At 38.0% G+C, this 144,179-nt stretch overlaps 3 protein-coding genes, 1 long non-coding RNA gene and 1 pseudogene across 4 annotated transcripts in view; 1 reads left to right on the top strand and 4 right to left on the bottom strand.

Annotated features, from left to right (window-relative positions):
* LOC139942778 (uncharacterized) overlaps positions 1 to 13,773 on the bottom strand; it is a 19,314-nt gene extending 5,541 nt beyond the window's left edge. The window contains exons 1-6 of the mRNA XM_071939564.1: positions 13,680 to 13,773; positions 13,240 to 13,380; positions 12,729 to 12,859; positions 11,994 to 12,255; positions 10,726 to 11,039; positions 10,272 to 10,413 (exon numbers count right to left, since the gene is read on the bottom strand). Coding sequence (XP_071795665.1) covers positions 10,272 to 10,413; positions 10,726 to 11,039; positions 11,994 to 12,255; positions 12,729 to 12,859; positions 13,240 to 13,380; positions 13,680 to 13,773 — 1,084 coding nt within the window. The remainder of the gene's footprint in view (positions 1 to 10,271; positions 10,414 to 10,725; positions 11,040 to 11,993; positions 12,256 to 12,728; positions 12,860 to 13,239; positions 13,381 to 13,679) is intronic.
* Positions 13,774 to 28,413: 14,640 nt separating this feature from the next.
* LOC139942777 (microfibril-associated glycoprotein 4 pseudogene) lies at positions 28,414 to 29,400 on the bottom strand (annotated as a pseudogene).
* A 9,584-nt stretch (positions 29,401 to 38,984) lies between these two features.
* On the top strand, positions 38,985 to 65,342 carry LOC139942986 (uncharacterized). Its single transcript, XR_011786725.1, has 4 exons — positions 38,985 to 39,023; positions 63,220 to 63,403; positions 63,682 to 63,782; positions 65,218 to 65,342. It is a non-coding gene; the product is annotated as an uncharacterized lncRNA (long non-coding RNA).
* LOC139942984 (uncharacterized) lies at positions 46,204 to 110,921 on the bottom strand. The gene is made up of 14 exons (XM_071939799.1): positions 110,785 to 110,921; positions 108,535 to 108,741; positions 60,774 to 60,785; positions 56,373 to 56,503; positions 55,588 to 55,849; positions 54,425 to 54,741; positions 53,956 to 54,094; positions 51,091 to 51,413; positions 50,518 to 50,659; positions 49,663 to 49,997; positions 48,850 to 48,988; positions 47,469 to 47,680; positions 47,080 to 47,215; positions 46,204 to 46,487 (listed from the first exon to the last, which is right to left on the bottom strand). Exons 1-14 carry the CDS (start codon positions 110,834 to 110,836, stop codon positions 46,204 to 46,206), a joined length of 2,691 nt encoding a protein of 896 aa, XP_071795900.1. The 5' UTR covers positions 110,837 to 110,921.
* Positions 110,922 to 124,039: 13,118 nt separating this feature from the next.
* LOC139942568 (uncharacterized) lies at positions 124,040 to 133,454 on the bottom strand. The gene is made up of 4 exons (XM_071939418.1): positions 133,438 to 133,454; positions 127,261 to 127,420; positions 125,540 to 125,746; positions 124,040 to 124,323 (listed from the first exon to the last, which is right to left on the bottom strand). The coding sequence occupies exons 2-4, from the start codon at positions 127,310 to 127,312 to the stop codon at positions 124,040 to 124,042; spliced, it is 543 nt and encodes a 180-aa protein (XP_071795519.1). The 5' UTR covers positions 127,313 to 127,420; positions 133,438 to 133,454.
* Between the last annotated feature and the right edge of the window lie 10,725 nt (positions 133,455 to 144,179).

Below are 144,179 nucleotides of genomic sequence, written 5' to 3'. Positions count from 1 at the left end.
AGTAATGTTGTTTGTGTTCAAGGCTGATGGTCCTGCGGATGCACCGAGTTTGCTACGTCCAGTATTGATATAATGCAAAGCCTGACAATGAATTGTTTATTTGTAACTTTTGAAGTTAGTTTGGTGTGTCTCAAATAAGTGAGACCTTGTACAATAAAATTGAATGCGTATTCTTATTTTTGATGACGAAGCACGAATGTTTAAGTCCAAGTTCGAACGGTCGGGTGCGTGCACGCAGTCGCAGCGAGTACAAACCGGCTTTAAGCATGCAAATAGAAAACGTTGTGAATGATTGAAACGTCTGCATCCAAGAAGTTCATTTTCAACGGGAGTAATTCCGTCTATCATTTCCATCTAGTGTCCACAATGTCCAACTAGAACCAAACACAACCAATTTAGTATTTAATATTTAATATGTGGAGTAACCAAAGATGTTCGAGTATAGACTTTCTCCAACATACTGACACTCAATGCTTGCCTATAAATATTTAGCATCCGTTTCTTGGTATTTTGGGGGTTTCTTACCATGCGTTATTGTCCTTGCTCTTAACCGTACAATAAGGTGCTTCTTTCGGTCTATCTATGGTTGTTTGTCTTGCCAAGTGCTAACCCTTTCTGTACCACCCCCTCACTACCACCTTTAATGCTGATATAGCTGCGCATAAAAGTATTCCTTCAGACAGACAAGCTCATTGCTTTGTCTACGTTGAATCATAATTCACGTCCAGTCAAATCGTGTAGTTCAACTTTAGAAATTGACAAGAGCTTTCTATCATGTGCATGACGATTATTTGTTACAACTTATTCACTAATATTTTACATCAACTTCAAAATTTGCTGAGGCATTAAGCATCAAGCATTGGGCGTAGATCTTAAACGGATGCATGTAATACAGCCATGATGAACCCCCTGCCGAGTATCAAACCAATCTGGAATGCCATTATGTGGTACGTATCACCGTCAAGGACTTACTATATACAATTATTGTTATTTCGCATCTCGTTATCTGCAATAACAACAACAACAACAACAACAACAACAACAACAACAACAACAACAACAACAACAACAACAACAACAACAACAACAACAACAACAACAACAACAACAACAACAACAACAACAACAACAACAACAACAACAACAACAACAACAACAACAACAACAACAACAACAACAACAACAACAACAACAACAACAACAACAACAACAACAACAACAACAACAACAACAACAACAACAACAACAACAACAACAACAACAACAACAACAACAACAACAACAACAACAACAACAACAACAACAACAACAACAACAACAACAACAACAACAACAACAACAACAACAACAACAACAACAACAACAACAACAACAACAACAACAACAACAACAACAACAACAACAACAACAACAACAACAACAACAACAACAACAACAACAACAACAACAACAACAACAACAACAACAACAACAACAACAACAACAACAACAACAACAACAACAACAACAACAACAACAACAACAACAACAACAACAACAACAACAACAACAACAACAACAACAACAACAACAACAACAACAACAACAACAACAACAACAACAACAACAACAACAACAACAACAACAACAACAACAACAACAACAACAACAACAACAACAACAACAACAACAACAACAACAACAACAACAACAACAACAACAACAACAACAACAACAACAACAACAACAACAACAACAACAACAACAACAACAACAACAACAACAACAACAACAACAACAACAACAACAACAACAACAACAACAACAACAACAACAACAACAACAACAACAACAACAACAACAACAACAACAACAACAACAACAACAACAACAACAACAACAACAACAACAACAACAACAACAACAACAACAACAACAACAACAACAACAACAACAACAACAACAACAACAACAACAACAACAACAACAACAACAACAACAACAACAACAACAACAACAACAACAACAACAACAACAACAACAACAACAACAACAACAACAACAACAACAACAACAACAACAACAACAACAACAACAACAACAACAACAACAACAACAACAACAACAACAACAACAACAACAACAACAACAACAACAACAACAACAACAACAACAACAACAACAACAACAACAACAACAACAACAACAACAACAACAACAACAACAACAACAACAACAACAACAACAACAACAACAACAACAACAACAACAACAACAACAACAACAACAACAACAACAACAACAACAACAACAACAACAACAACAACAACAACAACAACAACAACAACAACAACAACAACAACAACAACAACAACAACAACAACAACAACAACAACAACAACAACAACAACAACAACAACAACAACAACAACAACAACAACAACAACAACAACAACAACAACAACAACAACAACAACAACAACAACAACAACAACAACAACAACAACAACAACAACAACAACAACAACAACAACAACAACAACAACAACAACAACAACAACAACAACAACAACAACAACAACAACAACAACAACAACAACAACAACAACAACAACAACAACAACAACAACAACAACAACAACAACAACAACAACAACAACAACAACAACAACAACAACAACAACAACAACAACAACAACAACAACAACAACAACAACAACAACAACAACAACAACAACAACAACAACAACAACAACAACAACAACAACAACAACAACAACAACAACAACAACAACAACAACAACAACAACAACAACAACAACAACAACAACAACAACAACAACAACAACAACAACAACAACAACAACAACAACAACAACAACAACAACAACAACAACAACAACAACAACAACAACAACAACAACAACAACAACAACAACAACAACAACAACAACAACAACAACAACAACAACAACAACAACAACAACAACAACAACAACAACAACAACAACAACAACAACAACAACAACAACAACAACAACAACAACAACAACAACAACAACAACAACAACAACAACAACAACAACAACAACAACAACAACAACAACAACAACAACAACAACAACAACAACAACAACAACAACAACAACAACAACAACAACAACAACAACAACAACAACAACAACAACAACAACAACAACAACAACAACAACAACAACAACAACAACAACAACAACAACAACAACAACAACAACAACAACAACAACAACAACAACAACAACAACAACAACAACAACAACAACAACAACAACAACAACAACAACAACAACAACAACAACAACAACAACAACAACAACAACAACAACAACAACAACAACAACAACAACAACAACAACAACAACAACAACAACAACAACAACAACAACAACAACAACAACAACAACAACAACAACAACAACAACAACAACAACAACAACAACAACAACAACAACAACAACAACAACAACAACAACAACAACAACAACAACAACAACAACAACAACAACAACAACAACAACAACAACAACAACAACAACAACAACAACAACAACAACAACAACAACAACAACAACAACAACAACAACAACAACAACAACAACAACAACAACAACAACAACAACAACAACAACAACAACAACAACAACAACAACAACAACAACAACAACAACAACAACAACAACAACAACAACAACAACAACAACAACAACAACAACAACAACAACAACAACAACAACAACAACAACAACAACAACAACAACAACAACAACAACAACAACAACAACAACAACAACAACAACAACAACAACAACAACAACAACAACAACAACAACAACAACAACAACAACAACAACAACAACAACAACAACAACAACAACAACAACAACAACAACAACAACAACAACAACAACAACAACAACAACAACAACAACAACAACAACAACAACAACAACAACAACAACAACAACAACAACAACAACAACAACAACAACAACAACAACAACAACAACAACAACAACAACAACAACAACAACAACAACAACAACAACAACAACAACAACAACAACAACAACAACAACAACAACAACAACAACAACAACAACAACAACAACAACAACAACAACAACAACAACAACAACAACAACAACAACAACAACAACAACAACAACAACAACAACAACAACAACAACAACAACAACAACAACAACAACAACAACAACAACAACAACAACAACAACAACAACAACAACAACAACAACAACAACAACAACAACAACAACAACAACAACAACAACAACAACAACAACAACAACAACAACAACAACAACAACAACAACAACAACAACAACAACAACAACAACAACAACAACAACAACAACAACAACAACAACAACAACAACAACAACAACAACAACAACAACAACAACAACAACAACAACAACAACAACAACAACAACAACAACAACAACAACAACAACAACAACAACAACAACAACAACAACAACAACAACAACAACAACAACAACAACAACAACAACAACAACAACAACAACAACAACAACAACAACAACAACAACAACAACAACAACAACAACAACAACAACAACAACAACAACAACAACAACAACAACAACAACAACAACAACAACAACAACAACAACAACAACAACAACAACAACAACAACAACAACAACAACAACAACAACAACAACAACAACAACAACAACAACAACAACAACAACAACAACAACAACAACAACAACAACAACAACAACAACAACAACAACAACAACAACAACAACAACAACAACAACAACAACAACAACAACAACAACAACAACAACAACAACAACAACAACAACAACAACAACAACAACAACAACAACAACAACAACAACAACAACAACAACAACAACAACAACAACAACAACAACAACAACAACAACAACAACAACAACAACAACAACAACAACAACAACAACAACAACAACAACAACAACAACAACAACAACAACAACAACAACAACAACAACAACAACAACAACAACAACAACAACAACAACAACAACAACAACAACAACAACAACAACAACAACAACAACAACAACAACAACAACAACAACAACAACAACAACAACAACAACAACAACAACAACAACAACAACAACAACAACAACAACAACAACAACAACAACAACAACAATAATAATAAAAATAATATCGAAGTCTTATCTAGCGCACGTATCTACCAAACAAGGTACTCAAGGCGCAGAGTATATATGTACAAACTCTCAGAAAGACAGGTTATTGCAGTGATGAATTCTAGCACCTTATTAGGGTTTACAAGGTGCTACGGCGCTTACAGCAGCCCCAGCCAGGAACACCGGGGCGAACCCCTTCTCTTTTCGATAAGTGCACTGGGTTCTTTTACATGCGTTACACAACACATAGGACCAACGCCTTTACGTCACATCCGAAGGACGAATGGTTAAGTGTCTTGCTGAAGGACACAGTTTTCGCTACAAACTTTAAATATCATTTTAAAGTTAGGTCGTTACTTGTTCAAAAGTTCATGATTTTTGGGTTAATAGGCCTAATAATAATAATAGTCAACGGTTATTCTAAAGCGCATAATTCAATAAAGTCTCTATGCGCTTGGGTGGGTGAACAGGTGTGTTTTAAGTTGCAACTTAAATTGTTCCAGGGTGGGGCAGTTTTTGATTTGGTGTGGTACATTGTTCCGTAGTTCGGGTGCAGTAAATTGGAAGGCACGTTGAGAATGAGTCTTTAATGAGGCCCCTTCATAATGTATTTGATATGCAGCTTCCGAAACCGAGTGATCTATAATTTTGATTTTGAGAGTTCCATTTCTCTATTTTACTTTACATAAAACAAGATGAGATCTTTAGCAACACTAGTTTAATTCATATAGAGTTGGTAGTGTTTTGGAATATACTCAGGATACTGCTGGACCGTTTTCTTCCTTTTACTCGTCGTGGTTTTGGAGAACCCGGCACATCGAATATTCTGGCCTGCTTGTGATGGCTGAGCATGTACTTCAGCCATTGACTTACATACATGCTAGTAGTGGTTTTTGACTCCAGTGATGAATAGGAACTGCTCCATTATGTTCTATTGAATGCAGCTTAATCCTGGATTCAACAATGGCCTTTAAGTGGGTTGCATCTTTTGTTCTCTTCGCCCTTGTATTGTGTATGGTGGACTGTGAATGGAACCAGTGTCCAGTTTGCAAGTGGAATGTTTCATCATGCAAGTGGACTTTTTCTACACGCAAGTATATGGGGACTCGTATAGGATACTATGACAACTCATCGGCTACTTTTCAACTCTCTCTGGTTTTATGTGGGGACGTAAACCCTAACCCAGGACCTACTCCTCTGGTTGCTGGTGATCATCATCATATATATCATCACACAGACAGTTCTGACTTATGTTACTGTGCTTATAATCAAGTTTTTGGTAGGAACAGAACATACACGTACATGCATGATGGCCTGAGGCTGCATAAAGAAGTTTGGAACAGAATTCATGAATTGGGCATTGCACGTAAAAGGAAAACGCATCGTGGATCTAAGGGTCATGGAAGGCGTAGCTGTTTAGCCTCTAACTCTTCACGAAGGATTGAAGTGAGAATTACTTGTCGTGTATCACCTACAGGTACACGTAAGCAGTTGCCTGTATCTCAAAGGCAGCATCATGTATTGCCCATATCAAGAACAGCATCTTCTCTTCAGAATCAGACAGTGAAGTTTGCTCTCTGGAATGCCCGATCTCTAAAGGCGAGAGGTAAAGTTACTTCCTTATGGGACTTTATTATTTCTGAGAAAGTGGTCATTGTTGCAATCACAGAAACATGGTTAACTAACTCAAGAAAAGATGACCATGCACTTGCCAACATCCGGTCTATCCTTCCTAATTTTGACTTTCACCATGTGCCACGCATCGGAGGAACTGGAGGTGGGTTGGGCTTGCTGCTTCATAAGGGCTTTAGCTTGGCAGCTAACAAGACGTTTTCATTCAATTCCTTTGAGTATATGGATCTTACATTATCTGGAATATCACTTAGTGTGATGCGGGTTATTATTATCTACAGGCCGCCATCAAGCAGAAAGAACAGAACATCGCCAGGAGATTTCATTCAGAACTTTTCTACACTTCTTGAATCTCTCTGTGTATCTCAACAGAAATTACTTATTGCTGGTGATTTTAATCTACATGTGGATGTTCCGGGCAATTGCTATGCTGAATCCTTCATCGAGACACTCCAATGCAATGGCCTTCAGTTTCACCACGTTGGTCCAACACATTCATCAGGTCACACGCTTGATCTAATCATCAGTAGATCTGATACCAGTTTTGTGTCTGATGTGTCTACGCATGATCACCTGCCATCCGATCATTCAGCGGTTGTTTGCAACGTGCTGTTTGAACATCCTAAGAAGATCACAAAGCATGTAATCACAAGAAATATGAAGAAAATCAACATGGACACATTTAGTCATGATATATCGTGTGTATGTTCATCTGTGCTCAAAGATCAGGAAAACGTCGAAAACATGGCTAAGCAGGTGTGTGAGGGCCTCAGAGGAATCTTGGACAACCATGCCCCACTGATTGAAAGAGACGTCATTCTTCGCCCTCAGAGTCCTTGGTACTCAGACTCTCTTCGTGAGGCTAAGCGTGAAAGGAGACGCTGTGAGAGAAAGCTGGGCAAATACAGCCTTCAAGTCTCCAAAGACATTTACCGAGCGCAGTGCCGAAGGTATAATAAGCTCCTGTTGAAGGCTAAGATTGATTTCTACCGCGAAAAATTTATATCCAGTGACCAGCAAAGCCTGTTTAGGCTGGTGAGTAAGCTTTCATCACCAACTGGAGGGTCAGTCCTTCCCAACTTTGAACGTCCGGTACAGCTAGCTAATCGTTTTGCCGAGTTCTTCAAGCAAAAGATTACAAGGTTAGTGGACAAGCTGGAGCTAGCTACCCTTCAGGACCTATCTGTTGACATACATGAACAATGCCAATCAAAGTTTCATGAATTTCGGGAGGTCACCGAGGATGATGTGATGGGTATAGTGAAGTCGTCCTCATCTGCATCGTGTGAGCTTGACTCCATACCAACAGCGCTCACAAAGAGATGTACTGGTGAGCTGCTTCCTCTTCTAACAGCATTGGTCAATGCAAGTCTCATCTCGGGAGTCATGCCTCATGTGTTTAGCCATTGTTACCCCTCTTTTGAAGAAGGTTGGTGCTCCACAGGATGATCTCGCAAATTATCGCCCCATCTCGAACTTGAATTACTTTAGCAAAGTGATTGAGAAAGCTGTAAGTGCTCAAGTGTTGGAGTATCTAACTGAGAAAAATTTGCATACTCCCACGCAGTCGGCGTACAAGAGACACCACAGTGTAGAGACTGCATTATTGCGAGTCCAGAATGACATTCTTGTCTCTCTTGACCAACGGCAGGAAGCTCTCTTGGTATTACTGGACTATAGTGCGGCCTTTGATACCATTGACCATGCCATCTTGCTCATCCGACTCACAAAGCGGTATGGATTTGGAGGCCTGGTTCACAAGTGGTTTTCTTCATATCTCTCGGAGCGTTCTCATGTTGTGAAAATTGGGGACCAACATTCCTATTCTGTCGAAGACAACTGTGGAATTCCGCAAGGCTCTATTATGGGACCTCTCCTCTACACATTGTATACTGCCGCTATATATGATATCATCAAAGCTCATGGACTTCATTCCATGATATATGCAGATGACATTCAGGTGTACTTAACATTCTCACCAGGTGACAGAGAGATTGCCACACGTCGTATAAACAGGTGCATTGACGACATTACTTCTTGGTCGACCAGAAACAAGTTACTTGTCAATGCATCCAAGACTGAAATTGTACATTTTATATCTAAGTTTGCTCCACCTCCTTTGGAGGCTCTTGTTATCACTGTTGATGGAGTTGACATTCCTGCAGTTAGTAAGGCACGCAACTTGGGTGTAATCATGGATAAGCACCTCACAATGTCTGATCACATCACTAAAACCTGTCGGTTGGCATTCATAGCCATTCGGAAAATTGGACAGATCCGGCAATATCTAAATAGTAGATCTATTAATATACTTGTTCATGCTTTGATAATGTCACATGTTGATAATTGTAATTCATTGTTGTATGGCCTTCCGAAAAAGGAATTAAACCGTGTACAGAGAATTCAAAACACAGCAGCAAGGTTAATAGTGGGTGCTCGTTCAAGAGATTCCATCACTCCTCTTCTAAAGAAACTTCATTGGTTGCCCGTAGAAAAACGTGTTGTTTTTAAGATTCTTATGATGTGTTTTAAAGCCCAGAATAATCTTGCTCCATCTTATATGTCAGATCTAATTCATAAGCATAATCCAGTTCGTACACTTCGATCATCGTCACAACACCTCCTTGCAGTACACCCTGTTAATATGCATATCTATGGAGACCGTTCCTTTGTGGCTTCGGCTCCAACTCTGTGGAATTCTCTGCCCTTGAGGATCAGGAAAACATCTTCCCTTGGTGATTTCAAGAGTGCCTTAAAGACGCACCTTTTCTTACAATAGTTTACGTTCTTGTATTGTTGTATCGTTATGCTTGTAGTGGTATTATTTGTTATATATATATATATTTATGTTGTTGTTGATTTATAGTGTACTTCTTTGTAAAGCGCTTAGAGAATTAAGTGTTAATTATTAGGCGCTATATAAATCGAAAGTTATTATTTATTATTATTAGTGCTCTCGCTCAAACCTTTTCGACAGATTTCCCTATTAAATATCAAAACTGTGCGTTTGGTGATTAAATGATTCACATGACTGCTTTGTGGTCAAACGGTTCACAATAACCTTTCGATAAGAAATATACAGCAATCTATTTAGTTTGTCTTGAAGGCGCGAATATAGACATTTATCTTGAATTAAAAGTTTCGTTTTTGCAAATCCAAGTTTATGTAGATGTTACTTGCAAATCTTTATAATCATGATTATCAACAATCCAGATGAACTTATTTATAGAATTGGATATTCATAAATACCCCAGACAGTTTCGTCACTCCTATTGGTGTCCATTTTGATAACATGCACTGGTTGGCAATATTTTGTTTACTTTTAATTTTAAGATTAGAAGAAGAGGCTAGCATATTAATTCAGGTTAAGATTTAGGCAATAAGCTTGACATTTGAAAACGTGGTGATTGACTGAAACAATACCTCTGCATCCAAGGAGTTCAATACGTAGGCGTGATTTGCGCTCAATCAAGCCTGCAGGTCTGATGCGGATGTACCGTGCTTGAATAGGCTGCTGGAATATATTGGTAACTGGGGTGTCCCCATCAGTGGTGCCAATGAAAGTCTGTTAAAAAATTAATACAAACCAGAGGTGGAGACACAAATAAATACAAATGATAATTAATACTTGAGTTATAAATAGTGGCTGTTCTGCATTATTGGAGTGTTTATGTTGTTAATGAATATTGGTAACTTGAGCGTAGTTGTCGGAGTTGCCAGAGAATGTCTGTCAAAGGAATCAGAGGTGGTCAGGATGATAAATATATGAAGTAATAACAATTGATATATAAATCCTGAATAATGGTTGTACTGCTTTATTGAAGTGTGTTTAGGAATACACGTTAGGTTTGAGAGTGTCTTTGCTGAGTACTCTTACCTGTTGAGTAGAGGCCCCATTGACATACAGCCATGCAGTGCCATCAATGCTGTATTGTACCTGGTAATGTGTCACCCAGTAATCACTGTTTTGGTGGCCCTGTGTGATGACGCCCTCAATATGCACAGGATTTGTACCCATATGTACTTGAAGCCATGAACCAACGTATTGTCCATTATCTGGCCTCCAACTACGGTTCAGGTTCAGTCGTGCATTACTCGGCTGATAAGATCGCCGCACACTAGATGCTGTGATCCTATCATCAGGAATACTCCCGTCTTCCATTCCTAGCTTATGCCCACAGTATATGCCAACTGTAACCAAAACACACCGCATTAAGTCTTCAATCATTTGTTTTAAATATACATTTATATTTACTTTTTGATGGGTAGGATTAATATTTGCCTGTTGCGGGTTATTTTGCATTTTTACCGATCTTAACCCATTCTGCATTTTTACTTTTTAGCATCTCTATTGTTGAATGTTTATGATTTGTATTGTAAATAATGATAGATTGTTGATATTTTGGCCAAGGGCATTGGCATTGAAGGCCCTAATTCGGCCTACAGTTTTGTTTTGTAAAGCTTTTTAATTCCTGGCATGTTTCCATGGCTTTTGTTTTGTTATTGTCTGTATTTTGTATGTGTTTTATGCCAAACAAATTATAATAATAATAACAAACTGCTTAAAATATAAAAAAGATAGTAAATTTCATGTCAACTTTTGCCAGGAGTGTAGTTTAAATTTTGTTGAATTTAATGTTAACTGACGATTTTGAAACGTGTCATTTAAACAAACAGATTACCGTAAAAACATCGCCTGTGAGTCACAAATAATTAATATTAAACAATTTGTTCCTGTAAAACATTACTGTATCCTTTAATATAATCTGAATCTTAATATAATCAGGGGAGCCTTGGTAATGGGTAAAACAATGCCATGTATTGAATTATATTGAAAAGAAATTATTTGATTTTCCTAGTTAAGTATAACATAATGTTCGCTCTTCAGCAGGACCTACATCCATTATTAATTAGTGTCCTCGAGTTTTGTTTTTACATCGTTTTTGTATTTTTATTGTAACTAAATCTTGTACATTCCCCCTGTAAACTGTTATGGTTTTCCCATGTTCGGCAATTGGCCGCGATGGATATGTATTTGATAATGATTTGAACAAAACATGCCTCTGAAGAAGGTCCGGTTTGGATAAAAAGCTAAGTCCATCTACCCTACTCAATATATAATATACCAGTGATATGTTAACATACCAGTTGGTTGTACCTCGGAGTGCTCCAGAAACATGGTGTAATCGACAGGTCCGACGTTAAACTGTGTCTTCAGCAAATGACCCGTCACGTTATCTTCATTGGTGAGGTCTAGACGGATGGTCCAGTTCCCTTGAGCATCAGTCAGGTTATGTAGAATCTCATTGCCAAGCCAGAACTCATCATCCATTGACCCAAAGCCTTTCTTGTGTTCTGTCCAATTGCGGTTGAAATTGACTGATCCATTATAGCGCCGCTGGACAACCTAGAAGATAATAATAAGAGTAGCTCGTGTTATTGTGTATTCAAACCGACATTGGACCCTAAGAAAAAAAGTGTTCACATACATTTCAGACTGACCTTCAACATTAACGATTAATACAAAAAAACCTCAGTTTTACACGATCAAATACGTTATTTCGTTGAAGTACTGCTGTGTTTTAGGGATAAATGAAAGCACTGAACTTTCACAACTTGGAAAACGATACAAAATGTATTGCACCCGGTATGTTTTTTAAAGAATGTGTGTAGTCAATAAGTGCAAGTCGATATGCAACGCGAAACATATGTGTCAGTGTTCTAATTTACAAAGACAGAGTTGTTGGCATTATGTTTGTTCGAGGACCATATGTTATTAATTGCTTGTTGTGTAATATATTTGAGATTATATTTGGGAATACATGTTGTCTGCTGAGCAAAATAGGGTTCTAACATTGGATAAACACAAGTTGTACTTACAATCCAGCCGGTATGCTTCGTCATATCACAAAACACTTTAACTCCTTCATCATTCTGGTAGGGATGGATAGTGTAGATACCATCTTCTTTGAACCCAGCATCCAGCAAAGCTTGACAGTCGCTAAATGTATCTGTTAGATTAGACAATAGAAAATGATATTGAAATTGGCGTTTGTTATGAGTTGGAGTAACATGTATGTCGGTAGCCTGTGCTAGAATGATCCGAACTGACTCGTCACTGGAGTAGCTCGGCGGTCTGGTTCTGAAAACAATATTTTATAAAATAGTCAAGGGTCAAGGGTTTGAATCCCACTCATGTTGTTTGCCTCTGGAGTGATTGTTTGTCTTTTTCAGTACACCGTGGACTATACAGATCGCTGAAGCGCATATGATGTGAGGTTGTATCTTACGCTATTACTTGAGACTTATAGAGCCTATTGTACTGTATTTAAATAATAACCCTTTAGAGTTCAATAGTTGAACAATAAAATTAAACAACGTTTTTGCTTACCTTTTTGAGTAGACTGGCATCGATTCCGTTTTGGTACCTGTTTCATGACTTGTGTGACCCAGTGTTGACCAGGAGTATAACCATCAGGAGGTGGTCCAAAATGATGAACTATCATCTTACTCTCACTCAATTCAAGGATTACTAAAGACAAATTAACATTGTATTTTGAATGTATGATTATGTTCTAGTTGAAATTCTTTACATTCACCTAAATGGATGATTGGACTTTCTACACAGTATACGATCACCACTCATCACTCGGGGTTGCCTTTGTCTGTTTATGTTCCCAACATTAAGTATTTAATATTAGGGTTTTCCAGGAACCGTGTTAACTGGTAGACACGACTGTAAGCGGTCATGACATGCTTTAATACGTGACTTACCTCCATTACAAGCCCTTGTTGCTCCTCACAAATAAACCAAATTTAAACGAGACTTACTAGCAACATTTCTGTCAACGTTGGTATGGTCCGCAAGCATATCAATGCACACGTTGCAGAACATTGGCTTGCTTGTGTTTAAGGCGATGGTCATTATCTTGTGTTTACGTGATTTTATGGAGCTACATATTCCAACACGAGAAACCTACACTCCGCAGACAAATTTCTGCATGAAAAAATGTATTTATATGTTCAAAACATGTAATTATATTTTCATGACATGTATTTTTATTTTCAATACACGTAATTATATTTCCATTACATGTATTTATATTTCCAATGCATGTATTTATATTTTCAACACATGTACATGTAGTTGATGCCCCACCGGGTTGGCCGACCGCGCAATATGGCAGAGCCACATGAAAATAAATACATATATAAATGTAAAAACATGTATTGAAAATATAAATACATGTAATGTAAATATGATTACATGTATTGAAAATATAAATACATGTAATGAAAATATAATTAAATGTTTTGAAAATTGAAATACAAGTAATGAAAATAATCATTACATGTATTGAAATTATAACGACAATGTAATCAACATAAATTGTGGCTAGAAATATTGAAACACTCAGACATAGGTTAGTTTTGCAATAAAACTTGATAACTCAGTTGGTAAGACAGTTCGGAGTGCAAATTCAAGTTTTGTAAGTAACCATGTTAACAACAGTCAAAGTGTTTGGTGGTAATTTCTGTGGTACAATTAAAGTTTGTTTGAAACTATTGGATAATTCAAAACTACTTATAAGAAGGCAGGCATGTCTAAATTTTTAAATTGATTTGTCTAGTTTCAGAAAACAGGGCGTCGGAGAGAGCAAACTGACACCAATAACCGTTGCTGACGTGTCATTTAACTTTACTGAAGCGAACTTCAGTAAACAAATCCTTGACGGCTAGGAATATTGATCAAGGGAGAAATACTTTTATCACGAGAAGGTGTGTGAATCAAATTGAACTTTTATTGTGTAGAGAGCAAACAGATACCGTTACTGACGTGTAATTTGAGGCTACTGAAGCACTAGTTCAGAAATCATTGGGGCTAGAAATATTGATAGAAAAGTGAGAGAGTATTCATGCGACGAGTGTGTGCATCAAAGCGATATTAAAAAAAAAAAAAATCAAGAATCTTGAAGAGCGATATTGATCTACCGGTAGCGGTTGATGTATAATTTATTTGATGCAACCCGGGAAACACTTGGTTTAATATGTGACAAGATAACTAGTCTGGAATTTGAACCTGTCACTTATTTGTGGCTGACAAACCGAAAGTCAGTGGTTCAAATCCCGTTCTTAAAACCATGGAAAAGAAAGAGTCAAATACTATGTTTGCAAAAGACTTTACATCAGAGTGGTTGATGTCTATGTTGAAACATGAGAAGCTGTTGGGTAAACCAATCTTCAAACTCCTGTATCGTTTGTTATAATTACGCTGCTGTTATTGCACTGTGTGATTTTTAAAGATATTGGTTCTACAAGGGCATACTAATGGAACACGACTTTCATAACAAAAAGCGATTTCTGAAGTTATGTTATAAACATATAAAACTCTCTAGTACTTCGAGCATCTGATTGGTGGATTAGCGCGTTGTGGAAGATAATTATAAGTTAACACACAAGCGCGAGTGGAATACGGAAGAATATAGCGCTTCTGCGTCCCATATCCAACGAAGCCGAAATACGCACTGTGTAATAAAAACAGAGGAAGTAGGATATAAAACAGAGGCAGTAAATTATGTATTTATCCCCCTAGTAGTTCGGGCATCTGATTGGTGGATCAGCGCGTACTGGAGGATAAAACAAATTAATATGCAAGCAGACTAAAGTTCCTTGGGATTTCTAACTGGAACTAACTGGCTTACATACAGGGCTGGTGTTCTATCAATTGGCCAACTTAGTCATGGGTTGATAATCTCAATAACATGATTTGCAAATAAACTTGTAACAATGACAATTTGAGTGTACCCATGCAGTTAAATCGTTATGGTGTAAATGCTTAAGAACATTAAGTAAAGTGGAGTTTATTCAATCGGGAATACCGACATTGGCAAAGAAGTTGGACTACCAACAGCTGCTTGATAGGCTAAGTTGGTAAGGACCTTCATGTCAATTCCAAAGTCAAAGGTTCAAATCAGGTAACACAATCTGGCAGAGAGTTAGTTGGAAAGTAGTATTTTATTTCTAGACTTGTAATAGTTCAGACTAGAAAGGTAAATTGGGAACCGGTCTGGGTTTATAGCGCTTTCAGTATCTCCGGTACCTGAAGCTATGGCTTCGTATAGGTATTAAGCAATTTTACTATAAAACCCGATGCTGCTTGTCATTAAAAAAAAAACTACTGATGCAACTGTTAAATAATTGTGGCTAGAAATATTGATACACAGAGAGACAAATTAATCAAGCGAGGAGCGGGTGGTGTCAAGTGAACATAACATCTAGAATGGTAAAGAACCTTGACGAGTGGTATTGATCTACAGGTTGTCAGTAGATGTTTATGATGCAACAGGAGTGACTATTGGGCCAACATCCGTACTTACTCCTTGTAAAATATTTTGTACTTTGTTATATTAAACAATAAATTTGTGTTTTTACAGATTTATTTGAAGAGAGAGGTAATACTTTAATGTGCTATTCTTTCTAGTTTAAATTAAAAGCTTTTTTCTTCTTCTTTAAAAACAAGGCCAAACGCAGAAACATACAAAGAGAGTTGTAATATGTTCGTGTATTTATTTTTATTTTTAATAATCGCTCAAGCGTTCGTTTTCAATTGTACTCATTGGTACTTATTGATGTTAGACCTATAGTCTAGACCAGATTTAAGAACAAAAAGGCTCTTGTTAATGGAGTGAGCAGCATTTACCCAATTTTGGGGTGCTGAATCCGAAAATCGGGGATACCAAGCCGAATTTAAGGTGACTTATCGACGAATTCAACAAAACTATTAAAAATATGAAACATGCAAAACATCCATGACGGCTAGGAATATTGATCAAAGGAAAGATACTTTTATCACGAGAAGGTGTGTAAATCAAAGTGAATATTTATTGTGCAGAGAGCAAACAGATACCGTTACTGACGTGTAACTTGAGGCTACTGATGCACTAGTTCAGAAATCATTGGGGCTAGAAATATTGATAGAAAAGTGAGAGAGTTCTCATGCGACGAGTGTGTGCATCAAAGCGATATTAACAAACAGAAAAGTCAAGAATCTTAAAGAGCGATATTGATCTACCGGTAGCGATTGATGTATAATTTATTTGATGCAACCCAAGAAACACTTGGTTAAATATGTGACAAGATAACTAGTTTGGAATTTGAACCTGTCACTTATTTGTGGCTGACAAACCGAAAGTCAGTGGTTCAAATCCCGTTCTTAAAACCAAAGAAAAGGAAGAGTCATAAACTATGTTTGCAAAAGACTTTACTTGTAGTCGTTGATGTCTATGTTGAAACATAAGAAGCTGTTGGGTAAACCAATCTTCAAACTCCTATATCATTTGTTATATTACGCTGCTGTTATTGTACTGTGTGATTTTTACAGATATTGGTTCTACAAGGGCATATTAATGGAACACGACTTTCATAACAAAAATCGACTTCTGAAGTAAAGTTAATACTCTCTAGTAGTTCGAGCATCTGATTGGTGGATTAGCGCGTAGTGGAAGATAATATACAAATATTGACTGCTTCGAGTGCTATGGTTAAAACTATGACTCCCGAGGTGATCCCCGGAGCGTTCTATTTTCCCGAGGCGAAGCCGAGGGAAAATAGAACGCTCCGGGGATCACAGAGGGAGTCATAGTTTTTAACCATTGCACGAGTAAAAGCAGTCAATATTTGTTTTATAACACCCCAAACATTTCTAAATACTGTACTATTATTATTAAGTTACAGACCTGAATGCTACAATCCACGGACGACGCGAATACAGATTGCAAACACTTTTACTTACTGTGTTGCATGTAGTGTCGTGCAATCCGAAATGGTTACAGACTATTAATTTATCATCCTCGTACACGCAACGGACGTCTGGGTACTGCACGCCGTGTGCTAGTCTGTCGGACTAGGGCACGGCGCCGTGTGCTAGTCTTCGGACTAGCGCATGGCAAACCGACGCACTATCACACGGCCGTCGTCTAGCAAAACTAAGACATGTCATGTGACGCGCTCTGAACCAATACGCAGGCAGAATACTTGCAAGGGGTGTTATAATATATGTTATCACACAAGCGCGAGTAGAATACGGAAAAATATAGCGCTTTGCGTCCCATATCCAACGAAGCCGAAATACGCACTGTGTAATAAAAACAGAGGAAGTATGATATAAAACAGAGGCCGTAGATTATGTATTTATCCCCCTAGTAGTTCGAGCATCTGATTGGTGGATCAGCGCGTACTGGAAGATAAAACAAATTAATTTGCAAGCAGACTAAAGTTCATTGGGATTTCTAACTGGAACTTACTGGCTTACATACAGGTGTTCTATCAATTGGGCAACTTTTAAAGAGCGATAATGATCTACCGGTAGCGGTCGATGTATAATTTATATAATGCAACCCAAGAAACACTTGGTTAAATATGTGACACGATAACTAGTTTGAAGTTTGAACCTGTCACTTATTTGTGGCTGACAAACCGAAAGTCAGTGGTTCAAATCCCGTTCTTCAAACCAAAGAAAAGGAAGAGTCATAAACTTTGTTTGCAAAAGACTTTACTTGTAGTCGTTGATGTCTATGTTGAAACATGAGAAGCTGTTGGGTAAACCAATCTTCAAACTCCTGTATCATTTGTTGTATAATTCTTTACGCTGCTGTTATTGTACTGTGTGATTTTTACAGATATTGGTTCTACAAGGGCATATTAATGGAACACGACTTTCATAACAAAAAGCGATTTCTGAAGTAAAGTTATAAACATATAATACTCTCTAGTAGTTCGAGCATCTGATTGGTGGATTAGCGCGTAGTGGAAGATAATTATAAGTTAACACACAAGCGCGATCGAAATACGGAAAGTTATAGCGCTTCTGCTTCCCATATCCAACGAAGCCGAAATACGCACTGTGTTATAAAAACAGAGGAGGTAGGATATAAAACAGAGGTCGTAGATTATGTATTTATCCCCCTAGTAGTTCGAGCATCTGATTGGTGGATCAGCACGTACTGGAAGATAAAACAAATTAATATGCAAGCAGACTAAAGTTCATTGGGATTTCTAACTGGAACTAACTGGCTTACATACATGTGTTCTATCAATTGGGCAACTTAGTCATGGGTTGATAATCTCATTAACGTGGTTTGCAAATAAACTTGTAACAATGACAATTTGAGTGTACCCATGCAGTTATATCGTTATGGTGTAAATGCTTAAGAACATTAAGTAAAGTGGAATTTATTCAATCGGGAATACCGACATTGGCGAAGAAGTTAGACTACCAACAATTGCTTGATTAGCTAAGTTGGTAAGGACCTTCATGTCAATTCCAAAGTCAAAGGTTCAAATCAGGTATCACAATCTGGCAGAGAGTTAGTTGGAAAGTAGTATTTTATTTCTAGACTTGTAATAGTTCAGACTAGAAAGGTAAATTGGGAACCGGTCTGGGTTTATAGTGCTTTCAGTATCTCCGGTACCTGAAGCTATGGCTTCGTATAGGTATTAAGCAGTTTTACTATAAAACCCGATGCTGACGTGTCATTAAAAAAAAAAAAACTACTGATGCAACTGTTAAATAATTGTGGCTAGAAATATTGATACACAGAGAGACAAATTAATCAAGCGAGGAGCGGGTGGTGTCAAGTGAACATAACATCTAGAATGGTGAAGAACCTTGACGAGTGGTATTGATGTACAGGTTGTCAGTAGATGTTTATGATGCAACAGGAGTGACTATTGGGCCAACATCCGTACTTACTCCTTGTAAAATATTTTGTACTTTGTTATATTAAACAATAAATTTGTGTTTTTACAGATTTATTTGAAGAGAGAGGTAATACTTTAATGTGCTATTCTTTCTAGTTTAAATGAAAAGCTTTTTTCTTCTTCTTTAAAAACAAGGCCAAACGCAGAAACATCCAAAAAAAGTTGTAATATGTTCGTGTATTTATTTTTATTTTTAATAATCGCTCAAGCGTTCGTTTTCAATTGTACTCATTGGTACTTATTGATGTTAGACCTATAGTCTAGACCAGATTTAAGAACAAAAAGGCTCTTGTTAATGGAGTGAGCAGCATTTACCCAATTTTGGGGTGCTGAATCCGAAAATCGGGGATACCAAGCCGAATTTAAGGTGACTTATCGACGAATTCAACAAAACTATTAAAAATATGAAACATGCAAAACATCCATGACGGCTAGGAATATTGATCAAAGGAAAGATACTTTTATCACGAGAAGGTGTGTGAAACAAAGTGAAAAGAACATTTATTGTGTAGGGAGCAAAAAGATACCGTTACTGACGTGTAATTTGAGGCTACTGAAGCACTAGTTCATAAATCATTGGGGCTTAACAGAAAAGTCAAGAATCTTGAAAAGCGATATTGATCTGAGAAAATAATGAGTAAAACATAAATGTGCGATAGACTGTACATGTCATGTAGTGGTTGATGTTTATGTTAAAACATTAGAAGCTCTTGTGTGAACCAATCCTCTTACTCTTGTAATTTGTTATATTATCTGTAATTTAGTTATAAGTGTTGTAAGCCCATTCGCTAGCATATTTTATCCCTAGTGTGAGAGTAGCATTAGGTCGTTATGGTGTAAATGCTTATGCTACTCTCACACTAGGGAAAATATGCTAGCTAAAACTTCCCAACATTCGCCGTGTTTCGTAAGCGTTGGTAACAATTTCGGAACGTTCACTGTCATTCTCCACCTCTTTTCGAAGATCACTAAATCAAAATGTGGCGAATATTCTTGCGATTATGAATAAATTCTTGCGAATAAAAACGTTTACATTCACGGTAAATTCGTCAAACAATTGCAACTGGATGGTGAACATTTTAATTTTGGTCACCCTTCGGTCGTCCTTGGCCCTCGACCTCTCCTTAACAATAATGTCGAATAGTAACCAACGCTTGTTAATGCTATAGCCAATGCCTTACAAATAGGCAACGAACGTTGCGCACGTCGCGACTGAGCTTACTAGCAATTTCAAACAAATAAACTGATTGCTAGCGAATGTTTTCGAACGCCGAAATGGCTTACAAACGTTAAAATGCTTTTAGGAATGTTACGAGTGTCTTACCATCGTTGCCAATGTCTTGCCATTTTCTGACTAATTTCCGAACAATGGATTACGCGGCCGCGATTGCTATCAATACCGGGCGAATCTCGCTCTGGCCACCTGTTCGTTTGACAAACAGCAACACCACTTTTGTAAGAAAGGGGACCCGCGAAGATTACAAACGCAATACAGGTGCCTTTACGAACGTTGCCAACGGTTACGCATGCTTTACAAACGTTAACAATGGCTTATCAACGCTAACGAATGTCGAGGCGAATGACCGTCTTCGCAACATTTGCTGAAATTAACAAGCCGGTTTGTTAATTGACCGATCTTCGTAAGGAGATGGGGCGTGACGGGTAACCGTTCCGAATTTGTTACGAACGCTTACGAAGACACGGCGAATGTTGCGAAGTATGAGCGATTGCCAAATATTTTCATTCGTAAGCACATTCACCTAATATTAACGGGCAGGCGGAACCCGTTAGCCAATCCCCTCCAGCTAAGGGTTAAATGGTGACACCGTGGCGGGGCGGTTTTCCGGCAGGCGTGACTTGCGTCTTTAGGGCGGATGAGGCTCTTCTCCACCCCAACGGCTCAGTGGGCCTGGAGGACGGCGACCCCAGGTTACTACAGCATTGAAGGTAACATGATGAATGCACACACGACTGCAAAACCTATACTTCCAGCGGCGGGAGTCCGCAGGAACTTATTAGCAGCTGGCCAAGGTCCTGGCCCTTTTGGGCTCCATGAGGGTGCCAAGGCTACTGCGCACCCTTTGAAGTGCAAGAAGTCGATAATTCTATCAACGTTCAATGCCTTCACAATAAGAGATGAGTCAAGGTCTGAGGAGATGGCAGCATGTAGCGAGAATTGATGTATTGATGTCCATGAAGACATCAGGTATAGCAAGACAGGCGGGATGGACTTAATTACCTCATCTGACCGGAGGAACACCAGAAATGGTAGGGTAAACACTCTGTTAGTCCACGAGTTCTTGTAGCAGAGTTTGATGGCAACCCTGTCACAACAATTATTGTATGCTACTTTCCACACAACTGCAGCAGCGAGACAGATGTCGAGCAATGCTTAAACAATCTCCGAGTTGCTGTTGGGCAGGTGCCAGCGCACAACTTGTTGGCTGTGCTTGGGGATTGGTCAAACCGGAATGGTCAACTTCTATTCAGTTTTCTCCGAGAAAACAGCCTCCTTGCAGCCAACACCTTGTTCCAGAAGCGAAGAGGCAAACTCTGGACTTTTGAAGACAGAGCCACAGAAGACCGTCGCCAACTGGACTTCATCCTTGTTCGACGAAAGTGGCGCAACAGTATTCTTAACGCTGTGGCATACAGCAGCTTCAGGACAGTGGCCTCCGATCACAGGGTTGTGTCGATGCAAGTTAGGCTTAGCCTCAGACAACCCAAGACCACAGCCTTCAAGGAGAAGGTTGTTTGAATTTTCCTCCCGTCCTGATCTACAGGCAAAGTACACAGTGGTAGTGCTTAATCGCTTCCATGTGCTTGGGAGTAAACGAGAAGACGAAGGAGAAGGGGAGGAAGAGAACGAGCGAGGAGAGTTAAGAAGAGAGGAGGATGCAACAACTCTTTACCAGCACTTCATCGTGGCCAACTTAGAGGCAAAGAAGAGCTTGCCTAAGGTGAATCGAGTAAAAAGAAGTCACAATTCTGATCACCCAGAAGTTGTTGCAGCACGAAAGATAGTTGAGGAACAACATGATGCCTAAATCCGGAGCAAGAATATACAGCTATTGGACGTGTATGAAAGGCTGAGCGAGGAAGAGTTTGCATTAAGAATCGAGGGCAAGCAATGAGGCATGGAGAATAGTCAATGGGGTCAGTGGCAGGAGGAGGTCAAAAGCAGGACAAGTCAAGGGAGAAACCGCGTAAAGTCATGGTTCACCCACTTCAGAAATCTGCTGGGAGATCATCCTTCTGTGACTGGTGAGGATTTGGAGATCGCAGACGTACTCACGAACGTTGGCATTGATGATGGCCCCTTCTCTCGATGGAAGAGCTAAGGAAAGTCAAATGCTCCCTCAAGCAGGGGAAAAAGGGCAGACCCAGATGACATTCCCCCGGAAGTGTTGAGAAACTGTGAGCTTGATGTAATAATGCTGTTCTGCAATATGGTCCTGATGGCGAACAACATGCCCACCCAGTGGTCCCTGTCCAACATCATCCCAATCCCTAAACCTGGAAACCTGTCCTCACCAGACAACTACCGTGGAATCAGTCTCACCTACACCATGGCCAAAGTCTATAACCGGTACAATCAAAACGGTTTCAGAGAAAAACGTTCTACTGTCGCACAAATCTTAGCCCTCCGCCGTATTATCGAGGAAGTAAAGAACAACAAACCGCCGGCTGTACAGACTTTTATAGATTTCAAAAAGGCCTACGACTCCATCAATAGAGGCAACATGATCAAAATCTTGAAGGCGTATGCAATCCCACCCCGGCTTCTTCGAGCCATCGAAGCCATGTACACCAATACCACTGCCAAAATCATCACCCCGGACGGAGAAAGCGATGTGTTCGAAATTGTGGCAGGAGTTCTGCAAGGCGACACGCTGGCTCCATTTTTATTCATCATTGTACTTGACTTCGCCCTGAGACAAGCCCTCAAAGAACACGAGGAACTAGGCTTCACCATCACCACAAGAAAGTCTAGAAGAATCGGCCCAATGACCCTCTCCGAACTAGACTTCGCAGATGATATAGACCTACTGTCTGACAACATCATAGAGGCACAAGAGCTACTCAGCAGAGTTGAGTCGGAGTGTGAGAAGGTTGGTCTCCATCTCATTGCCAAGAAGACGGAGTATATGGTTTACAACATAGGTTCATCACTAAAGGAGGTAGACGACTTCAAGTACCTCGGCTCCAGGATGCAGAGTACAGAGAAAGCCCTCCATGACATGAAGAAGATCTGGACATCTCAGCTCCCCAAGGGTTTAAAGATGAGATTCTTTCATGCCGCAATAGAAACCATCCTGCTGTATGGGTGTGAGTCTTGGACTCTCACAAAGGCAATGACCAAATCCATCAATGGTTGCTACACCAGGGCCCAATTTCATAGAGCTGCTTAAGCAAAAAATTTGGCTTAAGCAAAAAATTCATTGCCTAGTAAAATCAGATTACCGGCCAAGACTCCACTCAATTGTAATGCTAAGTAAACAACAGCATAATACTAGTCATAAGCAATGTATATGGCAGGAAACTTTGGCCAGTAACATGTGTAAAATAAGCGAGCTATTTTCGTGCTTAAGCAATTTTTTTGCTTAAGCAGCTCTATGAAATTGGCCCCTGGATGCTACGGATGGCACATAATGTCTCCTGGAGGGATCACAGCACGAACCTGCAGCTCTATGGCAACATCCCCCAACTGAGTGAGAAGATCAAGGAGCGCCGCTTGCGCCTTGCTGGTCACTGTCTACGGCACCCAGAGCTACCAGCCCATAAAGCCATCGTGTGGGAGCCCACTCACGGCAGGCGTTGCCCCGGAAGACCCAACAAGACCATGCTCAAGACCCTGATCGAGGATGCAGGAGTAGGCAAGGAGGAGCTTTTCAGCTGTATGCAGGATAGAGTTGTGTGGCGTGTCAGACATAGAGCCCGACTCAAACATGCGGCAACGCGACAACTTGGGTCGACTGAGTGAGTGAGTGAGTGTCAAATAGATTTACAAAATAACAAGAATAGCAAGCGGGTGTAAGGAGCTGTTATTAAATGTTACGGCTGTAAAATAGCCAATCACTCAGAACTGTTGTCAACGCCCCTACTGCGAGTGATGCACAGCAGTTTGACCTGATTGACAACCCGCAATTTTGTATCAGCATTTTGAATTTTGGTTTATTAAGGTTCGAGAAAATTGTACGCGGCAATTAGAATCAGTGAACTTGTTTGTTATACAGTCACAGCTTCCTACTAATATTAATAAAGATACAAATATGTCAATCACATGTTTTATTTCACCTACAATAACTTTAGGATCGAGCTCCAATCCGAAACATCGCGCACACAACGTTTGAATGGAAACAAACCCTCTTCAGATTTCTAAACGCTTAACATCTGGGAACTATATATATATTTTTTTTACATTTTTGTTGGTCTCATTCAGTTTACTTAACCCAAGAAAAAAAAGTCTCGAGTAAATGCAGTCAAATTACATTCGTTATAATATCGAAGGTATATAGAGTCACAAGGAAAGGTAATACAATTAATATTAGTTTTGTGATAAATTAAACTGAATTCCAGATGAAGGAACATTCCGTCGTGACTTCAGAAGAAACAAATTAAAAAAAATAACAAACAATGGACTCACCACCAAGAACCAGGAATAGAAAGAGACCCATCTTGTCCTCTACACTGACGACAACTCTCTGTTTCACCAGAGACAGTCAGAGTTCCTGAATCCTTTTGAAAAAAAGTAGCAATTTTACCAACAGATGCAGACAGCGAATCTTAAACTGAGGCGAGATTTTGATCTGTGTTGATCAACAGCTTCCTTCCCTGCACTGAGTGATTAAATCTACGCACAGCAGTTAAATACACACTATACACTTTGCGTGTTACATGTTTAGTACACATTTTCGGAAAAAGCAGTGCTTTTTGCACAGACAATAGGCACATGCGCAGAGCACAGCGGCGTGGGTTGCGGGTCCACGTGGGAAGCTTTTGTTTCCTAGATGCTCTGTAGTGCTATGGCACTATTAATTGGCAAACAAGTGATTGTACTTGCCAATATTCCTGCTGCCCCAAAAAAGCGCGGTTAAGCTGCACGTTACGCAGCCAAAAAAGTGAACGTGAACGTCAAAATATTGTTTGTTTCTGGGTGACGTCACCACTTCGGGCGTTGTGCATGCTCATGTATAACGTCTGCGCGCACGTACGTACCTAACGTGAAAAATGGTAACTTCACGTACGCTAAAAACGTGAGACTCCAACGACACAAGATCCTGACGTTCACGTTTACGCGGAAAACATGCAGCTAAAGGCCCTGTCACACCATGGCGTATCGCCTGAACGTATGCCAACGTATGCACAAAATAGTTCGAAAAATATTCAAAGTCCAAGAACGTCCAACTTCCCAACGAGCTGCATCAAAAACATTGACGCGGGCAATTGTGCGTATGTACGCGCGGCCGATCTAGTTTTTTTAATTCGTTATATTATATGGTGTAGAACAAGTTTTGGTTCGCCATGGAGGCGGTCAAGATTTCACGTTCGAAAGGTTACGCGCGAAAATGAACACGGGAGATAGGCCTTTGACGCGCTAAATGTTACGTGCTGACGGCAAAAAGTAACGTTCTGACGGCAACGCACAGAAAATGTACATGGGAGATAGGCTATGGCAGCCCCCATGCCAGAACCCGCGTATGTACGCGCGGCCGATTTAAACGTAGTTGTCCTATTCTATGTTTACAGCATGGCCATGCCCATAGATATAGAAAAGAATAACTAGATCGGCCGCGCATACATACCCGGGTTCTGGCATGGGGCCGCCATTGCCTATCTCCCGTGTACATTTTCTGTGTGTTGCCGTCAGCACGTGATTTTTTGCCGTCAGCACGTGACATTTAGCGCGTCAAAGGCCTATATCCCGTTTTCATTTCCGCGCGTCGCCTTTCGAACGTGAAATTTTTACCGTGTCTCAAAAAAGTTCTATACACTTTTGAAATGGTTGACGAATACAAAGTACATGATTATGGGGTAAAATGTTTAGATGTATGGATAGCTTATGGATTCAACTCCAAATGACACCAAAAAGTCAGAAAATCTAATTTGTATCCTTTACGTAAAAAACAACTGGACAATGCATTGAAATGAACGGGATTCCTGGCTGGTTTGTCCTTAGTCCTTCTTCTATATTTTCCAGGTGAGTGTCTATGTTATAACCAAGTTACTAATAAATTATTTTCGTACCTTTTGTGCTCTAGTTATTTGACAATGACATTAAAAGTTAACACACCAGCGCGAGTGTAATACGGAAAATTGGCACTTCAGCCGCCGATTTCACAAAACTCTTCCTAACTTAAGACTAATAATCTAAGGACTGAGGACGAGTCCCAACCTTGCACTTTAGCATGCAGACTTGAAGATTATTCCTAAATTAGGACAAGTTACTCGTCCTAACTCGAGATAAGACGAGTCCTAACTCTTTGTGAAATCGACGGCAGCGTCTCATATCCAACGAGGTCGTATTTATCTTCAATCAAACTTGGGGCGTGGCATTGGACACACAATGCAGAGGTTGAATTGAATTGAATGGTTTTTTCGTGAAGTATTTAAAAAATACATGAAATTTAAAATCCTATTGTACAGCAACATATAAAATATTAAAATGTAAAATTGCACAAGAATTACCACAATACTACATAAAACAATAACCTTAATGTAAGTAAAAATCATTAAAGTTTATGTAAAAAACAAAAAAAAACAAGCAAAACAAACAAACAAACAAACAAACAAACAAAAAACAAAAAAACAAACAAACAAACAAACAAACAAACAAACAAACAAACAAACAAACAAGCAAGCAAGCAAGCAAGCAAGCAAGCAAGCAAGCAAGCAAGCAAGCAAGTGTTAGTGTTAGTGTTATAGTGTTCAAGAGAACAACGGCTGGAACAGTTGTGTCACATCATGCGACATGCGCGACGCGCACAGCTTTCACTTGACCGAAAAGGTATTTAGGAACGGGAATCAAAGTGTGTTGAATCGGTTTTCAACTATCGATTGAAACCCGCCGAGGCCTAGTTCTTGATAATTAACCTCGTCTCGGTAAAATTATCAAGAACCAGGCCTCGTTGGGTTTAAACCACTAGTTGAACACCTCTTCATCACACAATGATTCCGTTATTTAAACCACCAGGCGCCTTCATAATACACGGCACAATTGTAGCTACTTTAATCATCATTGTCCTGATCTTTTGTTGTGATTGAACGGTCAATTTGTTGTTGAATGATGGTTAAATATACCAATGTGAACGTTCCGTAATATCCCTTCCATCACAAACAAGTAGTTGACAGTTCCTTCGTCAACTACATTTTAGCCTTCATATTTAAAATCTTTTTTTTTAGTTGATCTTTCACAATGATTTTTTTTGGAATTTGTTTTAATTGTAGTCTTTAGCGAGTTTGTTTTCTTCCTTTGTTTGTTTTTTAAGTTGATAATGTTAAACGTGGTTAAAATGGCTTACCATTGTTGTTATCTTAAACTGTGTGTTCATATGGAGAGTCTCGGAGCATTTATTAGTTACAGAAACTAAGAAAATGGCATCTCACAGCGTGTGTTTGTGCGGCCATTTTGTAAGTTGAACAAACAGCATCGCGTGAGCGTTCAATAAAAAAAACTAAAATGTGTATTTCATATTCAACGCGCGTGCAGAATGACGCGCTTGTCATCTTGCAGTCCCGTGGCGTTTGTGCACGAAGCATCACTCGTGCGCCCTCTAGTTCTTATATATAACTCTATGGTCGAGAGTTACAAGACTTGGCGTATTTTCATGTTGCATTTCTTCAGGGAGTACTTAAATCCTTTCCAGTCATACCATTGTATTCCATGTCCATATGACACGTTTCCCTGTCGATAGTATTTACCATTCAGATGAGCCCGAAAGCAGCTTTTAAACCACCAGGCGCCTTCATATTGCTCAGCACAATTGGCATTAGACCTAACATCATTGTCCTGATCCTTTGTTGTGAATGGGTAGCCGTCATGACCTGACTAGGAATCACCTGCTGTACTCTGAGCATCATATAAACCAACCCGGAGAGTGTACTCGTCACCTGTAACAGCAAACTCACCATAAGAAGACCAAGCTGTGTTGGACTCCCAATCTTCAATATCTACTGTGAATCGCCATTCACCCGATCCAGTAAGGTCACGCAGGATATCATTCCCCAACCAGAACTCATTCTCTAGATCACCAAACCCAGATTGGTATTCAGTCCAGTTACGGTAAAAGTCAACAGTGCCATCTTGTCTCCTCTGGAACACGATCCAGCCTCCTCCATCTGTCTTCATATCACAGTAGACATGTAATTCATCAGTCATGCTTGTAGGGTAGATTGTGTATATGCCATTGACACAGTAACCGGCTTGATGCAACTCCATCCAACTGCTATACCTCTTCAGGTCCGGAATACCAAATAAAAGAGTGTCAACCTTTTCATCGTAGTATACACTTCCTTGCGATTCGAAAAAGTCATCAGGGCTGTTTGCTCTGGTGATATTGTTGAATTCACAAACATGGCTACATAGTTGGTAGTTGAACGACACACACTGTGGATCCATAGAGCAGTCTCGCCCACAGATCACAGGAGAAGATACAGTCTTCCACTGAAACACATGATTCTCCAAGGCTCGGTTGGTAGCTTGATACATGGTTGAGATTAATCTCTGTGGATTCTCACTCTGACCATAAAGTACCATGAGTAACAGAGACGAAGCAAAGACAAGAGCTCCCATGATGAACTTGTACGTAGTAAAGGTTTCGGATACCAAACGAAAATAGAGAACTTTGCTAAAGAAGCTGGTAATGTTGTCAGTCACAGTTGCTTATCTTATTAAACACATAAGCTGTCAATATTTAAGTTTTCGTCATTGCAAATCGTCTGCGAAGCAAGATTAAGTTTAAACAGGAGCTCCGTTTCAGTTGATCCACTCTGTGACACTGGCAAAAAGAGAGTGTTTGTTTTTCAGATTGTTTCCAACCACGCAAGTCATTTGGTGTTTTGGATGACAACAAAACGGTAACCATAGAAACGTTAATTAAATTTTAAGTCGTTGCTGGCTGATAATTTTATTATTTTATATGTAAAAGCTACTTTAACATATTAATACAATTTTTTTTCCTCAAAAGATTCAGTGATGCGTGCACGCCATAGAGCACACGATACTTGTTTTTTCATTATAATGGCTTCCTTGGAGCATTTTAAATGGATAGAGCGTCCTATAAATGTACATTATTATTACTATAGTTAATCGTTTTATCACTCAATGATTATTACTGCACTCGTTCAAAAGGGCAATACTTGGTTAAGTTTAGTCAATTAGGCACCGCATCTTGCTACGCTATTTTACTCACGCAACATGTCACAGCAATTATTTCCCAATTACACAGCTACGGAAGCACTGGATATCGCCCTAGAGCACACGTTAATCGTTTCAAGACGGAATGGTTATTACTGCACTCGTTCAAAAGGACAATTAAGTAGTTAAGTTTAGCCAATTATGCACCGCATCCTGCTACGCTTATTTACTCCCGCAACACAACAATTATTTCCCAATTACACAGCTACTGAGTGACTGTTGCAACATAAATAATTACTCCAACTAATAAATTAATAATAATAATAATTTATTTTTAATAGTGCATCTTCCATAAAAAAATATCAAAACGCTGAAACTACGCTAACACGAGGTCAATAGGCGTATTATTTATGGTTAACTACACAGACTATATTCATGGGACAAACAATATCCATGAACACAATTTAACTACTAGTTCCTTTACTTTTGTATATCGCTTGTTTAAATTTCTAGATTACAACATTTGTCAATAAGAATTTATATTGTAGGGTGTTTTTACCACCTGATAAATATACACAGACACAAGGATTTGTTGTTGTAGTGAACTCTGCCAAGAGTTAATTTATTCCGTACTCTGAATTCGGTGGTAAAACGCCCATTCATAATAATATAAGGGATTTCCCTTTATTTAATTCCATCCAGTGATATCCACACTCATAAAGAAGTATACCAGTTCCCATTATAATACACTTTGCGACCAATTCGCAAAGGGTCCCAATCCCTCACTTTGCGAACGGTAAATTTCCAATCCGCAAAGGTTCCCACTTCTCGGCGATTTGCCAAAGAAGGTACCAGACTAATTACAATTATTATAATTATAAATGCACTCATTGACTGGAGAAAACTCCGGGTCAATGAGGTTCCCACTTCCAGCGAGTTGCCAAGAAGGTACCAAATTAATCTACTTCTTTATATACAATCACATCATTTTATTACCACCATATTTATCCATATCAATTCACATAAATGAATTTACCACTTCCTCACAGGCTACAATGCCTATTAGCTTCTTGTTTATAGGAACAACCTAAACTTACCGCTTTAAGTGTAAGTTGTAATATTATCAGTCATATCAATCTGTACCACGTATTTCGTAATACCCTGACCCTTCCATTAACCCCAGGGAGGGAGGGAGGGAATTTTGCGAAACTATACAATCTATCTTAACTCCTCGGTGGCAGAATATTCAATGACGGTTCCCAGAAAGACAAGCACCCTTTCCCCAAATGCATTGCTTTGGTTGGTTGAAAAGAACAATGGAACCACGTCTGAATGCGCCCTGACAATCCCAATCGCTTATAGCCCCGACTGTGCAACCTGACTATAATTATGCATATTTCCTGGTGTTAAATCGGTTTACTGCGTTACGCATTAAACCCTATTACCACCTGATAAATATACACAGACACAAGGATTTGTTGTTGTAGTGAACTCTGCCAAGAGTTAATTTATTCCGTACTCTGAATTCGGTGGTAAAACGCCCATTCATAATAATATAAGGGATTTCCCTTTATTTAATTCCATCCAGTGATATCCACACTCATAAAGAAGTATACCAGTTCCCATTATAATACACTTTGCGACCAATTCGCAAAGGGTCCCAATCCCTCACTTTGCGAACGGTAAATTTCCAATCCGCAAAGGTTCCCACTTCTCGGCGATTTGCCAAAGAAGGTACCAGACTAATTACAATTATTATAATTATAAATGCACTCATTGACTGGAGAAAACTCCGGGTCAATGAGGTTCCCACTTCCAGCGAGTTGCCAAGAAGGTACCAAATTAATCTACTTCTTTATATACAATCACATCATTTTATTACCACCATATTTATCCATATCAATTCACATAAATGAATTTACCACTTCCTCACAGGCTACAATGCCTATTAGCTTCTTGTTTATAGGAACAACCTAAACTTACCGCCAAAGCAAATTTTGATATAAAAATTTGCCCAAACACCCCCCCCCTTTTTTTTTTTTTTTTTTTTTTTTTTTTTTTTTTACAAAACTTTCTCCGAGTGTCAACCCGTCTGATAAATTTTGATGGAACCAAATGAATCATGTCTTGCCAGTACGCACCTTCCGGGAAGGGTTAATGAGATGGGGGTGTTTTATAACAGGTGCGTTTTGCATCTCCCGAAGTATCTTCTTTGCATACATATTTAAATCCCAAGTGCAGCGTTTTTCTGCCCTCCTTTAACTTTACCTTGATACTTCACCCTTAACAAAATGTCTGACCAAATTAACCGTGTGTTGGGTAGGATGTTCCTAATTACCTTTAGGCTCTCTTTACCCTATGTCTACTCTGTCCCGAACTTTCCTTCAAGATATCTTTGGTCCTTAGATATAACACTATTGTCGTCGGGACTTCGCCTTTTGCCAGGTATCTCCTGAGCCTAGTACCAGCCGTCCAGGCGTGCCCCAGACACGTCTTTCCATGTCACTTGTACCACCACTGTGTCGCTGCTGTGGCAAATTATACTGTCCCGGTATCCACGTTCTTGCTTCGGATTGACGAACATCTTTAGGCTCCCTGTTACCCTATGTCTTATCTGTCCCGAATTTTCCTTCACGATATCTTTGGTCCTTATATGTAACACTATTGTCGTCGGGACCTCGCCTTTTGCCAGGAGTCTCCTGAGCCTAGTCCCAGCCGTCGAGGCGTTCCCCAGACACGCCTTTCCATGTCACTGTACCTCCACCGTGCCGCTGCTGTGGCGAATGATACTGTCCCGGTACCAACGTTCTTGCATCGGATTGATGAACATCTTTAGGCTCCTTTTTACCCTATGTGTTATCTGTCCCGAATTTTCCTTCAAGATATCTTTGGTACTTAGATGTAACACTATTGCCGTCGGGACCTCGCTTTTGCCGTATCTCCTGAGCCTAGTCCCAGCCGTCCAGGCGTGCCCCAGACACGCCTTTCCATTTCACTGTACCACCACTGTGCCGCTGCTGTGGCGAATGATACTGTCCCCGATAAACATCTGTATAAAAACAAATTCAAGGAAAAACAGCCTGGGTAATCTGTTCTGACCAATATTTTATCTTGTCAAAGTCTTGTATGTAGTTGAAAATGTTGTACACAATTTGTTAACAACCAACTCAACATTCACCAATCTTGTAAATGATTATTTATCTTAAACGGCAATATGCTAATTAAAGAAGCGGTTGTCTACACTGCTTATTTATGACCTTGCTACAAGCTACCCCCTATTTAGACAATTGAAAACATTAAGTCTGGCCTAACGTAGGATTCAAGTGCTCCAGACTTCCATCTCCCCATACTTTTGATTTGGTCCTCCCGAACCCCAAACATATCCTGCAACTATGAACTGAAAAGGGTGTGGGGTTTACCTGAAGGCCTTAATCCCTACTTTAAGATGTGATTAACATGTCTGGCTGACATAGGGTCCCCCCTCAATGTACAAACGGTGAAGTATTGGCATTCCTGTCAATAGAAATGATTGAACTTTACCCACTTGATCCGTTTTTGAATATCTTAGAACTACTTGCAAATTCCCTTCCTGATTAAAGGAAATATCACCAATACGCAACGCCCGGGAATTTGCCATCGTGAGTTGTAAACTCACTCACCCTCAGAATAACCGAAAAGGGCAACCAAGAATGCTGCTTTTAACAGCAGAGCTTCATAAGCTGATTATACTTTAAACATTAACTATGCTACTTTAATAAAGGTCATATAAGTCAAATATGGTATGTCTGCAAGCTATGCTGCAACCGGATGAAGATGTCTGCAAGCTATGCTGCAACCGGAGCAACTGATTCCTTTTTAATCATTCATCTTCTCTTTTCATCTTCACACTCTTCTACGTTTGCATCGAACATTTTTGTCTTCACTGTAATAATTACACCCTGTAATTGAACCTATTTTTAATCATGCATCTTGTCATTTCATGTGTATGCTCTGTTACATTTTAATCCAACATTATAATGGGTTACTTTTTGTAACCACTTTACGAATTGTTATCTTCACTGCCAATAATTACACCCTGTAACTTGAATAACCGGATCACTCGATCATTTTTAATCATGCGTCTTCTCATCTCATGTACATACTCTGTACGTTTAGTCCCACATTATAATGTTTGTTACTTTTTGTAACGACCGAATTTTCGTCTTCACTGACAATAATTACACCCTGTAACTTGAATAACCGGATCAACTGATAATTTTTAATCATGCGCCTTTGTTGTTCAAATACGTAAGCTTTACGGTTTAGCCTGCCTCCATTGTTCGTTACATTTTGTGCCGACATTTTTACGACACAACGTGTCATTGCCATGGAAAATCAGTGCTGTGTTGACCGCCAGATACGAAAAACCAACCGATATTGGAAACGTACACCTGATCTATGCAAATCAACGCTTTCAGGTTCAAGCTAGTACTGACCTCCCTGCTAAGCTATGGTAGCTGCTACTGTTACCGATGATACTTAAACTATATAACGACTAAAAGAAAAAGACTAAATTAACAAAGCTTTAATGTGTATATTGATAGCATAGCCAGATAAGCCTTACCCTGGGTACCGCACCCAGTCCTATTCAATGTTCCCGCCAAACCATTGAACCGTGTAACTCTTTATACTTAACAAGTATAAAGCAGATTTATTCTAATTCGCCTCAGGACCCAACCGAATAATTCAATATTTTGCAGACTGGCGGTAAAAACTAACCAGACTGCTCAGCACTGGAAATGTAATGGAACATCTTGAATCTTGCCGAGGGTCCAAGCGTCTACAATCCTCTTTCATCTTGGAAACAATGAAACTACCCTTGGGATCCTCCCATTTGTGCAATTTATGAACATATGAAATATGACTGCAAGCATAGAGAATCACACTGGATTCACCAACTCAAGACAGTCAAGTCCTTTGGACTAAACATAAACACTGGTGTTAAATAAATTCCCGTTACCCCCACTTCACTTCTGCTTGAGAACTATAATGTTGTTTATATTCTGTAACTCAAGTATAAATTAATTTTTTTTTTTTTTTAAAGTTGTTCTTATATATTTGTTACTATAACTATCTCATGTAAGTAACCCCCCTTTTTTCCACAGGTCCCTCATACCTATTTTTAATACCATCGTACTTTTGATCTTGCTTTTCTCTATTAATTGACCATTGTTAATTGCATCATGATGCAACTTGTTCTCTAATTCTACCCTTTCATGTTTCCCTGCATTGTTAACGAACGATGCATTTACCACTTTTATGGTCCAGTAATCCATCCTTTCATATGAAACCTCCTTTGTCCTCGCCACTCTACTCGTATTGGTTCATAGCCCCCAATTGTTTCTGAAATAGAAACTTTGATTGGCTGTTATTTTCCCGCTTCTTTCTTCCTTTAATCCATTTCCCCTCTCTTTTTCTATGAATGGATATGTATTTGTTTGTACTTGTTTTATGCCTCTGAACTAGGTCCGGTTTGGATCGAAAGCTAAGGCCATCTATACCACCCTATTCATTAAACATATGAAATACCAGATACGTATGTACAAATGGAAGAAGATGCAAAGGTCTTTAATTTTAATATTATGCAATAGGCTACCCCTTGATTTATGGAAGCTGGCCATTTAGTGCCTAATAATGATCAATCATTCCGAAAGGTCATAATGAAACTTGGTATTGCCCTTCTATTCTTTATGTACCCTTTGTTCTAGAGCTTGATTAACACATGGTGCTGTGACGTGCAATGCCCATAATTCATCGTCAATTATGCCCATGATCTAACTGGTGTTAATTGCTGCCTCATTCTAAAAGTGCGCCATCCCCCCTTATTGGACGAGCTGCTGCTCTCTGTGCGTACGATCTGACACTATTTCAATAATTCTATGTGTTCTATGGAGATGAGCTCGCAAATACACTGCTACATAAGTCAAAAATGCAGAGGTCCATGTAATGTATAGAAGTAATTGGACGCCTGTGTTTATCTTTCCATATTATAAAACCCCCCTCGTTTACAGCCAGCAAGAATTATTGTGTCTTGACCGCTATTTGTACTAAAATAGGGTCACTCTGCTTTAAAAGATCACAGCGAAATCCACAAACTCGCTATGAATAATCTTAAAAATTTTAAGGTTAGCGGTAGGCTATTTGTACTACTATAGGGTCACTCTTCTTTGCAAGATCACAGCAAAATCCACAAACTCGCTATGAATAATCTTAAAAATTTTAAGGTTAGCGGTAGGCCCTCGCCCAATTCGCTACAAACCGATATCAATGGATTAAAGGGAGTTGATGGTTAATTCATATGCTGCATGTTATCCGCCATCGGTATGCTTCAAGAGCCCGCTGTGCAATCAATGGACCCCCACATGCAACTGCTCCCTACTGTACTTATTTTGCACCCTGCATTTGAAAGTTGGGCACCACCCAGTTCTATTGAAGATGATGTCCCTCCTAACCTACTACATGCCCCATCCCTGTTATGTATGGAATACCCTGAATATTGACTAGAGTTTGCCAAGTTGTACACTAAACTACTAGGCTTACTTATTCCTGATTGGCCTGACTGACACAAGCTCTGACTAACTTTCATATTAAACGGCAAGCTGCCAAAAAAAAAAATTATGATTGTCCGCCCTTTCTTGTCCTTGTGTACCTGTACTCATGCTTTGAGAATGTTGGTCCGTTATACCCCGAGTTACGTGTAAAGGCCATGAAATATCCTGACTATTAATCTGTGGGATGTTCGCAATTATTGGCCCTTTATACATACTAGATGTTTGAAACCTTTCCGTATCCACGGTACTCGTGTTACCTACTAGCGTTACTGTTGGGGCTGTACTTGCCCCAGCATTAGGTCTGAAAATGTAGCGACTCACCCGATTTGCCCGGCTAGTAAGCCATCGGCTTCACCACTCTCTGTAGCCGCCCATCTTCGCCCTCCTCATCAGGTATCACTTGGATTTCTTCAATGCGGTTCCCACTTCCAGCGAGTTGCCAAGAAGGTACCGAATTTTGCGAAACTATACAATCTATCTTAACTCCTCGGTGGCAGAATATTCAATGACGGTTCCCAGAAAGACAAGCACCCTTTCCCCAAATGCATTGCTTTGGTTGGTTGAAAAGAACAATGGAACCACGTCTGAATGCGCCCTGACAATCCCAATCGCTTATAGCCCCGACTGTGCAACCTGACTATAATTATGCATATTTCCTGGTGTTAAATCGGTTTACTGCGTTACGCATTAAACCCTATTGGTGGTCAATTGAATTAGAAACAGAAAAGATCCAAAGTCAATTTTTTACAAACAAACATTTTTGTTCTAAATATTTACCAAAGACAAGTATTGAAAGCAGCATAATGTGGGTTTGAATTCATTTGGTAATGAATCTCCCCTGGAAAGTACACAATATACAGCGCTAACACAAATCGGTGTTTGGGTTAAAGATGCTATGTCAGATTTTTGGCCGATTTGATTTAAAATTCAATAGGTATTTTGATGGGGGTCGAGAAAGTTACAAGCTTTCATTTGAGCCATTGCTCGAAAAAGTCCGCCAATTATTAGTAGCAGTGAAATAAAGTGCTCAAAAATTCTCATGTGTTTTATAAGAACCGTTTAAATTGTTGCCATGGTTCTTGACCATTAAAAGTAAAAGTTAAAAACTTGTTATCGTTAAAGCGGCTGATACTCTTTAAAATACCATTCACTCAAACAAATCTATTGTTTAATGTTTGTGGCCAGAAGAAAAAATTAAAGTTACAGATTTACAAATAACTTACAGGGTTTACAGAAGGTAATGGTGAAAGACTCTCTTGAAAAATTATTCCATGAAATGCTTTACTTTTTGAGAAAACATTAAAACAAATATCAATTCTCGACAGCGATAATTACGGATTTATTCTAAACACATGTCATGACACGGCGAAACGTGCGGAAACAAGGGTGGGTTTTCCCGTTATTTTCTCCTGACTCCTATGACCGATTGAGACTAAATTTTCACAGGTTTGTTATCATATAATTAGGTTGTGATACACGAAGTGTGGGCCTTTGGACAATACTGTTTACCGGAAGTGTCAAATGGCTTTAAACTGTTTCTTTCTATACCCAGTACCTGTTACTTTTGTTATGGCATATTTGATGGCCTTTAAGAACATCTGTGGTATTTGGCAACACATGCAAGCCTGTTTCACAATGTGTGTTGTTATGCAACGGTCATAATGTACATTGTATCCTTAATGTGTTAACCCTTCAAACTCAAAATAATCATTAGCATAAAACCCCACTTGGTGACGAGTAATGGAGAGAGGTTGACGGTATAAAACATTGTGAGAAACGGCTCATTATGAAGTGACATAGTTTTCGAGCGAAGTAATTTTCCACGAATTTGATTTATATTTTGAGTCTCGAAATCAACCATCTAAACACACACAACTTCGTGTGACAAGGGTGTTTTTGTCTGTCATTATTATCTTGCAAGTCGATGAGCGATTGAGCTCAATTTTTCACAGGATTGTTACTTTATGCATAATTATGTTGAGATACACCAAGTGAGAAGACTGGTCGTTGACAATTACCAATAGTGTCCAGTGTCTTTAACGGGCATCCTAGCTACGCCACTAAATGAGAGATTTGGCGCTAGGACTGTGGTGACAGTGAGTGGATTAGTTGCTGGTATCTCCCTGAAAACTGCGTCATTCCTACCAAGTTTGTACGCAATCACCTTCATCCTTACCTCGTCAAGTTTGCTCTTTCTGAACAGATGTCTTAGCTACAAAAACCACGACCTTGAGTCCAGGCAGGTCACTAACCCCTGACCCCCACCTCAGTATTCAACTACACAATGAACTTCTTACGGCCAGGCTCTGTTGAAAGTTCAGTCATGACTATTATTGGCATCACATTAATAATAAGTTGTTTAAATTTTTGTTTTAACAGGAGAACGACGAACCATTTTATGAATGTTGGTGACCAATTCACAATGGAGGACTTACAACGCTTTGCTATCAAAGTGTTTATGGATTTATGGTAAGTTTAATATTTTAATATAGTAGAGAAGAGATTCACCTTTCGAACCGTAACATTTAGTTCAATTGTGCTTTGGTCACTAAGTTTTGATTCTGGTCCAGATGAGTCGTCTTCATCAAAATGTTGTCAGAACAAAAATATCATGGCTGAATCAAATGCTGATTGGGCTGTGTGTGTGAATGGAAGTTGTAATTCAAAGGAAACCATTTTGTTTCGAGCCATTCAGCCATGGCAGACAGCTTGATATCAGAAGTATTTAATCCTAAGTATTCAGTGAATACTTTCCTGTTGAAGAATAAGTTTATTCATACGGAATCCAGAAGATGCTTTTGCCGAGTGCTTCTACTCGGAAGTTTATGCTTTTACTTTTTGCTAGCACGTGTTAGTAATTACTCCTTTTTATTCATAGCACCCACTGTTTCAATTAATATTTATCCTCATCAGACGGCCTTCCACTCCATTCAACATTTTTTGTTTAGAGTTTCCGCTTTACGTCACCTCAAATTAAAACGCAGTTCAAAAATAGCAATTGTTTCTGCATTGCGAATAGCACGCCAGATCGCTTTGAAATTAGTTGGGTTACATTTGCGTAGCGCCCTCTGTCGGTTTTACATTTGTATTTGTATTGAGCGGTATACAAGTGGCTAAATGGATTAATTGTAGATGAACCAGTGTTGATTTGGATTGTGGTTTAGTGAGTGACGTCATACAATATCATCGAGCGTGTAACTGGGCCTGTCCAAACTACCTTCAATTTCTTTAATTATTGATGGCGGTATATCTTGTCGTTGCCTTTTATTTTGGTTAATAATATAAATTTTGTAGAATTATTTGTGCAGTTTGAACTCAAGCTTTTAGATACCAACAGTTTGGTCAACAACTGTTGTTTATACAGAGAGGATCATTTATCTTCAATGTAATTTGGTCAATGGTTAATGGTAAATGGTTGTTTAGGTCGAAAGTGCAAGAATACCAATATTAGGTTCCCATAATTATTTCCATTTTCAGCCAAATGTTGTAAATCAAGAACTGTGTAATTAAGTCACTCATCATAGTTTGCAATAAGGGAATTACAGAGTGAATGTTGTTCATTAGTTCGTTGGTAGGATACAGACATTTACTTGTGAGTGTGGTCCTTTTACCAATAAACAGTTTTCAGCAAGAAAGAAGTACTACTTTTAAGACTAGCAGTTGATGTTACATCTTTTATTTATGTCCTCTTTCTACAACAATACATAACAATAGTTCGACATTTTACCAGTGAAGCTAAACGTAATTTATTTAATCCCTCCTTTAAGATAACATGTGAATACATTTTCACTGAAAGTTGCTGGGGTTTAAACGTTGTATTAGTGGACGATTTAACACAATTCTTTTGTTTTACACAACCTGGGACTTTAACTGCAGGTTTATCAATGGTTAGTGCTAAACCAACAAGTTTTAGTATTAGTTGTAGTTATTAGTATAGTCAGTGAAAATTAAGTTTTTCATTTAAACAAAACTTTGAGAACAAAATGACAGCGAAAGCCCCCCAAAAATGTATTTTTTGCCCTCTTAACTGTTGGTATTTTTGTACCGAAGCTAAACAATTGAACGTTATTTTGTAAGATTTCTCTATAGTATAATTCGTGGATTTGCAAACCTCAATAATGGTGAAAGTCTGTTTGACATCAGTTTCTTTTTTAAATTACTCTCCTTAAGTACGATACTTTTTGTTATCTCACATTTTAGACACTTCGTACACCCCCTTGATTTTAACAAAGGCGTAATCTTTATAGATTTTAGTAATGGGTTTGGTTATAATTTTGTTATAATAGTAATATACCTCAGCAATGCACAAGACAGAATATGAATTAAAATTTGAACAAGATACTACATACTTCACGTACAACACCACTAAACATCAACTACATCCATAGAATGTGTAAGTCGACTTTGAGAGAATTTGAAATTTCTGAAACCTCGAAAAGCAGCTACAGCGTGTATTAGGAACTGTTTTTGTAATTGTATAGTGTTGTTATAATAAAAATTCCTCCATTGAATGGGGCCTATCGTAATAAGAAAACATTTATCAACCATTAATTTTAACAATTATTCGTTGTAAGTTTAAAAAAAAAATAATTCCACAAGTTAGTTTTGTGTATTGAACAGTGAAACCAACGTTTCTTTTCAGAATCACCAAAACTCATTAGAAGTTATCATTACATGGTATGGCAACATTGATGTGACCAAAGCATTAAACTTTTACGAACTTGCATTCAGGCGTAATTATCATAGCTTTTGACTCACAGGTACCCGAAAGCTCAATAGTGACCTTTTCATCGTGAGACTTACACAGTCTACACTGTAAAAAAATCACGGGTCAAAAGATACTCGGATTTGGGTTCCAGGGGGCTCGACCCATTTCTAGGTCTGTTTGATCCGGAATCCGTTTAAATGTGACCCGGACTCCGTTTCAATGTGACCCGGAATCCGTGTCATTGTGACCAGAAATTTGGTTAAAGCGGAGATTTTGACTCGGATTCCGGGACTCGTTGACAGGGATTCCGGGTCAAAGTGACCCAGAAATCGGTATGCCCCCCCCCCCCCCGAGACCAAAATCCGGATCAATTCTGACCCGGGAGATTTTAGAGTGTAATAATATTTGTAACTGCCAACAAGTTTACTTTACTCTACAACTCACAATCGAGGCACATAATGTAAGATTTTAAAAGTGGCATTGACAAGTGTTTTTGATATATTTTAACAACGCACCGAAGTAGCAGTTAGACCCTCTTCTTGAATGTTATAGAGTAGTTTTGACCCTTACTTGTTAGTTGTTAAGTGGTACCATTATTCCTAAACCATTTTTATAGGTCAAACTTTACAGCCCCACTCCCCTGGCCATTATGTGTTGGCCTTTTATACTTTTGAGACGACCAGGATTCGAACCCACCACACCACCAACTCTTGCAACTATACTTTGAATCCTGCCAGTGAAAAAAAAAACCTTCAATAATAACTTGCCATTGATTTAAAATCTTACACGTTTTAAATTTAAAAGTTATATTTTTTTTTTTTTTTTTTGAGCTGTACACAGAATTACAGTTAAAAAGGATATTCTAAAAACAGAAATCATTCTTAAAGCTTGAACTCTTGGAACATCATTTTCAGAAAAATGTTGTATGCATTTTGCAAATTGTTTTTCGTTTTGTTTGTTTTTCAAATACATTACTTGTTTACTTATAACATAATCTATTGGAATCCAACTTGTCAATTTTCAAGATCGTTTGCTTGTTCGTGTGTTTTTTTTTCTTTTTCATCTAAACAAAAGAGAATCATAGTATTTAAAAATGATTTCAACTACGACATTATTATCATTAATACATACACCTATAAATAATTGAATAATAACTCAACAAATGTTGAACATGTTTGAAATGCTATTGACTAACTAGCTTAGATAAAGACAAGTTATTGATTCCATATTTTGATTGCGATTTTTTCATAATTCAACACTTGAACAAACCGTATGTGATATTGATAAGACCTGCCGGGTCACCAGATGTAATTGGACTCGCTTGTTTACCATAGCAAACTATAAAACAAGTACAAGTTGAGGCTCGTTAGCTTCATGTGTCTTTACCTTTTACCAGTAGTCGTCTTCACAAATAAATGTCAATTATGATATACGCTTGTTAATATCTTGTTGGTAGTATGTTGTCTTGCTTGTCACCATCTGTTGTTCGATTAAACCAAAAAGGAATTTTTGAATTTTGTTAAAACTGGGCTTTGGAGAATACAATATGACCTCCTTTTTATTCAAAATGAGTTCAGGTTTTTTTTAACAGTGATATAATTTTGATCACCACAAGTTTGCTGTGACCTGTAAGGGACAAGTGCACTTCTCTCGTATTATTACATCAAAGATGGTGGTAAATGACGCGTATTGCAACCCATCTAGAAGAAACAGCAAACAATTTACATAAAATTGTAAATCACACTTAAATATGGAACAACTCTTGAAAGTGGCGATGATACTCTTGTCTGTACTTTTTCTTACATGACACCAATATTGTTGGCTGTTTGACTTTGTTTTGGGTATCAATTTCCATTAGTTTTGTGGCCCATTTTGTTTATTCCCTATAACCCAATTCAGCTCCCCGGGGAGCAAACAGTCCATGTTCTCACTTAAGTCACTATCAAAGTCCAAACAATCACCAGACCTATCTCTCATCTAACCATACAAACCCAACAACCGGGATTTGACCCACACCCCATTGCCCTAGCCACTGAATTTATTAAATAACTAACGACAAGTACCACTTAATTTAAATATATGATTCAGTATAACTTTAGAAGCTTTTTTAGATCAGTTACAATCAAATTACAACACTTTAAATCAGAAACCATTCTTTAAAAATAGCTTGTTACCAACAATGTGGTAAAACTTAAAACGTTTGTCAAGGCTATTTCGTTTTTTGTTTTTTTTCTCTCTTTCTGATTTTTTTTAAAGAGATTCTTTACTAAAAATCTTGAAATTCTAATTATTTTACTGATCAATCGCAGCTTGCATGTTTAAAAATTTGAATAAAATGTGTTAGTTATTTAAAACAAATGGTCTCTCAGATAAATTTGTTTTACCAATAATATATCGATACAATTAACACCAATACAATGAAATCTTACACAACAATTATTAATAGGTGCAGATCTAGCCCTGGCGGCCTTACACTTTCGTGTTGTATATGTGTACAGAGGAAGAATCCAATACAGGGCTAGTGCAGATCTTAATTAAATAAGTTACAATTAAGGCACAAGTGCACATCGCATGTGGCAGAAGTTGATCAATCGAGATCAGCGATTTGAAAGGTTTTTGTGAAAGTATTCCCTCGTATAGCGTTCCCTCGTAGCTTAAAGCTGTTGGAGTTACAATGTGTTTTTTATTTAAAAGGCCAGACACAATCTTTCCCTGACCAGGCTAGCTTGTTTCCAGTGTCCAGACATATAATGTAAAATGTCAGTGTTGGGTTCTAAACCCAAATGACTTGATAACACCTCGGTAACACCTTGTTGTATTTCTTTTGTAACCTATATTAATTAAATTTGTGATCTTGGTGTTCCATGTTTTTATCGTAGGTCTTTTGTGGCACGTGTGCCTTTAACAATTGTCTATATTGTTTAACATAGTTATTGTAATGTTTGTAATTCAAATACAAATCAACGTTTTGCTGTGACTTTTGAAATGTTTTTTTAATAAACCAATAAGCCAATAATAATAATAATGATAAAAACAAACCAAGGTCGACAAGCAGGTAAACTGACCAAGGAACCTGCAGCCGATTTCACGAAACGCTAACATTTATCCTATCTCGAGTTTAGGACGAGTAACCCGTCCTAACTTAGGATGGGTTCAATGCGTTCTAACGTCTCTGGATTCGGAACTTAACTCGTCTCAAGTCCTAAGATTAATCCGAAGGTAGGATGAGTTTGTTGAAATCTACCATCGCGACGGCTGGTAACATTGGCAACTCTTTAGTTTTTGACCACGGTTCCCAACGTTTTAAATTGGAGAAGTTTAAAGGTTTGGAAAACAAGACCAGGTGAAGTTTTTCTTCAACGGGAAAGTGTTTTGTTTACAATTAATTCTAAAGAGCAATGCTTTTTAAATATTACTGATACATTGCAAATGGTGGCATCACAATATTACTTTCTAAAGAACTTTATTAAACATGTAAACGGTTGTTAAGATCAATTTATAAAAGAAACCATTCTTAAAACAGAAGTTATATATTTTTTTCAAATCAAATACAATGTTATTTGCTTTAAGTTGATCCTTAATGATAGATTCAAGTCTAGACAATCCCCCCATGTGTTTCCCTAAACTGTTGAGTAACTTGTTAACCAATTTAGTTTGAGGATTCCCTTCATTACGAAAGTACACTTTTGTTTAGGTTCGATAACTTCTTCTTAATTTTAAAAATGGTTTCAGCAGCTATCTACGAAATACAATGAGGTGCATACCACGGTTACAACAATGCTTAATAGTTAACTGCAAATTTTAATAACTTCAAAATTAAGGCAAGCCTGGTAAATTTTGTAAATTGTATTCATTCCAAAGTCATATATGTTCCTCTGGGAGCTTCATCTCAATCCGCCGTGTATTCCTAACCCCATCTTTGTTTTCATTCAATGTGCATGTCAAATCCATTTAAGGCAGTAGACACTATTGGTAATTACTCAAAATAATTATAAGCATAAAACCTTTCTTGATACGAGTAATGGGGAGATGTGATAGTACAAAACATTGTGAGAAACGGCTCCCTCTGAAGTGAAGTAGGTTACAAGAAATAAAAAGTAATTTTCCCCGAATTTGATTTCGAGACCTCAGACTTAGAATTTGAGGTATCGAAATCCGCCGTATATTCCTAACCCCATCTTTGTTTTCATTCAATGTGCATGTCAAAGTCCATTATTAAGGCTGCGGTTGTTACAATCTACGTTCCTAGTAAAGCTTTACATCCAATTATAAGAAGCACCAAGTCATAGAGCAACTGGTCCGCTCTCATTGGTCTGTGATCTTGCTACTATTTATTAAGTAAAGGCGACTTTGTTCCCTTTAACAAAAGTGCACCCACAACTTGTACTCATTGTTTCTCCTCAAGAAATTAGAAAGGAGATGGATCATTCTGACCCGCTGCTCGTTGCAGCGATGTTGTGTTAGGAATCAAGGCAGCTTAATCAGTAAGCTAGCTTGCTACACGAATGCTTCAATGAGAAACAGTTGCCATTGCGTTTGTACTGACTTATGCAAAATGTATTTTTAAACCTCAAGCCCGATTGAAAACCCAGCAAATTGACCCTACGATACAAGCTCATTCGAAGAGAACTGTGTGAGCTCTAAAAATACAATCCTAAAACAAGTTTTTGAAAAAATTATAAGTATGCCCTTTTACTTTAATTTTAAAACAGTGTAGCATGTGTTTGACACCAGTCTGTTTTGATAATGTTGTTACATCCAACTGAGTCTACATGAATTCATTTTGGTAATATTTGAAGTTTTAACTGGACTGTTGTTTACCTGTTTAAGTCTGAGCTGAATAGATAATAAATTTGACGGATATTTGTACCAATAATACGAGTCTGCGTTGACTTATCATTTGATTGTCAAGGGACATAGCAAATTCCATCCTCAATTGTTTTAACCACGAGGTGGATATTGGCGGCGTATTTTGATTTCAGTCTTTGCAATACGAGAACCATTCCATTCAGTATCTCTAATGACTCGTTTGTATGGACCCTTAGTATCACCAGGTTGGATATATTCAGCATTAAGGTTATTGTCTACACCAGGTATACCAGAGCATCTATTAAACCACCATCCCCCTTCACTATTCAGACCTGGGCAGTTTGTTTCGTTTTGGTTATTATCTGTGTGATGGTGAATGATGTAGGCTTGATTGTTGGTAGTCTCAAGAATATCATCTGGAAAATATAAGAAAGTACAAAATAATCAACATTCATAAATACCTCAGACAGTTTGGCTTTTCCTATTGGCGGAGAACATTTCACGTGGGGTGTTTATAAACAGTTGATAAAAGCACAGCCAGAGCTGTTTGTAACCGATTGTTTTCGGATAGCATTTGTGCGGGTTAACAAATGCTATCCAAAAACTGTCTCAAAGAAATGCACCGCACGGTCATGACCCTACCGGTTTGAAATGGCCGTTTAAGAACTCGTCACCAACCATTTATTCCCCTACTAATATTTGATGTTCTTTTATTTTAATACGTTTAAGTGGCTGGTAAGCTATAGTTTTTTTTTGGGGGGGATAAAATTAAATAACTCCACGCGTGTTCTAGAATCTAAGTAAATTTAAAAGTGTGAATTAGTACGCGTCTTTGGCTCCACCACACATTGTGTCAAACTTGTAAACACTTAAAAGGTTTGTTTTACACAAGATTTTTTGATCGTTTGTTTTTATTTATACATTACGATTAAAGGCGAACTAAATAGTAAAACAAAATCGGCGGTTGGACTTGAAATTCTGTAATGTTACGAAAACCGAGAAACTTACTTCTGCATCCAATGAGTTCAATGCTTACAGCTGGATATCCGACGTCTGTTTGAGTCACACGGATGAAGCGTGCTCGGAATAGCTCATCAAAAGTGTTCTTTACCGGGGCGGTTTGATTCGTGTAACCATGGAATGTCTGTAGCATAGGAGATAGAACATCATGATCAAGGCTAATTTTGGTTTATTGAAACATTTGCCTTGAAAACAATTGGTTCAATATACAAATCATTAAAACATGAAATGTTCATAATGTTGCAATGTTCCTTGTACGTACGAGTTACTGGGATTAACGATTGTCTCTGTTTAAAACAAGTTGAGAAACAAGTCCACCAGAATAAAATAGTAAATTTGAAGTACCATTTTGTTTGTGCAATGACGAAACCATTTACCTGAGGTTCTCCTTCAGGTGCTCCCTTGTGGCTAACATAGACCCAAGTAACGTTGTCGAGGCTGTATTCTACTTGAAATGACGGTTCGTTTTCCCCTTGAGCTTGGACTCCCTCAACTAGAGTTACTAACAGTAGGTCAATTTGAAGAATTGAAGATCCGTCCGGAATAATATGGGCTTCATTAAGAAGGCGTTGTCCACATACCCAGCGTACTGTAAATAAAACATTTGATTTATTGAAAATTGGAATTGAATGCGTTCTGCTCCTGTTCTGTAAAGTGGCAGTAAATTCGGATTTGTTTTATGAGAAGGCTTCTCTATAACACAATTGGCTCAAACTGGACTCTGTTTCGTGAGTTAAATAAACCAATTTGTGTTGTTGATCAATGAAGTTTAGAATTACTTACTTCATTTACAAACAACCTGTGAACATTTTAATTTTAAAGGTCACCTAGCAGCTAGGTCCTAGCTTTTAAGAAATCGCTGATCATCCAGAGCGCTTGAAGCAAAAAAGTTCACCAAACATGAATTTTGCCTGTATTATTTGAGAACAATTTTGATTTTAGAGTTGTGAGTTGCTTAAAAAAGCAAGGAAAAACTCGATCAAATCTGATCACTTTAAAATTGTCAGTTTATACTCTGTCAATTGAATGTACCATTTTGATGTTTAACATTATGTTGTGTTTGATTTGGTTATTTGGTTTTACATAACACCCAAGCAGATCCTTGTCATTTGATTGGAGGATTGTCCGTCACGTGATAGCAAATAAAAGTACCAATGCACGCTGAGTCACTCACCGTGCTTTTTCGTTCCATCTGAAAAGTACTATTGCACGCTGCAGCGTGCAATAGTATTTTTCGGATGGAACGAAAAAGCTGAGTAAAAACATCACTGCGTGCGCGTGTCTTTGGTAACGCAGCAGTGTTACTGCAAGGCATATTAGTAAAATTACTAGCGTTCGGCTTCTGCGTGTCTCAAAATAGCTGTACAGAACGCACATTGCGACTGTTGAATCCAACAGGTCGACCCAAAGAGAAACGGGTGTAATTTCACACGTAAAAATTGTAGGCCTACGCTTTGTTTGTTTTGAAAGTTGTATATTCCAATCAAAATGACAAAGATCTACTTGGATGAAACGAATAATCAATGTTTTTCATTCGTGCAATAGTGCAAATATTTGCATTCGTTGAAAGCTGGAATGTTCTATTCAACTCAGCTCCGCCTCGTTGAATAGAGCATTCCATCTTTCTACTAATTGCACTCATAAACATTCAATATGTGTATAATATGATATTATTTCACGATTAGATCACTGTTCCATTCGGACAAAATATAACTTTGTTTAAGACAATGTGCATAAAAACATCTCGATGGAACCTACCTTTACATCCCAATAGTTCAACACGTATCCATTGAGAGCCATCAGTCTGGTTTAGTATGATGCGGATATAACGAGCAATAATTGGTGGATTGAACATGCTGGTAGATACCGAGTCTGCTGCGGTGTTTCTTCGCATAATCTGTTCAGAAATAATAAAACAATTCATGTAAGTTAAACTTGTAAATTAACTTAGCCACATTAGACTAGTCAACTTTACACCAACTAATATTCGATTGGCCTGTTGCAACAGAATATTTGAATGGGGGACTTTCGGGACGCTTGGTGGCAGCAGACTTACCAGGTAAAATATCATAGACCTTTTCGCAAATTCTGGGGCGCGCGCGTAAAGCTTGGAATTAGGTGCATTGTGGTCTTGCTGGTAGCAAAATTTGATTCATATCTATCCCACAATGCACCTCATTCAACAGTCTGCGCTTGCGCATTGGTATTTGCGATAAGGTCTATTGTTGTCGGTAATGTGCGCACGTTCAGAACTATGTGAGCATTAATACTTCACCTGTTAGTCTGCTGCCACCTAGCGTTTCAAAGTCTCACATTCGAGAACATAAGTCTGATTGAAAAAAAAATCCTTCACGAATTGTTGGCCTGAAATGCAACCATAGAAGCAAGTGACATTGTGGTTTGACAATCAGCAAGTTGAACAAGATCAAGCAGTTTCGTAGTTCTTAGTGTGGGACTAAATTGATTGATAAAATCATTGTTTTATTGATAATCAAACCAGTATTTGAACATACAGTTTTGATTGTAAGACGCAGAAATAACCTTTTCAGAGTTAATATTACAGTTCCTTACCTGTGTTGAATTCTTTGTATGCCACGTGCTCTGGTCATCACTGTACTCTAGCTGGTACTCATAACCTATATCTACACTGGTTCCCTGATCAGATCCCTGCAGCATCATCATTCCCTCCACTATCACTTTAAATCCTAGATCAATCTGTAGCCACGAGTTGATGTCAATAGGATCAGGGCACCAGCCAATGGTATCACTGTTTGCTGATTGAGTGAGTCGTGCATTGCTTGGTTGACAGTTACCATCTTCCCTCTGCTGTGTACTTGATGCTGTGATTCTGAAGTCTGGAATGCTGCCATCTCCCATTCCGAGACGATCCAAACAAAAGAAGCGTTCTATATCAGGCAATAATAAAGTCAATACAATAACATACTAATGGGTGTATTGAAGTTCATTCAGTGCATATTTCGATTTCATAATGGTCACAACCATAACTGGCTTGAAAATGAACCCACATCTGTTTCAGAACAAAACAAGCAAGTCAATATTACATTACCACTAACATCGTTGTAATTAAATTATTGCCACAAGATTGTGTTTGCCACTTTGCACTTGATTGTTCTTTGCTTAATCGGAATAAAACTATTATTTATAAATGAACATAGTTAGGCCCATATGCTACGTAAAACACCTTTAAATAAAACGCAACAGTATTAACAGCGATTGTCTATAGTAAAGTTTTCATTTTAACAAAATGAGATCAGGAAGACTGCAGTAGGTGTCCGCTTAAATTCGACATTATTTTAATATTTCAACAAATGCCAAATAAACCAATAACGTATGGTTATTGTTGTTGTTGCTGTACAAATCAAAAGAATTGATAAATAAATACAATAGTTGTTTTTCTGACGTTACCATTACATCCAAGGAGTTCAATACGCAGCCCTGGACGTTCTCCTCGATACCCAGTTGGTGTGATGCGGATGTAGCGTGCTCTGATTTCCTCATTGAACATGTTGGTTACTTTCGTATTTCGGTCTGTATTTCCAGGGAATCTCTGGGAAGGAAACATAAACGATTCTTAATGACAACAATAAATCAGAATACCCTAAAGTCGTTTGAAGCTCTTCGTCTATTATCAAGGTTGGGATTAATAAGCAATCCGTTACTGCTTACTGTTGCAGTCGTTTGTGCTCAAAGATGCTGCCACCTGTATACCCTTTGAGAAAAATATGTTAATAAACAATATTAACTGCATAGGCAATTACTTTTTATGGTGTTGATAATATTATGTAACTAACAGTTTTCCGTTTGTATGTATACATACATACATACAACTAAATACTTACAAAACGCCTTTACATCAAGATCAAAGCGTGTTGTAAAGAGCCAGACCAATTGAAGTATAAATACAACAGATTACATTATTATGATACAAGTGAATTTTGGGAGTTTTGTTTACGAAATATTTTTATGTATGACGTTCACCTGTGCACTGTCCTTATCAGTCCCTCCTATGAAGCGCATGTCTTGCTCATTGTCACCGTAAGATACGATAAACTCTGTGACCCACCATGTTCTGTCGTAGTTAGCCTGTGTAACAACACCTTGAATCAATACCGGGTGCTTTAGATCCACTTGGAACCATGCACTGTCACTGTCATTCAATGTGGGACACCAGCCACCGCGCGCATTTAGCCGTCCGTAAGGGTGCTTGCTGCATTCCTGGTCATCAGTAGACGATGTCGTTATGCTTCGATCAGGGATGGTTTTATCTCCCATTCCAAGCTTCTGCCGACAAACTTCATGAGCTGAGAAAATAAAATACATTTAAAGTGTTTCCATCAAGCCAACCTTAATAGTGAAACCTTTATTGCGAATTTTGGAGCTGGTCGTGTTAACTTCAGAATAGTTTGATTTTAATTAATTTTTATTGAGACATTGATTAACGTTAGAAACGCGTTTATTTTGCCTACAGTACATTCTCAAACTAGTATGTCAGCTTAGGTGTAGTCTAATTGTTTACACTTTGAAGGGGAGTGAGGTATAGTGCAGATACAATATGACTTTTCGACACTTTGTTTCTTCATTTGTATGTTTTGTCATTTACAAAATTGAACTGTGCTCGACTAACAATTGAATACAGTTTGAAATGTCTCAATTGGATGACATTATGCACTTGGAGAACGTGGTAAGTGGTCAACAGCATACATCAATAAATTACATCACTTACCTCTGAAGCCAACGAGCTCAATACGTAAGTATGGGTTTGAATTCAAGGCTGTTGGTCTGTTGCGGATGCACCGAGTTTGTTATGTCCAGTATTTATATAATGCAAAGTCATGCAATGAGTTGTTGACCTGTAACTTTGGAATTCAGTTTGGTGTGTCTCAATTAAGTGAGTTCTTGTGCAATAAAATTGAATGCGTATTCTTGTTTTTGATGACGAAGCATGAACGTTAAATCCAAGTTCGAACTGTCGGGTGCGTGCACGCAGTCGCAGCGAGTATAAACCGGCTTTAAGCATGCCAATTGAAAACGTTGTGAATGATTGAAACCTCTGCAGCCAAGAAGTTCATTTTTCAACGGGAGTAATTCCGTCTATCATTCCCATCTAGTGTCCACAATATCCAACTAGAACCAAACACAACCAATTTAGTATTTAGTATTTACTATGTCTAGTAACCAAAGATGTTCGAGTATGGACTTTCTCCAACATACTGACACTCAAGACTTGCCGTTAAATATTTAGCATCCGTTTCTTGGTATTTTGGGGGTTTCTTACCATGCGTTAACCTTGCTCTTAACCGTACAATAAGGTGCTTCTTTCGATTGATCTATGGTTGTTTGTCTTGCCAAGTGCTAACCCTTTCTGTACCACCTCCTCACTACCACCTTTAATGCTGATATAGCTGCTCATAAAAGTATTCCTTCAAACAGACAAGCTCATTGCTTTGTCTACGTTGAATCATAATTCACGTCCCATCAAATCGTGTAGTTCAGCTTTAGAAATTGACAAGGGCTTTCTATCATCTGCATAACGACTATTGCTTACAACTTGGTCACTAATATTTTACATCAACTTCAAAATTTGCTGAGGCATTGAGCATCAAGCATTGGGCGTAGATCTTAAACGGATACAAATATGTATTACAGCCTTGATGAACCCCCTGCCGACTATCAAACCAGTCAATGATTGTTAATTTCGCAGGTCGTCAGATATATAGATTATTGCAGTAATGAATTCTGAGACCCACCTAGTTAGCACCGAGGGTTTACAAGGTACTAAGGCGCTTACAGCAGCCACAGCCAGGAACACCGGGGCGAACCCCTTCTCTTTTCGATAAGTGCACTGGGTTCTTTTAAATTTACATGCGTTACACAACATATGGGACAAACGCCTTTACGTCCCATCCGAAGGACGAAGCAATGGTTTAGTGTCTTGCTGAAGGACACAGTTTTCGCTACAAACTTTGAATATCATTTTTAAGTTAGGTCGTTACTTGTTCAAAAGTTCATGATTTATGGGTTAATAGGCCTAATAATAATAATAATAATAATAATAATAATAGTAAACGGTTATTCTAAAGCGCATAATACAATAAAGTTTGTATGCGCTTGGGTGGGTGAACAGGTGTTTTAAGTTGCAACTTAAATCGTTCCAGGGTGGGGCAGTTTATGATTTGGTGTGGTACATTGTTCCGTAGTTCGGGTGCAGTAAATTGGAAGGCACGTTGAGAATGAGTCTTTTAATGAGGCCCCTTCATAATGTATTTGATTTGCAGCATCCGAAACCGAGTGATCTATAATTTTGATTTTGAGAGTTCCATTTCTCTATTTTACTTTACATAAAATAAAATGAGATCTTTAGCAACACTAGTTTAATTCATATAGAGTTGGTAGTGCTCTCGCTCAAACCTTTTCGACAGATTTCCCTCTTAAATATCAAAATTGTGCGTTTGGTGATTAAATGATTCACATGATTGCTTTGTGGTCAAACGGTTCACAATAACCTTTCGATAAGAAATATACAGAAATCTATTTATGGACATTTATCTTGAATTAAAAGTTTCGTTTTTGCAAATCCAAGTTTATGTAGATGTTACTTGCAAATCTTTATAATCATGATTATCAACAATCCAGATGAACTTATTTATAGAATTGGATATTCATAAATACCCCAGACAGTTTCGTCACTCCTATTGGTGTCCATTTTGATAACATCCACTGGTTGGCAATATTTTGTTTACTTTTAACTTTAAGATTAGAAGAAGAGGCTAGCATATTAAGTCAGGTTAAGATTTAGGCAATAAGCCTGACATTTGAAAACGTGGTGATTGACTGAAACAATACCTCTGCATCCAAGGAGTTCAATACGTAGGACTGGCAAGCCAATCCAGGCTGTTGGTCTGATGCGGATGTACCGTGCTTGAATAGGCTGCTGGAATATATTGGTAACTGGGGTGTTTCTATCAGTGTTGCCAATGAATGTCTGTAAAAAATAAATGTAAACCAGAGGTGGGAACAATAATAAATACAAATGATAATTAACACTTTGGTTATAAATAATGGTTATACTGCATTATTGGAGTGCTTATCTTTTTAATGAATATTGGTAACTGGAGCGTAGTTATTGGAGTTACCAGAGAATGTCTGTGAAATGAATCAAAGGAATCAGAGGTGATCAGGATGATAAATATATGAAGTAATAACAATTGATATATAAATCCTGAATAATGGTTGTACTGCTTTATTGAAGTGTGTTTAGTTTATAAGGATTACATGTTATGTTTGAGAGTGTCTTTGCTGAGTATACCCGTACCTGTGGAGAAGAGGCCCCATTCACGTACAGCCATGCAGTGCCATCAATGCTGTATTGCACCTGGTACTGTGTCACCCAGTAATTACCGTCTGGTCTGCCCTGTGTGATGACACCCTCAATATGCACGGGATTTATACCCATATCTATTTGGAGCCATGAACCAACGGGCTGTCCACTAGCTGGAAACCAATAACGTTTCAGATTCAGTCGTGCATTACTTGGCTGCCAATATGAACCCCACTGACTAGATGCTGTGATCCTAGCATCAGTAATACTCCCGTCTTCCATTCCAAGTTTATGCCCACAGTATCTGCCAACTGTAACCAAAACACACCGCATTGAGCCTTCAATCATTTGTTTTAAATATACATTTATATTTACTTTTTGATGGGTAGGATTAATATTTGCCTGTTGCGGGGTATTTTGCATTTTTTAAGGTTTTAACCCATTCTGCATTTTTACTTTTTAGCATCTCTATTGTTGAATGTTTATGTTGAATGTATATTTTGCCCAAGGGCATTGGCATTGAAAGCCCTAATTCGGCCTACGGTTTTGTTTTGTAAATCTTTTTAATTCCTGGCAGGTTTCCATGGCTTTTGTTTTGTTATTGTTTGTATTTTGTATGTGTTTTATGCCAAATAAATTATAATAATAACAATAACAAACTGCTTATAAAAAAGATAGTAAATTTCATTTCAATTTTTGCCAGGAGTCTGGTTTAAAATTTTGTTGTATTTAATGTTAACTGACGATTTTGAAACGTGTCATTTAAAATAACAGATTACCGTAATCTTAATATAATCAGGGGAGCCTTGGTAATGGTTTTAACAATGCCATGTATTGAATTATATTGAAAAGAAATGATTTGATTTGCTTTTCTAAGTACAAAATAATGTTCGCTGTTCAAAAGGACCTACATCCATTAATTAGTGTCCTCAAGTTTTGTTTTAACATCGTTTTTTTTTTTATTGTAACTAAATCTTGTACATTCCCCCTATAAACCGTTATGGTTTTCCCATATTCGGCAATTGGCCGCGATGGAAAATGTATTTGTTTATGATTATAACAAAACATGCCTCTGAAGAAGGTCCGGTTTGGAAAAAAAAAAGCTAAGGCCATCTACCCTACTCAATATATAATATACCAGTGATATGTTAACATACCAGTTGGTTGTACCTCGGAGTGCTCCAGAAACATGGTGTAATCGACAGGTCCGACGTGAAACTGTGTCTTCAGCAAATGACCCGTGACGTTATCTTCATTGGTGAGGTCTAGACGGATGGTCCAGTTCCCTTCAGCATCAGTCAGGTTATGTAGAATCTCATTGCCAAGCCAGAACTCATCATCCATTGACCCAAAGCCTTTTTTGTATTCTGTCCAATTGCGGTTGAAATTGACTGATCCATTATAGCGCCGCTGGACAACCTAGAAGATAATAATAAAAGTAGCTCGTGTTATTGCGTAAACAAACCGACATTGGACCCTAAGAAAAAAAGTGTTCACATAAATTTCAGACTGACCTTCAACATTAACGCTTAATACAAAAAAAAAACTCAGTTTTACAAGATCAAAATAAGTTTTGTTTTACTTTGGTTAAACAAATTCTAGTTACATTTTTTCTCTTATATCGTTGAAGTACTGCTGTGTTTTAGGGATAAATGAAGGCACTGAACTTTCACAACTTGGAAAACGATACAAAATGTATTGCACCCGGTATGTTTTTTTAAAGAATGTGTGTAGTCAATAAGTGCAAGTCGATATGCAACGCGAAACATATGTGTCAGTGTTCTATTTTACAAAGACAGAGTTGTTGGCATTATGTTTGTTCGAGGACCATATGTTAATTATTTGCTTGTTGTGTAATATATTTGAGTTTATATTTGGGAATACATGTTGTCTGCTAAGCAAAATAGGGTTCTAACATTGGATAAACACAAGTTGTACTTACAATCCAGCCGGTATGCTTCGTCATATCACAAAACACTTTAACTCCTTCATCATTCTGGTAGGGATGGATAGTGTAGATACCATCTTCTTTGAACCCAGCATCCAGCAAAGCTTGACAGTCGCTAAATGTATCTGTTGGATTTGACAAGAGAAAATTATATTGAAATTGGCGTTTGTTATGAGTAGGAGTAACATGTATGTCGGTAGCCTGTGCTAGAATGATCCGAACTGACTCGTCACTGGAGTAGCTCGGCGGTCTGGTTCTGAAAACAATATTTTCTAGAATAGTCAAGGGTCAAGGGTTTGAATCCCACTCATGTTGTTTGCCTCTGGAGTGATTGTCTTTTTTAGTACACCGTGGACTATACACATCGCTGAAGCGCATATGATGTGAGGTTGTATCTTACGCTATTACTTGAGACTTATAGAGCCTATTGTACTGTATTTAAATTATAACCCTTTAGAGTTCAACAGTTAAACAATAAACTTAAAACAACGTTTTTGCTTACCTTTTTTAGTGGACTGGCATCGATTCCGTTTTGGTACCTGTTTCATGACTTGTGTGACCCAGTGTTGACCAGGAGTATAACCATCAGGAGGTGGTCCAAAATGATGAACTATCATCTTACTCTCAGTCAATTCAAGGATTACTAAAGACAAATTAACATTGTATTTTGAATGTATGATTATGTTCTAGTTGAAATTCTTTACATTCACTTAAATGGATGATTGGACTTTCTACACAGTATACGATCACCACTGATCACTCGGGGTTGCCTTTGTCTGTTTATGTTCCCAACATTAAGTATTTAATATTAGGGTTTTCCAGGAACCGTGTTAACTGGTAGACACGACTGTAAGCGGTCATGACATGCTTGAATGCGGGACTTACCTCCATTGCAAGCCCTTGTTGCTTATGGGGCGCCGTCTGTCAATTAATTCTTTGGCATTTTTAAGGCTTGTTTTTACCATGGTTTACAGCAATTAGATGTAAACCATAGAAACTGCTGGCAAATCCTGTTATGGTTTACATACCAGTAAAGTATTTGTTGTGTATAAGTTTATGGTTTACAAACCATGACAGACAAAAAACATTTGCAAATCGTGGTTCATAAACCAAGAAAATTTACGCATCTTAAGAAACATGGTTAATAAACCATAAAAACTGAAGCATCAAATTCATGGTTTACAAATCATGGTTTATAAACCATGAAAATTGAGACATCTAAAACTATGGTTTATAAACCATGAAAATTTACACATCTCAAAAACGTTGTTTGTAAACCATAAAAAAAGTGCACTTACAAATCATGGTTTAGATATTATACAAATGTGCACTCACAAATCATGGTTTACAAACCAAAAAAAATGTGCACTACAGAAACCATGGTTTATAAACCATAAAAACGTGCACTCAAAAATCATTGTTTATAAACCATAAAAACGTGCACTCACAAATCATGGTTTACAAACCATAAAAAATGTGCACTCAGAAATCATGGTTTATAAACCATTAAATCGTGCACTCTCAAATCATGGTTTATAAACCATAAAAAAACTCCACTCACAAACCATGGTTTATAAACCATGAAAACGTGCACTCAGAAATCATGGTTTGTAAACAATGATTTCTGAGTGCACGTTTTCATGATTTATAAACCATGATTTCTCAGTGAACATTTTTTATGGTTTGTAAACCATGGTTTGTGAGTGGAGTTTTTTATGGTTTGTAAACCATGATTTGTGAGTGCACGTTTTTATGGTTTATAATCCATGATTTGTTAGTGGAGTTTTTTATGGTTTATAAACCATGATTTGTGAGTGGAGTTTTTTATGGTTTATAAACCATGATTTGTGAGTGCACGTTTTTATGGTTTGTAAACCATGATTTGTATGGGGCGCCGTTTGTCCATTAATTGTTTGGCATTTTTAAGGCATGTTTTTACCATGGTTTACAGCAATTAGATGTAAATCATAGAAACTGTTGCCAAATCTTGTTATGGTTTACATACCAGTAAAGTATTTATTGTGTATAAGTTTATGGTTTACAAACCATGAACATACAAAAAACATTTACAAATCATGGTTCATAAACCAAGAAAATTTACGCATCTTAAAAACATGGTTTATAAACCATAAAAAATGAAGCATCAAATTCATGGTTTACAAATCATGGTTTACAAACCATGAAAATTGAGACATCTAAAAAACATGGTTTATAAACCATGAAAATTGAAGAGTAAAAATCGTGGTTTACAAATCAAGGTTTATAAACCATAACAAATGAACCATAAAATCATGGTTTGTGACAATGGTTTATAAACCATGAAAATCGAGACTTCTTAATAAACATGGTTTATAAACGATGAAAATTTACACGTCTCAAAAACGTTGTTTGTAAACCATAAAAAAAGTGCACTTACAAATCATGGTTTACAAACCATAAAAATGTGCACTCAGAAATCATGGTTTACAAACCATAACAAATGTGCACTCAGAAATCATGGTTTATAAACCATAAAAACGTGCACTCACAAATCATGGTTTACAAACCATAAAAAACTCCACTCACAAATCATGGTTTAACAAACCATAAAAGCGTGCACTCACAAATCATGGTTTACAAACCATAAAAGTGTGCACTCACAAATCATGGTTTACAAACCATAAAAAAATGTGCACTCACAAATCATGGTTTATAAACCATAAAAACGGGCACTCAGAAATCATGGTTTACATACCATAAAAAATATGCACTCAGAAATCACGGTTTACAAACCATAAAAAATGTGCATTCAGAAATCATGGTTTAAAAACAATAAAAAATGTGCACTCAGAAATCATGGTTTACAAACCATAAAAACCTATATGATCGTCTCAATTAAACCTCCTTCCCAATTCTGATCGGTTCCCATTTCCCCCATGCCACGTGCGAGCCAGCAATGATGCAATGCACCATGTGTGTCAAGCTGTGATCAATGCACCTGTTGTGTAACGCTGTTGCAATAATAGCTCTATGAATGCTTGCTAAGGCTTTTTTATGGTTTGTAAACCATGATTTCTGAGTGCACATTTGTTATGGTTTGTTAGGCATGATTTGTGAGTGCACGTTTTTATGGTTTGTAAACCATGATTTGTGAGTGCACATTTTTTATGGTTTGTAAACCATGATTTCTAAGTGCACGTTTTCATGGTTTATAAACCATGATTTCTGAGTGCACATTTTGTATGGTTTGTAAACCATGATTTGTGAGTGCACGTTTTTATGGTTTATAAACCATGATTTCTGACTGCACATTTTTTATGGTTTGTAAACCATGATTTCTGAGTGCACATTTTTATGGTTTGTAAACCATGATTTGTAAGTGCACTTTTTTTTTATGGTTTACAAACAACGTTTTTGAGATGTGTAAATTTTCATGGTTTATAAACCATGTTTATAAGGAGTCTCGATTTTCATGGTTTATAAACCATGTTTTTTAAGAAGTCTCGATTTTCATGGTTTATAAACCATTGTCACAAACCATGATTTTATGGTTCATTTGTTATGGTTTATAAACCATGATTTGTAAACCACGATTTTTATTCTTCAATTTTCATGGTTTATAAACCATGTTTTTTAGATGTCTCAATTTTCATGGTTTGTAAACCATGATTTGTAAACCATGAATTTGATGCTTCATTTTTTATGGTTTATAAACTAAGTTTTTAAGATGCGTAAATTTTTCTTGGTTTATGAACCATGATTTGTAAATGTTTGTTGTATGTTCATGGTTTGTAAACCATAAACTTATACACAACAAATACTTTACTGGTATGTAAACCATAACAGGATTTGGCAACAGTTTCTATGGTTTACATCTAACTGCTGTAAACCATGGTAAAAACATGCCTTAAAAGTTTCAAACAATTAATGAACGAACGGCGCCCCATAGTTTTGGGAGTGTTTCTTCTGGGGTAATTAGCAAAAATTCCAAAATGGTGACCTACCAAAAAATGAGAAGAAATCTGAAGTTTAGTTGTATGACAATGTATCTGATTTAATTTTCAAGAGGCTGAGAGACTTCTAAATATTTTTTGAGTATTTTTGAATGTTTAGCATTTACCATTGTTTGCTATAGGAGTTGTGCACCCTTACCTGGTAGGTCTGCTGCCCTCTAGTGGCAGAGCTTTCAAAAAGTCTCCCATTGGAATTCACGTTATTGTTCTGTCCCAACTATAGAATCAGCCTAACTGCAGATATATGGGCCTTTACTTACCATCTTTGCTGTGTAGCAAAACACATAGTTGGGTCATTTCTATAGTTGGGACTGAACATTTGCACCGCTGATCCTGGTCGCACACTAGCCTTGCTCAAGGCAGTCGCATTATTCGCTCCGAAAAGACGCAGCTGTAAACCCACCCGCCGTATACCCTGTGCATGGTGTGTGCAATCACACCGAATGACCCACCCGTATACACGCTGTCACATCGCACGAATACTGTTCACACAAGTCATCGCACTCGTACACCACTAACCGCATGCGGAGGCCGTCAGGCCGACAGCCTTGTCGGGTCTGTATCTTCCCGTTTTAATGTGTTGTATTGAAAAAATTCCAATAGTGGACGAAATTGGGGGGGGGGGGGCTCTAGGATATGCTAGTATGCAGCTCATGAATATGTATATCGTTCGTCAGACCTATCAGACAACACAGGATGTGAGGCAAATGAATTATTCATTTTGACGTCCAATCACGCACTTCCCTTATCACGACCTTTGGACCCTATCATGCGTCCGTGGTGGTGGTGTGTGAGGTAAACATGTCTCGTCTTTTGCGGGCATTATGGTAATGAGCTGACCGTGGGAATTCTTCGCTTATTATAGTAATGAGGTCAGTGGCTTCAACACAGATCCTACAAGGCTGTCGGCCTGACGGCCTCCGCATGGGATGCGGATAGTGTACGGGGGCATCGTGTCGTGTGATGTTACGCACAGTGAATACGGGTGGGTTTTTATACAGCGGCGGTCTATTTTCGGAGTGAATAATTCGACTGCCTTGAGCAAGGCTAGTCGCACACGCGCTTTCCAGCAACCGCTGATGCCGCGCAGTTGTCATGCTGCACAGTGTGCCGCGCGCGGGACCAGCTTGCTTATGATAAACACGATGAATGGAGGCTGCGGGCACACGCGCTTTCTAGAAATTGCGCTTTTCCGGGGATCACTGGTGCCACGCGTGTTATCCTGCACGCGCACATAACAAGCGTGTGGGAACAGCTAGCGAGCATGTGTGAGCGCAGATCCACTCGCTACTTTAATTTGCGTGGTTGACACTGACAGTTCTAATATTTTACGAAAGTTGCATGACACAAAGAATAACGATGAGCCTCCTAAAGTTTGGTTTTACAATGGGTAAAAACCCAAAACATGTAAGAAGTGATACCGACGCTGGTTTTGTCAAGAGTTAGAGTAAGACTTACCTTTATCTCTTTTTTTTCGGGCAACCTATTTTTCGGAAAAGTTTCCGTATGGCGCCACCACTTTTTCATTCGAAATAAAATAATATAGTATCTAATTAACCTGATTGATATTTCCCTTTTTGTAAAAATGAGTGAAAAGGTGGTGGCGCCATACGGAAAGTTATCCCCCGGGTTTGGTTTACACTGATTAGTTGAGATTTTGGAAGGACAATGTTCTATGTCATGTTAGACCCAGTGACTGGGGCGCTGTACTCCTTTTAAACAGTTTTTGACTTCATCTGTCGTACTAGCTAGTACGACAGATGAAGTCAAAAATTGTTTAAAAGGAGTACAGCGCCCAAGTTACTGGGTCTAATGTCATGTATGTTGACATGCAACAGCGCAATTTGATTCATGGACAATCCGACCATTCTCTGTTTTTTGTCGTTTTTGTGCCAAATATTTTCTCAATGATGTTTTAAGTATTCTAGATTAATTCAATACACACAATGAAGATTATGTCTGTGTTCTTGTATGTGTGTTATGTTTTTTGAAAGTGGTAATAATTTAGCAAATCTGGTCACTTGTTCAAAATTGCATCAAGTTAAGATTATTATGCACTGCTTCATAACCCACTGGTCTGCGACCGTGGATTGGGGGTTACGATTATCGATTCATCTGTAGGCCTATATGATCTGAAACATTTTGGAAACTTCGTACAGCCCCTAGTACGGCGGTGAGATGACGTTAATAACAACTTTAAATTATTGTTTATTTCATGTAGAATGAGACTGCGGAACCCATTTATCAGTACTCCTTTGGAGGAAGCAAGAAGGTGCATGCAGAAATATGATCAGGAGGGTTTTGAAGTCAAGCATATCAATAAGTACATTGGTGAGGTGTAGGTTTTATTTATTTACTTTAAAAAAACTTTGTTTATACCAGGTTTTTTTTCCATTTCAATACTGTTCAGTAACAGTATGAGTTTTGTTGTCGATAATTGAGAGACTGGTGTTTGTAAGCAGGGACTGATTTCATCCTGAAATGTGCGGAACAAGATATTTATGTTTTAATCACTTTGAATGATAATATTGAGTAGCATGTTTGGGTCTATTTTGTAACCTAAACAGCCTAACCAAGCTGGTGTGTCCCTTTAAAGCACAAATTATGGAAAGTGTGTATTTGAGCGTGGATTCTTCTAACTCTTTATACATTTACATCAGTGATGTAACTCGGGGCACATGTCCCCACCCCCCCCCCCCCCCACCCACCCCCGGAACCCTCTTCCCCTCCCTGGGTGCCCTCCACCCATTTGAAATCTGGTTTGGAATTTTTAAGAGTAAAATGTTACACTTTATGTGCTTTAATGTGATAGTTTAGTGTTTTTAAACTACGTTTCCATTTACACGCAGACAATGTATTTGTTTTTACACTCGTGTCGGACTATCTTACGGAAAAAAAGGAAATGGCATAAAAACTCGAGTATGCGGGGGAGAAGATTGAAGCAGAGGAGGCAGAAAGAAAGGAGAAGTTGTACGAGCGCAAACACTATGGCAGTTTCATGTTTTATTTTAAACATGCTGCCAAGACACTTTGGTTAGTTACAAGTTTATATTTTCATTTTTGTGTACATGTATACACATTTTAAGTGAGAAGACCTTAGTGATCATGCTTTCGCTTTGGATAAACTATTAGTATAAGTTTTTATGTTTTGAAGACTCAAAGGAACGTGTGTTGTCTGACATGCTTTGAGACAATAAGGATAGCTTTGTGCAAACTTTAAAATTGATTACAAGTTTTGACAATTTATAACATTGTGTATTATTATTTTTTTTACGGTGAATTGTGACGGATTGCTATTCATGATTCTTCAGAACAGGCCTCAACCTTTACAGCGGCCACCAGCGGCCATTGCCGCGATGCCCCAGCGAATTGCCATGATGCCCCTCTAAAAAACGTGTACCTTACGGCCAAGGTACGTGTTTTTCTATTGATTCCATTTCATTATGTATTCGAAAGCGTTACTAAAAATAATGTTAACGTTGTCACTCATTATGAAGATCAAATTGTTTCCGGACGTACATACGTAGCGTACGCTCCGATCCCGCACACAAGTTAGTTTTCTAATGCAGCATGCCGTTGCATCGCGCAAGAATTAGACCTTGCGGTTGAGAACGTGGCATGGCAACCATATTTAACGTAGCAGAGTTGTTTACTATCAAAAACAAGGCACCAGACTACTCTCTTGTATGGACTGGCTACCAGTCCGTACACCGAATAATTTTCGTACTGATTCCGTCTATCTCAGGACGGCAATAGCCTTTAATCAAGGCGCCCCGTGGCACCCCCAGCCCAGATATCACGACGAAAAATACCAGCGCGAGCGGCGAAGCGTCTTTTTAATATTACCTACTCGTTTGGGGGCTTTATGTTTTTCTTTAATTTTTGCTACCGATTTTGGTAGGAGAAATGTTTCCATAATGTAATAGCTCGCTTTGATGTTGGCCAATATTATAATAAGACACAACTCTTGCGCAATTTACTCACAATTGCGTGACATAATTAATTGCCAGACTGTATTAGCCACCTCAATATATATATGCTTCGCTGCTCGCACTGGTCTTTTTTTTCTTCGTGCGTGATATCTGGGCTGGGGGTGCTGCGGTGCGCCTTGAATAAAGGCTACGGACGGCAGGGTTCGCAAAAGCACAGTCGATCGCCCGGTCGCCATGCGAGTGAAAATAACGGCGGACAAGTCAAGACCCTTCCTTTATGAGTCCGCCGGGCGAGTCCAAAAGGTGTTCCTTTTCACAGTAAATGAGGGATACGGCAGTAAAATCCCAAAGATTAATTGTAAGTTCGAAAGATGGTTTGACAAGTCTTGATATTTGCTAGATCTAATGTGGCCGCGATCGCATGTTCCATACAATAATACGTAGGCGAGTAGGAAAACACACAACTCAAATTTCCAGGGTCGGAAGACGTGCTGTGTGGAGTCTAGTTTCAACCTCGCTTCTGATATACTTTATGCAAAGTTATAACCTAAACACATCGCTCTCGCCTCACTTTTTTTTCCGATGTGCATCCGCGACCGATCGTTTAATCACGAAGATTTCAGTGCAAAGGAACTTCTATAAAACAGATCCTCAAATTACGAATCCATGAAAATTGCTGTTGATGGAAACGTCATTATTAAGGGCAGAAATTAGGGGGAAAAATCGTCCAAAAAACTTAATATTACGAAATTCACTACCTGGTTGGACTCAGAGAGTCGGGGCGGTGGTATTTACCAGACCTTTGCAATTTTACTTCAACAATTGATTTGTTCATTTGTTTTGTCACAAAATAAAAAAACAAACATACTGACTCATCAAGTAAATTAAAAAAAAATGTTTTTAATTTATGTGTAGTATTGACGCTACAATGGACAAGCAAATGAGGCGCTTTGTAAATGATGCAAAGGCTCCATTTGCAAACTGCAAGGCCTTGAAGTTTGACAAATGCCCAGGTGGAGTCCGAATATGTTTGTTTGCCACCAAAGATATTAGTCCTGGTACAGAACTTCGTTACGACTTCAGTGTACCCAACCTCTCTTGGAGAAAATTGGTATGTATTGCAGATACTAATCACTATAACATCTTATTTATTTTCTGACAAATTTGAATTCTTGATTTTGATTAACAAAACAAAAATTGCATCCATTTTGTGAATTTCTGGTGGGTCCATTGGAGGGTCCATTGGTGGGTCCACTGGTGGGTCCACTGGTGGTTCCATTGGTTGGTCCATTGTCGCGTTCACTGGAGGGTCCATTGGTGGGTCCATTGGTGGGTCCACTGGTGGGTCCATTGATGGGTCCATTGGAAGGTCCATTTGTGGGTTCACTGGAGGGTCCATTGTGGGTCCATTGGTGGGTCCATTTGTGGGTCCATTGGTGGGTCAATTGGTGGGTCCATTGGTGGGTCCATTGGTGGGTCCACTGGTGGGTCCATTGATGGGTCCATTGGAAGGTCCATTTGTGGGTTCACTGGAGGGTTCACTGGTGGGTCCATTGGTGGGTCCATTGGTGGGTCCGTTGGTGGGTCCATTGGTGGGTCCACTGGTGGGTCCATTGATGGGTCCATTGGAAGGTCCATTTGTGGGTTCACTGGAGGGTTCACTGGTGGGTCCATTGGTGGGTTCACTGGAGGTTCCATTGGAGGTTCCATTGGTGGGTCCATTGTCGGGTTCACTGGAGGGTCCATTGGTGGGTCCATTGGTGGGTCCACTGGTGGGTCCACTGGTGGGTCAATTGCAGGGTCCATTGCAGGGTCCATTGGTGGGTTCACTGGAGGGTTCATTGGTGGGTCCATTGGTGGATTAACTGGAGGGTGCATTGCAGGGTCCATTGGTTGGTTCACTGGAGGGTCCATTGTTGGGTCCACTGAAGGTTCCATTGGAGGGTCCACTGGTGGGTCAATTGCAGGGTCCATTGCAGGGTCCATTGGTGGGTCCATTGGTTGGTTCACTGGAGGGTCCATTGGTGGGTTCACTGAAGGTTCCATTGGTGGGTCCATTGGTAGGTCCACTGGTGGGTCGATTGCAGGGTCCATTGGTGGGTCCATTGGTGCGTCCACTGGTGGGTCCATTGATGGGTTCTTTGGAAGGTCCATTTGTGGGTTCACTGGAGGGTTCACTGGTGGGTCCATTGGTGGGTTCACAGGAGGTTCCATTGGAGGTTCCATTGGTGGGTCCATTTGTGGGTTCACTGGAGGGTCCATTGGTGGGTCCATTGGTGGGTCCACTGGTGGGTCAATTGCAGGGTCCATTGCGGGGTCCATTGGTGGGTTCACTGGATGGTCCTTTGGTGGGTCCATTGGTGGGTTAACTGGAGGGTCCATTAGTTGGTTCACTGGAGGGTCCATTTGTTGGTTCACTGAAGGTTCCATTGGAGGGTCCATTGGTGGGTCCACTGGTGGGTCAATTGCAGGGTCCATTGCAGGGTCCATTGGTGGGTTCACTGGAGGTTCAATTGGAGGGTCCATTGGTGGGTCCACTGGTTGGTCCATTGGTGGGTCCATTGGTGGGTTCACTGGAGGGTGCATTGGTGGGTTCACTGGAGGTTCCATTGCAGGGTCCATTGGTGGGTTCACTGGAGGGTCCATTGGAGGGTCCATTGGTTGGTTCACTGGAGGGTCCATTGGTGGGTTCACTGAAGGCTCCATTGGTGGGTCCATTGGTGGGTCCACTGGTGGGTCGATTGCAGGGTCCATTGGTGGGTTCACTGGAGGGTGCATTGGTGGGTTCACTGGAGGTTCCATTGCAGGGTCCATTGGTGGGTTCACTGGAGGTTCCATTCGAGGGTCCATTGGTGGGTCCACTGGTTGGTCCATTGGTGGGTCCATCACAGGGTCCATTGGTGGTTCCACTGGTGGTTCAATTGCAGGGTCCATTGCAGTACAGTATAAAACCAGAAGTTCACAAAATGGATGCAATTTGTTTACGTTTTTTTATGCAATTCTTTTACTGTCTCAACAGTATACTGTATACTGTTGAGACAGTGTCTACAAACATGGCGAAGGTAATTATAAAAGACATAATTTGTAGTGTTGGTGCATCTGTAATCTGCAAAAAAAAAATCAAATGACGTGTTGTGGTTTTTATTTTGATGAAATCCGTGGTCAATGAATGGACCACCATTAAGTTGCATAGGTCAAAATGAGGAAAATCATAACAGAAAAATGTTCAGCTGTTTTACTTTTAGATTTGCGACGTTTATGTTTAATATAGAAAAAAGTGCCTCATAAGAATTGTCTATTATTTCTTACTTGTAAACAGTGCTGTCCATTGTTTGACAATTATTCACTTGCTATTGGCATTGCCAATTCTGTCATTGACTATTATCACTTTCACATTTTTCTACCAGAAAATAACCCCAAAGCAAGCTAAAAATAAACTGCCAAAGGTCTATCCAGTCTACCCTTCACTGGACCCTCCAGTGAACCCACCAATTGACCCTCCAGTGAACCCACCAATGGACCCACCAGTGGACCCACCAATGGACCCTGCAATGGACCCTGCAATGGACCCTGCAATGGACCCACCAGTGGACCCACCAATGGACCCTCCAGTGAACCCACCAATGGACCCACCAATGGACCCACCAGTGGACCCCCCAATGGACCCTGCAATGGACCCACCAGTGGACCCACCAGTGGACCCACCAATGGACCCTCCAGTGAACCCACCAATGGACCCACCAGTGGACCAACCAACGGACCCTCCAGTGTACCCACCAATGGACCCACCAGTGGACCCACCAATGGACCCTGCAATGGACCCTGCAATGGACCCACCAGTGGACCCACCAATGGACCCTCCAGTGAACCCACCAATGGACCCACCAGTGGACCCACCAGTGGACCCACCAATGGACCCACCAGTGGACCCACCAGTGGACCCACCAATGGACCCTCCAGTGAACCCACCAATGGACCCACCAGTGGACCAACCAACGGACCCTCCAGTGAACCCACCAATGGACCCACCAGTGGACCCACCAATGGACCCTGCAATGGACCCTGCAATGGACCCACCAGTGGACCCACCAATGGACCCTCCAGTGAACCCACCAATGGACCCACCAGTGGACCCACCAGTGGACCCACCAATGGACCCACCAGTGGACCCACCAGTGGACCCTCCAAATGACCCTCCACTTGACCCACTTGATTGTTTGTCTTTTTGTGGTTTAAGAACGGTAAACATTGTTCATATTTTTATATGTGTAACGTTTTATTTAAGGATCCTTTCTCCCATGGCAAAAAGTAAGCTTGTGACAGTTACACGATTAATATTACCTTTAAGAAATTTAAAAACTTTAACAGGCTCAAAAGGTTCTGTTCTTAAAACTATTTTTGGGTAAATACTGGAGACAGCAAGATGCAGTCGTGCTACTACTTACCATTTTTTCTTAATGTCAATCTTCAATTCAATTCAATTCAATTCAATAAACATTTATTTCGGTATTGCCCTCACATGATATAATACATCATTGGTATTTCATAAATATTAACAGTGACAGTTATAAATCTTTCAGGAGCGAAACTAATTATAGTCCTACTGCGATATTGTTTCATCTACTCAAGAAACTGCGGAACACGATCTCATTTTACGGTACACATTGATATTGGCCAAAGGAAAAACAAGACAATTAAAATTAACAAAACAAGAGCATGTACACGATAATTTAAATTGGACCTGTACTTCATGACATGTGTCTTAATTTGTTATCCTGTATATGGTTTATTATTCAGTCAAACTGTGAACAGATGAGACAGTCAAAAGCTATGGGTAAGTAAATGTTCAATATTTGTACAAAAACTGAAATGACTAGAAAGAAATAACGGCACTAAACCTTAAAGGATCTCTCTATTTCTCTATGTTGACACGATTAGGGTTTTTTATTTTTTTATGGAATATCCTTGACTACTTTTGATTTTGCCTTGAGATTTACGTCTTACTAGCCCCACGCTGGCTTCCACTGCATGGACTCTTTGAACTAAAATCTACGTTTGATTTTTCAATATTATTCATAACTTGATATAATCTGAATACAAAGCCTCTTTTGTCAAATACTTGTAGAAAAACAGTCTGTTGGATTTGATGCAGTACGGCTGGAAGTTAAAGTAACTCCAAAGATGACATGATTTATCCAAATAAAAAAGTCTAGTTTTGATAAAATCATGTGACCTTAATTTTTTGAAAAATGCTTTAAAATCGCAAATTTGATGGTTTCTTTGTTTGGATCTATTTTGTAGCCTAAATAGCCCACTGAAGCTAGTATGTTCCTTTGTCATTTTTTCGATTTTGATGACAAGACTTTGAGAGAAACTCAATTGCAGTCAAAAAAGTTCAATACCCATGATGAGTATTCTGCAGAATGACAGCACCTAAAATGATTAAAATTTGTATGACACTTTCTGTTTGCTCAGTTTATCAACATTGGACTTTAATACAAAAATGATACCAAAATTTTGCACTAAATGTTAATCTGCCTGACAAGAAGACAAGACTAGTCACAATCACTGAGGCCTCAAAATAGTGTATTCAGTTGAATTTCTGTCATGTTGAGGGTCAGTCAAAATTTGTTTCAGACTGTTGTTTTAGAGATCTGTTAGATACTTTGGATTGTTGATCTAATACATGTATGTTTTTATATAGTCTATATTATATTGGTCACCCTAAGGGGGTGGTTTTTATAGGATAGTCGCTTTAAGAGGGATGTATCAACTATTGGTCAGGGTGCGAAATTAACAGTTGCCCAGTTGCCTGAGGCAACCAAAAAATAATCCGGGCAACCTGTGATCAAACCGTCGTTGCCCGTCGGGCAACCTTATAAAAAACAAGAATTTATGTCTACCCTGCTTATTATTGTGCCAGTTCCAAAGATCATTCAAATTTTTCCAGATAAAGCTTTATGAATCTAAAGTTGGGAAACATTCACACCACTGATAAGATTATCATATTTGGGCAACCAAACTCACTTGTGGACAACCTGACAATCTGGAAACTATATTCAACTGAAACTGAATAATGATCCATCCGGTAGTTGGAACAAACAAACCCTTAAAATTTAAACTCTTCCCTGTTTTTAGAGCGATCCCATCAGCTTGAAATGACTCCTCTGTAACCCGCAAATCTACTTAAACAGGTAAGACAATCTTCAAGCTATCTTCTACTGAAACTGAATAATTTTCCTCAGCATGATCCATCCAGTAGTTATAACAAAACAACCTTTAAAATTTAAACTGTTTTCTGTCTTTAGAGCGATCCCATCAGCTTGAAATGACTCCTGTGTAACCAGCAAATCTACTCAAACAGGTAAGACAATCTTAAAGCTATATTCAACTGAAACTGAATTATTTTCCTCAGCATAATCCATCCAGTAGTTAGAACGAACAAAGCCTTAAGAGTCAGTTCAGGTAAATAGTTGACATAGTTGCTCACGGTCAAAAAATGAATTTTTTTTATACTTTGTTGGTGGAAGGGCCTTGGGGTGCAAGTAAACAAAATTGCATTTTCAATTCTATATATAGCCCGTTGCCATGGTTACGGCTCATTTTGTTTTTTGGCCATTTTAGGCCGATTTTGGGGTCTGAAAAACTGGTTTTTAGCTCATATTTACAACTCCACCCAACCAAAATGCAACATTATTTCAAAAAACCTTTTATATCACTACAAAGTATCATCCTTGGCCTTCCTTGAGAAAAAAAATTATTGCTTTAAATAACACCATTGTGCTATTTTTGCATCATGCATTACAGTATGTTTTTAGAACTTGCAAAATCGACATTTTTACCCTATTTTTGGACCCCAAAATGTCAACTTGCCAGGGGTCTCAGAAAATTTTCCTTTCGGCTGTGATTAGGGCCAACAGTAGTCTTTCCATATCTGGTGTCAAAAACTTGGGCAATTGTATCTTGTTGTGACAGTACTGCCTCAAAAGTAGACTTTTTTTCCCCAAAACATGAAAAATGCCTTTTTAAGGGTCTTTTCACATAATATCGAAATACGTGTCCACGGTAAAAAAAAAGGAATATTTTTCTTATACTTTGTGGATGGTAGGATGGTAGGGACTTGGGGTCCAAATAAATAACACACGTTGCCATGGTAACAGTTCATTTGTGTTTAGGCCACTTTAGGCCGATCTTGGGGTATGAAAAACTGTTTTTTTAGTTAATATTTACAAATCCACCCCACCAAAAAACAAAACTATTTCATAAAACCTTTTACATCACTACAAAGTATCATCCTTGGCTTTACTTGAGACAAAAAAATATTGCTAACAATTTCACCCTTGTGCTATTTTTAGAACGTGCATTAGAGTGTGTTTTTAGAACTTGCAAAATCAACATTTTTACCAGATTTGTTGCCCTCAAAATTTTAATTTTTTTCAGGGGTCTCAGAATATTTTCCTTTCGGTTTTGATCAGGGCCAAAATTTGTCTTTTTTATTTCTGGTAAGAAAAACTTGGCAAGTGTATCCTGATGTTAACAGTACTGTCTTCACAGACTGATGGTAGCAGTAGGTGTGTGCGCCAAAAAGCAAGCATACCTAAATTTAACAACTGCTCTTTGTTTTGGGGGCCTGATAACTCTGCCTATGGCCGTCATCACCTACCCCCCCCCCCCCCCCTTTGAACATCATTCACTGTACACCCCAAACCCCACACACCCAACCCAACGGATTGCCCCACATTTTTATTTGTGTGCCAAAAAGCAATCAAAGCTAAGTGTAGAAGTTTAATTTATTTGTATTGCAGAAGGCTTCACCAGCGACGAGGACAGCAGTGATTCAGGTGACTCGTGTGACCCAGCTTTTGATGACAGTTTTGATGCCAGTAAGTTTGTAATATTTGTGACTGCCTATATCTCTTGTAGGTCTCTTGCATATGCTGGTCCTATTCCCTGTTGACCCCCTATACCAAAATGCGATAAGATGCCAGACTCCGAGTGCTTTCAACAAATTAAAGCTGTCATGCACCACCAAAGTACAGTCATAACCTAGAGTCACTCTGTAGGCACAGCCAAGTGATTAGTCTAGATTAGCCCATCTCGGCAACTCATTTTGTACGGTAGGATGAAACAAGATGGCTGCTTCTTGTCAGACATTTTCTGAAGGTACCTTTATCGCATTTTTTTGTGCTAAATTGCTTATTGATTTACTCGAGGAGTAAATGTCACATCGGTAAAATGAACATTTGTAGGTTATGTATACGCCCCATTTGATTATGTTTCCTAATTTAACTCTTCTTTCCTGTGTGTAGTAGGAAGGCCACCAACCCAAACGGATCCAGCTCCAAAAACTCGACAAGTCAAGCGTCGACAAGTCAGTGACGCCCCTGGACTGCCCAGGAAAAGAAAGACGTAACCGAGGGCTTGCAGAGATTCATTTTGCCGAAGAAGATTCCAGGAAAACGTGACATTGAATCGTCCTGTCCTGTGGCATTGCATACCAGAACTTGGAGAAACATTTTTGACTTTTGTAGAAACACGATGACACTTAAGCAAATTTAAGGTATCATGCACCACCAAAGTATAGTCATAACTTAGAGTGACTCTGTACGCACAGTCAAATGATTAGTCTAGACCTTTGCCCCCCCCCCCCCCCCAAAGAACAATACAATTCTTGTACCACCCCAAAAACATTTCATTGAAGGCCAGTATACACATTCACATTAGTGAACCGCAAGAAAAAGGATGTTATGTCCTCACATCGATAGGTACCATTCGACTTTTGGCAATGTCCTCCATTGGAAAGTATGAAAAGCATGTCCTCAATCTGCAGTATACACATGTATTGGTGAGTGCGTATGTGGTAACAAATTTATCTTCCTTTACCAATCAGAAGTACCTTTTTTTCTCTGCTAAGTCGAGGGAAACATTTTATCAATAGCTGAAAATTAATGCTCTTTATGGAGTAATGCTGTCATGATGTTAATCGTATTTGTATGATGGGATGTACAGAAGTATCCAGTGAAATAATTTTACCGAATCATAAGTATGGATAAATATTTTAAAACTTCTCAAAAAATTATTTGTCTTGCTTATTTACTGATCATTATGTGCTATGTGCACTGCAGAAATAGTGAAGTGCCCAGAAGAACTTGAAAACAGTTCCATTCCAATGACACTTTCATTCCAAATTAATTAAGTATGTTTGTTTTTGTAATTGTTTGGATGTAGCACGTTGGAAGGTGCTGCTCTGTAAAAGCTCCCTTTATGTGTTATGTTGCGGGGATTTATTATACACTGTAGTATTTCTAGTTGAAAGGCAGGATTTGAAAAGCATAGCTACACCGTTTTATTCGAAGAGCACATTTATTCTGCTATCCGCTAGTTTCAAACAAGCACATCAAAGCCAAGATATGAATGGTTTTCCTTCCGATGTGATAATATAATAATGGTTTATGGTTTGACATGGACTTTACTTTGATTGTGTTTAACATGCTCAAAATCAAGAGACAGTCAAAAAAGCCTTTATATCTATAATATAAAGGCTTTTTTTATTGACTTATGAACCAAGTCCGACTGACTTATAAGAACGAAGCTCTGAATGACCTGTCGCCTGTCTTCCTGAAAGACTGCATTGCCACCCATGTACCATCTAGGGAAGGCCTGCGATCGAGCCGGGACGTTACCCGTCTTTCCATTCCAAAGAGTAGCAGACGGATAGGCTATGGATCGTTCAGTGTTTTCGGGCCAACTCTCTGGAACACATTACCACGTACATTAAAGGCCGTGGACACGATTGGTAACTGTCAAAGACTAGCCTTCACAGTTGGTGTATCTCAACATATGCATAAAATAACAAACTTGTGAAAATTTGAGCTCAATCGGTCATCGAACTTGCGAGATATGAATGAAAGACCAAAACACCATTGTCACACGAAGATGTGTGCGTTTAGATAGTTGATTTCGAGACCTCAAGTTCTAAATCTGAAGTCTCGAAATCAAATTTGTGGAAAATAACTTCTTTCTCGAAAACTATGGCACTTCAGAGGGTGCCGTTTCTCACAATGTTTTATACCATCAACCTCTCCCTATTGCTCGTCACCAAGAAAGGTTTTATGCTAATAATTATTTTGAGTAATAACCAATAGTGTCCACTGCCTTTAAGGTCCTCTCCAACAGTTTTAGCTTTCAAACGCAATCTCAAAACCTATTTATACTAATTATATTTGCTATTGTTTGTGTGTAAAGGCGCATTTTGGGGCAAAATTGCGCTATATTAGAGCTGTTTTTATTATTATTGTTTGTTATTAGAAGTATTGGGGAATTTTTGTTTCAAGATACCGCCCCCCCCCCCCCCCCCCACACTTGTCCATGGTAGTGTTTGAGAAAGAAATTATTTCGGTGGCTATTGGAACTAATTTAGATAACACATGAATGTAAAACTAAACTTGTACATTTATAATTGGTCAATCAGCTCGTCGATAACAACCTATATTTTAAGGCATAAGAATGTGGGTACTTTTTGTTAACACAAGACACAATGTCCACAGATTGACACAGTTTGACGATTATGATTATTAGCAGGCTTTCCTTGAAATATTAGTTGCTGAGGTACTGTAATTTTTTTTAAAATGGGTAAAACAATGTCACGAAGAAACGTTTTACATGCTAAAATTATGTTTATATCACTGAGACGAAAATGATTTTCGTCACTTGTTTTACTAATTTCTCAGAAACTCCGGCACATCAGCAACATTAAGTAATACTTTAAGGGAAGCTTTCTACTATTATTATCTTCAAATTGTGTGAGTGTAATGTAAATCTGTGGACGTGGTGTTTTGTGTCCTACAGAAAGTACCCAGACCCTTTAATTGAAGACAAGACACCTCAATACTGATTGGTAATGGTAAACATTAATGATCAGTTTTAAGCTAAAGGTTCACTGGTAATAAAGTTGGTGCCATTATACAGTAGAGGGTGTGTGTGTGTGTGTGTTGGTTGTGGGGGGGGGGGGGGCGGTGTCGGACAATTGAAACAACGCAATGGACTTTTTCCCCAGTTCAAGTAAATCTTAGACCATAGATTGAACATCCACATACGGATATCTAGCAGTTATGGTGTTCTCGTCGCCGTCGCAGCCCTCAGCCCCCTTATATCTTTAAATATTTGGACAGCTCTGTGCAGGATAGTGAAACAGCGCCCTCAAGAGAAACAAACAGCGTGCAACATGCAACACAATAGCAAAATAAACAACCAGCTGGAAAATATACGAACAACACAGGAAACAAAAGGAACAACTCCTACATAAACGACTGTTTCAAAAATAATTTACCATCGGAAATGTACCAACCAACAACATGAAAATGTAAAACGCTTTTAGCGGGCATCAAAATGATCAGTCTGATTAATTGCCAAGTCATCAGTTTTTGACAATATCATGATGATGAAGAAACGAAACAGTAAAACTAAACAATTCAACCACCGTCAACAAGTCAACTATGAGGGGGAAATTAATAATCATAATGTCGAAGCCACTTCTATTCACCATGTAAATTCATATGTTAACGCGAGGCGCTTATTGTACCCTGCACACATTATTACTCAGCAGCTTGAAATAATCTGTTAGTGTTATTCAATGAAAACATTAATCAAATCGACAATACGTGTAGTATGTCAATGTCAAGTCGTGGTACTTGTTTGCAGTTTAAACCACGATTCTATAAATTTACTTTAAATAATCTTTTGAAAGAATCTATTCTACAAACTCAAGCGGCGCGGATGAAAACAAAAACAACATTCAAGACCTTCGGACCAAGATGGAGTATAAAGCAATTAGTAGAGTATGGTTTACCCTGTGGTCACATTCAATAGACTGGCGAGTCTCGCGACAATACAATTTAGTATGCGGTAAAGAAGGGAAAGCTTCATGAGCTAATGTTTGTGAAAAAAAAAACACATATTAAAGACAAAAAAATAGATGGTGAAATTTTGTACGCGTTCTGTAATCCTAAATAATTAAGATATACTTTAACAACGTGTGAAATTCTCTGAAATTAACTGGGAGTGGGTAAAGAGTGTGTGCTCAAAGAACTGAATCAGTTGATGGAAATCCCGATAGGAAGTTTATGTCAGATGATGTCACTTTCCTTAGTGTATGTTTTAAAAGTCTTTGTACCCTTTTCCGATGACGTATAGATGGTATAACATCTAATTTGGGTTCTGTGTTATGATTTTATGTTCAACTAACAGTAAACCTGTTTTCAAGTCAATTTAGGAGAGTCATTTTATTTGAAATTGTATTTATCATTCATACCGAATATTTCACGGCAGGAAACATATTCCTTCAGTAGTAAATTGTTTGCAAAGGGTTACCGCAGGAAACTAGGAAACAGCATCCCACCTCAAGAAGATTGGTCCATTTGTGAACAGTTCTTATACAGGTACCATTTAGGTAGCAAATATATGTAAACATCGATAGTTAGATTGAAAGAGCCTCACAACTCTTTACTTTATTTGTATATCAAATTTAAACACTGAAAAGTCACAATTTCAGTGGTGGCCAGCCTCCTTACTAACAAATGACAATTCGCCGTTTTAGTTTTGTTTTTAACAAGTTTGAGCTTTAAAGGAACACGTTGCCTTGGATCGGTCGAGTTGGTCTTTGAAAAGCGCTATGTAACCGTTTGTTGTAAAATGTATATGGTTAGAAAGATATTGTAAAAGTAGAATACAATGATCAACACAAATATGCTTCGAAATTACGTGGTTTTCTTTTTACCCTGTTGACTAACACGGTCGGCCATTTATGGGAGTCAAAATTTTGACTCCCATAAATGACCGACCGTGATAGTTCGCGACGTAAAAGGAAAACCGTGCAATTTCTAACCATATGCATTTCATAAAAAAACGGTTTCAAACGCTTTTAATAGACCAACTCGTCCGATCCAAGGCAACGTGTTCCTTTAACGGCACTGTAAACTACTGATAATTACCTAAAATAAATGCTAGCATAACAACTTACTTGGTAACGAGCAACGGAGAACTGTTGATAGTATACAACATTGTGGGAAACGGCTCCCCCTGAGGTGTTCTTATGGATCACACAGCACGCAAACAAATGCAGTACGGCTGTTTATTTTTTTAACAGAGTTGCCCGGAAAACAGCGTTTTCGTGGGAAAAAATAACCTCGCTCAGGGGTAAGAAGTTAACCCCGGGCTGAAACGTTTTTCATGAAACGACCGTGCATATTCCCGGGAAATAGTACTCCCGGCAGTTACCAATACACACATATTGAATGGCAATGAGGTAACTAGTGTACATCTATTCCCCCGAGGGACTTTGACTGACCAGAAGATGGACCTTTTTTCCCGATGCCGAACTCGCGATTTTTTGCATAGTTGCTAATGACGAGCAATCGCAAGGGGGTCGAAGGTTGTGGTGCAATAATGATCCTAAGGCAATGATGTCATGATGATGTCATGACATCATAGGTTTCTGATGTAGGTTTCTGTTTGCGGGATTGGGTAGGCATAAATTAGGTATTAATTTTGCTTCGTGTGCCCTGTAACTCAAAAGTGGTAAAAATTATGAAGTTGCTTTCCAAGGACGCAAGTGTCTAGCATTCAAGGATGGGCAGTTCTGTAAAATGACGTTATGATGGCGTCATCACATGATTTTTAAAGATTTTTTTTTAATGTTTGCGCCTGTAAACACATCAATTGCTATCTGACCATGGTATAATCCAAATTAGTTTTTATTTGTGCCACATTGGGCAAATTGCTATGAATACTCAACAAGTGTATTTTTTTTTTTCAAAGATCATGCCTTGAGAATGCCCTTTTTACTGAGACTAAGGTTTTCAGGGCAAAGAATCTTTGGATGTGCTTTCGCTCCACGAACATCCGATGATATACTATACTTTTTATAAGGTATTTTGAACCTAGCCACAGAGGATGAGGCTTTGATAGTCTGGTCAACCGAATTCCAAAGACGAGAACCGTAGTCACGGAGAGTAATGGAAGTGTATCATGTGCGTGTGAAAGGGACATGCATAAAGGTGAAGTAAGACCTGAATAGGCGAGGGAGGAGGTTATGAGTGTATTTTTACATAAAGGTGCCTTAACAAGAGTGGTAACCAATCAATTGTTTTACGTCAATCCCTTGAAAAGTCTAGTGTGTAATCTTGTGTAAAATGCTTGACTAAATAACACAAATTTAATAAGAAAATTTAAAAAAGTTAACAAAAAGCTAATCAACGCGAAGCCTACCATGCATGAGCCCTGTTTGTGAATTCAAATACCCATTGTTACAACATTGACATTTTTGGAGCTTTTTCAAGGTGATTGAGGTTTGCATCTTTTTGAGCGATTTTTCACTCTGTCCTGGAGTAAAACCCCTCTAACAGAGTGAAATATCCACCACTCTTTTTTTAAGAGCCATATGAGGGACAACTTGGAATGTAAAGAGTGGTGTTTTTCACGCTTTAATATTTAGAGAGTAGAAAGCCATACACAGGAGCAAAATAAAAATACAATTGTCATTGTGACGATTGTATTCTCTATTGAAGGCGATCCAAACCGTCCAGAAAAAAAGTAAATTATAAAGAGTTATTATGGTCATTGCAGACAAGGAAGAAACTGCAGGCGGGTTGCAAAAGGGGATTTCATTATAAAAGTTAAGGTGAGTGATCACTTACTTGCGACGAATACAATAATGCTCAGATTCGTAAGAACCAACGTAGTTGAATGAAATCACGTTTTGTCATCTACAATTGGCCCATCGTCATTTTTTCTTTTCCTTTCAACCTTTAATGGCAGTGGACACTATTGGTAATTATTCATAATAATTATTGGCATTAAACCTTTCTTGGTGACGAGTAATGGGGAGAGGTTGATGGTATAAAACCTTGTGAGAAACGGCTCCCTCTGAAGTGACATAGTTTTCGAGAAAGAAGTAATTTTCCACGAATTTGATTTTGAGACCTCAAGTTTATAGAACCTGAGGTCTCAAAATCAACCATCTAAACGCACACAACTTCTTGTGACAAGGGTGTTTTTTCTTTCGTTGTTATGTCGCAATTTCGACGACCAATTAAGCTCAAATCTTCACAGTTTTGTTATTTTATACATAATGTTGAGATACACCAAGTGAGAAGACTGGTCTTTGACAATAACCAATAGTGTCCAGTATCTTTAATACATTTATTGGAAAAAGATCGCGGCGAAAATTCACGAATCGTTACAGATTAAAATCTTCACGGGCTTTTTGTCCGGGGCCCTTGATCAGATAGCCTTTAGTCAAGGCGCACTGGATCGGCACACTGGATCAGACGCACAGCCCCAAAAATGCAACGCACGAAAAAATACTATCGCCGCGAGCGGCAAAGCCGCGAGGCGCCTTTACCAACTCGTTTTTGGGGCTTATGTTTTTCTTTACATTTGCTCCCACCAAAATCGTTGGCAAAAAGAAAAAAACATAAGGCCCCCAAACGGGTTGGTAAAGGCGCTTCGCGGCTTTGCCGCTCGTGGTGGTAGTATTATTTCGTGTGTTACATTGTTGGGGTTTTGCGTGCCATCCGGTGTGCCGCGTGCGCCTTGACTAAATGCTATTGATCAGAGAGTCTCGGGAAAGTTGAATTGTATCGTTATGCTTTATTTATTAAAAAATCATCACAGCCAGAGGCCGTATTAAGAAAAACAATATTTGCAGAAACAAATTTTAGCCAAAATATAATACTTTGATAATAAAGACATTATTTCAAATGCACACAACAGAAAACATAAATCAAATATAGGATATATGGAAATGGAACTACAGCACAAAATTACCCATGATCGAATACCACAGAATTAGTTCACCAAAAGCTGATGAAAAGATTTAAAAATATTGCGGCTTAAAGACACTGCACACTATTGGTAATTGTCAAAGACCAGTCTTCTCACTTGGTGTATTTCAACAAATGCATCAACTTACAAATATGTGAAAATTTAATCTCCAGTGGTTGTCGAAGTTGCGATATAATAATATAATAATTAACGAAAAAACACCATTGTCACACGAAGTTGTGCTTTTTAGATGTTTGATTTTGAGATCTAAACATTATTCTGAGGTCTCGAAATCAAATTCGTGAAAATTAGTCTTCTTTCTCGTAAACTACGTTACTTCAGAGGGAGTCGTTTCTCACAATGTTTTATGCTACCAGTAGCATATTTTTTTTAGTAGATACCAAACGTGTCCACTGACTTTAAGATACTTCCTGGTGGCTATTCAGCCTTTCTGGATTATCTGTTTAGGGTCATTCCATGTCGAACTAAAACACCTTTTTACCTCATATCTTCCGATCTTCATAACAAAAGGTGTCTACCGGGCCCAATGCAGCAAAACTTGTTTCTGGCAGTTGATAACGGTACTAACAATATTGGTCATTTCAACTTAATTTCAGGTGGTTCCTTTGATGTTTAACCCGGGGGAGGGGAGGTGTCTGCCGGCCCCAATACAGCAAAAATGTTGTCTGGCAGTGTATGCTAGTACTAAGAATATTGTTATTGGTCATTTCAATTTGAATTCAGGTGGTTCCTTTGATGTTTAACCCAGGGGAGGGGAGGTGTCTGCCGGGCCCAATGCAGCATAACTGTTGTCTGGCAGTTGATACTTGTATTAAGAATATTGTTATTGGTCATTTCAACTTAAATTCAGGTGGTTCCTTTGATGTTTAACCCGGGTCGGGGGGGGGGGGTGTCTGCCGGGCCCAATGCATGCAGAAAAACTGTTGTCTGGCAGTTGATACTTGTATTAAGAATGTTGTTATTGGTCATTTCAATTTGAATTCAGGTGGTTCCTTTGATCTTTAACCCGGGGAAGGGGAGGTGTCTGCCGGGCCCAATGCAGCAAAACTTTTGTCTGGCAGTTTGTACTTGTATTAAGAATATTGTTATTGGTCATTTCAACTTGGTTTCAGGTGATTCCTTTGATGTTTAACCCGGGGAAGGGGAGGTGTCTGCCGGGCCCAATGCAGCATAACTGTTGTCTGGCAGTTGATACTTGTATTAAAGACATTGTTATTGGTCATTTCAACTTGGTTTCAGGTGGTTCCTTTGATGTTTAACCCGGGGAGGGTATTATGTGTCGGTCGGGCCGCGCCCAATGCAGCAAAACATTGTCTGGCGGCTGATATTGTCTTCTGTTAAGAATATTGTGCATTAGGACTATTGGTAAATTCAACTTGGTTTTATGTTGTTCCTCCGATGTTTTAGCCCGGGGGTGGGGGTGTCTGTCAGGCCCAGTGCAGCCAAATTATGAATCAATGGCCACAACTTAAATAGCATACAATTTTCAGCCACACAGCTGGTGTCGTTATTAAATTACGGGCTCTTAACGTTTGAAAAGAATACCACCACGACGCGCGATGTCGTTCGGGGGCGGAGCGGCGCCAAAAGGGGAGACTTTAGCATTTTTTAAGAGGCTGTATCTCGGAAACGATATGGAGTATGGATTTAATTTTTGGCTTGTGTTCATTTTAGCCATAGTGGAACGGTTAAATAAAGTTTCATGTAAATCTGAGGTAATTTGACAACTGGTTAATTTCAGCCCATCGGTTTGTACACTAAATATTTGGGGGAGGGGGTGTCTGGCAGGCCTAATGCAGCAGAAAATTTGTCTGGCGGTTGATATTTTTTACTTAGTATCATGGTAATGACCATTTCCGCTTGGTTTCATGTGGTACCTAGAATGTTTGACTCAGCCCATTATTTTGCCTCCTTGTTGGGGGTCCACGTGCTACACACACCGGCAGACATCCATATCTGACTATGTCAGGTTATCCACTAAATGTTCCTGTACTCAAATATTGGTACCTCGTTCCTTTAACCAAAATGCTCTGGGCTGCCGCTCTAACAGTTGGTAGGTTACAAATTAGTCAATCATACTTTACTTTATAAGTCCCCCAAACAACTTCCCAAAGTTATTAAAATTGTTAATGGTTTGGGATTTTTCATTTTGAGGGCTGATTTGGTCTAACCTGAATCATACTTTAAAATACCAGCAGTGATCCGCCCATGATTTAATTTGGATTGTGGGTTTGGGGGTGGGGGAATATTTCCCAAACAATTTTTTGTTTCTAAGATGATAAACAAAAACATTTCACCATGCTGCAACTCTGACTTCATCTGAAGGTTAGCATGCCTTTTCGTGTGCTATACGGTTAGCGTCGATATGAAAGGGAAATCGCACAGTTAACACAGCAGCTCTAATAAAATTGGCCCTGAAGTCAGAGTTGCAGCATTGCGAACACATTTTTCTTGGGGATTTCTCAGAGAGTTATTATCCATTTTAAAATGTGTTGTTTAAGATTCATCACAGTGGGTTAAAGCAAGATTGCATAAGTAATAAAGATCGACAGCTTCTTCATCTCAGCTTTGATCTCTAACTGGGATCACTAATAATCACAGTAGTGCACCCGAAAGGGGGGGGGGGGGGGCGGGGAACGAAGGGTCTAGGGGATTGATCATAGCCCCTCCAAGGTATTCAATTAGTTTGTTTGATTTATTTGTTTATATTTTTTTTTTTTTTTTTTTGCTTTAAAATCTTCGAAAGAAACTTTTAAGGAAAGTATGGCCTATCCCCCAGAATTTATTAATCCTGGGTGCGTCACTGCTGGTACTTTAAATTCCGGTTAAACCACATTTAACGTTCAAGAATAAAATAGCAAACCATAAACAATGTTAGTGACTTTAGAAACAGAAGAGTGGGTTTTGTTGGTAGATGTATTATGTAAAGTTTGTAAATTGACTTATTTGTAACCTAACAACTGTACACAAATAGTCATAAAAGTGTAAATTGTGGAGAGCCCAGTTGTTTCTTGGTTGATTCTGATAGAAGAAGACATGCTCTAGCAAGTGATATGTAAACTGTTGACTTTCGGAGTATTGCATTGTTTCAAAAATTGGGTCAAAGGTCACGATAACATAATAAAGATAATGATGACTTGTACAAAAATAGTTATAAAGTTGTAGATTTTAAAGAGCCCAACTTAGTGGATTTTGATGAAGGAAGACATGCTCTATCAAGTGATTTTTTATTTCGTTGATTTTTGGAATGATACATTATTTTAAAAATTGGGTCAAAGGTCACGATAATTAATTTTTACAGTGGTCTTCTATTCAGAAATTTATTTTTGACAAAAGAACTGATCTGATAATTCAATTCTAATCATTGTGATACCACATTTGCTTATTGTGTGACGAGAATTGACCTGGTTATGACATATTTATACCAAAAAGATGGTATTTAAATGGATGGTATTAAAAATGTCATATTTTAGTGGTTTCTGCCCTGACCACATGGTTAGTCCGATCGGGCTAAACAGTGGTGAGCATTCATTGCTCATAAGGACCTTTAATCACAGCAAAGCCCCATGGAAAGCCCTATAGCGGCACACATCTTATTGCTGTTGTTGTTTATTTGTTGTTGTTTACACAAAAAACAAGGTAAGATGCAAGCCTCTCCTTATACAATATTCTTGCGACTGGTGTCCGTTCACTCTTAATTAAATACGTTGCACAATGTTGACGTTAAACTTACTCGCGCTACGCCTGTCCTTCAAACCTGCCATGCCTTTTGTACACTACTCTATCAACATCAACAGGTTCTCACTCCCTTTTACTGGGTCATCCATTCAACCACCGGAAGCCGGAACCGATCTTGAACTGACATTTTTAATATCGTCAGAAGTGTATATGGTAGCGCTGATGAAATTTTGGATGTATTGTTAAAAATGGACCCGCAGTGTAAATAACTCACTGTTCCGATCGTTTGAGTTGTTATGCCGCTCCAATCATACAATATCGACGTTTCTCAGAGGTTGCCGCAGTTTGTGTATTTGGTTCGAAGGCGGGCTAATAAATTATTTCACCACAGTTGCCCGGAAAATAGCGTTTTCGTGGGGGAAAAAATAACCCTGCTCAGGGGTAAGAAGCTAAGCCCGGGCTGAAACGTTTTTCATGAAACGACCGTGCACATTCCCGGGAAATAGTACTCCCGGGAGTTACCAATACACACATATTAGCCCTTTTCACACTACAGAGCCATTTCCCGGGAAATAAACTCCCGGGAAAATCCTGGGAGTTTTTAACCCCACTGCCACCCTAGCAACCGTTCTCACTATCCCAATTTGGTAACTCCCGGGAGTACTATTTCCCAGGAATATGCACGGTCGTTTCACACTTACGATCAAACCCCAGGAAATGTGGTAAACAGGTCAGCCCATGCGGAAGTTACAATGTTTGTGGACGGAAGTCCGTTCCCACAATGCCACGCGGCCGGACAGTTTGGATCGCCTTCAATAGAGAATACAATCGTCACAATGACAATTGTATCTTTATTTTGCTCACGTGTATGGCTTTCTACTCTCTAAATGTTAAAGCGTGAAAAACACCACTCTTTACATTCCAAGTTGTCCCTCATATGGCTCTTAAAAAAAGAGTGGTGGATATTTCACTCTGTTAGAGGGGTTTTACTCCAGGACAGAGTGAAAAATCGCTCAAAAAGATGCAAACTTCAATCACCTTGAAAAAAGCTCCAAAAATTTCAATGTTATAACAATGAGTATTTGAATCCACAAACAGGGCTCATGCATGGTAGGCTTCGCGTTGATTAGCTTTTTGTTAACTTTTTTAAATTTTCTTATTAATTTTGTGTTATTTAGTCAAGCATTTTACACAAGATTACACACTAGACTTTTCAAGGGATTGACGTAAAACAATTGATTGGTTACCACTCTTGTTAAGGCACCTTTATGTAAAAATACACTCAAAACCTCCTCCCTCGCCTTTTCACGTCTTACTTCACCTTTATATTAATAAAGACGTTCATAACCACAACACTAGATGTAGTAACAATTATGCATGTCCCTTTCACACGCACATGATACACTTCCATTACTCTCCGTGACTACGGTTCTCGTCTTTGGAATTCGGTTGACCAGACTATCAAAGCCTCATCCTCTGTGGCTAGGTTCAAAATACCTTATAAAAAGTATAGTATATCATCGGATGTTCGTGGAGCGAAAGCACATCCAAAGATTCTTTGCATTGAAAACTTTAGTCTCAGTGAAAAGGGCATTCTCAAGGCATGATCTTTGAAAAAAAAACCAATACGCTTGTTGAGTATTCATAGCAATTTGCCCAATGTGGCACAAATAAAAACTAATTTGGATTATACCATGGTCAGATAGCAATTGATGTGTTTACAGGCGCAAACATTAAAAAAAAATCTTTAAAAATCATGTGATGACGCCATCATAACGTCATTTTACAGTTCACGAGAACTTGCCAATATGTAACAATCTACGAAGTTTAAACGTAATCGCGTCATTACTTCAGTAATTTTACGACTTTAAAAAATGCACCTTTAATGCCTCGTCACGTGACCCCGATGACGTCATTGATGTGAAACTTCACACATACAACAAAATTATGATGCCTTCTGACAGTTGGCGTGTGTGTACAATTTAGAGTGATTACAAAAAAAATTACCACAGAGATCTTCAAAAAGTCCATTTTGAAGAGTTTTCAACCTGCCGCTAGAGGACGCTGTTGCAATTTGTGACGTCATCAATATTTTTTTTGAACTGCCCACCCTTGAATGCTAGACACTTGCGTCCTTGGAAAGCAACTTCATAATTTTTACCACTTTTGAGTTACAGGGCACACGAAGCAAAATTAATACCTAATTTATGCCTACCCAATCCCGCAAACAGAAACCTACGGTCTCTTTTGGCTGATTTGATATAGATTTGCAAATATTTAACATATAACACCTTTCAGATGACTTCACGTGACCGGAGATGACATCATCATGACATCATTGCCTTAGGATCATTATTGCACCACAACCTTCGACCCCCTTGCGATTGCTCGTCATTAGCAACTATGCAAAAAATCGCGAGTTCGGCATCAGGAAAAAAGGTCCATCTTCTGGTCAGTCAAAGTCCCTCGGGGGAATAGATGTACACTAGTTACCTCATTGCCATTCAATATGTGTGTATCGGTAACTGCCGGGAGTACTATTTCCCGGGAATATGCACGGTCGTTTCATGAAAAACGTTTCAGCCCGGGGTTAACTTCTTACCCCTTAGCAAGGTTATTTTTTCCCACGAAAACGCTGTTTTCCGGGCAACTCTCGAGGAGTGAAAAGATGGGCCAAAAGTTCCAGGGAATTTCCCAGGAAATAAAAGGGGCTAAAAGGGGCTTGATAGCAAAACAATTTATTAGCCCGCCTTCGAACCGAATACACAAACTGCGGCAACCTCTGAGAAAAATCGATATTGTATCATTGGAGGTTTCATAACAACTCAAACGATTGGAACAGCGAGTTATTTACACTGCCGGGTCCATTTTTAACAAAACATCAACAATTCTTTCGGGAAATTTCATCAACGCTACCATTATACACTTCTGACGATATTAAAAATGTCAGTTCAAGATCGCTAGCTGCTTCCGGTGGTTGAATGGATGACCCAGTAAAAAGGAGTGAGAACCTGTTAATGTTGATAGTGTAGTGTACAAAAGGCATGGCATGTTTGAAGGACAGGCGTAGCGCGAGTGAGTTTAACGTCAATATTGTACAACGTAATTAATTAAGAGTGAACGGACACCAGTCGCAAGAATATTGTATAAAGAGAGGCTTGCATCTTACCTCGTTTTTTGTGTAAAAAACAACAACAAAACAACAACAACATTAAGATGTGTGCCGCTACAGGGCTTCCCATGGGGCTTTGCTGTGATTAAAGGTCCTCATGAGCAATGAATGCACACCAATTTTAAGTCGATCGGACTTACCATGTGGTCAGGGCAGAAACAACTAAAATCTGACAATTTTAATACCATCCATTTAAATACCATCTATTAAGTATAAATAATGTCATAACCAGGTCAATTCTCGTCACATAATACGCAAATTTGGTAAAATTTTCCAGAAAAAAAGTAAATTATAAAGAGTTATTATGGTCATTGCAGACATGGAAGAAACTGCAGGCGGGTTGCAAAAGGGGATTTCATTATAAAAGTTAAGGTGAGTGATCACTTAATACTTGCGACGAATACAATAATGCTCAGATTCGTAAGAACCAACGTAGTTTAATGAAATCACGTTTGGTCATCTACAATTGGCCCATCGTCATTTTTTTCTTTTCCTTTCAACCTTTAATGGCAGTGGACACTATTGGTAATTATTCATAATAATTATTGGCATTAAACCTTTCTTGGTGACGAGTAATGGGAGAGGTTGATGGTATAAAACCTTGTGAGAAACGGCTCCCTCTGAAGTGACATAGTTTTCGAGAAAGAAGCATTTTTCCACGAATTTAATTTTGAGACCTCAAGTTTATAGAACCTGAGGTCTCAAAATCAACCATCTAAACGCACACAACTTCTTGTGACAAGGGTGTTTTTTCTTTCGTTGTTATGTCGCAACTTCGACGACCAACTAAGCTCAAATTTTCACAGTTTTGTTATTTTATACATAATGTTGAGATACACCAAGTGAGAAGACTGGTCTTTGACAATAACCAATAGTGTCCAGTATCTTTAATACATTTATTGGAAAAAGATCGCGGCGAAAATTCACGAATCGTTACAGATTAAAACCTTCAAGGGCTTTTTGTCCGGGGCCCTTGATCAGATAGCCTTTAGTCAAGGCGCACGCGGCACACTGGATCGGACGCACAGCCCCAAAAATGTAACGCACGAAAAAAGACTATCGCCGCGAGAGGCAAAGCCGCGAGGCGCCTTTACCAACTCGTTTTGGGGGCTTATGTTTTTCTTTACATTTGCCAACGATTTTGGTGGGAGAAAATGTAACGAACGATATTGCATCGAACGTTCTTGTGACGTCATGCAAGTAGTTGTGGCTTCTTATTGGCCAGCAACTCACCACGCTAATGCATTATGCACTACATTTTCTCCCACCAAAATCGTTGGCAAAAAGAAAAAAACATAAGGCCCCAAAACGGGTTGGTAAAGGCGCCTGGCGGCTTTGCCGCTCGTGGAGATAGTATTCTGTCGTGTGTTACATTGTTGGGGTTTTGCGTGCCATCCGGTGTGCCGCGTGCGCCTTGACTAAAGGCTATTGATCGGAGAATCCCGTGAAAATTGAATTGTATCGTTATGCTTTATTTATTAAAAAATCATCACAGCCAGAGGCCGTATTAAGAAAAACAAATTTTGCAGAAACAAATTTTAGCCAAAATATAATATTTTGATAATAAAGACATTATTTCAAATGCACACAACAGAAAACATAAATCAAATGTAGGGTATATGGAAATGGAACTAAAGCAAAAAATTACCCATGATCGAATACCACAGAATTAGTTCACCAAAAGCTGATGAAAAGATTTAAAAATATTGCGGCTTAAAGACACTGCACACTACTGGTAATTGTCAAAGACCAGTCTTCTCACTTGGTGCATCTCAACAAATGCATCAATTTACAAATCTGTGAAAATTTAATCTCCATTGGTTGTCGAAGTTGCGATATAATAATATAATAATTAACGAAAAAACACCATTGTCACACGAAGTTGTGCTTTTTAGATGTTTGATTTTAAGATCTAAACATTATTCTGAGGTCTCGAAATCAAATTCGTGGAAAATTAATCTTCTTTCTCGTAAACTACGTTACTTCAGAGGGAGTCGTTTCCCACAATGTTTTATGCTATCAATAGCATATTTTTTTAGTAGATACCAAACGTGTCCACTGACTTTAAGATACTTCCTGGTGGCTATTCAGCCTTTCTGGATTATCTGTTTAGGGTCATTCCATGTCAGACCAAAACACCTTTTTACCTCATGTCTTCAGATTTTGATAAAAATTTCTGTGATTGTAGGTCCCAATGAGAAATGAATGCACACCAATTTTAAGCCCGATCCGACTTACCGTGAGGTCAGGGCAGAAACCACTAAAATCTGACATTTTTAGGGTAAAATACCACCTTTTGGTAAAAATATGTCATAACCATGTCAATTGTTATTACATATATGCCAATTTGGTATCACAATGAAGAGAATTGCATGCTCAAATGAACTCTTTTGTCAAAAATAAATTTTCTGAAATGTTGGTCCCTGTAATCTTTTATATGTTATCGTGACCTTTGACCCAGTTTTTGAAATAATGTATCATGCCAGAAATCAACGAAATAAAAATCACTTGATAGAGCATGTCTTCCTCTATCATTATCCACTAAGAAACAGTTGGGCTCTTCAAAATGTACAACTTTATGACTATTTTTGTACAACTCACTATGATCTTTAATGTGTTATCGTGACCTTTGACCCAATTTTTTAAGCAAACCTATCATTTCAAAAATCAACGAAATGAAAATCACTTGATAGAGCATGTCATCTTCTGTCAAATTCTACTTAGAAACAACTGGGCTCTTCAAAATGTTCAACTTCATGACTATTTTTGTACAGTTGGTAGGTTACAAATTAGTCAAATATACTTTACTTTATAAATCCCCCCAAACAACTTTCCAAAGTTATTAAAATTGTTAATGGTTTGGGATTTTTCATTTTGAGGGCTGATTTGGTCTAACCAGAATCATACTTTAAAATACCAGCAGTGATCCGCCCATGATTTAATTTGGATTGTGGGTTTGGGGGTGGGGGAATATTTCCCAAACAATTTTTTGTTTCTAAGATGATAAACAAAAACATTTCACCATGCTGCAACTCTGACTTCATCTGAAGGTTAGCATGCCTTTTCGTGTGCTATACGGTTAGCGTCGATATGAACGGGAAATCGCACAGTTAGCACAGCAGCTCTAATAAAATTGGCCCTGAAGTCAGAGTTGCAGCTTGGTGAACACATTTTTCTTGGGGATTTCTCAGAGAGTTATTATCCATTTTAAAATTTGTTGTTCAAGATTCATCACAGTGGGTTAAAGCAAGACTGCATAAGTAATAAAGGTAGACAGCTTCTTCATCTCAGCTTTGATGGAATCTCTAACTGGGATCACTAATAATCACAGTAGTGCACCCGAAAAGAAACTTTTGGGGAAAATATGGCCTATCCCCCAGAATGTATTAATACTGGGTGCGTCGCTGCTGGTACTTTAAATTCCGGTTAAGCCACATCAGCCTTTAACAAGAATAAAATAGCAAACCATAAACAATGTTAGTGACTTTAGAAACAGAAGAGTGAGTTTTGTTGGTGGATGTATTATGTAAACTTAATAAATTGACCTATTTGTAACCTAACAACTGTACACAAATAGTCATAAAAGTGTAAATTGTGGAGAGGCCAGTTGTTTCTTGGTTGATTCTGATAGAAGAAGACATGCTCTATCAAGTGATATGTATACTGTTGATTTTCGGAATGATGCATTGTTTCAAAAATTGGGTCAAAGGTCACGATAACATAATAAAGATATTGATGACTTGTACAAAAACAGTTATAAAGTTGTAGATTTTAAAGAGCCCAACTTAGTGGATTTGGATGAAGGAAGACATGCTCTATCAAGTGATTTTTTATTTCGTTGATTTTTGGAATGATACATTGTTTTAAAAATTGGGTCAAAGGTCACGATAATTAATTTTTACAGTGGTCTTCTATTCAGAAATTTATTTTTGACAAAAGAACTGATCTGATAATTCAATTCTAATCATTGTGATACCAAATTTGCTTATTGTGTGACGAGAATTGACCTGGTTATGACATTATTTATACTTAATAGATGGTATTTAAATGGATGGTATTAAAATTGTCAGATTTTAGTGGTTTCTGCCCTGACCACATGGTTAGTCCGATCGGGCTAAAAACTGGTGAGCATTCATTGCTCATAAGGACCTTTAATCACAGCAAAGCCCCATGGAAAGCCCTATAGCGGCACACATCTTAATGTTGTTGTTGTTTTTTTGTTGTTGTTTACACAAAAAACGAGGTAAGATGCAAGCCTCTCCTTATACAATATTCTTGCGACTGGTGTCCGTTCACTCTTAATTAAATACGTTGCACAATGTTGACGTTAAACTTACTCGCGCTACGCCTGTCCTTCAAACATGCCATGCTTTTTGTACACTACTCTATCAACATCAACAGGTTCTCACTCCCGTTTACTGGGTCATCCATTCAACCACCGGAAGCCGCAACCGATCTTGAACTGACATTTTTTAATATCGTCAGAAGTCTATATGGTAGCGCTGATGAAATTTTTGATGTATTGTTAAAAATGGACCCGCAGTGTAAATAACTCGCTGTTCCAATCGTTTGAGTTGTTATGAAACCTCCAATGATACAATATCGACTTTTCTCAGAGGTTGCCGCAGTTTGTGTATTTGGTTCGAAGGCGGGCTACTAAATTATTTCACCACAGTTGCCCGGAAAATAGCGTTTTCGTGGGGGAAAAATAACCCTGCTCAGGGGTAAGAAGCTAACCCCGGGCTGAAACGTTTTTCATGAAACGCCCGTGCATATTCCAGGGAAATAGTACTCCCGGGAGTTACCAATATACTGTGCAAGTCTCGCGCGCACCGGAGCGAGAAAACACGACAACTGAAGAACTTTATGTTCTTATGAATCAAATCTTTGCTTTAATTTTATCTTAATGCCGTATCTGAACAACAAAAATACCATATAGAGCTTGTTTAAATTAGTTTTAGCAGTTTCAAACAAATACACAATTATCGGTTAAAGTCTATGTATAGACAAAAGTAAAACTCTGGGACAAGGATGTTTGTTTGATCTTAAATTTTTTGAAACCCCTTTTGTAAATCTTCGCCCGAATGTGAAACTACTCAAAGCTGGTTTATACGCAGACGTACGATGGTCACAAGGGCGTTAGATAAACGCGTGACGCAGTTTAAAGAGGAAGCCGACGCCTAAACGACCAATGAAAAGGCTTTTCACCCCGCGCGACCAAAACAAGCGTCTGCGTAAGTTTCGTGATCGGAGATGGGCACAAATTCTTAATTTTTACCAAGTAACCTGACCCGAGGTCAAGTTTAAATAACGGTTTTTCTTCGTTATTCTGTTGACTCTATTTTTACTTTTATTTATGATTCTAATTAGTATTACATTTTTAACAACATATGTCATTTTTATGGTCATAAACTACATTAAACTAAAGTAATGGACAAAACAAAATCTCCCCAACGTAAAACTCCATAAGGTTGGGACCACAATGGTCCCGGAAGTTCAAATCCGCGCGAGACTTGCACAGTCTATACACACATATTGAATGGCAATGAGGTAACTAGTGTACATTTATTCCCCCGAGGGACTTTGACCAGAAGAGGGACCCTTTTCCCGATGCCGAACTCGCGATTTTTTGCATAGAAAAGAAGAGCTATAGCAATGTTTCAGGGATCGAAGGTTATGGTGCAATAATGATCCAAAGGCAATGGTGTCACGATGACGTCATCTCCGGGCACGTGAAGTCATCTTAAAGGTGTTATATGTTATATTGTTTGAAAATCTATATCATATTAGCCAAAACAGACCGTAAGTTTCTGTTTGCGGGATTGGGTAGGAATAAATTAGGTCTTCATTTTGTTTCGTGTGCGTGACCTAACATGACCTCTACTTCTGGTCGAAACGGGCCATAAACGGAAGTGCCCTGTAACTCAAAACTGTCAGCAGGCGTCATAATGTTCGTTGTGTGTAAAATTTCACAACAATGACGTCATCGGGGGTCACGTGACGCGGAATTAAGACTGGGCTGCTGTAAAAATCAAAGATATTTTTAAAACGTTGGCAGACTTCAAAAAATGGTTTTTGGCAAAACTCCATGTATGAGTAGGTATGGGTACACAATACTCAAAAATCGAAACAAAGAGTTATATCAGACATTGGTTGCCATGGTTACGGCTAAAATAAGATTTTCAGCAAATTTTCCAAGTTTTTACCTTTTTTAAAATGTATGTAAATTGAAAGCACTGCAGTGCACTGGTACGTCTAAAGGGGAAAACGTTGAAGTTTTTCTTTAACACATGTTGCACAACCATGTTTACTCTTTCAGAAAATAATATCAACTTTGGATCAAATCACTTTTTCAAATAGGGGTGTTTTTTCATATTTTCTTATAGCGAAAATCAGGGGTATTGAATTGGGTCATAAGTCCGAAAGTAGCACTTTGTGGATTATGACACTTTTATAGTTGGACGATAAGGTACCAACCTACATAAAAATGCAATAAAATGTTTTGGTATTTTAAGTGCGCGAACACACTTTGGCGATGCAAAAACGCAGCTAATGGCCAAAAATTAGACATTATTATTGGGTAAAAATATCAGAGAATTATATATATGTTTTTAAACCTTATGGGTGGAAGGGACTTGAGGTGCATTCAAACAAGCTAAACTTTGGAAATCACTATATAGCCCGTTGCCATGGTAACAGCTCATTTGTGTTTTGGCTATTTTCTGCCAATTTGGGGGTCTAAAAAACTGTATTTTAGCATATTATTTGCAACTCCACCCAGCCAATGTGCATTCTTTTCATAAAACCTTTCACATCAATACATTGAGTCGTCTTATGCTTAACTTGTAATTTTTTTTTTTATTGATGTAGCTTTTAGCCTCATGCTATTTTTAGAACAGCATTAGCGCACGTTTTTAGAAATTCGCAAAATCAACATTTTTACTCCATTTTTGGCCCTCAAAATGACAATTTGCGAGGGGTTTCAGAATGTTTTCCTTTCGGTTGTATTTCGGGCCAACATTGGTCCTTCCATTTTGAGAGAAACTTTACTTGGGCAATTGTATCCTGTTGTAACAGTACTGCCTAAAAAAAAATGCATTTTTAACTTGTGTTCTTCAGATTGAATAAATAACATTAATAAAATAATACTGTTAAGTCTCCCATCAATCTGGCACCTTTCATGAGCACCCTGTAGCCTTGTGGACTACCCAACATTGATCAAGAATATTTTTAATGACCTAAGTTTTACATTTTATACTACCCCCCCCCCCCCCTCCCCTGCAATGCCCAGCCCCCAAGCATATCAACAATTTTTGACAATGCAATACAAAGCGCCTTCTTTGTTGAAAGTCCCTTTTTAAAATTTCCACTGCACATCATTCATAGTAGGAAAGTCTGTGCTGTTTTCTGTCACCTTTAGGGAATATTTACCATTTCGGTTGTGATTGTGCGATTATTTGTGTTTTCATTTTTGGGGAGCACAAATAGGCAACTGTATCAAGTAGTGACACTGCCTAAAACATGGTAACATTTGAAAAAATATAACAAATTAATTATCTATATTAGCATTTCTTACTTACATGCTGAACAATGATGTTGATTAAAAAAAAAAGTATACAGTTCGAAGACTCACCCTAAACTAATTCGGCTGGTAATAGTGTTATCTGGCTAATTGCCATCAGGGAACTTGGAAATTAATTGATTTACGTAAACATTAATTGTAGTCACTGATTATGTGCTGCCTCTGCGCAGTGTTAAGGACGTGTTAGACATTTTTGATGTTCAAACGAAGAGCTGTGAACGTCCATTTTGTCAAGAAAATTGAACATTTTGTTGAAGATTTTTGTGTAAGGCATGAAGTTTCTGGCAACACTGCTCCACAGTTAAAAAAAATACAAACAACTTTCTTTTTTTAATTATGTGATGCATGTTTATATAACTGACAGTTATGTTGTCGTAAGATGCTTTATTATATTTTGTCCTGATATTTTGTCAGTCTTCATCATTGTTAAGCATGTAGAAAGTCATACTAAGAACATTATTGTATAACTTTAAATCTACGTATACAATCGCCAAACAACACTGCTTCCCAGTTCAACATATACCAAAACATTATTTTGAAATTCCCACAGACCAGTATCTTATCTTTCAAGCCTGGTAGCCAAACTTTTCTAAATATGCTACTTTCAGACTTCTGACAATTTTAGCAACCCCCTCTATTTCCCAAATTGACCTTTGTTCAAAACACCCCTTTTTGAATAATGGATTATTCCATTCACAATTGACTGTACCTGGGTCAGGTGCATTTTTGGAAAGACCAAGGGTGTATATTTACCATATTCAGTTGAAAGGCAGGTAATATATTTGGTATTTACACAGTGAAGCCCTCAACTTTGGGTAATTTTTAGAAAAGAGCTATATTAGGTGAAATATGGCAATTTTCTTATTTTTAACCGTCGCCACGGCAACCAAAGTGCAATGCAAAAACTATGCTTTCTTTTTACACTTTGGTTGAAGGAATTAACATATGCAAAGAGTAAACAAAATCCATTAAAACAGAAATTCATATTTGTTTTGTTATACAATTTGAAAATAAACACATTTTTTCCCAAAAAGCACGAAGTTTATGACAGCACTGCTTCCCAGTACAACAGATACCAAAACTCTGTTTTTGAAATTCTTACAGACCAGTATCTTATCTTTCATGCCTGGAAGCAAAACTTTCGTAAATATTGCAATTTGAGACTTCTGACAATTTTAGCAACCCCCTGTATTACCCAAATTGACCTTTTCCTCAAAACACCCCTTTTAGAAGTAATGGAATCTTTCATTCACAATTGCCTGTACTTTTGTCAAACGCATTTTTGGACAGATTAAGGATGCATATTTAGCATATCCAGCTGAGAGGTAGGTCCACTATTTGGTTTTTACACAGTGGAGCCCTCAACTTTGGGTAATTTTTACTCATGAAAAGAGCTAAATTAGGTGAAATATGGTTATTTTCTACTTTTGACAGTTGCCATGGCAACGAAGGTGAAAATGCAAAACTTATTCTTTATTTTACATTTTGGTTGATGACCTTCACTTGTGCAAAGTTTAAACGAAATCCATTTTTAAAAGTCTGCCACCACTTCTTTGATTTTTAGAGCAACCCAGTCTTAAAGATGCACTTTTTGAAGTCGTATCTAAGTAATGATATTTTCGAAGTAATGACACGATTACGTTGAAACTTCGTAGATTGTTAGATAATGGCAAGTTGTCGTGAATTGTAAAATGACGTCATGATGACGTCATCACATGATTTTTTAGCTGCAATCCTAAATAATAAAGATATATTTTAACAACGTGTGAAAATCTTTGAAATTAACTGGGAGTGGGTAAAGAGTGTGTGCTCTTGATGGAAATCCCGATAGGAAGTTTATGTCAGATGATGTCACTTTCCTTAGTGTATGTTTTAAAAGTCTTTGTACCCTTTTCCGATGACGTATAGATGGTATAACATCTAATTTGGGTTCTGTATTATGATTGTATGTTCAACTGACAGTAAACTCCTTTTTAAGTCAATTTAGGAGAGTCATTTTATTTGAAATTGTATTTATCATTCATACCGAATATTTCACGGCAGGAAACATATTCCTTCAATAGTAAAAGGTTTGCGAAGGGTTACCGCAGGAAACTAGGAAACAGTATCCCATCTCAAGAAGATTGGTCCATGTGTGAACAGTTCTTATAATTATAGGTAACTTTTGGGTAGTTAGACTAAAAGAGCATCATAACTCTTTACTTAATTTAAACACCTGTGAGTCACTAACTCAGTGGTGGCCAGCATCCTTACTAACAAATGACAAAATTCCTGATCGATGTTAGGTTTACTGTTTCGTCTGTGGCTGGCTGATGCAAACATAGTCTTGTAAAACGCACCATTTAAAAGAACAATCACACAATATAGTTGTACAACCTAACAATGATATCAAACAGGTGTAAGAAGCTGTTATTTAATCCAATCACTCAGAAATGTTGTCAACCCCCTACTGCGAGTGATGCACAGCAGTTTGACCTGATTGACATCATGCTGTTAAATTGGCATCGGGATAAAGAATATTAATTTTGGTTTTTACCCGTACACCGATGTGTGTTAGCACTGTATACTCAGTACTTTCCCGAGTCCTGTGAAAAAAAAAAATGTCACGGGCATGTTACTCGGCTAGACTCGGGAAAGTACTGAATATACAGTGCTAACACACATCGGTGTATGGGTAAAAAAAAAAAAAATGTTTTTTTTTATCAGCAGGTTGAACTTTGTTTCGCTCAGTTTTAACAAGTATTACGCGTACTTAAAATAACAGCTTCCTACTAACTATTATTTCTACAAGGATGTAAGAGCACCCCTGAAAAGAAAAACATTGAAAACAGAGTACCTAATTTAATGATCAAGATAACAGGCAAACTACTCATGACGGAAGCAGGTCCGTTGCCTTACATTATATCAAAAACTAATGCACAGTTACTTCACACGCGCGCCCAACGTATTATGACACTCTGGGAAAAAATTACACCTTTCAAAGAAATATACAGGCTTAAGTAGTTTGTTAGATTACGAAAAATCTAAATATCGAGGACAAATTCAACTGAATTTTGGATAAGAGTCTGCACTACTTGTTTTTTTTTTTTAACCAGAGGAGAAAAACTGTGCACTTACCACCAAGAACCAGGAACAGCAAAGGACCCATCATGTCCTCTCCACTGACAAAAAACTATCTGTGTCACCAGAGACAGGCAGAGTTCTTGAATCTTCTTTAAACAGAGTAGCAATTTTACCAACAGATGCAGAGTACAATCTATTACCGAGGCGACAATTTGTATGTGTGTTGATCAACAGCTTCCCTCCCTGCACTGAGTAATTAATTATACACACAACGTTTATACACATTTAGTATACACCCTATATACATGATCACTTACACATTTTTTGCACAACGGTGTTTTTTTTTTTATAAACTAAATGGCGCATGTGCAGAACACAAAAACACAGCGGCTTGGGATGTGGTTCACGTGGAAAGCTTTTGTTTCCTAGACGCTCTGTATTGCAATCAAATATACTATGATACTATTTAGCACACTAGTGCCTTTTGAGCGGGATTTAATATCAGTGGTTTATGCAATACTATTAACACTTTAAATACACTGGGGTGGATTTCACAAAGAGTTAGGACTAGTCTTATCTCGAGTTTGGACCAGTTACTCGTCCTATAGGACTATCCATGCAATTTGTATATCTCCTAGGACTAGTCCTAGGTTAGGACTGGTCCTAACTCTTTGTGAAATCGACCCCGGACACTTTTGGTAATTGTCAAAGACTAGTCTCACTTGGAGTATCTCAATATATGCATACAAATAAAACCTTTGAAAATTTGAGCTCAATTGGTCGTCGAAGATGCGAGATAATAACGGAAGAAAGAAAACCTCTTCAAACAAGGTTGTGTGCTGTCAGATGCTTGATTTCGGGACCTCAAGTTCTAAATCTTAGCCTGCTACCCGCTCATCGGCCACCAGGACATATACGGTTCCACCAACGGCAGCGACGGTGCATGGGGCAGTGATGCCGCCGACAACTTTCGGCGATTCTTTCAATACACCAGTATTTGTATTGTAAGCAGGCAACTGCCGGAGATCTGGTTAAGCTTTATAAATTACAAGCATTTTGTTATGGCTTAGCTCATTGCAGCATGAACAAATAAAAGGCTGCCCAGGCCACTCTGTTGATCGAACCAATCTGTTTCTGTGTCGTATGTGGTAATAAAACCGGTGAATAGGGTTGACGTTGTGCCATTGTTTAATAATTTCTAAAAAAAAAAAAAACACAGCACCTCATGAAGTAATATTTCACTTGTGTATTGAGTCATACAAAAAGAACCCTTTAACCTTATAACAACTTGTTTTTAATACTCTTAATTTGATTTGCAGGAGTTCTTCAATTTTCAATCTGGATTTTTGTTTCAAGAAACCCCCCCCCCCCCCAAGTTTTCCTCATGAAAAATATTTGGAAACTTATCAGACGAGCTAAGATTAGCCCTATTTATTAGAACACAAGCATACGTGTTGCATTATTTACCATAACGAATATTCCTTTGGGAACAACCTACTCAAGCCGTACATAGTATGATCATGCTAAACGCTACCGACGACCGTTGCATGCGTGTATATCGCACCGTGACTGTTCCATGAACAGCAGGATTTGTGTATTGGGGATGCATGGCACCTGTAGTAAGCAGCGCTGCAAACAATTGTACACTGGCAAACGACTCATCAAGTCTATGCTTTTATTTGGGGCACTGAACAACCTGTGGCTAAAATCTAAATATATAGCCACTCAATCGCACCGTGAACCTTGAGTAAGATGTATTCAGTTTTATAATTATCTTGATTTTATTAAAACTGAACCGTATAAAGTGTTGGTTTTAAACCTAATGATTCAAATCCAAATTTAAGTAGAGAAAAAAAATAAAAAAATAGGGGTGTTTGTGAAAACCAACTCTACGTGTTCGGCTATCATTGGGTCAGGGTTTGAATCAATGAAAATAATGTTAAATGCAAAGAAATCAAAGTAAACACATTGTTTTGGTGTGAAATATTATAAAGGATCTAAAGGTCTACATTTCAACCTAAAAGCCGCCAACTAACGCCTTTTCAAAGCATTTTGCAATTTGGCGACTATTTAAGAGGAAGGAAAACGTATGTTGAAAACGCATTGAACATTGACTATACACAAAGCTACAAAGCGCGCTCAAATGCAGTGTGACCAAACGTTGTACGACCCATTGGGGAAACACGTAGTTATTTAAAGGAGCACGTTGCCTTTGAGCAGACGAATTGTTCTAAAAAAAGCGTTTCAAAACGTTTGTTATAAAATGCATATGGGTAGAAAGATGTATAATACAATGATCCACACAATTTGCCACGAAATTGCACGGTTTTCCTTTTACTTTGCGAACTAACACGGTCAGCCACTCATGGGAGTCTAACTCCCAGAAATTTCCCACCGTGTTAGTTGACGAGGTAAAAGGATAACCGTGCATTTTCGAGGCATGCTTGGTAGATCATTGCATTCTACTTTTACAACATCTTTCTACCCAATGCATTTTATAACAAATGGCTAAGAATGCTTTTAAAAGACCAACTCGACCGATCCAAAACAGTTCCTTTAAACAAGATTTAAAACAATTGAATCGCAAAACGAAGTCAAATTAATGGGGGTCATGTCTTTGAACGTTCACCCGGTTTTTAAAGACCTTTCCGATGATATACTGATTTGTAAGACTCCATTTTGTAGATCAAAAGAATTTTTCGAAATAATAATTTTCAATTCGCACAAATCAAGCATGGAACGTAAAGCCATTGGAAATTTTCTGAACATAACACAATTTAAAAGTTCACAGTAATATACATAACTTACAGGTATAACTATAAGTAATTGTCAAAGACCAGTCTTCACACTTGGTATATCTCAACATATGCATAAAATAACAAACCTGTGAAAGTTTGAGCTCAACTGGTCGTCGAAGTTGCGAGATATGAATGGAACAAAAAAAAACACCCTTGCCACACGAAGTTGTGTGCTTTCAGATGCTTGATTTCGAGACCTCAAAGTTTAAACTTGAGGTCTCAAAATCAAATTCGTGGCAAATTACTTCTTTCTCGAAAACTACGTCATGTCAAATGGAGCTGTTAAATTTAAAGTAAAAATTAGATCATTCATCGATTTACAATAGGGGACATACAGAGTGAATATTTTGTCATTAGTTCGTGTGTATATTGTTACCAATGATTACTTGTCAGTGTGGTCCTTTACCAACGAACAATTCTTAGCAAGAAATAAGTACTACTTGTAAGACTAGCAATGTTTATTACATCTTTTATTTATGCCCTCTTTCTACAACAATAAAGAATATTATTACAAGGTTTACAATTATCTGCCTTTTTTAATGTTTGTTCATTTGCAAAAAAATCCAGTTGAAAATCGAAACACCAAAGGATGAACAATAAATCCTCCCGTTTTCCAGATTGATTTTGCCACACAAGTATAAACAAATCTATCCTCTTCTCCTTTTGGCTAAGTTTGTGCAACATTCACTTTGTTCTTCCCGAAATATTTTATGGAAAAACAGCATAATTTAACAACTTTGAAGGCATCTTCAAGAAAAGTTGCTGTTTATAGCAAACAAGATAAACAAACTAAAATCGTAGATAATTGACAACCTGTTGTTAATACATTTCACTGAAATGATCGGTTTGTCTAGTGACCACTAGGACAACACAAACATTGGGTATCTGATCTAGTTTAAAGTTTGTTTAAGTTAAAATAACCTTTATTTTTGTTTTATTTTTTTGACACCGAAATTTGTTTGACAAAGTTGTTTTTTAAAATGTTCCAAGTTCCCTACCCAGAAGTAATATTTGTTGTCTTCTTATATTCTAAACATTACGCACAGCCTTCCATTTTGTCACAGGCAAATCTTTCCTAAGTTGTAAAATGCACTTTTTAAACGGGTTCTGGTAAACAAAGGGGCAATTAACAACTATTTTATTTAATGGTAATGGACCCCATCATTGTACAAGACAAAACATTACTTTAAGTTTGAACAAATACTACATACTGTAATCACATAACCACACAACTTCAATAGACTGTGTAAGTCGACCTCTAGACAATCTGGACTTCTTTAAACCTAGACAAAACAGCTACAGCGTGCAGTTTTGCGCACTTGAATAGTGACGTTATAGTTATTATCGACCTTTATCGACCATTGCAATTCTTCCTTTTAAGTCAACTTTATTTTTCTACTGCGAGTACCCATTTGTTTTCGACACAGGGATTGCCTTCATAAATTATAAAATGCACAGTTTAGTAACGAGTTTTGGTCACTTATAAGGGGAAATTAACAAAATATGTATACAAATGTGATGAACCCCAGCAAGTGCGCATGGACAACACCTGAATTTAAATTACAAAACTATAGAAGCCGCGCCGAGACCTATTGTACGTACATTTCCACCAAGTATCAATAGACTGTGTAAGTCGACTTCGATACAATCTGGACTTCCTGACACTTTTAAAAGCAGCAATGTTGTGTGCACTTGTATGGTGATGAATGAATAGCGTTAAAAAAATGGTTTTATGCTAATACGTATTTTGAGTAATTACCAATAATGTCCACTGCTTTTAAAATATAAACTAGTTACAAACACTTTTCAAGGATTTTATTTCGTTTTCCCAACCATTTTAAGCCAAGACTAAATTGATCAAACTCGTTTCCGTGTATACGTTAGTTTCGTTTTCTGATTCAGATACGTGTTAGTTACTATATTCCATTGATAGGCAATCAAGAAGACACGCTTTTAAGTGTTTGATTGTTATAATTTTACGAAATTGAGAGAGTTTAAAAACTCCCACTTTTGTAAAATCTAACAACAGGTCAGAGCAAGTAGGTCAAATGTTTTCATCAATTGTATACAGGTAGCAGAAATTCAGCTAAAGAATGGTAAACGAATTGATTTGTTTTATTGAAATCATTCACCTAACACAGAATAACAAAAAGGAGCCTTAAATGCAGTGGACACTATTGGTAATTACTCAAAATAATTATTAGCGTAAAATCTCGTTTGGTGTCGAGTAATGGGGAGAGGTTGACAGTATAAAACATTGTGAAAAGCAGCTCCTTCTGAAGTGGAGTAGTTTTCGAGAAAGAAGTAATTTTCGAATCCCGCTCTCTTACATTTCAAGGTTTTTAAATGTCACTATTGTAAGTGCATATGTTCGTTTTATTTTTCTTACCAACTCTCAAAATATATTTCAAAAAATATGTAGATTGCAAAAAGCTTAGATTAGTATTATGCTTTATCTAATTTTATAATTAATATAAATAATATAATACAGAGTGCCAGACCTGTACCTAACGTTAAAGCACGTGTTGTCAATGCCACAGTATTAATAGTCTTGGTTCCAAGACCATTGGTGTTGTGCGGTCACACACAACCAACGTTCCGATTATGCACGGCAAAAACTGTCCACGCTTGTAAGGAACGAACGCTAGCGGGTGCTCTGTTTCTCTGCTTTAGATCTCACCATGTCCTGTGCTCACCATGGTCTTGGATATTTGCAAGTTGAAGGCGTGGCCAGACTATGTAAATTACTTTTAATGTATGCAATATTCATATCACGTGACGAATCGAAGATGACTATTCAAACTAGATCGAGTCAAAGGTCAATATGATCGGCGGTCTATTTTTAATAATCTTTGCTCAAAGAGTGATTCCGTGGTCATTATAGGCCTATTAAAAGGAAAACAGTGAAATTTTAAGTACAGGTACCTATTCAGATTATGAATACGTGACGATTTGAAATCGTAAATAATGGTCAAAAATCGAACGTAAAATTAGCATTCAGAGAGTCCGTGTATCGGACGCTGCGTGGAGCAATCGGAACGTGAAACTGAAATAAGCCTTGTGGAATATCACGTACCGCCCACGCCGTGTCTCGTGGGGGTTGGAGGTGTTAAATCCCAGGCGCTATGAACTCCCAGCTTGCGGGTGTCGAATCCGTTGTTTCTTATGATCGCAACGTTCCAATATGCTCCATTTTGATTCATGGCCCCCTAATTTCTTTTTGTTATGAGTTTTCAGGTAATTTTGATGATGTCAAAACGTAGGAATATCGCATTTTGTTATATTGACAGTGTTATTGTGTGAGTAGCTTACAAAAATTATGAGAATTTTGTATAAAAGGTTTAAATAAAAATAATGCTAAAACAAAATTCCCTCAAAGCATAATTTTGTCAAACAAAGTATTATTTTTTAATTCTGTGAATGAAGAGTTATTTTTGAGGTAATGATTAAACTGGGCAACTAGTGGAATTTAATGACCCGACTATTCGCCTCAAATAACTGGGAGTTGAATAGCAGTAGTCGCCGCTGGACAAGCAATCAAAATTCCAAATTTCTCATGAGTTATTCCAAAAGATATTGGTACGACTACATTCCAAAAAAATGTTATATGGTTACGTTCCAAGCTACGCAGCTACTCGGCTACGTTTACGTTCCAAGATACGCTTAGGTCTACGGTTCTTCAAGTAACACTATAATATCAAAAGGTATGTTTTCAAGCCCGCAGCTACGTTTACGTTCCAAGATACGCTTTAGGTCTACGTTCCTTCAAGTTACACTATAATATCAAAAAGTACGCTTTCAAGCCCGAGTCAAGCTATGCGTACGTTCAAAGATACGCAGCTGCGTTTATGTTCCAAGATGCTACGCTTCAGTCCAAGATATGCTTACGTTCCAAAAGATGTCAACGTTCCAAGCTACACAGCTACTCAGCTGCGCTTACAGATCTGCTTACGTTCCTTCAAGTTACGCTATAATATCAAAAGGTACGCTTTCAATCCCATGTCAAGTTACGCTTACGTTCCAAGATACGCAGCTACGAATTACGTTCCAAGATATGCTTACGCTCCACCAAAAGATACTGTTACGTTCAAGCTACGCAGCTACTCAGCTACGCTTATACACTCCAAGATACTATTAGGTTACGCTACAATATCAAAAAGTACGCTTTCAATCCCGAGTCAAGCTACGCTTACGTTCCAAGATATGCAGCTACGGTTACGTTTCAAAATACGTTCTCCCAAAGACGCTTTTGAATCCCTCAAGATTTCCTTCCCCCAAGATTAAAAAACTTTCACTGTGAATAACACTACAGTGCCCACCAGTTAATATCTGTTTGGCAGAAAATACTGTACAAAATTTCTTTACTATCCAAAAATTTACTTGGCACTACATTAACTCGGGCACTACAAAATTTCAAATTTAATTAAAAATTGGCTGGCAACCAGTTTCTGCTAAGCAATACTATTTTGTGCTAACTATAAGCAAATTGTTTAGCCAATACAGGCTTCATCAGTGTGGGCCCTGGCACGTCGGGAGCATAACGCCACGATCGCATTTCAAGCTGCATATCATGGCAGTGCAGTAGTCTGGATCTGGACATTATACATAGAAATGTTTTTGCTGGTACCACAAACCTTTCTTTATCGTATTTCAACCCTGTGTCAAAGTTTCAAATCCTACTGATCTGGACTTTATTATACTCCGATAAAAACATATCTACCAAAGATACTATAGTATCTTTGTATATACCCACACACAGAGTAAAGCAAAAGTCATGCAACGGAATTACTGCATGCATTGTACACTACATGCACAACACTGATGAATTATTCATGAGCCAACCGCAACACAGCCTCTGATTGGCTCCACCGGAAAGTCGGGGGAGATTTGCCGAAAAACAATAAAAAAGTTAAGACCCGTCGTTGCAAATATTCAAGACCATGGTGAGATCTAAATCAGAGAAACAGAGCGCCCGCTAGCGTTCGTTCATTACAAGCGTGGACAGTTTTTGCCGTGCATAATCGGAACGTTGGTTGTGTGTGACCGCGCAACACCAATGGTCTTGGGACCAAGACTACAGTATTAAGTGTAAAGTATGAATCGAAGATTTATGAAGTCTAAAAAGCGAACTGTCTTGGGGGGGGGGGGGAAACTACCGTGGTGTATTGGTAGGGTGTCGGACTCCGAAGCGAAAGGTCCCCAGTTCGAATCACGGTGGTGTCGGCGCGATTAGTGGCTGGCCGCGAAGCGACGACCTCCCGGCCTGAGCGCGCGGGGAGTGGCCGGTCGGTTGCATCCATTTTTTTTGGTTCGGTTAAATTGTATAATTACAGTTGTTCATATTTGGATTTAAAAAAAATAAACTCGAACGCAATTTAAATTATAGGAGCAGGGGCCGAGTCGTTACCTTCCGAGTCAACATCCGAAATAAATGGGTTCGAATCATGTGTGTTCGTTTACTACGTTAGTCTAAATGCTGTTCATTATAAGGTTTAAACTCGACCCATCGTCAGTAAGAAGAGCAGTGGTCGAGAGGAAGGGCTCCGAAGTCTGCACTGAAATGTCCCGATTTCGAATCCCGTAAACTTTTTTTTTTTTTTTTTTTTACTGTTAAATTAAAGGAGTGCATAGGTTAGTGTTAAGTTTCTTTCCCACTCTCAAATTATGCTTTTTACAAGGAAAATAATTTGATTTTGTGGTATTGAAATGTAAAAGCATGTTTATCGAACCTGGCTGAAAAAAAAAAAAAAAAAAAAAAAAAAAAAAACACGTGTTATAACATTATAAAAGATTAAGCTTGATTTATGCTTTCTCTTATTTAATAAAACATATTGCATTTTATAATAACAATTATGTTCAGAGTCCCTTATAATAAACTTTGTTATAAATGAGGTATACAGCACTGTTTGTTCATGCCATAGTATCATGTGTAGAAGTTCATGAAGTCTCAAATGCGAATTATCATGGGGGACCAGAATGGTGTTGGGGTAGGTTGTCGGACTGAGAAGCCAATGGTCTCCTGTTTGAACCATGGGGGTGGCGGCGCGATGAGTGGCCGGCCGCCAAGCCTCGACTCACCGCGACTCAAATCGACCCAAATCCACTGGTTTGCAATTCATATTTTATTTCATATTACATCTCTATAAGGTGTATCCGTACCCGATAAGCTTTGCTTTTGGGGAGAACCTTACCAATTAACCAACTACTATTCTACATGTAATCAACATGGATTGTAAGAAGAAAAAATAAAATAAAAATCCCTCCCTACCCTATCCGCAAAAAAAAGGACGATCAACATTTGTTTTGTATGTGGCCTAGTGATTCACGAAGTGTCGGCCTTTAGACAGCATTGTTTACAGATGTTGTGCGATTGCTTTAAAACAATCGCTGACACTTTGGGATCAGTCATATCAATGAAAACAAAGTGTAAACGTTGCAGCTCTTGTCGTTCTCTGAGGGATTCTCTGTTTTTTTTTTTTTTTTTAGTTTGTTGGATTGTTGTTTATTTGTGTGTTATTATTTGCTTTTGCTCTTTGTTCTCTCCTGATAGCGGACGATCTATCAAGGGTAACAATATGCACGACCACCTTGTTCTGTTTTAAAGTCCGCGGGGGCAAGGGACATTTTGAGTGAAATCACATCCATTGAAATCGGTGTTAAAATATTGTTCCCCGCATGATTTCTTAATCCAAAACCCATATGAGCATGCATAAAACAAAGCGCAGTCGTAGGGGTCTACTTTGAACATGTTGTCAGCACCGCATGCAGTACCCTCTAGTTGAAGAACCGCACCCGTAGTTAACATGAACTGAGGATCATTATCCGATGAAGCGCCCTCATCGACCACTGCATCACTTTCCACCTTGCTGCCTGTCCGTCCACCTAAAATATTCAAAGAAATATAAAACAGTACGGACCAAGCTCCATTATTGAAAAGTAGCATGTACGTTTGGCTAAGACAAACAACATTTACACTAGTTCACAGCTTTGCATTTAACTTAATGGTTTGATATATAAAAAATAACAATAACAACATAGTCTTTTAAAGCGCACGTAACTACAAAACAATGTACTCAAGGCGCTGACTATTAAACACTTTCAGAAAGAAATGTATTGCAGTGATGAATTTGGAAAAACAATTATTTAGCACCTTATCATATAAGGATATACAAGGTGCTACGGCGCATACAGCAGCCACAGAACAACGGGCAAACCCCTTCACTTTTTGAAAAGTGCACTGGGTTATTTTACATGCGTTACACAACACATGGGACCAAAGGCTTTACGTCCCACCCGAAGGACGAAGCAATGGTTAAGTCTCTTGCTTAAGGACACAAGTGTAACGGCTGGGGATTCGACTCACACTCTGCTAATCAGAAACACTAGAGTTTGAATTCGGTGCTCTTAACCGCTCGGCCACGACACTTCCCTTGAAAACCTCCCTTAAAATGTTATTGGCTGAAGTGCTGAAGTTTTTGAGAAACTGGTACAAAACATTCACACAAATGCGAAAAAATATATATAAATACAGCATTATATTTTGTAATGCAATTGATGCTAACCTTACACCAATCATAGTTTTTAAAATGGATGTATTAAAACATGTGTACATTTTTTTATTTTTTTTTTCTTGTTTACCCAGTAATAAAGACACCGGACACTATTTTTTAATTACTTAAAACAGTGTCCAGGATAAAAAACTTACTTTGTAACAAGCAACGGAGAGATGTTGGCAGTATAAAACATTGAGAAAACGGCTCCCGATGAAGTAAGGTAGTTTTCGAGAAAAAAAGACATCCCACTAAAATATTTGAATTTAAAATCGAGACGTCGGAATTAGACTTGAGGTCCCGAAATAAAGCATCTGAAAGCACGCAACTTTCTGTGACAAGGTGTGTGTTTCTTTAGTATCTCGCAACGAACAATTGGGTAAAAATTTTCACAGGTTTGTTATTTTGTGCATTTGTTGAGACACACTACGTTAGACAACTACAATATTTGACAACTACCAAAAGTGTCCAGTGTATTTGATTATAAACACTCACAACGCAAACGCTTGATGGTTAGATGCAGAAACTCCCTATAACAATAATTACCTGAACAGTTGAACCAGTTGCTTAATTCGTCTGCACTTGACATAAGGACATCAAAGTAGATGACTTTGAAGTTGCGGCCAGGAGTACGGATGTTCATACCACCCATTCGCATCTCGGTACACCTACAGGGATCTTCCACTGGGATGACCCATCGGTCTCTGTTCCCTGCACTCGGATCCGGTTCCATACCAATAGTACAAGCCATTGCTGCATGATGCATAACAAAAAAACACGAACAATGTATTACAATCCACTCTCTCTAAAGTCAACCGATGCCGTTTTCCATTTAAAAAAAAACATGCCGCATCAGCTTGAAAAGTAAGTATCAAAATGACTTCACAAGGATTCGTCTTTTTCTTCTGAAAACGATAAAATCAATTTCGCATGTATCAGTACGCTTTGGCTTATTCTAGCAACCAGGGTGTAATGGAACCAGATCATATTGCACCCCAACCTCCTTGTTGTTATGGTGAGTTTGTATTATTGTATTTCTACATGTGGACCATAGAACTATATATAAGAACTAGAGGGCGCACTGGCCTATATACGCGCTCCGGCATGCGCGCAGGCGGCCATTTTGTAAGTTGACAAAACTGGCATCTCACAGCGTGTGTTTGTGCGGCCATTTTGTAAGTTGAACAAACAGCATCGCGTGAGCGTTCAATAAAAAAACCTCAAACGTGTATTTCATATTCAACGCGCGTGCAGAATAACGCGCTTGTCATCTTGCGGTCCCGTGGCGTTTGTGTACGAAGCATCACTCGTGCGCCCTCTAGTTCTTATATAATTCTATGGTGTGGACTAGTATACAAATATTGACTGCTTCGAGTGCTATGGATAAAACTATGACTCCCGAGGTGATCCCCGGAGCGTTCTATTTTCCCGAGGCGAAGCCGAGGGAAAATAGAACGCTACGGGGATCACCGAGGGAGTCATAGTTTTTAACCATTGCACGAGTAAAAGCAGTCAATATTTGTTTTATAACACCCCAAACATTTCTAAATACTGTACTATTATTATTAAGTTACAGACCTGAATGCTACAATCCACGGACGACGCGAACACAGATTGCAGACACTTTTACTTACTGTGTTGCATGTAGTGTCGTGCAATCCGAAATGGTTACAGACTATTAATTTATCATCCTCGTACACGCAACGGACGTCTGGGTACTGCACGCCATGTGCTAGTCTTCGGACTAGCGCATGGCAAACCGACGCACTATCACACGGCCGTCGTCTAGCAAAACTAAGACATGTCATGTGACGCGCTCTAAACCAATGAGCAGGCAGAATACTTGCAAGGGGTGTTATAATATACAAATATTGACTGCTTCGAGTGCTATGGTTAAAACTGACTCCCAAGGTGATCCCCGGAGTGTTCTATTTACCCGAGGCGAAGCACCAGTAAAAACAGTAAATATTTCTTTTAAAACACCCAAAACATTTCTAAACACTGTACTATTAAGTTACAGACCTGAATGCTACATTCCACGGACGACGCGAATGCAAATTGCGAAAATGGTTACTGTGCTGCATGTCGTGTTATGTAATCCGAAATGGTTAGACTATTAATGTATCATCCTCGTACACGTAACGGACGTTTTGGTACTGCACGCCGTGTGATAGTCGGACTATCACACGGCAAACGTTGCACTATCACACAGCCGCCGTTTCTAGTATAACTAATACATAACATGTGACGCGCTCTAAATCAATGAAAAGGAAGAATGTTCTTAAGAGGTGTTAGGATACGAGTTAATTAAAATGTTTGCGCGCCCCTCCAAGTTAGATGGTCATAGTCAACACAAGAATGTATTATTATTATTATTATTTTTTTTTCTTTTTTGATGGTTTGTAGAGCTCGTTTTAAATTTCAAGACAGAGACACGACAAACAGACAGACAGAGACACGACAAACATACACATGGACAAACATATCATATAAGCATACAATACAAACGGAAAAAGACAGGCAATGCAAACCGACAAACTACAAGTACTAAATTTAACCAATCAAACTGACAACACTTTAGTAAAATATGCATTGTGAAACAAAAGATGCTTTTAAAAATAAGGTTAATCGCGATTCAGAAACGCAATGGATTGTGGGAAGGAATATGGGGCTGTTTCTAAGCAGTTCATACGACTCTCGCACGCAACGCCTATATCTTTGTGTTGGTTCAACAGCGCCCTCTCTTGATATTTTGCTATTCGCGATAAACCTTATGAACAAGTGATGATTACTTACCATTAATTTGGTTCAATACAAGCAAGCCGGCAGATATCAGAAGCAACAGCATTGTTGATGTTCTGAATGAGACGATTACTGTTTGACCGTGTCATAGGAAGTGACACTCAACTGTTCCACTTCCTTGTTTTCGGATTGGAATGCAAGTCGCAGATTCTGTGTGAAACGATTGCGTTGAGTTAGAAGGCTTGAAATAAGTTCTTATGGATTGCTAATGGTCATGAACTAAAATATTCGTTATGCAAATCACAAATCATGTAGATGTTACTAACATATAATTTCATGCCAAGCTTAACCTTGTAAGGCAGTCGTATTATTCACTCCGAAAAGACGTGTTGAAAACCCACTCGTATACACTGTGCTTACTGTGTATTCATTCCGCTCTACCCAACCATATAGACCGTCACGTCGCTCAACGCACACCATAAGACTATTCTGCACAAGTCATCCGCACTCGTATCACTAAACCCGCATGCGGAGGCCGTCTAAAGGCCGGTTTCTTCATCAAACATACAAAATTAATACGCATTAAGTTTGCGTTCGCGCGCGGAAACGAACGCGTCAATTATGTTCATACATTCGTCCGGTGCAAGGATTTTTCCTAAAATAAAATGCCTTCCGTCCAAATCTTCCATGAGGTCACTGTCCTTTGTACATCTCGGTATTCTTTCAAGCTTGTGTTACACAGATTTGGAAAAAGAAGAACAGTTTTTATCTTTTCGTATCAGGTTCTTGCCATTATTCACTGAAATTGCGTCTACGCATCCGACAAAATGTTAAAATATTTCAATACGTCCGACTACGCATCCGATTAGTGTGTAAGACCTAATTTTTTCGTTTTGAAAAATTCATACGCATTTTGCGAAAAACGATTTCGCACTGCGCTTCCTTTTACGCACTGCGGACTTTAAAAACGGGTCCGAATGCTGCGTACGCAGTGAATACGCAGCGAGTATGAACCGGCGTTGACAGCCGACGCATGCGGATAGTGTACGGGGCCTCGTGTCGTGCGTTGTGGTTACACATCACATACGCTCGGTTTATACGGGTGGGGTTTTTATACAGCGGTGGTCTTTTTTCGGAGTGAATAATTCGACTGCATTGAGCAAAGCTATGCCAGGCTAGGAGCTTCGTTAGACTTATAGCTATGAGGTTCTTTAGCTAATGAGTGAAACGTTACTACTAGTTGTAAGTAACATCTACACAGTATTTGATTTGTAAAACAAGATATTTTAATTCTGTAGACATACGTGTCAAAGTTAAGGGCAGTTATCGAGCAGGATTTATGAGGCTCATCCCGGTGTCGCATTAGTCTTGGTTCCAAGACCATTGGTGTTGCGCGGTCACATACAACCAACGTTCCGATTATGCACGGCAAAAACTGTCCACGCTTGTAATGAACGAACGCTAGCGGGCGCTCTGTTTCTCTGATTTAGATCTCACCATGTCCTGTGCTCACCATGGTCTTGGATATTTGCAAATTGAAGGCGTGGCCAGACTATGTAAATTACTTTTAATGTATGCAATATTCATATCACGTGACGAATTGAAGATGACTATTCAAACTAGATCGAGTCAAAGGTCAATATGATCGGCGGTCTATTTTTAATAATCTTTGCTCAAAGAGTGATTCCGTGGTCATTATAGGCCTATTAAAAGGAAAACAGTGAAATTTTAAGTATAGGTATCTATTCAGATTATGGATACGTGACGATTTGAAGTCGTAAATAATGGTCAAAAATCGAACGTAAAATTAGCATTCAGAGAGTCCGTGTATCGGACGCTGTATGGCCCCACGGCGTGGAGCAATCGGAACGTGAAATAAGCCTTGTGGAATATCACGTACCGCCCATGCCGTGTCTCGTGGGGGTTGGAGGTGTTAAATCCCAGGCGCTATGAAGATCCCAGCTTGCGGGTGTCGAATCCGTTGTTTCTTATGATCGCAACGTTCCAATATGCTCCATTTTAATTCATGGCCCCTAAATTCTTTTTGTTATGACTTTTTAAGGTAATTTTGATGATGTCAAAACGTAGGAATATCGCATATTGTTATAGTGACAGTGTTATTGTGTGAGTAGCTTTAAAAAAAATTATGAGAATTTTTTATAAAAGGTTTAAATAAAAATAATGGTAAAACAAAATTCCCTCAAAGCATAATTTTGTCAAACAAAGTATTATTTTTTTAATTCTGTGAATGAAGAGTTATTTTTGAGGTGATGATTAAACTGGGCAACTAGTGGAATTTAATGACCCGACTATTCGCCTCAAATAACTGGGAGTTGAATAGCAGTAGTCGCCGCTGGACAAGCAATCAAAACTCGAAATTTCTCATGAGTTATTCCAAAAGATATTGTTACGACTACATTCCCCAAAAATGTTATATGGTTACGTTCCAAGCTACGCAGCTACTCGGCTACGTTTACGTTCCAAGATACGCTTAGGTCTACGTTCCTTCAAGTTACACTTTAATATCAAAAGGTATGTTTTCTAGCCCGAGTCGAGCTACGCTTACATTCCAAGATACGCAGCTACGTTTACGTTCCAAGATACGCTTAGGTCTACGTTCCTTCAAGTTACACTATAATATCAAAAAGTACGCTTCCAAGCCCGAGTCAAGCTATGCCTACATTCAAAGATACGAAGCTGCGTTTATGTTCCAAGATGCTACGCTTCAGTTCAAGATATGCTTACGTTCCAAAAGATGTCAACGTTCCAAGCTACACAGCTACTCAGCTGCGCTTACAGATCTGCTTACGTTCCTTCAAGTTACGCTATAATATCAAAAGGTACGCTTTCAATCCCATGTCAAGTTACGCTTACGTTCCAAGATACGCAGCTACGAATTACGTTCCAAGATATGCTTACGCTCCACCAAAAGATACTGTTACGTTCCAAGCTACGCAGCTACTCAGCTACGCTTATACACTCCAAGATACTAATAGGTTACGCTACAATATCAAAAAGTACGCTTTCAATCCCGAGTCAAGCTACGCTTACGTTCCAAGATATGCAGCTACGGTTACGTTTCAAAATACGTTCTCACAAAGACGCTTTTGAATCCCTCAAGATTTCCTTCCCCCAAGATTAAAAAACTTTCACTGTGAATAACACTACAGGGCCCACCAGTTAATATCTGTTTGGCAGAAAATACTGTACAAAATTTCTTTACTATCCAAAAATTTACTTGGGCACTACAAAATTTCAAATTTAATTAAAAATTGGCTGGCAACCAGTTTCTGCTAAGCAATACTATTTTGTGCTAACTATAAGCAAATTGTTTAGCCAATACAGGCTTCATCAGTGTGGGCCCTGGCACGTCGGGAGCATAACGCCACGATCGCATTTCAAGCTGCATATCATGGCAATGCAGGTGTCTGGATCTGGACATTATACATAGAAATGTTTGTGCTGGTACCACAAACCTTTCTTTATCGTATTTCCACCCTGTGTCAAAGTTTTAAATCCTACTTATCTGGACATTATTTTACTCCGATAAAAACATATATACCCACACACAGAGTAAAGCAAAAGTCATGCAACGGAATTACTGCAATGCATTGTACACTACATGCACAACACTGATGAATTATTCATGAGCCAACCGCAACGCAGCCTCTGATTGGCTCCACCGGAAAGTCGGGGGAGATTTGCCGAAAAACAATAAAAAAGTTAAGACCCGTCGCTGCAAATATTCAAGACCATGGTGAGATCTAAATCAGAGAAACAGAGCGCCCGCTAGCGTTCGTTCATTACAAGCGTGGACAGTTTTTGCCGTGCATAATCGGAACGTTGGTTGTGTGTGACCGCGCAACACCAATGGTCTTGGAACCAAGACTATGTCGCATGGGATTGTGTCCCCAGCCCTACCCCAAACGTTATGTCCACAATAGTAAAGGGCAAACTGCGTAAAAAATCGCTCGAAAAGCAGAGGGTCATACTCTCGATTTAAACTTTAGAACTCTATGTAATTTAACTTGTTTTAATCATAAATAAAACCATTATTATATATAAAATATAATTATATATTATTATATTATAGCACATATCACCGTGACGTCCCTATGCACCGTAAAAAGGAAATCCACAATTATTGTACAAAGTAAACAGATATGTTTTTAACCGGGTTTTAAATTATTTTAATGTCTCAGCCTGTTAGACAACCTCTGGAAGACTGTTCCATAAACTGAACTGCTGCATATTTGAAAGAATGGTAACCGTACGAACTGGTTTGAAAACTGGGGGAGTCAGAAGGGATTTGTTTTACTGATTGAAACGTCGAGTTGAAACCCAAGGTTCTTTTTCAGATATGTTTATCGCAACCATGATCCATATCTAATTTAACTGTTCCAAATATTATCCCTTGGTTTACAAAAGATTCATAAGATTTCATGTCAATTCTGCAAAGACTCGTGTTTTAAAGGAACACGTTGCCTTTGATCGGTCGAGTTGGTCTTTGAAAAGCGATTGTAACATTTTGTTATAAAATGCATATGGTCGAATTGCGTGGTTTTCCTTTTACCATGCTTTTACTTTGCGAACTAACACGGTCGGCCAATTATGGGAGTCAAACATTTGACGCCCTTAAATGGCGAGCCGTGTTAGTCGACGAGATAAAAGGAAAACCACGCAATTTCGAGTGATACTTGTGTTGATCAATATATTCTACTTTTAAAATATCTATCAAACCATATGCATTTTATAACAAACGGTTACACACGCTTTTCAAATACCAACTCGACCGATTCAAGGCAACGCGTTCCTTTAAATTCACACCTCGGGTGTTCTTACCAACAAAAGAATCTAAATTTAAAATAGCACGTATCTCTTCAAAATTATTTACAATGGTATTATTTTAACAACTTATGTTGTTAAATAAAATGTAGGTGTCAGTTTTAAACCCAAGTTTTTGCAGTGTACGTTCTATAGCACACCCTTGTAATTGTATTGGGGAAAACATAATAACCACTGCTTAACCAAACGAATTATGATGGAAATGCACAACAAGAAGTATGTTGCTTAAAACATTTCGTGTTCTTGACATGCTTTCTTTCTATCCAAAAATATAGATTACTATAATGTTCAGTTCGTCTGATAATAATATTTATAAAACTTCCTCGTTTTGCCATTTCTTTATAACCGTATGTCTAAAACAAAGGGATTGCTTTTTATCTTTTGAGTTTAAATCGTTGTGTGGTCTCTAAGCAACAGATGTGTATTAATAATTGATTAAGCAATTTTACAAATGACACAGTGATGAGTACAAACCTTCCAAATGAAGAATACAAATAAGTTAATTTGGCTATAACTGCGTAAACAATGAATAATTCAACGTTCTACTTGTCGCATGCGTTTTGAATATTCTCTGTGGTCAATCGTTGTCCACAAAAGGAACACTACCGGCTATTCTCAGTTGTGGGATTTAGAAGAAAAACAATAACCAGAGGTTTAGCTTGCAACACATTTTACCTGTTGGTGTTTAATCACAACCGAATCAACCACTTCGTTCTCTAATAATGTGTTATATTTCTGCAAAAAAATAGTTAATGGCCTGACGTTTCGGCCCTAGCAGAGTCTTTCTCGAAGGCTAAAGGTGTTATATTTCTGTAAGTTGTAAGTACACTTTTCTAAAACATAAATCAATTTAATTGGGGATATATAACAGGAAAAACAACGTTACAGTGGTAACTGGATAATCCTCTTTGAAGGTATGCGGTCCTCGTATGCCCGCTACAGGCAAAAACACTAACGGAGCGATACAACAAAAACCATTAATAATGTAAAACAAAAAATTCCGTCACCTCAACAAGTTATGTAACATCGTAACAAATTGAGACAAAAAAAAAACAGTTTTGTTTCGTGAAAACGAGATAACGTTTCGAATGAGTGAAAAAATACACTAGTTCGTTGGAACGAATGAAGTTACATGTAGTAAAAACGAAACATGTTGAGGCAACAACAACATATTTCGAGGAGGGGGAGTAAAACTGAAACCCCCTTAATAAATAGGTATAGGCCTATGGCAAAATAAGCACATTTTCAACTTGGTGAAACCCTTCCCTGCCCCCAAAAATACTTAAACACTATGTGATTACACAGACAATTATGTGGCCTAAAACTATGTGTACTCTTGTGGATGCGAAAGCGATGTTGTATAAAGCCAGACCTACCTTTAGTTTAAACCAGAAGTTGCAGGCATGGGGAGAGCGAATACGTTGACAGCCGTATCCGAAACTAACGGTAAGTCGGAGCAGTACCAAAACCGTAACTGTACTACTCTAAAATTTAAATACCTCTGTGATAACTTCAACTCTGTAAGGTATGGTATGAGAACGGTATACCTAATGGCGTACTGCTACTTGCGGCATATTACAAGCGTTAATGGGCCTTCACCGAAGCAATTTTAGTTCCATTGTCACTAAAATTTTCCTCGATTAGACCGCACCTAATGGATCAATATGGACGTTGAGTATATTGAAGTCATTATTATTGCACCTATTCAGCAGCGTATTAAAGCCATTGGACCCTTTCGGTAAACAATATTGTCCAAGGCCCACACTTCGTCTATCACAACTTCTATATCAAATAACAAACCTGTGCAAATTTGGGCTTAATCGGTCATCGGAGTCGGGAGAAAATAACGGGAAAACCCACCCTTGTATCCGCGCGTTTCGCCGTGTCATGACATGTGTTTAAAATAAATCCGTAATTATCGTTAACGAGAATTGATACTGTTTTACTGTTTTCTCAAAAAGTAAAGCATTTCATGGACTAATATTTCAAGAGAAGTATTTCACCACTACCTTCTGTAAACCCTGTAGGCTATTTGTAAATCTGTGACCTTTTTGTTTTCTGTACCGAAAGGGTCCAATGGCTTTAAGCAGATAAACCGTTTAAAGAGCACTATCGTAATTTGGGGCAACTTATTGTCATGCGGGAAAAAAAAAAAATTTAAATAAAATAATAATAATAATAATAATAATAATAATAATAATAATAATAATAATAATAATAATAAATAATAATAATAATAATAATAATAATAATAATAATAATAATAATAATAATAATAATAATAATAATAATAATAATAATAATAATAATAATAATAATAATAATAATAATAATAATAATAATAATAATAATAATAATAATAATAATAATAATAATAATAATAATAATAATAATAATAATAATAATAATAATAATAATAATAATAATAATAATAATAATAATAATAATAATAATAATAATAATAATAATAATAATAATAATAATAATAATAATAATAATAATAATAATAATAATAATAATAATAATAATAATAATAATAATAATAATAATAATAATAATAATAATAATAATAATAATAATAATAATGATAATAATAATAATAATAATAATAATAATAATAATAAAAATAATAATAATAATGATAATAATAATAATAATAATAATAATAATAATAATAATGATAATAATAATAATAATAATAATAATAATAATAATGATAATAATAATAATAATAATAATAATAATAATAATAATAATAATAATAATAATAATAATAATAATAATAATAATAATAATAATAATAATAATAATAATAATAATAATAATAATAATAATAATAATAATAATAATAATAATAATAGTAATAATAATAATAATAATAATAATAATAATAATAATAATAATAATAATAATAATAATAATAATAATAATAATAATAATAATAATAATAATAATAATAATAATAATAATAATAATAATAATAATAATAATAATAATAATAATAATAATAATAATAATAATAATAATAATAATAATAATAATAATAATAATAATAATAATAATAATAATAATAATAATAATAATAATAATAATAATAATAATAATAATAATAATAATAATAATAATAATAATAATAATAATAATAATAATAATAATAATAATAATAATAATAATAATAATAATAATAATAATAATAATAATAATAATAATAATAATAATAATAATAATAATAATAATAATAATAATAATAATAATAATAATAATAATAATAATAATAATAATAATAATAATAATAATAATAATAATAATAATAATAATAATAATAATAATAATAATAATAATAATAATAATAATAATAATAATAATAATAATAATAATAATAATAATAATAATAATAATAATAATAATAATAATAATAATAATAATAATAATAATAATAATAATAATAATAATAATGATAATAATGATAATAATAATAATAATAATAATAATAATAATAATAATAATAATAATAATAATGATAATAATAATAATAATAATAATAATAATAAAAATAATAATGCAGTAAGATGGCCCAAACGGCGTACAAAGGAAGACATGACAAGCTGGCCAAGGTGATTCACTGGGATCTGTGTAAGAAGTATGGTGTCAAAGTGCTTGCGAAATGGTACGAACATGTTCCGGAAAAAATTGTAGAGACCGACCAGGTCAAGATCCTTTGGGACTTTAACATTCAGACCGATCATGTTATACCACATAGGCGTCCGGATGTTGTGCTATTAGATAAGACGAAGAAGATGTGTCATCTCATTGACATAGCTGTGCCAGGTGATATAAGGGTAGCTTCGAAGGAGATGGAAAAGATCGAGAAGTACCAGGACCTGGCTAGGGAACTTCGTAAGATTTGGCAGGTAAAGGTGAAAGTAGTCCCCGTGGTGGTTGGAGCACTTGGCACCGTTCCCAAAGCACTGGGGAAACATCTAGATGAAATAGGGACAAATGTGAGGGTAGAACTGTTACAGAAGGCAGCGCTTTTGGAAACAGCGAGGATCCTGAGGAAGACTCTTGAGATCTAAGGCTACGGGACGTAGCCCGACTCGAGGAGTTACCGGCACAAAGGAAAATAAGATCTTTCTTTTGCATGCTGTGATAAAATGAAATAATAATAATAATGATAATGATAATGATACTGATAATGATAATGATAATGATAATGATAATGATAATGATAATGATAATGATAATGATGATGATAATGATAATGATAATTGTGGCGGCGACATGCACATAGTGTACATGAAAATAAATTCTTGAGAGTTTTATCAGTTTGTACAGTTCTTGTCTTTTATTGCTCTTCTTAACTTGTACAGTTTCCTCGTTCTCAGTATACAACTCTCTCCAGGTATCTATGTACTCACTCTGTTTACTGTCATTGACTGTGTTCAGTAGGTTCAATAGGTTCACTACGTAGTTCACTAGGTTCACGTAAAAACTGCAAGTTAAGGAACAATACACTCATTAAGTTTCAAGTAACTGAAGCAACATTAAACTGTGCTAACTATCTATCACTAAATAGAAACTGCTTATAACATGTGCATTTCAACTCCAAAAAACGTTACAGAACTTCATTAAATAAGTCATTAAAAAACACGACTTTCAAATAGTCCAAAACACCTAAAATTACTGCAAATGGAACTATGATACTCAAAGATGTATTTACCTGTGTCCAAGGTCTGTGGTAGAATGGAATGTGGACAAATTTAGATGGCAAAAAGGGGCTCAGAAATCTGTGGCTCGATTGTTTGTGGCTCGGCTGAAAATAGCGCCCTCAAGAGACAGAAGTCCGAGATAGAAAAATCAACATACCTGCTGTAACAATAATGATAATGATAATGATAATGATAATGATAATGATAATGATAATGATAATGATAATGACAATAATAATGATAATGATTATGATAATGATAGTGATAGCGTTAGCGATAGCGATAGCGATAGCGATAGCGATAGCGATAGCGATAGCGATAGCGATAGCGATAGCGATAGCGATAGCGATAGCGATAGCGATAGCGATAGCGATAGCGATAGCGATAGCGATAGCGATAGCGATAGCGATAGCGATAGCGATAGCGATAGCGATAGCGATAGCGATAGCGATAGCGATAGCGATAGCGATAGCGATAGCGGTAGCGATAGCGGTAGCGATAGCGGTAGCGATAGCGGTAGCGATAGCGATAGCGATAGCGATAGCGATAGCGATAGCGATAGCGATAGCGATAGCGATAGCGATAGCGATAGCGATAGCGATAGCGATAGCGATAGCGATAGCGATAGCGATAGCGATAGCGATAGTGATAGTGATAGTGATAGTGATAGCGATAGTGATAGTGATAATGATGATAATAATAATAATAATACAATGCTTTGGATTGAGTGAGTATGCCATTTACACCATGAACCATCACGTCACGCCAGCTGTGGAGTCAGTTTTTTCGCCCCACCAGATGGCCAGTGTACATTGCAAAGTAAAATTAAAAACGCGTAACTTCGAGGAACATTTTTGTTCATCGCTCAAATCTACTTTACATACATTGTCATGGGTTCGAATCCCACCCGAGTAAAAATGCCTGTGATTTTTTCACAGGACTCGGGAAAGTACTGAGCATACAGTGCTACACACATCGGTGTATATGGGTAAAAACCAAAAATTAATACACACATTGTTGTTAGCCATTTGGTTTCAATAAAAACGGTTTCAAACGCTTTTCCCAGACCACAAAGCGCCCGATCAAAGCTTACGTTTCCTCTTAATCTTTTACGGAAAGGTTGGGCAGTTTTCCAAACGTTAATGTAGCAATTTCAGCTAACGCTGGCACTATTTTTTTTTGTTCATTAAACTAGTTGCGTAAGTTGGACTATAGGCTAAATTGTCTACAGACGACTGTAGCTGAACCAAAATGATCACATCTCAAAATATCTTGAAGTTAAGCACGTCACGTTTAATAGTAGAACGGATTTAATTGTTCAAGGTAAATGCATATATCATGTTAAGATCATAATATAAGAGGGAGCCGTTTCCCACAATGTGTTATACTATCAACCTCCCCCATTACTCGTTACCATAAAAGGTTTTATGCTAATACGTATTTTGAGTAGTTACCAATAATGTCCACTGCTTTTAAAATATAAACTAGTTACAAACACTTTTCAAGGATTTTATTTGGTTTTCCCGACCATTTTAAGCCAAGACTAAATCGATCAAACTCGTTTCCGTGTATACGTTAGTTTCGTTTTCTGATTCAGATACGTGTCAGTTACTATATTCCATTGATAGGCAATCAAGAAGACACGCTTTTAAGTGTTTGATTTTTATAATTTTACGAAATTGAGAGAGTTTAAAAACTTCCACTTTTGTAAAATCTAACAACAGGTCGGAGCAAGTAGGTCAATTGTTTTCATCAACTGTATACAGGTAGCAGAAATTCAGCTAAAGAATGGTAAACGAATTGATTTGTTTTATTGAAATCATTCAGAATAACACAAAGGAGCCTTAAATGCAGTGGACACTATTGGTAATTACTCAAAATAATTAGTAGCGTAAAATCTCGTTTGGTATCGAGTAATGGGGAGAGGTTGACAGTATAAAACATTGTGAAAAGCAGCTCCTTCTGAAGTGGAGTAGTTTTCGAGAAAGAAGTAATTTTCGAATCCCGCTCTCTTACATTTCAAGGTTTTTAAATGTCACTATTGTAAGTGCATATGTTCGTTTTATTTTTCTTACCAACTCTCAAAATATATTTCAAAAAATATGTAGATAGCAAAATGCTTAGATTAGTATTATGCTTTATCTAATTTTATAATTAATATAAATAAAATAATACAGAGTGCCAGACCTGTACCTAACGTTAAAGCACGTGTTGTCAATGCCACAGTATTAAGTGTAAAGTATGAATCGAAGATTTATGAAGTCTAAAAAGCGAACTGTCTTGGGGGGAACTACCGTGGTGTATTGGTAAGGTGTCGGACTCCGAAGCGAGTAAGGTGTCGGACTCCGAAGCGAAAGGTCCCCGGTTCGAATCACGGTGGCGTCGGCGCGATTAGTGGCCGGCCGCGAAGCCTCGACCTCCCGGCCTGGGCGCTCGGGGAGTGGCTGGTCGGTAGCTTCCACTTTTTTTGGTTTGGTTCGGTTAAATTGTATAATTACAAGTGTTCATATTTGGACTTAAAACAAATAAACTCGAACGCAATTTAAATTATAGGAGCAGAGGCCCAGTCGTTACCTTCCGAGTCAACATCCGAAATTAATGGGTTCGAATCATGTGTGTTCGTTTACTACGTTAGTCTAAATGCTGTATATTATAAGGTTTAAACTCAACCCATCGTCAGTAAGAAGAGCAGTGGTCGAGAGGAAGGGCTCCGGAGTCTGCGCTGAAATGTCCCGAGTTCGAATCCCGTCACCTTTTTTTTTTTTTTTTTTTTTAAATTAAAGGAGTGCATAGGTTCGTGTTATGTTTCTTTCCCACTCTGAAATTATGCTTTTTACAAGGAAAATAATTTGATTCTGTGGTATTGAAATGTAAAAACATGTTTATCGAACCTGGCCGAAAAAAAAAAAAAGAAAAAAAAAAAAAGAAACACGTGTTATAACATTATAAAAGATTAAGCTTGATTTATGCTTTCTCTTATTTAATAAAACATATTGCATTTTATAATAACAATTATGTTCAGAGTCCCTTATAATATACCTTGTTATAAATGAGGTATACATCACTGTTTGTTCATGCCATAGAATCATGTGTAGAAGTTCATGAAGTCTCAAATGCGAACTATCATGGGGGACCAGAATGGTGTTGGGGTAGGTTGTCGGACTGAGAAGCCAATGGTCTCCTGTTCGAACCATGGGGGTGGTGGCGCGAAGAGTGGCCGGCCGCCAAGCCTCGACTCACCGCGACTCAAATCGACCCAAATCCACTGGTTTGCAATTCATATTTTATTTCATATTACATCTCTATAAGGTGTATCCGTACCCGATAAGCTTTGCTTTTGGGGAGAACCTTACCAATTAACCAACTACTATTCTACATGTAATCAATATGGATTGTAAGAAGAAAAAATAAAATAAAAATCCCTCCCTACCCTATCCGCAAAAAAAAGGACGATCAACATTTGTTTTGTATGTGGCCTAGTGATTCACGAAGTGTCGGCCTTTAGACAGCACTGTTTACAGATGTTGTGCGATTGCTTTAAAACAATCGCTGACACTTTGTGATCAGTCATATCAATGAAAACAAAGTGTAAACGTTGCAGCTATTGTCGTTCTCTGAGGGATTCTCTGTTGTTTTTTTTTAGTTTGTTGGATTGTTGTTTATTTGTTTGTTATTATTTGTTTTTGCTCTTTGTTCTCTCCTGATAGCGGACGATCTATCAAGGGTAACAATATGCACGACCACCTTGTTCTGTTTTAAAGTCCGCGGGGGCAAGGGACATTTTGAGTGAAATCACATCCATTGAAATCGGTGTTAAAATATTGTTCCCCGCATGATTTCTTAATCCAAAACCCATATGAGCATGCATAAAACAAAGCGCAGTCGTAGGGGTCTACTTTGAACATGTTGTCAGCACCGCATGCAGTACCCTCTAGTTGAAGAACCGCACCCGTAGTTAACATGAACTGAGGGTCATTATCCGATGAAGCGCCCTCATCGACCACTGCATCACTTTCCACCTTGCTGCCTGTCCGTCCACCTAAAATATTCAAAGAAATATAAAACAGTACGGACCAAGTTCCATTATTGAAAAGTAGCATGTACGTTTGGCTAAGACAAACAACATTTACACTAGTTCACAGCTTTGCATTAAACTTAGTGGTTTGATATATAAAAAATAACAATAACAACATAGTCTTTTATAGCGCACGTAACTACAAAACAATGTACTCAAGGCGCTGAGTAAATACACACTTTCAGAAAGAAATGTATTGCAGTGATGAATTTGGAGAAACAATTATTTAGCACCTTATCATATAAGGATATACAAGGTGCTACGGCGCATACAGCAGCCACAGAACAACGGGCAAACCCCTTCTCTTTTTGAAAAGTGCACTGGGTTGTTTTACATGCGTTACACAACACATGGGACCAACGGCTTTACGTCCCACCCGAAGGACGAAGCAATGGTTAAGTCTCTTGCTTAAGGACACAAGTGTAACGGCTGGGGATTCGACTCACACTCTGCTAACCAGAAACACTAGAGTTTGAATTCGGTGCTCTTAACCGCTCGGCCACGACACTTCCCTTGAAAACCTCCCTTAAAATGTTATTGGCTGAAGTGCTGAAGTTTTTGAGAAACTGGTACAAAACATTCACACAAATGCGAAAAAATATATATAAATACAGCATTATATTTTGTAATGCAATTGATGCTAACCTTACACCAATCATAGTTTTTAAAATGGACGTATTAAAATATGTGTACATTTTTTTTTTTCTTTTTTTTTACCCAGTAATAAAGACACCGGACACTATTTTGTAATTACTTAAAATAGTGTCCAGGATTAAAAAAACTTACTTTGTAACAAGCAACGGAGAGATGTTGCCAGTATAAAACATTGAGAAAACGGCTCCCGATGAAGTAAGGTAGTTTTCGAGAAAAAAAGACATCCCACTAAAATATTTGAATTTGATATCGAGACGTCAGAATTAGACTTGAGGTCCCGAAGTAAAGCATCTGAAAGCACGCAACTTTCTGTGACAAGGTGTGTGTTTCATTAGTATCTCGCAAAGAACAATTGGGTAAAAATTTTCACAGGTTTGTTATTTTGTGCATTTGTTGAGACACACTACGTTAGAAGACTCGACTTATATTTGACAACTACCAAAGGTGTCCAGTGTATTTGATTATGAACACTCACAACGCAAACGCTTTATGGTTAGATGCAGAAACTGCCTATAACAATAATTACCTGAACAGTTGAACCAGTTGCTTAATTCGTCTGCACTTGACATAAGGACATCAAAGTAGATGACTTTGAAGTTGCGGCCAGGAGTACGGATGTTCATACCACCCATTTGAATCTCGGTACACCTACAGGGATCTTCCACTGGGATGACCCTTCGAAATATGTTCCCTGCACTCGGATCCGGTTCCAGACCAATAGTACAAACCATTGCTGCATGATGCATAACAAAAAAAAAACACGAACAATGTATTACAATCCACTCTCTCTAAAGTCAACCGATGCCATTTTCCATTACAAAAAGCATGCCCGCATCAGCTTGAAAAGTAAGTATCAAAATGGTTTCATAAGGATTCGTCTTTTTCTTCTGAAAACGATAAAATCAGTTTCGCATGTATCAGTACGCTTTGGCTTAGTCTATCAACCAGGGTGTAATGGAACCAGATCATATTGCACCCCAACCTCCTTGTTGTCATGGTGAGTTTGTATTATTGTATTTCTGCATGTGGACCATAGAGTTATATATTTACGAACTAGAGGGCGCACTGACCTATATACGCGCTCCGACATGCGCGCAGGCGGCCATTTTCTAAGTTGACAAAACATGCAAAACTGGCATCTCACAGCGTGTGTTTGTGCGGCCATTTTGTAAGTTGAACAAACAGCATCGCGTGAGCGTTCAATAAAAACAAAACTTCAAACGTGTATTTCATATTCAACGCGCGTGCAGAATGGCGCGCTTGTCATCTTGCGGTCCCGTGGCGTTTGTGCACGAAGCATCACTCGTTCGCCCTCTAGTTCTTCTATAATTCTATGATGTGGACTAGTATACAAATATTGACTGCTTCGAGTGCTATGGTTAAAACTGACTCCCGAGGTGATCCCCGGAGTGTTCTATTTACCCGAGGCGAAGCACCAGTAAAAACAGTAAATATTTCTTGTACAACACCCCAAACATTTCTAAACACTGTAGTATTTAAGTTACGTACCTGAATGCTACATTCCACAGAATGCAAATTGCGAACATTTTTACTGTGCTGCATCTTGTGTCATGTAATCTGAAATGATTAGACTATTGGTTTATCATCCTCGTACACGTAACGGACGTTTTGGTACGGCACGCCGTGTGGTAGTCGGACTATCACACGGCAGACGTTGCACTATCACACAGCCGCCGTTTCTAGTATAACTAATACATATCATGTGACGCGCTCTAAATCAATGAAAAGGAATGTTCTTAAGAGGTGTTAGGATACGAGTTAATTAAAATGTTTGCGCGCCCCGCCAAGTTAGATGGTCATAGTCAACACAAGAATGAATTTCTTTTTTGATGGTTTGTAGAGCTTGTTTTAAATTTCAAGACAGAGACACGACAAACAGACAGACAGAGACACGACAAACATACACATGGACAAACATATAATATAAACAGTACAAACAGGAAAAGACAGGCAATGCAAACCGACAAACTACAAGTAATAAATTTAACCAATCAAACTTACAACACTTTAGTAAAATATACATTGTGAAACAAAAGATGCTTTTAAAAATAAGGTTAATCGCGATTCAGAAACGCAATGGATTGTGGGAAGGAATATGGGGCTGTTTCTAAGCAGTTCATACGACTCTCGCACGCAACGCCCATATCTTTGTGTTGGTTCAACAGCGCCCTCTCTTGATATTTTGCTATTCGCGATAAACCTTATGAACAAGTGATGATTACTTACCATTAATTTGGTTCAATACAAGCAAGCCGGCAGATATCAGAAGCAACAGCATTGTTGATGTTCTGAATGAGACGATTCTTTACTGTTTGACCGTGTCATAGGAAGTGACACTCAACTGTTCCACTTCCTTGTTTTCGGATTGGAATGCAAGTCGCAGATCCTGTGTGAAACGATTGCGTTGAGTTAGAAGGCTTAAAATAAGTTCTTATGGATTGCTGATGGTCATGAACTAAAATATTCGTTATGCAAATCAAAAATCATGTAGATGTTACTAACATATAATTTCATGCCAAGCTTAACCTTGCTCAAGGCAGTCGTATTATTCACTCCGAAAAGACGTGTTGTAAACCCCCTCGTATACACCGTGCTTACTGTGTATTCATTCCGCTCCACCCAACCATATAGACCGTCACGTCGCTCAACGCACACCATACGACTATTGTGCACAAGTCACTCGCACTCGTACCACTAAACCCGCATGCGGAGGCCGTCTTAAGGCCGGTTTCTTCATCAAAAATACAAAATTAATACGCATTAAGTTTGCGTTCGCGAGCGGAAACGAACGCGTCAATTATGTTCATACATTCGTCCGGTGCAAGGATTTTTCCTAAAATAAAATGCCTTCCGTCCAAATCTTCCATGAGGTCACTGTCCTTTGTACATCTCGGTATTCTGTTAAGCTTGTGTTACACAGATTTGGAAAAAGAAGAACAGTTTTTATCTTTTCGTATCAGGTTCTTGCCATTATTCACTGAAATTGCGTCTACGCATCCGACAAAATGTTAAAATATTTCAATACGTCCGACTACGCATCCGATTAGTGTGTAAGACCTAATTTTTTTCGTTTTGAAAAATTCATGCGCATTTTGCGAAAAACGATTTCGCACTGCGCTTCCTTTTACGCACTGCGGACTTTAAAAACGGGTCCGAATGCTGCGTACGCAGTGAATACGCAGCGAGTATGAACCGGCGTTGACAGCCGACGCATGCGGATAGTGTACGGGGCCTCGTGTCGTGCGTTGTGGTTACACATCACATACGCTCGGTTTATACGGGTGGGGTTTTTATACAGCGGTGGTCTTTTTTCGGAGTGAATAATTCGACTGCATTGAGCAAAGCTATGCCAGGCTAGGAGCTTCGTTAGACTTATAGCTATGAGGTTCTTTAGCTAATGAGTGAAACGTTACTACTAGTTGTAAGTAACATCTACACAGTATTTGATTTGTAAAACAAGATATTTTAATTCTGTAGACATACGTGTCAAAGTTAAGGGCAGTTATCGAGCAGGATTTATGAGGCTCATCCCGGTGTCGCATTAGTCTTGGTTCCAAGACCATTGGTGTTGCGCGGTCACACACAACCAACGTTCCGATTATGCACGGCAAAAACTGTCCACGCTTGTAATGAACGAACGCTAGCGGGCGCTCTGTTTCTCTGATTTAGATCTCACCATGTCCTGTGCTCACCATGGTCTTGGATATTTGCAAATTGAAGGCGTGGCCAGACTATGTAAATTACTTTTAATGTATGCAATATTCATATCACGTGACGAATTGAAGATGACTATTCAAACTAGATCGAGTCAAAGGTCAATATGATCGGCGGTCTATTTTTAATAATCTTTGCTCAAAGAGTGGTTCCGTGGTCATTATAGGCCTATTAAAAGGAAAACAGTGAAATTTTAAGTATAGGTATCTATTCAGATTATGGATACGTGACGATTTGAAATCGTAAATAATGGTCAAAAATCGAACGTAAAATTAGCATTCAGAGAGTCCGTGTATCGGACGCTGTATGGCCCCACGGCGTGGAGCAATCGGAACGTGAAATAAGCCTTGTGGAATATCACGTACCGCCCATGCCGTGTCTCGTGGGGGTTGGAGGTGTTAAATCCCAGGCGCTATGAAGATCCCAGCTTGCGGGTGTCGAATCCGTTGTTTCTTATGATCGCAACGTTCCAATATGCTCCATTTTAATTCATGGCCCCTAAATTCTTTTTGTTATGACTTTTTAAGGTAATTTTGATGATGTCAAAACGTAGGAATATCGCATATTGTTATAGTGACAGTGTTATTGTGTGAGTAGCTTTAAAAAAAATTATGAGAATTTTTTATAAAAGGTTTAAATAAAAATAATGCTAAAACAAAATTCCCTCAAAGCATAATTTTGTCAAACAAAGTATTATTTTTTTAATTCTGTGAATGAAGAGTTATTTTTGAGGTGATGATTAAACTGGGCAACTAGTGGAATTTAATGACCCGACTATTCGCCTCAAATAACTGGGAGTTGAATAGCAGTAGTCGCCGCTGGACAAGCAATCAAAACTCGAAATTTCTCATGAGTTATTCCAAAAGATATTGTTACGACTACATTCCCCAAAAATGTTATATGGTTACGTTCCAAGCTACGCAGCTACTCGGCTACGTTTACGTTCCAAGATACGCTTAGGTCTACGTTCCTTCAAGTTACACTTTAATATCAAAAGGTATGTTTTCAAGCCCGAGTCGAGCTACGCTTACATTCCAAGATACGCAGCTACGTTTACGTTCCAAGATACGCTTAGGTCTACGTTCCTTCAAGTTACACTATAATATCAAAAAGTACGCTTCCAAGCCCGAGTCAAGCTATGCCTACATTCAAAGATACGCAGCTGCGTTTATGTTCCAAGATGCTACGCTTCAGTCCAAGATATGCTTACGTTCCAAAAGATGTCAACGTTCCAAGCTACACAGCTACTCAGCTGCGCTTACAGATCTGCTTACGTTCCTTCAAGTTACGCTATAATATCAAAAGGTACGCTTTCAATCCCATGTCAAGTTACGCTTACGTTCCAAGATACGCAGCTACGAATTACGTTCCAAGATATGCTTACGCTCCACCAAAAGATACTGTTACGTTCCAAGCTACGCAGCTACTCAGCTACGCTTATACACTCCAAGATACTAATAGGTTACGCTACAATATCAAAAAGTACGCTTTCAATCCCGAGTCAAGCTACGCTTACGTTCCAAGATATGCAGCTACGGTTACGTTTCAAAATACGTTCTCACAAAGACGCTTTTGAATCCCTCAAGATTTCCTTCCCCCAAGATTAAAAAACTTTCACTGTGAATAACACTACAGGGCCCACCAGTTAATATCTGTTTGGCAGAAAATACTGTACAAAATTTCTTTACTATCCAAAAATTTACTTGGGCACTACAAAATTTCAAATTTAATTAAAAATTGGCTGGCAACCAGTTTCTGCTAAGCAATACTATTTTGTGCTAACTATAAGCAAATTGTTTAGCCAATACAGGCTTCATCAGTGTGGGCCCTGGCACGTCGGGAGCATAACGCCACGATCGCATTTCAAGCTGCATATCATGGCAATGCAGGTGTCTGGATCTGGACATTATACATAGAAATGTTTGTGCTGGTACCACAAACCTTTCTTTATCGTATTTCCACCCTGTGTCAAAGTTTTAAATCCTACTGATCTGGACATTATTTTACTCCGATAAAAACATATATACCCACACACAGAGTAAAGCAAAAGTCATGCAACGGAATTACTGCAATGCATTGTACACTACATGCACAACACTGATGAATTATTCATGAGCCAACCGCAACGCAGCCTCTGATTGGCTCCACCGGAAAGTCGGGGGAGATTTGCCGAAAAACAATAAAAAAGTTAAGACCCGTCGCTGCAAATATTCAAGACCATGGTGAGATCTAAATCAGAGAAACAGAGCGCCCGCTAGCGTTCGTTCATTACAAGCGTGGACAGTTTTTGCCGTGCATAATCGGAACGTTGGTTGTGTGTGACCGCGCAACACCAATGGTCTTGGAACCAAGACTATGTCGCATGGGATTGTGTCCCCAGCCCTACCCCAAACGTTATGTCCACAATAGTAAAGGGCAAACTGCGTAAAAAATCGCTCGAAAAGCAGAGGGTCATACTCTCGATTTAAACTTTAGAACTCTATGTAATTTAACTTGTTTTAATCATAAATAAAACCATTATTATATATAAAATATAATTATATATTATTATATTATAGCACATATCACCGTGACGTCCCTATGCACCGTAAAAAGGAAATCCACAATTATTGTACAAAGTAAACAGATATGTTTTTAACCGGGTTTTAAATTATTTTAATGTCTCAGCCTGTTAGACAACCTCTGGAAGACTGTTCCATAAACTGAACTGCTGCATATTTGAAAGAATGGTAACCGTACGAACTGGTTTGAAAACTGGGGGAGTCAGAAGGGATTTGTTTTACTGATTGAAACGTCGAGTTGAAACCCAAGGTTCTTTTTCAGATATGTTTATCGCAATCATGATCCATATCTAATTTAACTGTTCCAAATATTATCCCTTGGTTTACAAAAGATTCATAAGATTTCATGTCAATTCTGCAAAGACTCGTGTTTTAAAGGAACACGTTGCCTTTGATCGGTCGAGTTGGTCTTTGAAAAGCGATTGTAACATTTTGTTATAAAATGCATATGGTCGAATTGCGTGGTTTTCCTTTTACCATGCTTTTACTTTGCGAACTAACACGGTCGGCCAATTATGGGAGTCAAACATTTGACGCCCTTAAATGGCGAGCCGTGTTAGTCGACGAGATAAAAGGAAAACCACGCAATTTCGAGTGATACTTGTGTTGATCAATATATTCTACTTTTAAAATATCTATCAAACCATATGCATTTTATAACAAACGGTTACACACGCTTTTCAAATACCAACTCGACCGATTCAAGGCAACGCGTTCCTTTAAATTCACACCTCGGGTGTTCTTACCAACAAAAGAATCTAAATTTAAAATAGCACGTATCTCTTCAAAATTATTTACAATGGTATTATTTTAACAACTTATGTTGTTAAATAAAATGTAGGTGTCAGTTTTAAACCCAAGTTTTTGCAGTGTACGTTCTATAGCACACCCTTGTAATTTTATTGGGGAAAACATAATAACCACTGCTTAACCAAACGAATTATGATGGAAATGCACAACAAGAAGTATGTTGCTTAAAACATTTCGTGTTCTTGACATGCTTTCTTTTTATCCAAAAATATAGATTACTATAATGTTCAGTTCGTCTGATAATAATATTTATAAAACTTCCTCGTTTTGCCATTTCTTTATAACCGTATATCTAAAACAAAGGGATTGCTTTTTATCTTTTGAGTTTAAATCGTTGTGTGGTCTCTAAGCAACAGATGTGTATTAATAATTGATTAAGCAATTTTACAAATGACACAGTGATGAGTACAAACCTTCCAAATGAAGAATACAAATAAGTTAATTTGGCTATAACTGCGTAAACAATGATTAATTCAACGTTCTACTTGTCGCATGCGTTTTGAATATTCTCTGTGGTCAATCGTTGTCCACAAAAGGAACACTACCGGCTATTCTCAGTTGTGGGATTTAGAAGAAAAACAATAACCAGAGGTTTAGCTTGCAACACATTTTACCTGTTGGTGTTTAATCACAACCGAATCAACCACTTCGTTCTCTAATAATGTGTTATATTTCTGCAAAAAAATAGTTAATGGCCTGACGTTTCGGCCCTAGCAGAGTCTTTCTCGAAAGCTAAAGGTGTTATATTTCTGTAAGTTGTAAGTACACTTTTCTAAAACATAAATCAATTTATTTGGGGATATATAACGGGAAAAACAACGTTACAGTGGTAACTGGATAATCCTCTTTGAAGGTATGCGGTCCTCGTATGCCCGCTACAGGCAAAAACGCTAACGGAGCGATACAACAAAAACCATTAATAATGTAAAACAAAATATTCCGTCACCTCAACAAGTTATGTAACATCGTAACAAATTGAGAAAAAAAAATAGTTTTGTTTCGTGAAAACGAGATAACGTTTCGAATGAGTGAAAAAATACACTATTTCGTTGGAACGAATGAAGTTACATGTAGTAAAAACGAAACATGTTGAGGCAACAACAACATATTTCGAGGAGGGGGGGGGGAAGTAAAACTGAAACCCCCTTAATAAATATGTATAGGCCTATGGCAAAATAAGCACATTTTCAACTGGGTGAAACCCTTCCCTGCCCCCAAAAATATTTAAACACTATGTGATTACACAGACAATTATGTGGCCTAAAACTATGTGTACTCTTGTGGATGCGAAAGCGATGTTGTATAAAGCCAGACCTACCTTTAGTTTAAACCAGAAGTTGCAGGCATGGGGAGAGCGAATACGTTGACAGCCGTATCCGAAACTAACGGTAAGTCGGAGCAGTACCAAAACCGTAACTGTACTACTCTAAAATTTAAATACCTCTGTGATAACTTCAACTCTGTATGTACGGTATGAGAACGGTATACCTAATGGCGTACTGCTACCTGCGGCGGCATATTACAAGCGTTAATGGGCCTTCACCGAAGCAATTTTAGTTCCATTGTCACTAAAACTTTCCTCGATTAGACCGCACCTAATGGATCAATATGGACGTTGAGTATATTGAAGTCTTTATTATTGCACCTATTCAGCAGCGTATTAAAGCCATTGGACCCTTTCGGTAAACAGTATTGTCCAAGGCCCACACTTCGTGTATTACAACTTCTATATCAAATAACAAACCTGTGAAAATTTGGGCTGAATCGGTCATCGGAGTCGGGAGAAAATAACGGGAAAACCCACCCTTGTATCCGCGCGTTTCGCCGTGTCATGACATGTGTTTAAAATAAATCCGTAATTCTAGTTAACGAGAATTGATATTTTTGTACTGTTTTCTCAAAAAGTAAAGCATTTCATGGACTAATATTTCAAGAGAAGTATTTCACCACTACCTTCTGTAAACCCTGTAAGTTATTTGTAAATCTGTGACCTTTTTTTGTTTTCCAGTACCGAAAGGGTCCAATGGCTTTAAGCAGATAAACCGTTTAAAGAGCACTCTCGTAATTTGGGACAACTTATTGTCATGCGGATAATAATAATAATAATAATAATAATAATAACAATAACAATAACAATAACAATAACAATAACAATAACAATAACAATAACAATAACAATAACAATAACAATAACAATAACAATAACAATAACAATAACAATAACAATAACAATAACAATAACAATAACAATAACAATAACAATAACAATAACAATAACACTAACACTAACACTAACACTAACACTAACACTAACACTAACACTAACACTAACACTAACACTAACACTAACACTAACACTAACACTAACAATAACAATAACAATAACAATAACAATAACAATAACAATAACAATAACAATAACAATAACAATAACAATAACAATAACAATAACAATAACAATAACAATAACAATAACAATAACAATAACAATAACAATAACAATAACAATAACAATAACAATAACAATAACAATAACAATAACAATAACAATAACAATAACAATAACAATAACAATAACAATAACAATAACAATAACAATAACAATAACAATAACAATAACAATAACAATAACAATAACAATAACAATATTAATAATAATAATAACAATATTAATAATAATAATAATAATAATAATAATAATAATAATAATAATAATAATAATAATAATAATAATAATAATAATAATAATAATAATAATAATAATAATAATAATAATAATAATAATAATAATAATAATAATTAAAAAAAAAAAAAACACTGGTGAAAGTTCATTACCTCTGGTCTCTCTTTTTGTGAAGGTAGTATGTGATACAGGATTTGTACGGATGAAAACAAAAGTGTTGTTTAATTTGAGTCTGTGAGCTTATTGATTATGGAGTTCTTACTAGAGTTATTGTTCTGTGTAATGTTTCCGTCTGAATTAACCTAAATGCTTATTTCGGTTGGTACATTCACAGTTTAGGACAATGACTGCTGAAAATTGTATCTTACTTTATCTTTTTTTATATGGTGAAAAAGCCGTGGTTTTCATAGCACAGTATTAGCATTGTTGTTAATTACTCCTCTGGTTAAAGTAGGTAGGCCGTTTTTGTTATCTTGGCTTCCTACATTATACGATTGAGAAACATAATGTATAATTTGAGTGGCCTACATTATCCGGTTTACCCACTACATGTACATCCAATTCAATTCGCACTATGGTACAATCAGGTCTACGGGGATTTCCCCAATGGATTTGCGTTTATAATACCTGAGTGTGTGGACTATGACTTAGAATAATATAAACATGTTGGATACTCTGCAGGCAAGCATGGTATTTGGAAATTTTTTTTTTGTTTTTTTTCGAGACCATCTCTTATGTGTTGGGCATGCTCATAGAGTCCATTTACGCAGCATTTTCATGGCCGAGTTTTACAGAGTTTCTTACTTTATTACGCCGAATTAAAATAATAGGGTAGCTACTAGTTATTTCACGGCCGTTGGTATGCATTATGAAAAAAGCCCTCGCCTTCGGCTCGGGCCGTTATCACACGGCAATTCGACCATAACGGGTCAATATGTCGTGTTTGTGTGACTTGTTTTCTTCCTTTTTTAAGCAATTTTTTACGAACAAATTTCTCTTTTTAAAATTTGAGTTGCACCATTTTTGTTTTCATACAAAACGACAGATCTGCTCTTCATTTCAATGTGCCTACTGCTACATTATTTATATCAAGCTCATAGGACTAATTATATATTCAAACCGAGGTCACGCATGGAAAAACATGCCAACCCATGCATGGGTGCGTTTGGGCGGCTGTCAGCAATAAGTGTTTCTGACGTCGTAACCAAAACGGCAAACCGAGCTCACAACTCGGTTATCGATCAGTCTGAACAGCAGAACCAACGTCCAACAGTTTTTGGTTACAGTCGCCCTAACGCACACCAGATAATACTGGGTTAACGCTCATTTAAACGCATGGGTTTCGGGTAGACTGGATAATAATTACAAACAAGTGATTCGGGTTGGTTAAATGAACACGTTGCATTGGATCGGTCGAGTTGGTCTTTGAAAATCGTTCTGTAACCGTTTGTTGTAAAATGTATATGGTTAGAAAGATATTGTGAAAGTAGAATACAATTATCTACACAAATATGCCTCGAAATTGCGTGGTTTTCTTGTTACCCTGTCGACTAACACGGTCGGCCAATTTTGACATGAATGCCCGACCGTGATAGTTCGCGACGTAAAAGGAAAACCGTGCAGTTTCGAGTGATATTTGTGTGGATCATTATATTCTTCTTTTAAAACATATTTCTAACCATATGCATTTCAAACGTTTTTAATAGACAAACTCGTCCGGTCCAAGGCAACGTGTTCCTTTAATAATGTTGTCTACCAGTTTGTGTATGGCGGTGTCTTGTCATGTGAGTTATTTTACTACACTTTTATTTAAAGTTGCTTATCCTAAGGTTCAAAATTCAACCTGAACGCAATATAACCAAGAAGAGCAATGGCCCGGTGAAAGGGCTCCAGACTATACACTCAAATGAACTGAGTTCAAATCGGTGTTACTTTACTACGTTTTGATTTAAGGTGAATCATACTAAGCTTTTTAATAACGAATCCCGCCTCCTAAAAATTCGCCTTCGAGGCATTTCGTTTGGAAAAAAACCCAAAACAAAACATAATATTATGAAAAAAAATCATAAGTTCGTTTTAAGTTCCTTTCCCTATACGGGCGTTGGGTTCCACTGCGCGGTGAGGCGAGTCTTCGCGGCCGGCCACGGATTCCGACACCATCCAGTACTCCATGGTGAATCCCCTATACTTCTAGCCGTGATCAAGGCGCTACAGCCCGCCGCGACCTGGGGCCAATTTCATAGAGCTGCTTAAGCAAAAAAATGTGCTTAAGCACGAAAATAGCTCGCTTATTTTACACATGTTACTGGCCAAAATTTCATGCCATAAACATTGCTAATGACTCGTATTTAGCTGTTGTTTACTTAGCATAACAATTTAGTGAAGTCTTGGCCGGTAATCTGATTTTACTATGCAAGGATTTTTTTCCTTAAGCAAAATTTTGTGCTTAAGCAGCTCTATGAAATTGGGCCTTGCAAAATCCCAGTCCCCATCACTGAATTCCGCCAGCGCAGCCCCATACATAACACAGTGCATATGATACGTGTACAGCGTATGTACACACATACATGCTGTACAAGTACATTACCATCTGTATGGTACACGTACGCACCGCTGCTTACTCGCTGACAGTTAGTTTTGCGCATGTGGGAAATTGTTGACGAGCGCCCTCTTGAGTCAAGTGGGAAATTGTTGACGAGCGCCCTCTTGAGTCAAAATCGTAAACAAAACATAGCCTTTCAACCGTTGAAAACGATCTGGGGTCATCGCGATTTTTGACCAATTAACAGCCAATATGGAAAACTAAACATGAAAATGCAATGAAGTTAGTTGCGATGGTCGGATTTTGAGTCGAATTGATCCTTCAAAATCTACGTAATGTGAATTTTCTTGTTGAGAAGTAGACCTCACACGTAAGAAATATATAACAACTAATGTTTTCCACTCAAAATTGAGAAAGCAAACCCCTTGAAAACAATTCCCAGTTTATTTTTGTAACACATGACGACGTTCTGGTGAAGCATTTTTATCAAGAGTAATGTACACAAGCATTGGGCAATTGCGCTTTTTGTGACGTTTGCAAACTGTAATAAACATTGTGCATTGTATGCGTTTGTTTAGTTTGTATGTGAAACATGAAGGCCGCGTCAGAAAAACGTCGGTGGAATCCCACTGATTTTGATAATTCCAGAGGGTTTGCTGCTATATAAACGGAATAATTTGATAAAATAATAATTTTCCTCTACAACAAACATTGTTTTTAATATCAGGGAAATTCAATTTTACTCACAACACTAACCAAACTCATCGTTGACGTTATTCGGTCTCGGTTTTAAAGTCATAGAAACATGCACAAAACAGCGATGGGGTCACTGCATGAATAATTCATCTCATGTTGGACTTTCTGAAAATCTCGCCCATGCGCAAAACTATTTGGCACTCGATGTAGAGCTCTGAACAGCGGTGTACGGTACAGCGTATGTACACACATACATACTGTACAAGTACATTACCATCTGTATGGTACACGTACGGTACATGAGTACTTTCTAAGTAGCACCTTGATGTGTAACTGCCAACATTTAGGACGGAGCTCATTATGCTAATGTTACTAACAACCCGTTCTCATTGGTTGTTGGTTGACCTATAAACTCTCGCTGAGATGTCAATCGCAACGGTCTGCAAGCACTCGCACGTGCTCGCCGACGTGACAAGAAGTGGCTGCATGTTTTATGCAAAAATGGCAATGACACAACTACATAAGCTTTCAAAAAGATAAAGCAACCATACGTTGTGTAAAATGTGTTTGAGACAGGTTAAAAAAGTATACAGGTGTAATGGGTTTCCGGCAAGATGGCTACTTGTTTAGAATTCTTAGATGTTGGGCATATGACAGTACAACACACGTCCCCATTCCCTTGAAGCACAAACACTTAATAACATTCTGTTTTTTTGTCCATTTCAGACCAGATGAGATAAGAAACCCAGCTGTTGATTTCGTCTTTAATATACACATGATACTATGGCATGAGAATACAGTGCTTAATACTTGGGTAACAATGATGTATACAGGGTACCTGAACTTTACTGTACTTACGCTATTTATAAAATCAGCTTCAACAAACATATAACACAAATTCAAATTTCCGCAAATTCACTTTTTGTTTAAGCTGTTATTGCAGTTTATTTTTTTTTATTTTTTTTTTCGTTCAAAGTGGACTAATTTTATCATTAAAACTTCCTATTGTTCGTTTTGTTTTTGTTCATATTTTCGTTTATGTTTATATTTTTCAGGACGACTTTTATTTACCATTCTTGAGTTGAATGTCTTCTACATGTTATACAATTGATGAAAATAAATGGTTGATGTACCAGCTCCTGTTACCTGATTTTACGACAATGGGTGAACTATTCGTACTTCTTGGTTGTATATCAATGAAACAAAAAATAACTAAAACGAATCTGGGCCCAATTTCATGGCTCTGCTTACCGTAAGCACATAATCGGCGCTTCCGGAAGCAGGGAATTCTGTGCTTACGGCAAGCGTATTTCACGGGTTAGCGGCGAATTTGGGCTTCTGCGCGTGCGTACTTCACGTTACTAGGCATTCTACGCTTACAAGGCTAGCGCAGAAATTCGGCGCTTGCACGTAAGCGGAGAATCGCGATCGTAAGCGCAGAATTCGGCGGTAAGCAGAGCCATGAAATTGGGCCCAGAATCGTGCTATTAGAAATTCCATAGGTTTCCTCCCGACTAACGTATGGGCAGTGGGTGGCACTGCGCAGAGAGTCGAGACTTCGCGGCCGGCCATTCACCGCGACGCCACCACCATGGCTCGAACCGTGGACACCGACGGATTACACCATGGTGGGTCACCGGCCATTTTCGACAAGTATGTAATTTAACTGTAATACCACAAAATAAATTGACATTCATATCCTCATAAAAACATATTTTGAGAGTGGGAAAGAAACATAAAACGAACCTAAGCACTTTTTTATTATGACATTTAAAAAAATATATATGTTTATATTTTTCAAACACCTCGAGTTTGTAGGCAGCGGGATTCGATCCCGATACCTTTCGGTGCAGAGTCCGGATCCCTTCCTCCGGGCCACTTCTCTTCTTACGTAAGTTGTATTCGAGTTTATTGTTAAGCCTTGGGACAAACAGCCTCTAATCATAACATAGTAAAAGAACAAAAACATACCAATTATTTCGGATGTAGACTCGGAGGGCCTTCCACTGGGTCACTCCTCCTATAACTTAAATTGCGGTGAAGTTTTATTTGTAAAACAGCTTTAAATAAAATAAAATATAAGTTAACGGAGTGCTTCTGAACGATGAGTGGATACTTCGCGACCGCACTGCCACAACCGTGGTTCGAACCGGGGACCTTTCGCTTCGGAGTCCGACACCCAACCACTACACCAGGCGGTGTGACCTCTGACGTCAAACGAAAACCATAACATGATTCGCGCGCATACCGCCGGGCAAAACCTTTGTGTTTTGGCAGCCAGCTAGAAAGTGTACGCAATCTTACTATGACTACACAACTCAGTGCCCGGCGAAACACGACGTATATAGTGTTTTGTCAACAGAGGGCGGTTTGAATGTAAACATAGGTGACATCGTCTATACAGGGACTCTGAACCGATCATAAACTATGCTTGACATCACATATGACACTACGGCATTGTAACAGTGCTTTAAACAACCAATAAAAGATTATCTCAATATTTCAACTGTTACCTTTTTATGGCCAAATATACATCGTAGATACCGGTTAATAACCATTCTACTCTCAAAATTTGCATTTAATAATAAATAACTCGGGTACAAATTTGCATTTAATAACAAATAACTCGGGTCAAAAATGCACCCGGCCGCACAACTTTTTCAGCCGAGAGTAAAAAACGGCTTATCTATTATAATGACCCTTTGACGCCAGTGACGATTTTCCCCTAATTTGGTTTGAACACAGTTCTCCAGCTTTGGCAAACTCATGGCACTTTTTCCACGTCAAATAGCCGCCACTGACTTCACGATTCCTTTGTCACGCGGGTTTGTTTGGGGTGACCCCACGTTTTTCACAATTTTAGCTTGGAGCGTTCTGGAGAACATTTTTACCATGTTTTAACGTGAGGTAAGAGACTCGTTTGTTATGTTTCCTATGGACTTCAGCTATTAGAAAACTCTAATATTTATATATTTGAGATCATCCTTTATTGGTTGTTTAAACTTAGGTACAGATTTTGATACATGCAGTCTGTATTACTTTCTTTACACTGTTTATTCAACTAGAGAAAGCATTCAATACCACAAAATAAAATGCATTTACTTGTACTTTAATGTTTTATTATTTTTTTGAGAAAGGTAAAGATACATAAAACACATTAATGCACTTTTTTAGTATATGGCATTAAAAAAAAAAAAATTCTTTTTCAAAAACCTCGAGTTGTGTGAGAGCGTGATTCGATCCCGAGACCATTCGTATCCCTCCCTCATGGCCTCAACTCCTCTTATAACATTGAGACTTTAAGAACCTTTGGTTCACACTTTACACATTATACTACGGCATGAACATACAATGCTCCATTAAACAAACAAGTATGTATTAAGGAACTCTGATCATATCTTAAATATACTATATTTCATTTAATACGAGAAAGCATAAATCAATCTTTTTATTATAACACATGGTTTTTCCGGCCAATTTCGATAAACATGGTATTAAAGTTAATTTTCCTTGTAAAACAAAATGAGAGTAAGAAAGAATCTTAAAACGAACCTTTGCACTTTTTAAACTAAACATAGAAAACAAATACATATTGTTTGTTTCAAAAGATAATGTCATAGACCAGCGGGATTTGAACTCGGGACCTCTCTGTACAGAGTCCGGAGCTTTTCCCCTCGTCCACTGCTCTTCTGGCTAACTTTGCGTTCTAAATTTAGTTAAACATTAAACCTTGGACTAACAGCTTTTAATCATAACGTAATCATAATAATAACTTTCGATTTATATAGCGCCTAATAATTAACACTCAATTCTCTAAGCGCTTAACGTAATAAAATAACAATGTACATTTTTTTTTTTTTTTTTTTTGAAGTCGACTCGGTTGGGCCACTGTTCCCATAACTTAAACTGCGTTCAAGTTTGTTTTAAGTCCTAATATGAACACCTAAAAATAAAAGAAAATATAATTTAACGGAGAAGTGAGTGCAATTGCACGATGGGTGGATGCTTCGCGGACGGCCACTCACCGCGCTGCCACAACCGAGCTCGAACCGGGAGGTCGACGCTTTGCGGCCGGCCAGTCGCCTCGCTGCCCCAGCCGTGGCTCGAGCCGGGGACTGCTGGCTTCGGAGTCCGACGCCCTACCGCTACACCACGGTGGGTCCCCCCAGAATAGTTTGCATTTTAGACTTCATGAATCTTCGATTTATACTTTACACTTGATACTATGGTATGGATATACAGTGCTTTATACTTAAATAATTTGCAAAATGACTATTCTAAACACATGATGCTAGGGTATGGTAAAGTCAGTGCTTTATACTTAAGTAAAGGTTTATGAATGTAGGGACTCTTAACCAATTATAAATATACCAGACTTCATGGACCTTCGGTTCATACTTTACACACTATACTACGTCAATGGAACAGTGCTTTAAACTTAGGTAACGAGTATGTATACAATGGCACTATGTATTATCTTATTTACACCTTTTATTAGAAAAGGCATTAATCTGAGCATTATTCTAAATGACGTTATGGTGTTCCGGCCGACTTGGATAAAACATTCTAATTAGTACACTAATTAAATACCACAAATGTAAATGCATCTCCTTTGAAAAATAATTTTGAGGATGGTAAAGAAACAAACAACGAACCTATGCAATTTTCAATGTGACTCATTAAAACTTTTTATTAAAAAAAAAAAAAAAAAAAAAAAAAAAAGCTTCGATCCCAGGACCTTTTGATGAAGAGGCCATAGCCCTTCTTCTGAGTCAAAATTCATCTAAATTATATTGTGTTAGATTTGGTTATACTTTATTTATTTATCTATTGTTTTTTTTTTTTTTTTTTTTTTTTTGGAGGGGGGAGGTAGAGTCGAAAGGCCCTACACTGGACCACTGCTCATCTTACTTAAATCGCGTTCGATTTTACTTTGTAAGCCCCAATATGAAAAACTTGTAGTAAAATAAAATGCAATTTAACCGACAATGTGTGCTACTGCAAGATGGGTAAAGACTTCGCGGCCGGCCACTGACTCCGCTACCGCCACTGTAACTCGAACAAGGAAGTCGATCGCTTCGCAGCCGGCCATTCATGTCGCTGCCACCACCGTGCTTCGGACCTTTCGCTTCAAGGTTCAAGGTTCAAGGTTCATTTTATTTCCACAGTATCAAAAAAAAAAAAACAATATCAAACAGCAGTCAAAAGAAATCATTACAACAATCAAAAATAATCGTTTCACATCATAGGTTTGGAAAAAAAAAGTTCGACACCCAACCACTACACCATGGTGGGTCCTCCAAGACAATTCACATTTTAGACTTCACAGTGCTTTACTCTTAAACAATTTGCAAACGAAATACTTTACTTAGTTGTCAAACACACTCTTCCTACTTGGTGTATCTCAACATATGCATAAAACAACAAACCTGTGAAAATTTGAGCTCAATTGTTAGTTGAAGTTGCGAGGGAATAATGGAATTAAACACACCCTTGTCACACAAATTGTGTTGTGTTTGAGATGTTTGAATTGAAGCCCTTAGCTGAGGTCTTGATTTCAATTCAAATAACTGTTACTTCACAGTGAGCCGTGTATCACAATTTTATGTTATATTATATAACACCCAAGCAGATCCTTGCCATTTGATTGGAGAATTGTCCGTCACGTGATAGCAAATAAAAGTACCAGTGCACGCTGAGTCACTCACCGTGCTCTTTCGTTCCATCCGAAATGTACCATTGCACGCTCCCAGCGTGCAATGGTACTTTTCGGATGGAACGAAAAAGCCGAGTAAAAAAACATCACTGCGTGCGCGTGTCTTTGGTAACGCAGCAGTGTTACTGCAAGGCATATTATGTAAAATTACTAGCATTCGGCTTCTAAAATTAAAAATTGTAGGCCTACGCTTTGTTTGTTTTGAAAGTTGTATCTTTCAGTCAAAATGACAAAGATCTACTTAGATGTTATATAAAACAAATAATGAATGTTTTTCATTCGTGCAATGGTGCGAAATGTTCATTCGTTTGATGAAAGCTTGAATGTTCCATTCAACTCGGCCCCACCTCGTTGAATAGAACATTCCATCTTTCAACTCATGAACATATTCGCACCATTGCACTCATAAACATTCATGATGTG

The sequence above is a fragment of the Asterias amurensis genome, chromosome 10 (genome assembly GCF_032118995.1).
Source record: "Asterias amurensis chromosome 10, ASM3211899v1".
Lineage (NCBI taxonomy): Eukaryota > Metazoa > Echinodermata > Asteroidea > Forcipulatida > Asteriidae > Asterias > Asterias amurensis.
The sequence above is the reverse complement of the archived record's forward strand: the minus strand, read 5'-3'. Positions and strand labels throughout refer to the sequence as shown.

Bases quoted from the DNA above. Each gene is read 5' to 3' on its own strand.
- LOC139942984 (XM_071939799.1), bottom strand. From the start codon at position 110,836: ATGCTGTTGCTTCTGATATCTGCCGGCTTGCTTGTATTGAACCAAATT. The intron at 51,414-53,955 runs GTATTGTTTCAG...TTATTTTCTCAG, and splicing joins TGAACTCCTTGGATGCAGAG to CTCATGAAGTTTGTCGGCAG. The intron at 49,998-50,517 runs GTAACGTCAGAA...TGCCTGATATAG, and splicing joins TGAACTCCTTGGATGTAATG to AACGCTTCTTTTGTTTGGAT.
- LOC139942568 (XM_071939418.1), bottom strand. From the start codon at position 127,312: ATGCTGTTGCTTCTGATATCTGCCGGCTTGCTTGTATTGAACCAAATT. The intron at 125,747-127,260 runs GTAAGTAATCAT...TGCATCATGCAG, and splicing joins TGTATTGAACCAAATTAATG to CAATGGTTTGTACTATTGGT. The intron at 124,324-125,539 runs GTAATTATTGTT...TGAATATTTTAG, and splicing joins CAACTGGTTCAACTGTTCAG to GTGGACGGACAGGCAGCAAG.